At 47.3% G+C, this 125,860-nt stretch overlaps 2 protein-coding genes across 2 annotated transcripts; one reads left to right on the top strand and one right to left on the bottom strand.

Annotated features, from left to right (window-relative positions):
- Nucleotides 1–55,024: 55,024 nt before the first annotated feature.
- On the bottom strand, nucleotides 55,025–91,445 carry LOC135898625 (pyridoxal-dependent decarboxylase domain-containing protein 1). Its single transcript, XM_065427675.1, has 20 exons — nucleotides 91,287–91,445; nucleotides 84,791–84,894; nucleotides 83,240–83,320; nucleotides 82,175–82,267; nucleotides 79,284–79,436; nucleotides 78,478–78,670; nucleotides 77,894–77,962; nucleotides 75,368–75,574; nucleotides 73,778–73,849; nucleotides 71,003–71,158; nucleotides 69,772–69,822; nucleotides 68,106–68,183; nucleotides 65,784–66,023; nucleotides 65,020–65,125; nucleotides 64,410–64,468; nucleotides 63,528–63,765; nucleotides 59,730–59,848; nucleotides 58,444–58,536; nucleotides 57,812–57,914; nucleotides 55,025–56,966 (listed from the first exon to the last, which is right to left on the bottom strand). Exons 1-20 carry the CDS (start codon nucleotides 91,395–91,397, stop codon nucleotides 56,821–56,823), a joined length of 2,472 nt encoding a protein of 823 aa, XP_065283747.1. The 5' UTR covers nucleotides 91,398–91,445; the 3' UTR covers nucleotides 55,025–56,820.
- Nucleotides 91,446–91,785: 340 nt separating this feature from the next.
- On the top strand, nucleotides 91,786–117,909 carry LOC135898626 (major facilitator superfamily domain-containing protein 6-like). Its single transcript, XM_065427676.2, has 2 exons — nucleotides 91,786–92,097; nucleotides 114,456–117,909. Exon 2 carries the CDS (start codon nucleotides 114,546–114,548, stop codon nucleotides 116,508–116,510), a length of 1,965 nt encoding a protein of 654 aa, XP_065283748.1. The 5' UTR covers nucleotides 91,786–92,097; nucleotides 114,456–114,545; the 3' UTR covers nucleotides 116,511–117,909.
- The last annotated feature ends 7,951 nt before the right edge of the window (nucleotides 117,910–125,860 follow it).

The following is a 125,860-nucleotide window of genomic DNA, read 5'->3' as shown; positions in this document are numbered from 1 at the left end:
TAAAAAGAAGACATGAACCCCACTGCCATGGTTGGCAGAATTACCACATGCAACACACTGCAAGGGTGACAAAAAGAAGAAATGAACCCCACTGCCAGGTTCGGCAGAATCATCTCATACAACTGACTGCCAGGGTGACACAACGAAGACAGGAACTCCAGTGCCAGGGTCGGCAGAATTAGCACATGCAACACTCAACCAGGGTTGGTAGAAAGAACATTTACATGTAACACAATGCTAGAATGTCAGAAAGAAGACTCTTGGCAGGAAGAACACATACAACATAAGGCCAGGTTTGGAAGAGAGAACCGTGCGATATACTGCCAGGGTGCGTAAGATGAATACAAGTAACCCACTGTAAGGATCAGCAGAAAGTACATGCAAGTCCCACTGCCACTGTCAACCCAAAAAAACGCATAACGCCCTATATGCCTTGGTCAATAAAAAGCACCTATGCAGCAAAATGATGAGGTCAAGTTTCAATGCCAGGATTGTCAGAATAAACACAGGGTGGACAGAAAAAAAGCACGCGCAACAATACCAGGATAGCCAGAAAGTACACGTTGAACGCATTGCTAGAATCAGCAGAAAGAACACATGTAACATATGGCCCGACTCAACATAAATAACAGATGCGTCACACTGTCAGCGTCCTCTAAAAAACACGCGCAACGCACTGTAAAATTTGGCGAAAAGCACAGAATCAAACGTGCGCAACTTCTCCGGGATTTCGAGAAAGTGCACATGCAACACGCTGGCATGGTCGGAAGAAAGAACACGTGCACCAGGCTGTTAGCGCAGGAACGAAAACACACAATACACTGAGAAGGTCGGCTGGAACAAACATATGAATATGGTCGGTATTGGCAGAAAAAGCGCATCCAACGCGCCACCTGCATCAGCAGAAAAAACACATGCAATATAACCCCAGAGTTGGCAGAACGTTAACATGCAGTAGACTGCCAGAGTTGGCCGAAAAAAATACAGGCAACATGCCACCATGGTCATGAAGCAGAGAGTACACACGCAATAAAACGCCAGAGTTGTCAGAAAGATAACGTGCTGTTCAATGCCAGGGTCTTCAAAAAAACGTATGCAACATACTGCCAGGGTCGCCAAAAAAAAACTCATGACGGACACTGCAAGGGTCTACAGAAACAGCACATGTAACACACTTCCAAAGGACACTTCCAACGCGTACACTGTCAGTGTAATCCGAAGAACACATGCCATATACGGTAAGGGTAAACTGGAAAAACACATTCATCACAATAACAGGTTCAGCAGAACTAGCACACGCAACACACCGCCTGGATTAGCGGAAGGATCACATGCAGCACGTTGCCAAAACAGGCAGAAAGAACACACTCAAACCTTGTCGGGGTTATTAAAAACAGAGTACAGTCGTCATCAATATGAAAGGGAACAACAATTTTTTTTTTAATTGACAATGACTCGTAGTCCACAGGTTCGAATTTAGGAACTTGATAAATAGCAATAAGTTTTCATGTTGACGTTTTAGTATCATTGAACACTTTCATGGTGGGCATGTGCATTTAGCCAATACGGGCGATGGAAAAAAATTAGGTGTTCCCTTTCATATTGATGAAGACTGTATATAACGCATGGTTATAGTGTTGGCACAAAGAACATGTGAACTACGTCCCCATGATTCGTATAAAGAATGCGCACAACACAATGCCATGGTTGGCACTGAAAAACACGCGGATGATGCTGCAAGGGTCCACAGAAAGAACACGCCATAGCCCTGTTTAGAGGTCGGCAGAAAGCACATCTGCAACACAATGCCTAGGTTTCCACATCTACACATGCAACGCTCTCTCAGGATTGGCAGAAAGAAAAGAAAATGCAACACACTATCTGAGTCGACAGAAGGAAGTGCGAAACACTTCCGCAGAAAGTGCTCCTACATCAGCAACCAAATATCGGGGTTGGCATAAAGAACACGTGCAACAAACTTGCGGGGTCTGCAAAAAGAAGAACATATGCAACAGAATGCCAAAATTAACAGAAAGAGTATGTGCAACATTTTGCCAAAGCCGGAAGAACACTCGCCAAAATGCCAATATTGGCAAAACTAACCCATGAAAAACACTGTCACGTACAGCAGAAGTAACACCCGGCAAAGACTGCCACAACCAACAGAAATAACACATGTAACGGGTTGCCGTCGTAGGTAAAACAGATGCAACGTAATGCCACTCTAAGAAAAAAAGCACGTTTAACGTACTGCTGGGGCCAGCGGAAAGAATACATACAACACATTGCAAGGGTCCCTGCCACGCGGCCAAGGACAGTGTGAAAGAAAAGTGGTAGGAATGCAAAGATTCAGTCAAATACGGCAAAACAGTGCTTATAAAATAATTTTTCACTAAAGATGAGAAACGGCTGCGTAACAGAAAGAATCTAGTTATACCCTAAAATTGGCATATGAAGGACGGTACCAGAGCAGTTTTAAGAAACAAATCTTTGAGGCGCCCAATCAATCACACACTTAGTGAAAATGACTTCATCTATTTTAGTAAGGTAGAAATTCTTACTGAAGGGGAATGGGAAGTGTCGCTATTCAGACAAATTCATTACAGATGCTTCTAGGGTACATCACATAATTGCACGCTTCTTGAACCTAGCAGCAGTTTGTTTTCTTCCAGTCTTTCTTTTTTTCTACCGTCCGCATCGTAGTCACTGCTCTGTCGTGCCTGTACATTTAGGGCTGTGATGTGTGCTGGCGGGCGCAAAACCAGGCGTCGCATTCAGCTCGCGCCAAACCCCGCGCAGTTTGGAAAGTTTCGTTCACGTCTACGTCACGAACGGGTCGAGCGTCCGCTTCGAGCCCGCCGCACGCGTCCTCGCTTAGATGAGTACGACGCTGTACGGTTGGTTGCCCAATTTGCGACGCCCGCGGTGCCTATAATCGACGGTATCCGGCGTCCCTGATATGCCGCGTCGTCTGCCCGATCACATGAAGCTTGCGGCGTGTGCAGCTCTGTGCCATGGCACGTTACTTTGAAAAAAAAAAGCCGATGCACGCGGTTAACAGGCCCTTCTCTTTCCTATAAACAAATTTTGTCTCTCCCTCACTTAAAGTAACAGGCACTCTTGCTCTAAGCTCGAACCCAAATCTTGACTTGATTGTTCAAGTACACCAGACCGCGTACATTCATGGGTGATCGCTCAACCGATTCGAATAATGTTTAAAATCTCGGAGAGAAGATGTATAATATTCCACCACCCTTAACAGTCTAATGTCTATATTAGAGCTGTAGCATTTTTCGCGCGTATCTTTCCTGAAGCTGCTAACTTTTCAGCAGTTCGAAGCTCAAATTCGTACCTCCGCAGCAAAAAGCAAATGACATTCCACAAATTTCTTTTCTATGAAACTCTGAAGCTGGCAAGATACCTTTGCGGAAATCTCACTTTACGTTGTTACACTGTTCAGGCGTGTTTTGCAAAAGTCTTTGCATGTTAGCGGTTGCACTTGATTTCGGTGCATAATGGCAGTTTTGTCCACGTTGCACAGTATAATTGGCGAGTTTGACAAAACTACCATGTCTGTTTTCGCTTGGTAGAGGCAGAATTGTAAACTTTGTGCTTCATCTCTCCTAATTGTTTACAATATCCGGCAGTTTCCTAAATGAACACTCGAGTAATTAAATCAACACAATGTACTCCAACCGGTGGCGATGTTTGAACTTTCACTTTTGAACGCAACAGACCTCATCCTCGTTGGTTCCGAGGGCGCCATGAAAAACAACATCTTCATTACCACGTGTTTAGAAACGAGCTGCTTGACGTCAAGCTACTGCCTAAATTCCTCGAACAGCCTTTGCGCGGCGTCTTCAGATGTGACTGCATACCTGTAGTTTCTACAGCCTTAAGGAAACAAGCAAACTGAGTTCATTCCATCAAAAGTGACGAATCTCTAAGGGCAGCTAAACTCTGGACTTGCTTTCTTTTTTTCAGTACAACGCGTAATGCACTTAATGTCACGTTGTGTAAGACATCCATTTTGCTCTTCTGACGCATTAGTGTATCTGCAGTGCGTCTTGATATATTTTTAGCTTTTCCTGTCTTTCTTATTTTTGCCTGAATAACAGATACGCCAATATTTGGAATAGATGAATCTACGAAGGCTACATTCCCACTTTCCTGCATCTAAAATTCAAGGATTAAGTGAGGCGCCTTAAAAAAAAATTTGTAAGAGCTTTCATAGGAGGGGGAAGGGAGAGGGGGAGATGAACGCCGGTAATTTTACGTTGTTGAGCGCAAGCCGACTAAGCCAGAAATAAGGAGCGAAATCCGTGCCCGAAAGGTTCTTTCTTGAAGATTAGGAATGACTACACGCACCTTGAATTTGCTGCATGGCGACGAATGACGCAACCAACAGCATTAACAGAAACTAGAGCTTACTCTAAGCATGCATGCGAAACTGGAGTAGTATGTCCTTTGTAGATGGAGCAACCACTTCTTTGGTTTTACGTACAGGCTTCGTATCGGGCTTGTTCTGAAGGCACCGTTAGCGAGGTGGACACTTAGGTGGCGAACAGGATCCATCACCTTGACAGCGCTGGATGTAGCAGATTGATGTGAAGTACGGCGCCATAGCCTAAGCGTCATCGTATAAAGCTCCTGTGAAGGCCTTTGAGGCACTTTCTCTCACTACCTTATGTTGTAGGCGACAGAATTTTCAGAGCGCTCATTGTTTTTAAGCATTCTTTTATGGTATTTTATGGGCGAATAAAGGTTGGTTCCGAGTCTTATAAGATGCCTAAAAATTGCGTTTAGCGTTAACAGATAAGCGCTGTCCATGAAGTTCGATATTGGGATCAAACAGCTATTATATATATACATATATATATATATATATATATTAACTTTCATTTCTTCAAGCAAGCTCGGAGAAGGCGTTCAGCTTTTCAACGCGCAAATTGTGCTGGTGTATATATATATATATATATATATATATATGTGTGTGTGTGTGTGTGTGTGTGTGTGTGTGTGTGTGTGTGTGTGTGTGTGTGTGCGCGCGCGTGCTGGCCGGGCAATGGCCGGTGTGTTCATGCCCGCTGACGCGCCAAGCCAGCACAGTTTGCGCGTTGAAAAGCTGAACGCCTTCTCCGAGCTTGTTTGAAGAAATGAAAGTCAATGAGAGCAGATTTTTGGGAGAGTTGGTACATATACACGATGGCAATATAAAGAGGGCAACTTTTACGCAGACTGATGGTCAAAGCAGACACACACAAGCACTTGTGTGTGTCTTTTCAGCCAACAGCCTGCGTAAAAGTTGCGCTGTTTATTTCGATCATCTTTGAAGAAGAATCTTTCTTTGACTGTAGGTGAAATTACTCTTTTCCTTTTTTTTCTACTACCACAAGGTAGCGAATGTGCTGGGTGGTAGCCATTACAGCTGACGCAATGAGGTGTGCTAGCTAAATTTTCTTAGGGGTGTTCTTGGAATGCATCTTTCGCGTCCGTAGATTGACCACGATGGCAGCTCTGCGATCATCGCCTTTGAAATAGGAGGAATCGACGGGGGTTGTGGATCACATGGTATGACACGTGTTTAGTTTTTGTGTATCTAGCTTATAGAGTTCCTGGAAGAACACTGGATTCAAATGTAAGAATCAGGCTTTTGGTAGTGATCTCTTTGTCCTCTCGTTTTAATACAATAATTTGAACGTCTTACCGATGCTCCAAAAGCTCCGCTATTGTGAGTTCAAAAAGATTCGATTCAGAGATGGCGCCATACATGGTGTGACTCTGACTGGGGTGTCGCTAAATGTTGCAAGTTATACGAGTTTTTCTTTTAACAGCTTGCCACGAATCCCCACGAGGAAGTCGGCGCTCGCCCCTTTTACTTACTTTGTGTCCAGGGCCAATCGTTTCAATTGAGCTCTCGGCAAGGAGGAATGGCGGTTTAAGTCTCACTGACTATTTTGGGCTCTAAACTGTGAAATACGTGCAATCGGGAACAATTTTCTCTGAGCTGAACAAAAGACTTCGAAGGCTCTCCGGTGCGCCCTCTTTGTTAAAGAGGGCAACTAGGTGGTCGAGAGAACGACCTAGAAGCCATAAACACTTATCAAATTTCAGCAGCGCTGCCAACCACCCACCATTGAGCACAACAAGATGAAGCAACGAGGCCGAAAGAATCGAAAAGGCCCACTCTACGTTGCCACTGTAACCTAATATAACAAACCTTAGGTGGGATACACGACACCAACTTAACACGAGACGCCTGGGGGAAGAAATAATTTTGAACGAAATTAGATGGCATGGTTGGAAGTAAGGTAGATCACGAAGAAAAAAATCGGAAAGTACTCAATGCTGGGCGAGGTCGCATTTCCTACTGACGAAGAACAGCGCGAAAAACAAAGGCAATTAAGGAGAGGTACAGGAAAAGCCGACCGGCCGTGGTCCCCCCGGATGGGCAAGTCCGGAGGGCGCCGCCTACGTGAAGTCGAGACAAAAGATATACGTCACCTCCACCCAGGGGCCATAAATGTTCAAACACTCGGCATCGGCTGAGCCCCGTGATGACTTTTCCCCCGGACACGGCTTAGCCACTCACGGCGAAGCGCGGGAGGGTCCAACCCTCATGTGCTCAGGTACGTGTGTTGCAATGCATCAAATGCCTCCTGACGCAGACAGACTCCCTTGCGGGGGTAAAACCTGTTTCATGTGGTGCGATTTTCGTCCCAGTGGAAGCGCGATTTCCGTCGCATGCGACAAAAATCGCAGTCGCAGCCGTTTCTAAGCCCCCTCCTCCAGCCTCTGCGACGGCGTCCAAGCGGTTGGTCGGACATCGCACCGATCGCTGGGATTGATGCGAGAAGCGACAATATTGACTAATTTTTGGAAGCCAACACAAGAAAATGAAGAAAACGGAGGTGAAGAGATTCGTAGAAATTGTGGCATGAGCTATTTTGCGGTTTCTTTTGGTTATGGCGGTTGTCGGCGAAAAGTCTGTCGTTCAACAAATCCAGACAACCGCAGCTAATTGAGTGCAGCCGTGGATCGGGCAAGCGGTACTTGCCATTGGCAACGACACGCGAACAAGGCACATAAAAACTCACGTTTAAGATTCGGTACTGCGATTTCTATGCGTTTGTTGATATGTTGGCGCGTTTTCACGTCGGCAGCGGGTGCTGCCAACATGAAAAAAAGATGCGTATTTTTACGGACCTTTCGGGTATTCACGCGCTTTGCGAGTTGTATACACTAAGAGGTGTGCATCCGAGAAGGCACGCGGCCTTCGAATATCGTCCCGATTTTCTGGTTTGCCGCGTACATGGCACTCACGATATGCGAAAAAATTGACAGTGGCTTAGCTCAGTTATGCCAGGATATACGTAGCGTAAAGGTCGACGAGTCTTGGGAACGTCTCTGACACTCTCTTGATCCTGCTGCTGTTGTTGGGAGGCCATAGCACGGCGTTGAGCTTCTTGGCAACGTCTTTTCGCTAGGCGTTCTTAGCGTTGCTCCGGTGTCTCGACCGCACGTTTTGCCTTGGCACGCTCGTTCTTTCGACGCTCGACGGCCAACCGCCATGCGACAACCTCGGGGTCTGAATAATTTCGGTTTTGCAGTCTTTTGCACCAAATGGCAGCGGCTCGACTCTGCTTAACCTCCACGTCGAGCGCGCTGCATCAACCGTCTCTCCCGCGCATTTATACGCACAGTGCGCCCTCCTCGCGTATGCGCAGTGCCGCGCGGCGCCGCAATCGTAAATGCAGCAGCGGGTGCACACGGCGCCGGCGCGTCTGCGGAGACTGCGACGTCACACCTCTGGAATGCGCCGCACTCGGCGGCGGCGAGAAGCGCGCGCTGGATGCGGCCGCGGTGGCGGCGAGGGCGACACAGCTGCGCCTCTTGTGACGTCACGAGGCTCTCGCGCATGCGCAGTATGGCAGGCGCAAAAGCACGCGAAGCTCAGCTGCAACCCGCGTAGTGTAGCTTTACGCTACAAAACACCGCAGTTGTAGCGCAGTATGCTTTCACGAACGGAGCAATTTGAATAATATGCAACTACGGTCAAGTGTTGTACCGAGGAGATACTACACGACAACACAGTATCCGACGTTTCAACGTCTCGATACTAGTGCATGTCGACTTCCACGAGTATTTATTTCCGGTGAATTAAGCGTCTCAATTCAAGGTGTTCTCACTTCCGCTGCGAGACGTGACTTCTTATCAAGCTCGCAAAGCGCACGAGCAAACTTTGTACAATGGCGTTTTTAACGCTTTGCACAGTAAATTTGCTTTCGAAGCGTTAATGAGCGATAAGCTAAATAGCTCTGTGATATTTCTTTCGTATGTACTGCTTTTTCTTTTCTGCACAGAAACTGTGATGCGGCATAAAAATAGTGCACAACTCAATTCGCCAAACACAGAGCAACAGCGTAGACAACAGTTTGACGTAATAGTCCTGCGGAAGCCAGCAAAGTAGAAGGAAGTAATTAATAAATGGAAAATGAGACATCCAGCGGCTGCCCCGGAAAGGTGGTAGTCCCTGGTTCGAGCCCCGACCAGGACGAATTTTTCTTCAACTGCGAAGCTTTTTCTTTCTTGGAACCCGTTTGGGTTTCCTTTGTAGCAATTGCAACGTTTGGATAGATGTCTTATTTTCCCTTTATTAACAGCGCAGACAGGTGGCATTCAGTTTTCAAACGCGTCCTTAGAAGACTGTGTTACGAAAATAAGCACGACTGGGGCGCCTGCCCACCAGCAGCACTTTTTTTCATTGCGGTTGGTACCACATGAATCCACTGTTTTCAGCCCCGCCGAGTTGGTTAACGGAAGGTCACCGTACCGGCCTTTGCAAATGGTGCAGGAATGGTGAATATATGAAGAGCGCGAAGAAGACTTACAGTGGTGGAGTTTGTTTTGAACCAGTTGGAGGGTCTGCATAACGCTAAAGAACTTGTGGAGGCCAGCATGAAGTCGGCTTAGGTTCGATCCAAAGTCTACTATGATAGAACCACCCGTCAGAGGACCTTCCGTATCGGTGACAAGGTAACCTTACTGAGAGCCTTAAGGCAAAACAGGCTCGAAGTACAGTGGGAAGGGCCTGCTGAAGTGATTCCAAAGCTCTCTTATACCAATTACGTGGTGACAACCCCAGAGAAACGTAAAGAGGTGCACATTTATCATTACAGCCTCACGAAACCGTAGGTGCAAAGAGAGGCAGTGTAGAATATGACCCTAAACCTTCTTGAAGAGATGAAAGACAATCTGGTTTGTCTAAGTGGACGGGGAATAGTGCTGAAGAGCTCCTGAAGAGGACTGAGCAGAGAGAAGAACTGAATGGATCCCAGTTGTGTGATCCTGGCGAAATTATAGCAGAGTTTGATGAATGCTTCGTCGGCTGACCGGGTAGGACTGACTTAACTGAGCTGACGTGCGAGGAGCCAGTGAAATCAAAGTGTTTTCGATTCTCTCCTAGGCAGTGAGAAATCCTGACAGGGAAGTCAAGCATATGCGCGAATTAGGAGTAATTAAGCCCTGCGAGAGCGAATACACTTCACCTATGATCTTGGTGGAAGCTCCGGTTAAAGAACCAAGGCCCGTAGTAGAATATCGGAAATTAAGTGCTCTCACCAAGGATTAAGTGTATTCTATTCCAAATATTGATGAGAGGGTGGAACAGGTGAGTCGAGCAGCCTATGTGACTACGCTAGACCTTACTTGGTACCACTCACTGAGCGAACCAGCAAGCAGATACGCGTCATTCGTCACATCAACGGGCTCCTGTCAACCGACAATGACAAGCTTCACACTCAAAATGGCTCTTTTTTGTATTTCACGCCTCATGGATAGAGTTATAAAGGGTTGTGAAGCATTTTTCTTGCCCTGCTTAGATGACATCGAAGTCTTTTCTGATTCCTGGACAAACCATTTGGTGTGTCTTAGATCGGTGCTCAGCCGTTCGTGTTAGGTTGGGCTCACCTTAAAGATCTAGAAGTGTTGTCTTGCAAGAGCGACTGTGAACAACCTAGGTCACCACATAGGTCAAGGTTTTAGGAAACCGAGTGAGGTTAAAATATCAGCAGTAGCAGACTATCCTCGACCAAAAACTAAGATGGAAATTCAGGCATTTTCATGGCTCTCTGGGTATTATAATCATTACATGCGGGATTAGTCAACTTTGGCCAGCGCCCTGACTGATGCTCTCCGTGGGACTGAACCGACAAACGCGGTCTGGGATGAAAAGAAGGAAGCCGCCTTCTTAAGTCTGAAGGCTGTGTTGATTAGCCGTCAGGTATTGCGAGCTCCCGATTTTAACCATCAATACACGGTGACAGTGTGATGCGAGTCATCGAGGACTAGGTACCATTTTCTGCCAGAGGGATGGGGACGGTAACGAACCTACCATGCTCTGTCTGAGCCGAGAACTGAGATCTCGTGAAATGACATACTGCACGTCGGGAAAAGAATGTGCTTGTGTTGTGTGAGCCATTCAGAAATTGGAATGATATCTCGGGGGTGCTAAATTCACCACAGAGACGGACCATTATCCCCTGGCCTGGCTGCAAACCGCAACATCAAACACTCGCCTCCTGAGGTGGATCCTCATTCTGCAGAAACGTCATTCTGAGAAAACTACAAGAAGGGCAAAGTGAATGGAAACGCGAATGCACTTAGTCGCTCTTTCTAAGCGATCCCGAGTTGCCCTTCGCCATTACTCGAAAAACTGCTTGAGCTTAATTTGTTTGTGAGATTGCGTGTGTAGATGCGTAACACAGCACGTCTGGATTATCATCATAAGCGAGTCCAGCATCTTTTGAGTGTGCACATTTCGCCAACAGTAACTAAAGAAAGATTGATCACCATCGCTCCTTTGACCTGGTTTGTTCAGAGGTGGCCGAGGGCTTGCTTGCACACGTGTTTCAGCTTCAAAGACAGCTCGAAGAATCTGGTCGGTGACATACCCGACATTGTGGGAATCGATGGCGAGTTTCTAGAATTCATCTGGCAAAAACTAAATCGTCTCTCTGTGCAGCAGCGGTGACTGCTACCCTCCGTGACTATTTTGGAGGGGAAAGGAGCTGTTATGACTGCAGTAGACAAGTCGCTCCGCGACAGCCGACCGGAGCAGACGTGTTGCGGATGGGCTCCCGCCCCTCCCCAATAACCTGCGAGTCGTCCCTCTACACCGACGACGGTTGCCATCGCGCCTCCGGCAGCCTTGGTCACATCCCGCCGAACGGCCCGACGGGCTCGCCGCCGCCTGCACTCCCACGCTTTTTGGCCGGCCGCCGCTGAACCCAGCCGCCAAACCGGTTGCCAATCGGACTTTGCCTGCGCGGCCCTGGCGCGCCAGGCTCTCCGACTGTAAAACCACCGCCTCGACTGCTGAAATGGCCGCCGAAGTTTCGCCCGAAGGTCCGGGCCCTTCCAACGGCCACCAACGTACACCATCCATGGTCAACCTCCCTGACGAAGACTCCGATATGGACTCTCGTGATTACTTCACGCAAGAACCAGGCCTCCTGACTTCGTCGTCCGATTCAGCTGCGAGCTTCCCTACCCACGGTCCCGCGTGGGAGTACGTTCTCAGCAAGCATCGGGCGAAGAAGCTCCGCAGGGCCGCCCGGGAAACACAGACCTCCTCATCACCGGAATCAGCCATATCCGTGAGTGGCACTCCGTCCAATCGCAATCTCCTGTCCCCAGGCATAACCCGAAAGCCCGGTCCTCGTCGCCCCAGACTGCCACCCCTACCAAAGGGAGATCTGAAGGTAGTCATCCGGCCGACGAGAGGCCTAGCCCTAAAAAAATACCCCAACCACGCTATCGCGGCAGCAATTGTCAAGTCCTGCCAGAACCCCACCCGTGCGGAGGGGAAATACGTCGTGCGGCCCCACATGGGCTCAAACATCTTGATAGTCAGCACCCCGCACGAGGAGGCCGCTGACGAGATCTGCCAACTCACCCACCTTAAGCTGGACAACCAAGCCCACCCGGTGAGAGCATACGTCCCGTTCTCACCGCAAACCATCAGAGGGATCATTCACAGACTCGACCCCAACAACACAAGGGAAAGCCTCATGGAAGGACTGTGGGTGCGGGACACCCGCATCAAGATCCTGGACGCCCGCATCTTGGGCGCATCTACAACGGCGCTGCTCACCATAGAAGGATCCCACCTACCCAAGCTGGTCTACCACGGAGGGTGTGAATACCCATGCTACCAGTATAGGCCGGCCCGGCAGTTCTGCCGGATGTGTATGCAGCCAGGACATCGCCCGGATGTGTGTCCAGACCCCAACACGCCGGTTTGCCGCCGGTGCGGCATGCCGAGCCCACCCCCCACCCACGTTTGTGAGCCGAAATGCGGACTCTGCGGTGGTCAGCACGAAACCGGCACCAAAGAATGCCCTAAGAGACTGAAGCCACCAAGAGCGCTTCAGCTGCCACCCACCCGCAACAACGAAGAGAAAAGGTTGTCTCGATGGGACGGCCTCCCCAAGATCCACAATAACCGCTGGTTCGACTCCGAGGACGGGGACTCAGCCGACCGCAGCCGCAGCCGCAGCCGATCCAGGAGCCGATCCAGGTCGAGAACCCGAGCCCGGCAGCAGCAGCCACAACCACAACAAATGCGGACACCGCCCACACCGATGCCGAGAAAAAAGCAGCAACCCGCCCAAGACACAACCAAGCAGGTGAGCTGGGAAAGCAGGGGCAAGGACTCCTCTGCTCCTCCAACAGACACCCGAATCCCTAAACTACAAGCGATAATAACTGCACAAAATGCTAGGATAGCAGAACAAGACGCCAAGATCGCAGCGCTTATGGCCAAACTAGACAAAGTAGTCAAACAAAACACTGCGCCGCCACCCACCACACCCCCACAGCAACCCGATGAAGTAGTGACACACCAAACGCTACAGCAAACACTACAGGACATGGAGAAGAGAGTAGTCAGCTCCCTCACCGAAAATGTCACACAACTATTCAGCGTGCTTCAAGCTAAAATCGAAACCATAGCGGGCAACCTCGCGCAGGTAACTGCTGCACAGAACTCACACTCGATTTCAATTCAGGCGCTCCAGACTCAAAGCCGCAAACGCGCCTCGTCAAGCGAGCAAGGTCCCTCCCGCAATCGCAGCCGGGCCAGTTCCATTGGGAGCGATGCCGGCCCGCCAGCCCACCTAGCCGCCCAATATGGCCCCAAACCATAAGCCAAACAACACCGAACACATAGAAATATGGCAGTGGAACTGCAGAGGTTTCAGACGAAAACAAGGACTCCTTAAGCAATACCTCTGCACCACCCCCATAAGACCTGACCTTATCTGCCTGCAAGAGATAGGAGCCGAAAGAACCCCAACGCTAGCCGGCTACTACACAATCCACCAACCCCACATGGCGACGGTTGCAATCCTCGTCGCAAAAGACATCACTGTCATCGAGCACTCTTTATCGGAACCGGACATTGAGCACTTAGCCATAGAGATAGTGCCCAATAAACGGGGCCGGAAGAGCACGTTCGTGGTTAACACGTATAAGCCACCAAAACCAGCAAAGGCCGATTTCACCAACCTCCTTTCCGAAGCCAATCGACTGGCGCAAGCTAACCAGCTCATCGTAGTTGGGGATTTCAATTCCCCCCACCATGACTGGGGGTATCAGTCAAACTCAGCAAGAGGAGTGGCAGTCGCACGAGCAATAGAAACCCTTGGACTGGAACTCCTCACCGACCCTTTATACCCGACCAGGGAAGGCAACAGTGTCACCCGTGACTCCTGCCCCGACCTCACCCTAACGAAGAATGTCGCCGACGCAACGTGGACGAACCTAGGCGAAACGCTGGGCAGCGACCACTGCATACTCAGCACGTCCATATCATCATCCAAAATTAGAAGGGGTTTGGGCACCGCCCATATCACAGACTGGCCCAAATTCCGCAATGCACCCTTCCCGTCAGGTCCCATTCAGTCTATTCACGCCTGGAGCGAAGGCATCAGACAAGCATACAGAACAGCAACAGAAACAATACACCGCACACCGGAAGCCCCAGAAGTAGACCGCCACCTACTCAAGCTATGGCAGAAGCGCGGCCGGCTCGTGGGAAGATGGAAAAGGCAACGCCTAAACAGACCCCTCCGCCTGCGGATTGCACAGCTCACGGAGGAAGCTCAAACATACGCCACCAATCTAGCACAGCAAAATTGGCAACAGTTCTGCGAGTCACTGCGAGGAACGCTGGGAACTTCCCGCACCTGGGCAATTCTGCGGAACCTCATCGACCCCTCTAAATCAAAATCACAATCTACACGCACCCTGAAGCGCATTGCTCACCTCTTCCCGGGAGACGACGCAGCACTGCTTCAGGCTCTAAGGGACAAATACATCGGCACTAGTACGGCTCCACCGTGCTCGGCGACCTACCAGGGCAAGGAAAATCCTGCACTCGACGCTCCCATCTCTGCGGCCGAGGTGTATGCCGCCGTCCGATCGTGCACCCGAAACACGGCGACGGGAGTAGACAGAATTACCAACGCCATGATCCGCAACCTGAGCAAGGCACAGATCAGGGACCTCACCAAGTACCTCAATGACTCGCTCTGGGAGAAGAATGAAATTCCCTCCGAGTGGAAACACTCGGAGATCATAGTAATTCCGAAACCGGGCAAGAAGCCGGTGATCGAAGCACTACGACCTATATCTCTCACATCGTGCCTGGGCAAGCTCTACGAGCGAGTCGTCCAGACGCGCCTCCAACACTACATGGAAGACAACAATCTTTTTCATCCCTCCATGATTGGCTTCCGATCGGGCTTGTCGACGCAAGACGCCTTCCTTCTCCTGAAGGAAGAGGTTCTCTCCAACATCCCGAGGGGTGGCGAACACATCATTATGGCGCTGGATCTCAAAAGTGCGTTTGATAACGTGTCTCACGAGGCCATTCTCTCGGAGCTCAGCAACCTCAACTGCGGCAAGCGCACCTTCCAATATATCAAGAACTTTCTATCCAGCCGAACGGCAACAATAGGAATGGGTGACACGAGATCGGACCCTCAAGACATGCCCAACAAGGGCACGCCACAAGGATCGATCATCTCCCCGCTCCTATTTAACATCGCCATGATAAGAGTCGCAAGGGCTCTGCAACAGGTTCCGAACATTGGATACACCCTGTATGCGGACGACATTACGATCTGGACAAACACCGGCTCCCTAGCCGAGAAGGAAGACACGCTCCAAGCGGCAGCAAACTGCGTCGAAACCGAGGCCATTCGATGCGGGCTCTGCTGCTCGCCCGACAAATCCGAAGTTATCCGCATACAGGGACACAACTACAAATCACCAGGCAACCTGAGCATCCTCCTACACGGGGCTCCCATCCGGGAAGTGCCAGTCATCCGGATCCTGGGTCTCTGGTTGCAGAGCGACGGAAAGGCCAACCACACAATCCAACTGCTCAAAACGACAACACAGCAGATCTCTAAGATGATCCGCCGGGTGGCCAGAAACAGAAAAGGCATGCGGGAGGAGGACACGATCCGTCTGGTGCAAGCGCTGATCATCAGCCGCCTCTCCTACGGGCTCCCATACCTCACCCTGCTCCGAGCAGACCTAAACAAAGTCAATGCGATGATACGTGTAGCCTACAAGAATGCCCTTGGTCTCCCACCGTATACATCCAATGTGAGCTTGGAAGCTCTGGGACTACACAACACGTTCGAGGAAATTCAAGAGGCGGTCCTCCTGTCCCAGAGAGAACGCCTGCTCTCCACAGCGACAGGCCGACACATCCTCAAGCGTATCGGCTACCCGGCGGACATTGACACCATCCAGTCGACCACGAACATTCCTCCACGGTACCGGGCCAGAGTACACGTGGACCCACTCCCAAAAAACATGTCTCAAACTCACAATGAAGGCAGAAGAAACGCCCGAGTAGACTACCTCAAACGCACAGCGGGACGAAGCCCGAAGACGGTCTACGTTGACGCTTCCCTCTATCAGGGTGCATCGAACGCAGCAGCAGCCGTGGTGGTGGACTCTACTTACACAGAAGTCTCCAGTATCTCCATTCCGCACTGTACGGTTACGGAAGCGGAAGCGGCGGCGATCGTGCTGGCTGTTCAATACGGGGACGCGACCAACCGAGAACTACAAGTAGTAACCGACTCCCAAGCGGCATGTCGGCTCCTTCTAGCAGGCAGAATACCTCAAAAATTAGCTAGATTCACGACTAATCCATTGGCTACAAATTCTTCACTCAAACACCAGATTACGTGGGCCCCGGGGCACTCGGGGCTGGAGGGTAACGAGGTCGCGGACAGGCTAGCTCGAGGTCACACAAACCGAGCGGCCACAATCCTCGATTCCACAACCACCCTCCCCGTCCCCGCGGCTTACGGCGCGAGACTTCAATATCTGCGTAAACAACGACAGCTTTACCCCCCACCACACAAGGGGCTAAACGCACAGGAAGCGCGGGACTGGAGACAGCTCCAGACCAAGACTTTCCCCAACTTACACAAATACAGCTTCTTCTCAGAACACTACAAAGACGCATGCCCCTGGTGTAACGAACAGCCCACTGCCTACCACGTCACGTGGGGGTGTACGGGCCCCAAACCGCCAGACATACAAACACAACAACCGGAGGAGCAGTGGGAGGCCACCCTGTCCAGCTCAGACCTAGAGACCCAGCGCGGACTGGTAATCCAGGCGAGAGCAGCAGCCAAGGCCACTGGGGTTTTGAAATGAAGACTCCACTCACTGTACATTTCTTTTTTCTCCGCAGTTCTTTCCTCTTTTGTGAATAAATGTTTTCTACTACAGTAGACAACACGCTGTTTGTCACGTGCTAGAATGCGAGAACTACGCTGGGAAGATAGCTGGAGGAGAGTTCCCACGTGATGCTGGGCCCTGCCAATTTTCCCGTAACGAGCTCCCCTCGTCAACAAACAAGCGCCACAAAGGGAAGAAAGAGTTGCCGCTGCTTCGGGGGAGGCCGAGACGACGTGAAGGGCTCATGCAGGTTTCCCGGAAGAAAGCCGCCCCTGACTGGTGCCTGCCCTATACTAAGAAGCAGCGGAGAAGCCCAGTTGGGAGTAAAATATCTCTCCTATTAACACGGTCAGAACCTTTTTCCCCCTAGCACCCGCTGGAACTTGGGAGGGCCCCGGTCCAATATTCCGTCTGCGACTGCGTTGTTTGTGTTTCTTGATTGACTGTCGTCCTGGTGGGTGTCGACCTGTGTGTGATTGGCTACCACCAGGAAACAAGGTTGGAACAGAGGTGTTACAGTGACGGTGCAGAGAGAAAACAAGTGGCTCTGGGCATGTAAATGAGGCTCATTCAGGCCATCGTTGCTAAACACTTGATTTTTTTCTTTTTTAGTTATTCAACGACGTAAACAAGGTTTATTCAAATGCCAGTAAATCTGATTTAGGCTTGTAGCGCAGCTCGGAAGAGCAAAAATTGAAGGAGTTAGGGGTACTCAAAAGGAACGGAAAACAGAGTGAGTGCTAGTAAATCTGTTGGTCATCGTTTTCCCAACTTCCGAGTTTCTGCTTCTTCAACCGGAAGGTTCCGCCACGCTGCCATATGGAGCCGTGTTTGAGACATGACCTACAGCTGCAGCAGTGCCTACAAAACGTCCACAGAACATCCTGGTATCAAGCACTACGCCAAGAAATCGCACGTGGTTTGCTTGATGAATTGATGCGCTATCGAGCCTAATCTTCATGCGCATTATTCTTCACTGCAGTACAGGGAACATCATAAAACGGGCCTTGCATGCGGAGATGGCTAATCGTACCGGTAAAAGGTAGGTTTGTGCAGACACTACTGTCCGTTGAGCCATCAGTGCTAAGTGCTTGTGGGGGTGTCCGGATAGTTAAATACAGAGATATTCATATATTGTCACATGTACTGTCCTGTATCTATTCTTCAAAGCACCTGGTAAGCCCGCCATGGCCACATCAAACGGCAAGGGCACCAACATATTTTCCTGCCACAATATTCGCGAAATTGCGCTCATTGTACTCAGTGCCGCCCTAGTTTCACCTGAATTTGACGAAAGTTGATTGACGTATTTATGCAAAAACCAATGAACCTCCGATAGGCTTCCAAATTTGCCCCTTTACGACATCTGTATTAAGCCTCATCATAAAATTGCATATTTCACTCACTTCAGCGCATTCAATTTCTTTTATTTACGCTAGTCATAGCATACCCCAGTATTCTAATTAATTACTTCGCCGTAAACATTCCTGCCATGCCAATTGCTTCTCTCTTTGTACATACTGTACAACAGATGCAACAATGTGGAAAATATACAAACACCCTGTTTTTATAAACAATAGATGACGCATTAAGCAAAAGCAAATAAAATTGTTCGGTTAATTCAGTCAGTTGCATTCCTTCCTGCGAAAGATAGGATTCTTTCAAGTGCGGAAAGTTCTAGTACATCTACCCCTAATCACGTATGCGGGCGTACCACGACGCATAACCCAAGCCCAACAAGAGAAGCAAAGTTACTAATGAGTCTGCATTTACATGTATTACTGCAGGAACTCACATAATCATATCCTGTTTATACTGGCCACATAATTAAAGTATCATGCAAGTTGCAAGACATAAAAAGAAGGCATGGCATTTTTCTATCTGAATCTTTTTTTTGTTACATTGTCAGATGCAGCTATTTACTGCTTCAATCCATGGTCTGATTCAATGGCATGTTTGTGCAGCTCCCCGAAATTCTACTCAGCATAGCTCACACGGACTCAGACTCAGCCTAAAATTCTAATCAACTTGCTCAGACTTGTATTCACCATATATACGCAGCCGAGCTCACTTTGACTCAAATAAATCAAAATTCTACTCAGTCGAGATTGTTCAGACTCGTATCACCTAAATACTACTCAGTTGCGCTCAGACTCATAGTCGTCAAAATTCTACTCTTGCTTTCACTCATATACATCAAAATTCTACACGGCCGAGATTGTTGCACTCGTATTCACCAAAATACTACTTAATTGAGCTTCCACCGACTCATGTTCACCAAAACTCTACTCAGCCGAGCTTGCTCTGGCTCATATGCACCAAATTTCTACTCGGCCGAGCTTGCTCCGACTATTTTTTACCAAAATTCTACTCACTCGAGCTTGCGCTGACTCATAATACCCAGAAGGTACTAGGTCAAGTTTGCTCCGACTCATATTCACCAAACATCTACTCAGTCGAGCTTGCTCCGACTCATTCGCACGAAAATTCTACTCGGACGAGCTTGCTGCGACTCATTTTCACTAAAGTTCTGCTCACCCGAGCTTGCTCTGACCCATAACCAAAATGTACTAGGTCGAGCTTGCTCCGACTCATATTCAAGAAACATCTACTCAGTCGAGCTTCCTGTGACTCATATTCACCAAAATTCTACTCGACCGAGCTTTCTATGGCTAATATTCACCAAACTTCTACTCACCCGAGCTAGATTAGACTCAAAATAACCAAAATGTACTAGGTCGAGCTTGCTCACCAAAATTCTACTCAGCCGAGCTTGCTCTGATGATATTCGGCAATACTCTACTCAGCCGAGATTGCTCTGACTCATATTCACCAAAATTCTACTCAGTCGAACTTTCTCTGACTCACATTCGCCAAAATTGCACTCAGCCTAGATTGCTCCGACTGATATTCACTCACCAAAATTCTACTCAGTCGAACTTTCTCTGACTCACATTTGCCAAAATTGCACTCAGCCTAGATTGCTCCGACTGATATTCACTCACCAAAATTCTACTCAGTCGAGCTTACTCCGACTCATATTAACCAAAATCTACTCATTCTAGCTTGCTCCGACTCATATTCCCCAAAATTCTACTCAGCGGAGCTTGCGCCTACATGTTCACCGAAGTTGTATTCAGCCAAGCTTGATCCGACTCATGTTCACCAAAATTCTAGTTAGCCGAGCTCACTCCGAATTATATTAAACGATATCTACACTGTCGAGGTTGCTCCGACAACCATTGACCAAATTCTACTCGGCCAAGTTTGCTCTCACTCATATTTGCCAAAATTCTACTCAGCCGACCTTGCTCCGACTCCTATTCATCAAAAGTATACTCAGCCGAGATTGTTCCGACTCATATTCACCAAAATTCTACTCCTTTGAGCTTGCTCTGACTCATATTTACCAACATTCTACTCACCAAGATTTTTCTCACTGGTATTCACAAAAATTCTACTCAGCCGAGCGTGTTCTGACTCATATTCACCAAAATTACACCTAGCCGAGTTTGCTCTCATTCATATTCACCAGAGTTCTACTCAGCTGACATTGTTATGACTTTTACTCACCAAAATTCTACTAAGCCGAGATTGTTCTGACTTGGATTCTCCGAAATTCTACTCATGCGAGTTTGCCTTTACTCATATTCACCAAAATTCTGCTCAGCCAAGATTGCGCTGAGTCATTCACTAAAATTCTACTCCGTTGAGCTTGCTCTGACGCATATTCACCAAATTATGCTCAGTCGTACTTGCTCCAAGTCATATTCACATAAATTCTACTCAGCCGAGATTGTTCTCACTCGCATTCACCAAAATTATATTCAACCGGCCGTGCTCTGACTCATGTCCCACAAAGTTCTACTCAGTTGAGCCTTCTCCAGCTAATATACATCAAAATTCTACTCAGTCGCGATTGTTCAGACTCGAATCCATAAAATACTGCTCAGTTGGCCTCGGACTCATATTCGCCAAAATTCTACTCAGCCATGCTTTCTCTGACTCATAATAACCAAAATGTACTAGGTCGAGCTTGCTCACCAAACATCTACTCAGTCGAGCTTGCTCCGACTCATATTCACCAAAATTCTACTCAGCCGAACTTGCTCCGACTCATGTTCATGAAAATTCTGCTCGACCGAGCTTCCTCTGACTCATGTTTCCTAAAATTCTACACAGTCGACCTTACTCTGAATCATATCCACGAAAATTCTACTCAGCCGAGCTTGCTCTGACTCATATTCACCAACATTCTACTCAGCCCAGATTGCCCTGACGCATATTGTCACGTAGCAGTGACGGCGAAGAAAGCAGCAAAACTGTGATTAACGAAACTAGCGTCTTATTGAGCTAACTTGCGCCCTCAAAAGCAGGATACACCAAAAATCGCCGAAAATCTCATCAGCGGGTCAAGCGCATCGGCTTTTATACGTCAGTCGTCGAATGTTCCAGAGTCATCGCTGAGACCCGCGTGCCTTCCACAAAGTTCTACATTATTCGCGTCATGCACACATGCAATCAGATTACACAGGTTCAGTCACAGACAGCGGATGGAACCATCAATAACATTCCAGAAACTTCCGATACATGCAGGTGCGTCCTGCGCTGTGCGATAGCATTTGTTAGGCGGTGAAACGTGTCGCCCGATAAAGACAAACAAGAACACGTGTCAATAACCCCCTCTTAAAAAGCATCGACCCGATGCTGTAAACAAACGAAAGTAATAAAGAAAACACACTTAGCAAAGAAAACAACAAAATCATGAAGTTCTTCAGCGTGCGTAAAAGGGTTCAAGACACACCGCGTGGACCACTTCAGATCGTGCGCGGCGCCGCTGTGAATGCGAAATGCCGTCTGGCACGACCTCAAAATCCAGTGCGCCAATACGTCGGATGACGTTGTAGGGTCCGAAATAGCGTCGCAATAGCTTCTCACTCAGTCCTCGTCGGCGTATCGGGGTCCAAACCCAAACACGGTCGCCGAGATGGTACTCGATGAGTCGTTGGAGGTTGTAGTGTCGGCTGTCAGTACGCTGCTGGTTCTTGATCTGTAGACGGTCGAGCTGTCGGGCTCCTTCGGCGCGCTGGAGACAGGTAGCGACGTCAAGATTCTCTTCGTTAGTGACGTGCGACAGCATGGCGTCGAGCGTCGTCGTCGAGTTTCTTTGGTAAACCAGCTTAAACAGCATGATATGCGTTGTTTCTTGCACCGCCGTGTTGTAAGCGAAGGTTACGTACGGCAGAACGGCATCCCAGGTCTTGTGTTCGACGTCGACGTACATTGCTAGCATGTCGGCGAGCGTCTTATTCAAGCGCTCCGTGAGACCATTCGTCTGCGGATGGTAGGCAGTTGTCCTCCTGTGGCTTGTCTGGCTGTATTGCAGAATGGCTTGGGTGACCTCTGCTGTAAAGGCCGTTCCTCTGTCGGTGATGAGGACTTCTGGGGCGCCATGTCGCAGCAGGATGTTTTCGACGAAAAATTTCGCCACTTCGTCTTCGCTGCCTTTCGGTAGAGCTTTAGTTTCAGCGAAGCGGGTGAGAAAGTCCGTCGCCACGACGATCCACATATTCCAGGATGTATTCCCGGAAACGATCCCAACAAATCCATCCCGATCTGCTGAAATGGTCGGCAAGGAGACTTGATCGGCTGTAGTAATACTGCTGGCCTTGTCGGTGGTGTCTTGCATCGCTGACAGTCTTGGTATGTCTTCACGTTACAGGCGACGTCGTCGGTCAGACGCGGCCAGTAATACCTTTCCAGTATCCTCGACAGCCTCCGGGAGAATCAGAGGTGCTCAGCGGTTGGATCGTCATGCAGGGCGTGCAGTATTTCTGGACGGCGCGCTGACGGAACAACAAGAACGTAGCTGGCGCGGACTGGCGAGTTCTTCTTCACGAGCAGCTTGTTTTGTAGTGTGAACGAAGACAATCTGCGCTTAAATGCCCTAGGGACAACGTCGGGGTTCATTTCCAAATACTCGATGAGGCCTTTTAGCTCCGGGTCTGCTCGTTGCTGTTTAGTAAAGTCATCCGCGCTTATTATTCCAAGGAAGGCGTCGTCGTCCTCGTCCACTTGCGGCGGAGGATCGATGGGGACGCGTGATAAACAGTCGGCGTTAGAGGGTTTTCGTCCGAACTTGTAGATTACCGTGATGTCATATTCTTGCAGCCTGAGGCTCCACCGCGCCAGCCGTCCTGAAGGGTCCTGTAAGTTAGCTAGCCAACACAACGCGTGACGGTCGCTGACGACTTTGAATGGCCTGCCATAGAGGTAAGGACGGAATTTCGCTGTAGCCCAAATGATGGCGAGGCATTTCTTTTCAGTGGTAGAATAATTGCCTTCCGCTTTAGACAGCGACCGGCTAGCATAAGATGTCACCCGTTCAAGTCTGTATTTCCTCCGGACTAGGACGTCACCGAGGCCTTAGCTACTGGCGTCAGTGCGGATTTCGGTATCGGCGTCCTCGTCGAAGTGCGCAAGTACTGGGGGCGACTGTATGCGTCATTTGAGTTCTTGAAATGCGTCGGCCTGCGGCATTTCCCACTTGATCTGTACATTTAGTTAGACGTGTCAGCAGCTCAGCGATGCGTGAAAAATATTTGACAAAGCGCTATAGTAGGCACACATGCCAAGGAATCTGCGTACTGCCTTCTTGTTGATGGTCTGCGTGAACTTTGCTATGGCAGCTGTCTTCTGCGGGTAGGGGCGGACTCCAGATTTGCTGATGACGTGGCCTAGGAACAAAAGCTCATCGTAAGCGAAGCGGCCCTTTTCCGGCTTCAGAGTGAGCCCTGATGACTTGATGGCCTCTAGTACTGTCGCGAGCCGCCTAAGGTGATCGTCGAAATTTTCGGTGAAGACAACGACGTCATCCAAGTAAACAAGACACGTCTGCCACTTCAATCCTGCTGACACCGTGTCCATGACGCGCTGAAACGTTGCAGACGCCGACCACAGTCCGAATGGCACTACCTTGAACTCGTAGAGGCCGTCTGGCGTGATGAAGGTGGTCTTATCACGATGCCTCTCGTCTACTTCTATTTACCAGTAGCCAGACTTAAGGTACATCGATCAGAAGTATTTAGCATTGCAGAGCTGATCCAATGCGTCGTCTATCTTCACGTATCCAATGCGTCGTCTATCTTCTATCACATATACGTCCATCTTCGTGATCCTCTTCAGTCGACGATAATCGACGCAGAAACGTAGGGTTCCGTTCTTTTTCTTCACCAAGACTACAGGAGGTGCCCATGGGCTTTTCGATGGCTGGATGATGTCGTCGTTTAGCATTTCGTCGACTTGTTGCCTGATAGCGTCACGTTCTCGCGTCGAAACTTGGTAAGGGCTCTGGCGGAGTGGTCGAGGGCACTCTTCGATTATTATGCGATGCTTTGCGACTGGTGTTTGTTGAATTCTTTATGACGTCGAAAAGCAGGCTTTGTATCGTCGAAGCAGACTTCTGAGCTGTTGCTGCTTAATAACGGCGAGACTTGGATTTATGTCGAAGTCTGGCTCGGGAACTACGGTCGCGGTGTAGATGCGGCAGAATCCGAGAGGACAAACGCATTGCTGGTCTCCAGAATTTCCTCGATGTATGCGATCGTCGTTCCCTTGTTGGTGTGCTTGAACTCCTGGCTGAAGTTTGTCAACAACACTTTCGTGTTTCCTCCGCGCAGTCGAGCGATCCCTCTTGCGACGCAAATTTCACGGTCGAGCCGTAGACGTTGGTCGCCTTCGATGACGCCTTCTACGTCAGCGGGTGTTTCGGTGCCGACCGAAATAACAATGCTAGAGCGAGGCGGGAGCACACTCAAGGCGTGGTGACTATGAGGGCTCTCCAGCGGTATCGCTCGATCTTCTGACAGCGTTATTGACTTCGACTTCAGGTCGATGATTGCGGCGTGTTGGTTCAGGAAGTCCATGCCGAGAATGACGCCTCGTGAACCCTGTTGGAGGATAACGAAGGTGGCAGGGTAAATCCGGTCATGAACGGTAATTCTTGCCGTGCATATTACAGTCGGCGCTATGAAATGTCCTCCAGCTGTCCGAATTTGAGGGCCTTCCCATGCAGTCTTAACTTTCTTCAACTGGGCCGCGATGGGTCCACTCATGACGGAGTAATCGGCTTCTATGTCTACTAAGGCGGTGATGGCGTGGCCGTCGAGAAGCACGTCGAGGTCGGTGGTTCTTTGTCCAGCGTTACAGTTAGGTCTTGGCGTCAGATCACGGCTGCATCGCGTTGACCTGTGCCTGGAACGTCGCGTCGTCAGGTCGTCTTTAATCGGCGTATTCTTTGCTGCCAGACATGGGACGGCGGTGTGTCGTCGTTGTTATGTCGTCGAGATAGTGTCTTCGGCGTCTTCGTCAGCGGCGGAGGACCTTCGTCAGCTCGATGAACAGCAACCGCACCTCCATCGGTTGCTGCTTTTAGTTTTCCGGTTACGGGCTGACGGACCGGCCCCGGGCTGGGCCAGGGTATGGACGTTGCTGCGGCGATAGGTAGCGGCCTGGTGACGGCGAACGGGATGGTCGTCGAGAGTTTCACTGAGTGGCGGCTAGGTAATCGGCGATGTCACGTGGGCGCTCCCCAAGCTGTGGACGCGGGGCGTTGACGGCGAACCTTCTCAGTCCCAAGTAGCGGTATGGGCATCGGCGGTACACATGGCCGACTTCGCAGTAATAGCCGAGCGGGCGGTGGTCGGGGGCTCGCCTTCCGAACTTCTACTCAGCGAGATTGTTCTCACTCGTATTCACCAAAATAATATGCAGCCGAGCTTTCTCCGACGCATTTTCACCACCATTCTACGCAGCCGAGCTTGCTCCGACTCATATCTACCAAAATTCTACTCAGTCCCATTTGCTCCGACTCAAATTCGCCAAAATTCTGCTCAACCGAGATTGCCATGAATCATATTCACCAAAATTCTACTCAGCCGAGCTTGCTCTGACTCCTATTCATCAAAAGTCTACTCAGCGGAGCTTGCACTGACTCATATATTCATCACAATTCTACTCAGTCGAGCGCTGACTCATAATCACCGAAATTCTGATCCTTTGAGCTTTCTCTGACTGATATTTACTGACATTCTAGTCACCGAGATTGTTCTCACTCGTATTCATCAAAATTCTACTCAGCCGATCGTGTTCTGACTCATATTCAGCAGAATTACACTCAGCCTAGCTTTCGCATTCATATTCACCAAAATTCTACACAGCTGACATTGTTATGACTCCTACATTCACCAATATTCTACTCAGCCGAGATTGTTCTCACTTGTATTGACCTTCTATTCACCCCAGCTTCCCTGACTCATATTCACCAAGATTCTACTCAGCCGAGATTGTTCTGGCTCATATTCACCAAAATTCTACTCCGTTGAACTTTCTCTAACTCATATTCATCAAATTCCATTCAGTCAAGCTTGCTCCGACTCATATTCACCTAAATTCTACTCATCCGGGCTTGCCCCGACCGATATTCGTCAAAATTTTACTCAGTCGAGCTTGCTCTGTCTAATATTCACCAAAATTCTACTCAGTCCAGCTTGGTCTGACTCAACACCAAAATAAACTCAGGCGAGCTTGCTCCAACTCATATTCACCAAAACTCTAGTCAGTCGAGCTCGCTCCGTCTAATATTAACCAAACTCTTTCCATTCGAGCTTGCTCCGACTCATAGTCCTCAAAATTCTACTCAGTCGGGCCCTCTAGCTCCGACTCATATTACCCAAAGATCTACCCAGCCCAGATTGTTTTGACCTATATTTACCAAAATTCTACTCCGTTCTGCTTGCTCTCACTCATATTTACCAAATTCTACTCAGTCGAGCTTGCTCCGACCTGTATTAAAGTGGAACCATCTATCTGATCTTAGCCAATTTTTGTGACCTAGAGCCTTAATACGTACGGTTAATTGGTGTTATGTTTCTGTTGTACGTAATATTTTCCCATGCTACATACTGTTTATGGGTAATACCCACTGTGTTTGGTGCTGTGTTTCCCTTTTTCGTAATGTTTTCCTATGTTATCTATGTTTGCGCTTTTATCTTGACTACTGTACCTCTCCTGTTTGGACAAATTCTTGGTCTGCAGTATGAAATGTATAAATAAATAAAAAAAATATTCGCAAACATTCTACTCAGCTGAGATTGTTCTGACTCGTATTCATCAAAATTCTACTCAGCCGAGCTTTCACCGACTCATTTTCACCAAAATTCTACGCAGCCAAGCTTGCTCTGACTCATAATCACCAAAATTCTGCTCAGTCCAACTTCGCCGTCTCCCATTCCACAAAATTCTACTCAGTCGAGCCTTCTCCGACATTTATTAACTAAAACTCTACTCTGCCCAAATAGTTCTGATACATATTCAACAAAATTCTGCTCCGTTGAGCTTGCTCTGACTCATATTCACCAGATTCTACTCAGTCGAGCTTGCTCCAACTCATATTCACAAACATTCTAGTCAACCGAGAATGTTATGACTCGTATTCATCAAAGTTCTACTCAGCCGAGCTTCCTCTGACTCTTAATCACCAAAATTCTACTCATTCCAACTTGCTCCGACTCATATTCACCAAAATTCTTCTCAACCGAGCTTGCCCTGGCTCCATATTCACCAAAATTCTACTCAGCCGAGCTTGCTCTGACTCATATCCACCAAAATTCTACTCAGCCGTGCTTGCTCTGAATTATAGCCACCGAAATTCTACTCAGCCGAGCTTGCTTTGACTTATATTCATCAAAATTTTACTCAGCCGAGCTTGCTATGACTCATATCCATCAAAATTCTACTCAGCCATGCTTGCTCTGAATCATATCCATCAACATTCTACTCAGCCGTGCTTGCTCTGCATCATAGCCATCAAAATTCTACTCAGCCGAGCTAGCTCTGACTTATATTCATCAAAATTTTACCTAGCCGAGCTTGCTACGACTCATATCCACCAAAATTCTACTCAGCCGAGCTTTCTCTGACTTATATTTATCAAAATTTTACTTAGCCGATCTTGCCCTCACTCATATTCACCAAACTTCTACTCAGCCGTGCTTGCTCTGAATCATAGCCACCAAAATTCTACTCAGCCGAGCTTGCTCTGATTTATATTCATCAAAATTATACCTAGCCGAGCTGGCTATGACTTATATCCACCAAAATTCTACTCAGCCGTGCTTGCTCTGAATTATAGCCACCAAAATTCTACTGAGCCGAGCTTGCCCTGACTCATATTCACCAAAATTCTATTCAGCCGAGCTTGCTCTGAATTATATTCATCAAAATTATACCTAGCCGAGTTTGCTATGACTCATATCCACCAAAATTCTACTCAGCCGTGCTTGCTCTGAATCATAGCCACCAAATTTGTACTCAGCCGAGCTTGCTCTGACTTATATTCATCAAAATTATACCTAGCCGAGCTTGCTATTACTCATATCCACCAAAATTGTACTCAGCCGTGCTTGCTCTGAATCATAACCACCAAAATTCTACTCAGGCGAGCTTGCTCTGACTTATATTCATCAAAATTTTACTCAGCCGATGTTGCCTTGACTCATATACACCAAAATTCTGCTCAGCCAAGATTGTTCCGACTCATATTCACCAAATTCTACTCAGTCGAGCTTGCTCCGACTCATATTCACATTAATTCTACTCAGCTGAGATTTGAGGCATAAACGTATAGGTGAACGCTATGTAATGTACAAGCTGAAGATGACGACGTCCACGATCGTCAGCGTAACGGAAAGGATGGACCAAGTACGAAATCATGGCATGAAATCCCGGCCGAGGCGGCCGCATTTTGATGGGTGCAAAATGAAAAAAAAAACGCTTGTGTCCCGCGCATTGGAGGCACGTTAGAGATCCCCTGGTGGTCGGGATTCATCCGGAGTCCCCCACTACGACGTGCCTCATAATCAAACCGCCATTTTGGCATGCAAAAGCCCCAGATTCCAATTCAATTCAAAGTATGGACAAACACAGCAAATCCAGTTTCGAGATTTTATTCGCTGTCACTGTTCAAAAGAGAAATGTTCTTCTGGTGGCGCACCTATGTAATGCAACCTTCAAATGGCCGTTTCAAGCGCGCGTTGGGTACTACAAAGGCAGTTTTAAAGCTATATTATACTAGCAATAGGTACAGGGAAAAAAATGTTTGGGTTCATTATCAGTATTCAAGCAAGCGGTCCTAATAAGGCTTCATTGTCATCATACACGACCTCTCAAGGGCTGCTGGAACGTTTTAAAACGAGCATCTGAATGCGTCCTGTCGGTCCAAAGAACAAGACGTCAAGAGAAATATGCATAAACTCCCCGGGCCGATATGGGAAGGAACACCGGGTTAGGTTTTCAAGCAAACGCTGACTCGTGACGTGTGGATTCAAACCCCCCGACGTGTCAACGTGCGCCAATCATCTTTTCCCGCAGGAGATTTCGTCCCGTACCCGCTGCGGTGGCTCTGGACAGCCAGTGACCGTAGCGCTATGCAGCTGAGCACGAAGTCGCCTGTTTGTTTGCCAGTCCCTGCAAGCGCATTACGGTACGGACGAAATGCGAGAATGATCGCTTACGTATATTTTTGAGTGTGTGTTACGCAACTCCAGGTGGTCGAAACTATTTCTGGAGCCGAGGCAACAGCATTTTGATGGGGGCGAAATGCAAAAAAAAAAAAAGGCTGTGGCTTAGCTAAGGTTAAGCCCAGGATGCGAAGCATACTAGCCTTTATTTTAACGCGACAGCGTTAAGGAGCTCGTGTCGCAGAAAAGCCGGTGTCGTCGGCGTCGGCTCAGGCGTGCGTCGCTTGCTCAGGCGTACATTTCGTTGTCGCGCCGAACGCTGCGTTGCTCGACGCTCACCGCGTCCGATGCGGGGCGCGTAGTCGCTGCGCCGTAGCCCATTGTCTTACACCCCTTGGCGGGTCGACGGGAACGCTGTCGCGTTCCACTCTTGAAGGCGAAGCTTAAGCGTCCGCTTTGCAGCTGTTATGACGTCATATGGTAGCTACGCGGCCGCGCGCGGCGAAGCAAGGAAGGGCGTGGTTGTGCGGCTAGTATGCTTCGCATAAAAATGTAATCGTGTCCCGTGCATTGGAGGCACGTTAAGGATCCCCTGGTGGTCAGGATTAATCCGGAGTCCCCCACTACGACGTGTCTCATAATCAAAGCGATGTTTTGGCACGCAAAAGCCCAGAATCCAATACGGTGTCCTGTACATGGTCTGAGTGCCTGCTTTGGGACACAAAGCCCCATCGTTTGAAATAAGAAACACAGTGGGGCGAGTTGTCCTGGATGCGTAGTTGAATATCGCGTAAGGGAAACAAGGAACAACGAAAAAAAGGAACGATTTCCTTGTCCTCTATTGTTGCGCCATTTACAATGACCTATAATTAAATTCGATTTCGCTCCGTGGTGAAACACGCACTTATGTTCTACAGGAACATTAAGCTGCTATGCTTGGATGCTCATGAATTCACGCTTGGTTGTTCGTGGCCGTAGTGGTGACCGACTTACAACACGAAATTATCTTTTTTTTTTCTTTTTTACAGTGCCGTCTGTAATCGCAAGCAGGCGAGCACCCACGATGCATACATGGAGTGAAAAAAGGAGGTTAATAACGACTCGTCTTTCCGGTATTGCAAAGGAGGAGCCTTATCGCGCGTGCAAAGCGCAGCGCGGCGTCTAATTTGTTTGACAAGATTTATTTCTTCTACTAGAAAAACAATATCCCCTTGACGCTCGAGCGAGTAGTAATTTAGGAGCCGTTTGACAAACTCCCGAACCCCGAGACACCTGCCAATCACACCTCCCTTCCCATTTGCGATTCGCCTGTAGCGCCGGGCCGACACAGTCGTCCCGGCAGCGCTCTGCTGCCTGTTTTCCCCGAGCTTCACCCGCAACCCGAGCTTGCGTGGTGCGCGCTCCACACGGAAACTCGACGGGTGACAACACAACACCCTCGTCCACTGGAGCGAGCACGAACCACCACCGTCGACTAGCTTGTGCAATAGCTGCAGCCCTAGTGCCAAATGCGAAACACGATGACGAAAATAAAAAAATAAATGTGGGAAAACGGCAAGGTGGCCGGGGGAGACAGGTAATAGGGAAAAACAAAACAGACGAACAGACGGCAGCAAAACGAGACAGACGCAGAAGCAGACGACAAGCAGAACCGAACCCACGCCAACTCGCCATTAAAGCTCGGCCAGCAAAACCTTACTCTAAATCTGCAGTCCTGCTACAAGGCTAAAGGTGAAAGAAAACAAGGGAGGAACAGGCGGACGACGAAAACGGGACAACGGCGCGGCAAAACAAAAACATGGAATCGGCAAATCAAGAGAACTTGGAAGCAGGCGACGCGTACGCAAAAAGAACGCAACCACCGCCAACTTGCCATAAAACTCGAACGTCCGCTACACTACTATAAGAGAGATCCTAGTTGCGGGGGCTGCTATTTTCCGCCCGCGGGCGCCCTCTTTTCGCCTCTCCTTCGCCCCCCCCCCCTTCACATCACACGCGAACACACCACGCCAGCTCTCAAAGCAACACACAAACGCACGCATGGGAGCTGGGACGCGATAGCGAAAGGGCCGGATCGAGGAACAGGCGGCGGCGCGATCGATGCGTGCACCACGTGACCCGACCCCGTGACGTCACCTTTGACGTCATAGTGACGTCAGCGTTGACCGAGCCGGCACTGGCGGTGCCATTATTACGAGTGCAACAGAGCGCTGGAAGCGGGGCGCACGAACGGAAAACGCACGCACAGAGCCCGAGGCTTCGACGCCGGCCTGGAAACGGGGTTACCGCCCGATCTAGGCCAACACGCGCGCGCTGCTTCGAAGCGAGCGTCGACGGGTGGTACGAAAAGGAAATGAAAAGCGTAAATATATATAAAGGAACGCTGAAGGAACCGCCCTGGGGATACGTCGCGTTCCGCGCTGGGATTTTCTGCAGGTCGGGCAAAGTTGTACGCGACTCGCAAAGCAATCTGCAGTTATTGAAAAGAAAGGCTAATGCTTACTGCATTTCTTTTCAATTCGTCCGAAAATGTGCACTTGCAGAAGTCTAAAATTAGGGTCGTTCGAATGGCAAGACTTCCGAATCGAGTCGTACACAAATTTCGAGAAAAGCAAGCTTCGTACATTGAATAGAATACTGAATATTTTCTCATTTGCAAACAAGGTAAAAATAGAGCCTCCGTGGAGTCCGCATGGGCAAAAAAAAGGATTATTTATGATACTAGATATGGTACATATTTGATATTCACACGCCTCGTTTGACAATTGGACGTTCGGTCAACCGAGGAGCTTAAAATTGTGGAACAGGCTGCTGCTTTGAGGTACCTAATGCACCATGACAGTAGCAGCACGGCAGTAGTAATGAAATGAAGGAACTTCACGTCACAAGATGCTGGTAGAGTGCTATATTCGTTTAAGGAAGTGAGTCCATTCCTTAAAGCACCGCGCATCGTTTCAAAGGAATGCAACAAACATGGTGAAACTGCAGCCTAACGGTAAATGTTTTCGCCCGAATCAAGACAACAAATTCTAAGGCTGCCTAAAAGCGAAGAATTCTAATTGAAGAATAGGCCCTGTTTAAAACATGGCGGCTATGACGTATTTCCTGCTCCGCGATCGCTTCCGGCGTATGCAGTTCGTAAAAGCATAGCCCCTTCGAGATCCGTATTTGTTGCTCAGAGACAGATCGCTAGTGCTCGGTGTGCAGCAACCGCTGTTCTCCTTGGGCCAGAACCATTGGGAACTGTCCTCGCACGCGTGGAAGATTATCCTCCAAGACTTTGATTAGTCGTGTCATCACTTGTGTTCGCATTGAAACGAACATTCTACAACTTCGAATGACGAATTCTCGAAGTCGAATACAAATCTAACAATAAAGAATATTCTATTAGTATCCGAAACTCACAGATATTCGCACGGCCCCACTTAAAACACGGCATGGTGAGACTCAAAAAAGCTCGCCGGTCCTTACGCTACACATGGACGACTGAAATGCGATAAAATTACCGTGATCCGGGCACCGACGCATTCGGTTACTCTGCCTCCAGAGCAGGCCGTCGTTACAAACTATATAAAGTCCTGCCGAGGACATAAATGAGTACTTTTTTTTCATTGACCAATATATGAAAATTGGCTGACGCATGTTGCACAATTCTATTCTTTGAGCTGAATCTCTCTTAGAAGCGGAGATACTTGCAAGTGAAATCGAAATTCACAGTCGACTGATTACCAATATTTTTTTAATTAAATGTTAAATAAACTATTTTTAGGCACATCTCGCAATTTACAAATTGCAGCCAGAGAGTTCGCAAAGCGTATTGACTTGGAACGAACTATAAAGATGACTACATTTTCGAGGTGTCCGTTTAACATATGCGCGACGAAATTCATTGGTGCACCAGTTATTTCTTAGCTTCAATGCATAAACAGGTGTCAGAAAAGCAAATGGGACCATAGTTCACGTCCTTTACCGCAATTTCACGGCATTCACGTGAAAACTGGTTACTTTCATATTCGTTCCGGGTAGGTGTGCTTTGAGAACTCACTGGCTCTATTACGTGCATTTCAATATGTGCCCTAATTTAATCAGTTGGAGACTTTATTGACGCAACATCGCTGGTTGTACAGTTAACGCATTTTGATTTCTTGTGCACGCACGTAAGATCCGCCTCTTGGATTACATCAGTTCATTGTGTAGGTTATATCTGTTGTCAACACCCTCAAGGCCTGCAGGGCATTACAGAGAAGAGTGGGAAGACGTAATATGGTTGTGCCACACGTTGTTAGAGTTGGTACTGTTGGCGACGGCAGCGATTGAGCCAGGGAGGCGGTTCCATTCTGTACAGGTGCGCGAGATGAAGGAATTTAGGTATAAGCACTCTCGAGCGGCACACAGGCACTCCAACCTTGGACTGATGGTCAACGCGTGATCAAATGTGAGACGGACGAAGTAGAAGTTGGTCCTCAAGATTGGGATTGGCGTAAGAAATTTTATTAACAAGACGTAGACGAGAATTCTTGCGTCGGAGTGGGGACGTCAGCTAAACCAGGGATCGATTTTTTACGGAGGAGACAGTCGCGTGAGGAGAATAATTGGACAAAATGAAACGGGCGACGCGGCTCTGAATGGACTCAAGAATGCTCGTGAGGGAAGTATGCCAAGGGTCCCATATGGAACATGCATAGTTGAGCATAGGTCTTATTAGTGCTTTGTACAAGAATAACTCTACCGGGACAATTGCAGATGAGAAATTGCGCCGAATCGCGCCCAGAACCTACAGCACGCAATTAGCGTTGTTGGATATAAATTCCAAGCGTAAATTCAATGAGACGCCGTCTATTACAGGGACACCAAGGTGTTATATGAAGTTAAGCTTATCAGTGTTCTAGTATTCCGGACATCTATTACTGGGTTAAGATGATTTAAAATGACGCGAGATACGCAAGCATTTGCACTTGATTAGTCAAGCTCCATCGGCCAATCGGAGCACCAAGAAGAAATGTTATCCAGATAGTTCTTGCGGCATTGCGCTGTCAGAAGAGTTAGTGATAGTTCCCTTAGTTAATTCGAGTTTACTGGCGCAAAATCAACTCAGGGCATGCTGCGCCAGTCACAGGACAGTACAAGATTCAATGTTAAGGCAGTAATAGCTGCGTTACCTTAAAGTCGATGTAGATACCCAGCTTCATCTAAAAACTCGAACAAGTTAGTGAATGGCACTAGTGGCTCGTCGCCCAATATTAAGAGGAAGCTTTAGCTTGGGTGCTCCTACCTAAATACATGTAAAAGGAGAAATTGTTTTTTCTCGGCAACGACTCATCAAATTTTACAAAGCTTGTTGCATTTAAAAGAAAAAATTAAATTCTAGTGCACGCTCGTTGCGAACTTTTCATTTAGGTCGCAAATTTTTCATTAAGAATTGGCAAAAATCTTCAATTTTTAAAAACGAAACTATTAAGCTTACAACTATGTAACTCAGTAACGAAAAACTATAATACAATTGTGTGAATTGCATCTCATAATGCGTCTAAAGCGGACAAAATTTATATGTTACACGTGAACCTCCAAAAATTCAGTAATATGGAAATACAGCTTTTGCAGAACCTTTGTAAACAACGTAAAAATTGATGTAAGATATAAAATGGCAAATCGAATTTGTCCGCCTTCACTTATCTAATGAATGTCGTTTACAGAACTGCGGTATCTGTTCTTGATGCAGAGCTATGAATTTTTTAACTTCGTGCTTCTATTTTTTTGGAACTCTCGAATTTTTGAAAATCTTTTTAACAAAATTCAAGACCTAAATCGAAATTCCGCTTCCAACAGCCACTATACTTTAACGTTCTTTCTAAAATACAACAACTTTTATTTAAATTTGGCCCAGGGGTTATCTCAGAAGAATATTTTTGCGTTTTACATGTATTTGAATAGGCCGCGTCGGAGTTGTGCCCGAGTTAAAGCTTCCTCTTAAGGCAGGGTGTAAAGGTATATGCAAATGATACAAATTGTTGAAATGTTTCCGCCTTTGTGTTTTAGTATGTGGACATGACATAATGATGTGGTTTACTGTAAGCGATTCATAGCATTTCTCGCAAGTTTGTGGGTTTTCTTTTCGAAATAAAAAATTGTGTGTTAGAAGCGTGTGTCCAATTCGAAATCGACATAACATCACCTCATACAGCCGTTCATGGTGACTGCATGATTTCCACTCTCCAAGCACGGGTTTAGTCATATGTAACTTGTTATTTATGCACGAGTTCCATTCTTGTTACCATTTTGATGCCAGGGCCTTGCGAATCACTCGGTCACTGCCTTTATATGGAAGTGTTATGTGAGTTATGCTTTTGTGCGCTGCCATGGATGCGCATCTATCTGCTGCTTCATTCCCTGGCATCCCAACATGGCTTGAGACCCAACAGAATCGTATGGTTCCTCCGTATTTCTTATTAAATACCATGTTTAAGATATCGCCAAGCAGGGGTTCAGACGTGGAGTTCAAGTTTAGAGCTGTCAGGGCACTTAATAAATCGGTATAAATAATAGCATTCTTCTGCTTGTCAGTAGTAAATTTCTTAACTGCCATCCATATTGCATAAACTTCGGCGGTAAAGACTGAAGAAAAATTATTTATACGAATGCTCTATTTTCCCAATTTTTCGTTATGATCCCGACACCTACGTATTCTTGTGTTCTAGAATCGTCAGTGCAAAATTCAGGGTTGTTTTTATATTTTTCTTGAATAGGTCAGAAGTCTTTTATTATGTGTTCTTCTGGAATGTCTTCTTTCTTTAGATTTCTTTAGATTTTGCACATAACTGTTCAAAATTACACCACGGGGGCAATCTTGGTGGCCTTTCAGCAACCTGCAGGACTTCATGAGGAACATCATAAGTCTGACAGTATTCTTCGTGTCGTAAGATAAGTGGCCGAATCATGTTCGGTTTGTTTGTGTAGTGTACCCGTGATTTGCAATGGGTTACGATATCATAGCATATATGCTGCAGTGATTACATTTAATTATGGGGTTTTACGTGCCAAAACCACTTTCTGATTATGAGGCACGCCGTAGTGGAGAACTCCGGAAATTTCGACTACTTGGGGTTCTTTAACGTGCACCTAAATCTAAGTACACGGATGTTTTCGGATTTCGTCCCCATCGAAATGCGGCGACCGTGGCCGGGATTCAATCCCGCGACCATACGCTGCGGTGATGACCGAATTCCCAGTAGATAGCAAAGTGTAAGTAGTGCTATGCGGTGCTGTAAGGAAGGCTCATTGCAGTCAACGTATAAACTTTGGACAGGCGATGTTCTGTAGGCACCGCTCGCTAGTCGTAGGCCGAGATTATGAACTGGATCAAGTCGTTTAATGTACGACTGCCTATCTGCACTATAAACTAAACTACCGTAGTCGAGCATGCCACGTACAAGGGACCGGTATATACGTAGTAGACATGTCCGGTCAGATTGCTAGTGCTTGTGCGATAAAACCTTGAGGATATTTGGTGCTTTATTTGCTTTAATTTTAGTTATGTTAATGTGGGCCAGGAAGTTCAGTTTTGTGTCAAAAGTTACGCCTAAAAATGTGTAGTCTTATTTGACCGGCAGCGTTGCGCAATCCAATGGGAGAACTGGACTGCAGTGTAACCCTCGCTTCTGGGAAACGAGAACTGTAACAGTTTTGTGTGTTGAAAACCGGAAACCACTTTTGTCAGCCCATTGAGTAAGGCTATTTATCGTTATTTGTAGTTGTCTTTCGCAGATGGGTAAGTTTGAGGCGCAGCAAGCCACTTGCAAATCGTGGACATATATTGAGTGCATAACAGATGATGGGATGATCTTATTATTAGAGTTCATTTTGATCATGAAGAGTGTCGTGCTCAGAATGCAACCTTGTGGAACGACATTTTCTTGGGTAAATGTGCGTGAAAGTATTGTTCCGAGATGTATGAAATGTTCTATTTGACATGAAATCACATAGACACTTTAGAATTCTGCCGCAAATTCCCCGGTCAGCCAGGTCTCTCAAAATTCCATATCGCCACGTGTTATTATATGCTTTTTCTAAATCGAAGAAAACTGCGATACAGTGTTGTTTGTGTAGAAACGCGTTACGTATTTCATGTTTTTGTCGTGCAAAGTGGTCATTGGTCGAGCAGCCCTTTCTGTATCCGCACTGGTGCATGTCTATTGGACTTCTTGATTCAAGGATGAATGAGAGCTTTGTGTTTATGATACTTTCGTAGGATTTTGCTAGACAACTCGTTAGTACAATGAGTCTGTAGCTGCTCAGGGATGTTGCGGGTTCACCTGATTTCAGAAAAGGCACCACTACTGCATTTTTCCAATCTGTAGGCATTACCCCCGACTCCCATATATTATTCAAGAATTTAAGAAGTACATCTACTGATGCTTGAGATAGGTGTACCAGCATTGTGTAGTGGACACGGTCCGTACCTGTTGCCATTTTTTGACAGGCAGAGAGAACTCTATTCAGTTCTTGTACTGTGAGGACGTTATTATAAAGTTCGTTTGAAGCCCCAGTGGTGAGCAGTCTCCGTTTCTCAGCCGACTCTTTATATTTTAAGAATGTATTTGAGTAGTTTGCTGAGCTGGAGACCCATTAAAACTGTTCGCCTAACAAGTCGGCCTGGTCCTGTAGTATTGTCTGTGTGCCTGGACATGTAGATAGTGGTATTGCGTATGATGAGCACTCTACATTTGTTCACCTGGTCCCACATTCGTTTTGATGTGACTGTGCTATTGATTGAAGGTATGTGTTTTTGCTATGATGATTTCTCCGCCTTTCTTCGAATAAATCGTGCTTTGGCTTTGGCCTGTTTGAAGTTTAAAAGTTTGCTATAAGTGTGGTATTTCTGCAGGATTGCCCAGGCCTTATTTTGTTCCTTTTTGGTTTCAGTACACTCGTTTGTCCACCGGGGATTTAGCCTTTTGTGCACAATACCGGATGACTGGGGCATTGCCTTTTCTGCAGCTGAGATTCGTGCTGTGGCTGTGCGCTTAGGAATTTTCTCTTCCGCTTTCTTGCAGTTTAAATTTGTCAGCACCAGCTCCTTTTCCACTCCATTTTTAAAATGATGCGTTTATGGTCACTCCCTATGCTGCTGTACCCTTCCTCATCAATGACCATTTCTCTCAACTTATTATGAATTCCTTCTGTCATCAGACAGTAATCAATGGTCGATTGCCGGTTTCCCACCTCCCACGTGATCTGCCTTTCACATTTAGGCCCCGTATTCACGATAACACGGTTATGTTGCTCACAAAGGTCTAGCATTGACTTCCCGTTGTCGGTATAGCCATCTAATTCCTGTATGTGGGCATTCATGTCACCTAATAGGACAATTTCAGCACCATTCCTGAAACCCATAATATCAGTGCGTATGCATTCCACTAACTCTTTATTCTCCTCTGTGCAATTATTTCCGGTCCACAAATACGTAACGCCCAGCCAAGTATTTTTTTTCCCACTCATTGTACCTGATAACCAAAGATGCTCTTGACATTTTGAATTTACTCTTTTCTATTTGGCTCCCTGATGGATGAGCATTCCGACTCCCTCTCCCTTTCTTTCCGACTTAGTTCGTATTCTTAAAGCCCCTTAAACTTCGTAAAGTAGTGACACTCTCCTCCTCCGCCTTCTCTCCTCCTCGTTTCTCCTCTCTTTCATGCTCCCTCCTCGACCGTGGCGCCGCCTACACTGCAACGGTGCTAACACGTGCTCCTCGCCACTGCGTAGACGCTTCTCGAGCAAAAATGGCGCTGATGCACGGCGCGAGGGCCCACGTGATGCAATTAGGCCAATAGCGACGCGGCGTCGGCCTCGGCCAGAGCGCGCGAGGACGAGGCGGCATTCTTCAAAGCGTGGCAGTACTTTACGAAGTTGAAGGAGCTTTACGTATTCTGGGTTGGCACCGCCGACTAGCGGCAAACGCCGGAACTAGGTGCTACGGCCCCATAGCCTCCGACGTTGGGAGGTGCGCCGTGCATGCCGCCCAGTGTCTGAGGCAACGGACGGCCGATGCTGTGCGCTTTAGTGGCCGACGGGCGGGCGTGAAAGCGTACAGCAGTCCATGCATGAGTTGGTGCGCTCTAACTAGCTGCTCGCCGAAATAATGAAATGCATATACACAGTCCTTATCTATGTGAAGCCAAGCTTTCGTGAAGTGGTTAGATGAATGCTTTACGAATAAAGTGGCTGCGTAGAATTGCCTTTCTTTTCATCATATGCAAAATGTAAGAACATGAAGTTCTTTTCGTGTTTATGCATCGCACACTTCGCAACTTTGACGTCACGCAATGTTTACATTTATGCGCTACACCGTTCGCAAGAGACGTCAAAATGAATACACAATTTCAGATGAACGCGCAGTACGAAACGTCGGCGCAATGACGTCACGAAAAGGAAGGTCGTATGTTTGCTGCTTGTCGAGGAAAGAATGGTGAGGTGCTTATGCACCTGGAAGTACGACGCGTAAAATTTCACTATCACGTTCCCCTTGCGCTGTCGCCTTTATCGCCAAACTGCAGGTCATATATGATGCAATGATCAGCTTGCGATCATTGCATCGAAAGAAAAAAGCATCGGAAGTATAGTTGCATGCACAAATTCGACCCAAGCGGTGAAAGACGACCGCAAGATACTTCAACGAATCGCCTCTCGCAGACACGGTGCATATAACTAAGTGTCGACGTTCCCGTGCACAGTGCGAAGTGTCCGCGGGTACCTCATTTTACGTTACCCCAGGTACACGTACTGGCTGACGAGGTCAGTCGCAAACACCCAATGATATACATATGCACAAGCGCTCTTCCCGCAACTCCTGTATTGCTCCGCAGGTGGCTATCAAGAAAGCAGTTCCTTCGCCTTTCCACACCAGGCATGACACCAACGGTCTCTTTCGCCACGAGGATGCCATGGTTAAAGAAGGATCCGCGTGGCTACGAGCAGTGGGAGGCCGTGCTGACTAGTTCGGACCCTCGTAACCAGCAGCAACTGGTGCGGCGGGCCCGGGAGACAGCAAGAGCCGCAGGAGCCCTGGACTAAGGGCGCCTCCCGCACAAGCAGAAAGACACCTGCTTGTCCTTTCTTTTTAATAAATGTTGCTCCTCCTCCTCCTCCTGCACTAATATCAGCTGCTGTTCTCGAAGCCCTAACGGCACGTCTTGAGGAGTGGTCCCCGACTACGCCCCGTCGAGGCGCCACTGCGCAAGTCTAAATTGGGGCTACATCCGGTTCCCGCACACGAGGCCGCCATCTAAGTAGCCGCCGTGGTGGCTCATACGGCGCTGCTCTGCTAATCCTGAGGTGGAGGGACCAAATCCCGGACTCGGCGGTGGCCTTCGCTGTAGGGCAGATATGCGAAAACTCCTCCCGTGTGCGGTGTATTGGAGGGGACCCCGGGTGTTCAAAATTATTCTGGAAACCTCCACTACGCGGCGTACCTCGTTATCGGATCGTGGCTTGGGCACGCAAAACCCCAGAATTCTTTTGATCAGCCTAAATATAAGGAAATAAGGTTGGGCTAGTCGGTTCGTAGACTCTGCGAGATTTTAAACTGCGCTAAGGAAAACGGGACGTGAGCAGAAACACAGACGCGCACCCACAAAGCGCTTTGTGTGTGCGTGTTTCCGTTCACGTCTTCATTTATTTAGCATAAAATAAAAAGTTCAAAATAAAGTTTAAAATTTTGCAGAATCTATATACAGGGTGCCACAACTACCATACAAAATTTAAAAATATGCGAATGCCCCGTAGCTGGACAGAACCAAAGTAGTGTTGTTTGCCGTCGCTCGGAGACACTAAGGTTTCTTTTTCACTCCGCGTAGATGCATAATGTGTCTTAATTAATTAATCAACTTCTCGAATATTCTAATTGGATGAAAAGTGTCAATGAGAAAATAGTTGAGCAAGAAAAACCTGTGTGTGTGTGTGTGTGTGTGTGTGTGTGTGTGTGTGTGTGTGTGTGTGTGTGTGTGTGTGTGTGTGTGTGTGTGTGTGTGTGTGTGTGTGTGTGTGTGTGTGTGTGTGTGTGTGTGTGTGTGTGTGTGTGTGTGTGTGTGTGTGTGTGTGTGTGTGTGTGTGTGTGTGTGTGTGTGTGTGTGTGTGTGTGTGTGTGTGTGTGTGTGTGTGTGTGTGTGTGTGTGTGTGTGTGTGTGTGTGTGTGTGTGTGTGTGTGTGTGTGTGTGTGTGTGTGTGTGTGTGTGTGTGTGTGTGTGTGTGTGTGTGTGTGTGTGTGTGTGTGTGTGTGTGTGTGTGTGTGTGTGTGTGTGTGTGTGTGTGTGTGTGTGTGTGTGTGTGTGTGTGTGTGTGTGTGTGTGTGTGTGTGTGTGTGTGTGTGTGTGTGTGTGTGTGTGTGTGTGTGTGTGTGTGTGTGTGTGTGTGTGTGTGTGTGTGTGTGTGTGCGCGCGCGTGCGCGTGCGCGTGCGTGCGTGCGTGCGTGCGTGCGTGCGTGCGTGCGTGCGTGCGTGCGTGCGTGCGTGCGTACTTGTCCACCCGCAGCCAGTGGCGAGATTCCGCGCCACGTGCAGCATTCGCAAGAAAGATCGACGCGGTGAGTTTCAGTACTAACCGCCGGCTTGTTCATTCAGAAGCGTCGATGTTTCAAGCATCAACCTCCTTTCTTTAAAATAGCAGCAAATTACGGAAAATGCCAAATACTGGAAATGCCAAATACTGGCCTCTTTTTTTTGCTAGAGAGCTTGGATATCTAATTTATGCAATACAATGTGAATTCGCGCTGTCTTTCACACCACAAATTATGCGTCGCAGTTTCCTCACCAGCAGTCGAGTAGCACAATGCGTTAGGCAAAAGAAAAATTAACTTAATTACTGAGCTGCTGCCTATAAATGATGAGTGTGCAATGCTACGCACACCTTACGCAGAGACAAGGTTTCCCATTAATTGCCTCTGTCTTTAACATATCTACATGACGATTCCCCCGTGTCACTGTAATTCATTAGTAAACCACCCGTTATAGCGAACAATGCTTTCACTCACTCTACAGAATGCCTCGGCTCCTTTCCATTGCTTCATCTTCGAAATGGCATCACTAAAGCAGCGATGACGGTGGCAATGCAAAATGTTCATTCAAGGGGAGAGCACCGCCCTTCACTTGAGTGCATAAAAAAAAAGGAAAGAAATGGTCTCTACCCACGCTATGAAGGTAGCCGGACAGCGAAGCTGCAAACTACAACTAGAACATTGCGATGTAGCTGGAAACTATTCACACGGCGACATTCACATGCACTTTAACTCATTATTAGCCTAAGACCATTTATTTCCTTCGTGCACTTCAAACACTACCCGTAGCCAATATGTGTCTGATACGGGACACAGCCTATTGAAACTCCTCCGCACAAAATATTTACTTCATCATAGGGATGTTATTTAATGTAAAAACCTGAATTCAGCCCCTTTACTGATAGGCGTACTGAAATCGGTCGCAAGCGGGGATTCTAAAAATATGTTTTTTTTTTTTTTAATGGAGTAAAACGGAGCCTACTGCAGTTACCGCCTAAACTCTCAATGTCTGCGCACCATAGACCGATGCAGCAAAGTGCGACCAATCCGCAGAATGAGCTGAATAACGGCCCCGTCTTGCACATCTTCAGAGGGCCCTGAAACACTCTTCGAACATGATAAAAAAAAAACGTTGTCGGTCTGTTCACGAGGCTCCTTTCAAGATGCGAGCCAAAACTTTCGGGCTGCGCGCAGCAGGGAATTTACAATCTCATGTCAGTGGTGAAAAAGGTCGCTCACTCTCACTTCTGCCGTGTCGTCATGCAGCGTCATGGCAAGGAGCTGGACCCACAACAGCTATTGACTGATTTCGTCATGGCAAGGGAATCCTCAGTTATAGAATTTAACTCATTCAGGTTGAAGAATACGTGTCTACCATCTCAAAATGACGGAAAACGACATTTCACCTTTGCACAGCCGGTCTAAACACGACACTCGCGCATCGTTGCGTCTACTGCGCGTGTCCTCGGACATGAAAAGCGTAGCCACCAGGGGTGCCGCCATTAGCCGTCCCCCATTCAACTGTTTGGAGCATAGAGTTTCTCACCATATTACCCAGAGGGAAATCTGGCGCTGCTGCGCTGTGGTATGTAAAACCCCTTAAACTTCGTAAAGTAGTGCCACGCTTTAAATGCCGCCTCCTCCTCGCGCGCTCTGGCCGAGGCCGACGCCGCTATAGGACTAATAGCATCACGTGGGCCCTCGCGCCGTGCATCAGCGCCATTTTTGCTCGAGAAACGTCTACGGAGTGACGAGGAGCGCATGTTGGCACTATGGTGGCTAGAGGGGCTAGCCACCATATGGCTAGCCTACGCTGCTCAAGCGTAGCAACGTGCCAATATGGTGGCTAGCCAATATGGCTAGCCACCATATTGGCACGTTGCTACGCTCGAGCAGTGTAGGCGGCGCCACGGTCAATGAGGGAGCGTAAAAGAGAGGAGAAACGAGGAGGAGGGAAGGCGGAAAAGGAGGGTGTCACTACTTTGCGAAGCTTAAAGGGTTTTAGTGGTATGCATGGTGGTATGCATGCGAATGCCGGTACATTGCGACTTCGGATAGGCATCGTTCTCGGAGAGCCAGGCAAGCACCGTTCCGTCTGTCGCAATGATTCGTTTTCTACTAAAACAGCATGTAAAAAGCTACGTTGGCTTTATTATTCCACAAAAGTATGTTTTGTTTACCTATAAAACTTGTAATTGCACGTAAAATTATATGAAACGTAAAAAGTATCAGACGACCGCTGAAGTTGGAGGACAGACGACAAGATTCGTGCTCGCTTTGGAACAGTTTGTCGACTGTTCTTGCTTTTCCTTGCTTGGTTATAATATTGCTACGGCACAATATGTGCGATCACGAAAGACCAGCAGTGTGAAGACGACGACGACGATTTAGAAGCTAGCGCGGGCTGTTGCCTCTTGGCCAAGCGCAGCGTATTTTCCTTGTAAATATATTTGTACATAGCTTGCCGTCCGCGTCTTCCTGCGTAACATATTTGGTGGAGGTGGACGTTCCCTGTACCTCGTCACGGAGCTTCGCAGTGGACGGTCCGTCGAGCCTACCTTCATGGCTCCCGGCGACGCCAACCCGACTCCACCGGCTCCGACACCTGCTGCCACTTCGACGACCTACATCACCCTCTCCGCTCCCCGTGATCCTGGCGTATTCTCGGCAAAAGATGGGGAAGACGTCGAGGACTGGATCAGCCTTTACGAACACGTCAGCCGCAATAACCGGTGGGACCCAACTATCATGCTCGCCAACGTCGTCTTTTACCTCGGTGGCACACCTCGAGTTTGGTATCGGACGCACGAAGATGAGCTGACCAGTTGGGATTCGCTTAAGCAAAAGCTTCGAGACTTGTTCGGCAACCCCTACGGTCACCAACTTGCCGCGCAGAAGGCGCTTTCCGGTCGTGTGCAGACGTCAACGGAGCCCTACGTCACGTACATTCAGGACGTCATGGCTCTGTGCCGCAAAGTTGACACCCACATGACTGAGTCCGACAAGGTTTCCCACATCCTCAAAGGCATTGCCGATGACGCCTTCAATTTGCTCGTTTGCAACAACGTAGCCACGGTGGATGCCGTTATAAAAGAGTGCCGCCGCCTGGAACTCGCCAAAAGCCGACGTATTGACCAGCAGTTTGCCCGTCTGCCCAACACCCCAGCGACATCTTCCTGTGCCGACGCTCCTCGTCCCAACAACACTGCCGATGTTACCAGGATCGTCCGGCGTGAGATCGAGGCCGCCTATCCGGCTGCCTTCGACTCCAGTCCCACCCCCACATCTGCAGTCACGGTCTCACTGATCCAGGCAGTTGTCCGCCAGGAGTTTGAAAACATGGGTCTTCACACCATCTGCTCGGCCCATCGCCCTGATACCCGCCCGGCTTCTTCGATTTCGCCCCGTCCCGCATCTTCTTACCCACCACGTTTCCGCAACCCATCTGAATGGCGCACTGCTGACGACAAGCCTATTTGTTTCCACTGCCATCGCATCGGGCACATTTCTCGGCACTGTCGTAGTCGCTGGAGTTCCCCGATCCGGTCTACTTCTACTGCCTACTCTCGCCCCTCAGGTGGCCCTTCTCGTCCCTATGCCGCACGCTCCGATATTGCCGCCACTGATTCTCCTGCAACGAACCGCCCCTATTCTCCTTCGCCTTCGCCCCAACGACGACAATCTCGCTCTCCCCAGCCCCGTCGCTCCTATTCGCCGACTCCCTTCGGACGCCGCTCCCAGCCGGAAAACTAGATGATGCAGCGCCTCGAGGTGACGCTGCATTGCCCCCTACGCCGCCAAATCCTCTACTGACTTTGCCCACTCATCTGAACCTTCTTGACGTGCAAGTCGACGGTGTTTCTGTGTCTGCTCTCATAGACACTGGGGCGCATTTGTCCGTAATGAGCGCTGACCTTCGTAACCGGCTGAGGAAAATAATCACGCCCGCCACGACGCCTGTTGTCCGTGTCGCCGATGGCGGAACAGCCCCCGTCATTGGTATGTGTACCGCCCGCGTCTCCTTCGCCGATCGCTCAACAATCGTGCTATTCACAGTCATCGCCCACTGTCCCCACGACATCATCCTCGGCTTAGACTTCCTCTCCGCACATTCTGCTCTCATCGATTGTTCCGCCAGTACTCTCCGCCTTGACCTGCCTGTTCTGGATCCTGCTGAACCACACCCCAGTCGCCTCAGTTCCGCCGACTTCGTTCGCTTGCCACCTTCGGCACTGACCTACGTTGACCTAGTGTCATCCCCACCAGTCCCCGACGGTCACTGTTACGTTTTGCGCCAGGCGTGTCGAAAAGGATCAGACAAGTTCCGGGTGAACGACGTTTATTAACCCATGCTTGTGGGTTGAGGCTCGGCAAGAAAGCGAAGGCCGCTAGCAAGGGGCACTGCTTTTAACACTTAGTGGAGCATGCGCACTTCGCAGAGTGCTCTTATCAAGACGAGCGCCAGCCGACACAACACCACCTCCCCTTTTAATGGAGCACACAGTCACTCAGAGTCCAGCTTGGAATCTATCCGGTGGGCGACGATCTCGCATGGGGTAGCGTCTTGCCTCGGCGGGTGCTGGTGTTGCCTGTTGCGCAACCGGAGTTACCATGGGCGGTTGAGGACTGGAAGGAACTGGTGCGCCTGCAGTCTCAGGATAAAACAGGAACTCACTGGTCGTAACTTCGCCAGCTGTTCCATGCCTAGGGGTAACGTCCTCTGCAGGCCTCTGTAACAGCTGATCCTGGTGCCGACGCCAGGTGAATGTGCCCCTCGGGGTGGTTGCACGTACTTGGAAAGAGACAGGTCCTGTTTGAGCAACAATCACAGCGGGAGTCCACTTTGGTTTTCCAGAATAATTACGTGCTAACACGCTGTCGCCTACCAAGAAGTGACGTTCGCGACACGGACGACTTAATGCCTGAGTGCACTGTCTGTGTGCTACTCTTTCCCCCACGGAAGGCTTTACGGCATCTAGCCGACTGCGTAAGCGTCGTCCTAGGAGCAATGCCGCCGGTGATTCACGAGTCGTCGCATGTGGCGTGTTGCGATACGACAGCAAAAATTTATGCAGCTTTACCTGCAATGTTCCTCCTGTGCCGTCTTTGCGCAGCGCATTCTTTAAGGTCTGGATGAAACGCTCTGCCAACCCATTGGAGCTGGGGTGGTAGGGAGCCGTGAGGACGTGGCGCGCTCCCATTGCCTGCACGAAGTGCTTGAACTCCTGCGAAGCAAACTGAGGTCCATTATCGGAAACAATTGTTTCAGGGTAACCAAAACGTGCGAAGAGCTCAGTCAAACAACGAATCGTGCTTTCTGTAGTTGTCGATCTCATTTCGAAAACCTCTGGCCATTTAGAATGTGCGTCGACCACCACTAAAAGCATGGTATTCTGAAAAGGTCCCGCAAAGTCTACGTGAACACGCTGCCACGGTGAAGTCGGCCATGACCACGGGTGAAGAGGTGCGTTGATTGGAGCGTTACGTTGCTCTTGACAACTAGCGCAGCTTCTGATGCGAAGTTCCAGGTCCGCCTCAAGAGTTGGCCACCACACGTAGCTGCGTGCTAGTTCTTTGCTGCGTACGATGCCGGGATGGCCGTCATGGAGTTCGTCCAGAACGAACCCTTGTAGCTTTGCAGGCACGACTACTCTTGCGCCCAGCATGACGCATCCCTGATGCACCGTCAGTTCGTTGCATCTGCGAAAAAAAGGCTTCAACTGTTCATCCTTGATCGACGCGGGCCATCCTACATTTGTGAATTCCTTCACTTGACAAAGAATTCGGTCTTTACATGTGGCAGCCGCGATATCTCGACTAGAAACAGGCAACGAGTCCAAGCGCAACGAATAAAATGTTTCCTCTGTTTCTGTGGTTTCCGCTTCAAGAACTGGCAGCGGCAGACGCGAGCAGAAATCGGCTTCAGCGTTCTCGCTCGATTTTTTGAAGATAAGATTGTAGGAATAGGCTGCCAACGTAACGGCCCAGCGTTGCAAACGAGCAGCCGCGATGGTGGGAATACCGGTTGTCGGGCCCAATATTGTTTGAAGCGGCTTATGGTCTGTGACCAATGTGAATGAGCGCCCATAAAGATAGAAGTGGAACTTCTTTACACCGAAAATGATGGCTAACGCTTCTTTCTCCAGTTGACTGTATTTCTTTTCCGCTTCAGATAGCGTGCGTGAAGCGTAAGCAATGGGCCGCGCCCTTCCGTCATCGTAGACATGAAATAGGACCGCTCCTACACCATACTGAGAAGCGTCGCATGACAGCCTAAGTTGTCTTTCAGGGTCATAGTGTGCGAGCGTAGGTGGTTGTGCCAATAGCGCTTTCACTTGGTTGAACGCTTTTCTAGCATGCTCGTCCCAGTGCCACGCTACCTTTTTTTTGCAGAAGTCTGAAAAATGGTTGAGCTATCGTTGCTAACTGGGGCACGAACTTACTGTAATAGTTCACAACGCCGAACAAAGACTGAAGCTGCTTCTTTGATTTTGGTTCTGGAGCCTGGAGAAGTGCGTCAACTTTATCTGACAATGGGGCAATGCCTTCAGCGCTGATTTTGTGCCCAAGGTAGTGAAGTTCGCTTTGAAAAAACGAGCACTTCTCTTTCTTTACCCTGACACCTCGGCTTTGAAGACGCCCCAGCAGCGCTTCGAGATTAGCTAAGTGGTCTTCTAGGGTTTTCCCAGTTACCAAAATATCATCTAGGTAGCAGCAAACACCCTTGAGGTCCTTCAACATCGTGTCCATTATCTTTTGGAAAATCCCCGGCGCGGAAGCGATTCCAAAAGGTAATCGGTTGACGACAAACAATCGTTTGTGCGTGTTCAAGGTTAGGTATTGCTTTGAGGCATCAGACATGACCACTTGCTGATAAGCACGGTTTAGGTCGATCTTTGAAAAATGAGTGCCACCAGACAGAGCCGCGAATAAGTCGTCGACCTTCGGCAACGGGTAACGTGTGACGTCAAGGCACGGATTCACTGTCACCTTATAATCGCCACAGAGACGTATGCCACCGTCTTTCTTGATAACGGGTACCACTGGCGTTGCGTAATCTGACGTGGCAACGGCCGTTATGATGCCCATTTTTTCCATCTTCGAAAGTTCAAGCTCAACCGCCTTTTGCAGTGCGAACGGCACGTTTCTTGCTTTGAGAAACTTCGGTGCCTGATTAGGCTTGAAATACAGCTCGGCCCTTTCTTCTGTAATCATGCCTAACTCATCTTTAAATAGAGAGTCGTACTTTGCGATCAAGGCGTGTAGCCTTTCCTCTAAACGACAAGAAAAAGGCAGCTCTGACCTTGGCAGCTGGTGGACGTTCCAGATTTTGCTCCACTCCAGCCTAATTGCTTGAAGCCATTCCCGACCCAGCAACGGCGGCCCCTCCTGGTCGACGACGTATAAAGGAAGGCTCGCCGTGTTGCCACCGTGCTGCACCTTGACTTGCAGGACGCCTTTTGGGATCACCAGGGCTCCTGTATAGGTGCGGAGCTTCACTTCTGTCGGGTTGAGCCTGGCTGATGAAAGAAATTGGCGGTATTGTTTGAAAGGCATGACTGTGACGGCGGCACCTGTATCTAGCTTACTTTCATCGGTACCATGATGGGCTCAATACTGGGAGCAGATACGCCCTTTACGGATACCACTTCCGAGCGGGATGCTACCGATAACGTTTTTACAGTGTCTTTGAAGGGGCGTTTCCCTCGCGACGTGCTGGAGGTGCTACGGCAAACTCGTTGTAGGTGTCCCCTTTTGTTGCACTTATAGCATTTGTCATTTACGTGGGGACACGCTTTGCCGGAATGTTTCGGCGACCCGCAGCGAAAACATGCCTGCGACTGGACACTCGAAGTCGCCTGTACCTTATGCATGAGGTTGGCTGTAGACACCCCTGCACGGGCTTCCGCAGTGCTTTTCGTTGCCGCCTCCATAGCCACAGCGCGCTCTACCGCTCTCTGAAACGTAAGCTTGCTATCCTCCGTGAACAGCACTCGCTGTATATCCTCTCTTAACAAGCCGCAGACGAAGCGATCCCGGAGGGATTCATCTAACGCGCTTCCAAAGTCACAGGTGCGTGCTAGCTTCCGTAGCTCGGCAATGTAATCAGAAATGGACTCGCCTTCGACTTGCTGCCTCCTGTGGAACTTTGCTCGCTCGCCAATGACCGACGGTTTCGGCGACAGATGGTCCCCCAGCGTCTTCTTTAGTACCTCGAAGCTCTTGGCTGAAGGCAGCTCCGGGGCAACCAGCGATTTCAGAAGACTGTAGGTACTGGGGCCTATGATGCTCAGGAATGCATGTACTCTGTCACCTTCGGGAATGCGGTTGACGATAAGAAACGACGTCAGCCGTTCTTCGTACGACGCCCAGTCATTCGTGGAAACGTCGAATGGTTCCATGTGGCCCAGTTGAGCAGCAAACTGCGTCGAACCTGCACTGGCTTCTTCGTTCATGGTATCAGTCAGCGAAGAAAAGAAAAAGCAGTACTCTTCAATCGTCGATACTGAACAGAGGCTGAATGCCGAGAACACTTGCCTTCCTTGACGCTGCGCAGCTCTTCAAAATCCCATCTTCGTCGCCACGTGTTACGTTTTGCGCCAGGCGTGTCGAAAAGGATCAGACAAGTTCCGGGTGAACGACGTTTATTAACCCATGCTTGTGGGTTGAGGCTCGGCAAGAAAGAGAAGGCCGCTAGCAAGGGGCACTGCTTTTAACACTTAGTGGCGCATGCGCACTTCGCAGAGTGCTCTTATCAAGACGAGCGCCAGCCGACACAACAACTACATCGCGGCTCCTATGCCAGACGTCCTCCTTACACACGGGATCACAGTCCCCCATACAGTTTTATCTATTACGGCGAATTGCGTCTGCCTGCCAGTGGTCAACTTTGGCTTGACGACACAAGTGCTGCCACGTGGGATGTCTTTGGCCCAGCTTTGTTCATTCGAGGATCACTCAGTAGCATCCACTGCAGTAGACGACACTTCATCCGATACTCCTCTCCCATCGCAGATACTCCTCTCCCATCGCAGTCGACAAATTGTACCATCGCTGACTTCCGGAAAATGATTGCCCCCGACTTGCCCTCCGAGCACGCTCGTGAACTCTACCGCGTTCTGTTTTCCTACCACGATATTTTTGACTTTAACGATCGTCCTTTAGCCCAAACTACAGCTGTCAAACATCGCATTAATACCGGCGATGCCCCTCCTATTCATCGCCGCCCGTATCGAGTGTCACCAGCTGAGCGTCAAGTTATTCACGCAGAAGTTCGCAAAATGCTTGCCAAGAACATTATTGAACCGTCATGTAGTCCTTGGGCGTCACCGGTTGTGCTGGTAAAAAAGAAGGATGGCTCATGGCGCTTTTGCGTGGATTATCGGCACCTTAACAGGGTTACCAAAAAGGACGTGTATCCCCTACCTCGGATTGATGACGCCCTTGACTGCCTCCACGGTGCTCGCTATTTCTCCTCTATATATATATATATATATATATATATATATATATATATATATATATATATATATATATATATATATATATATATATATATATATATATATATATATATATATATATATATATATATATTGACCTTCGCTCCGGCTATTGGCAGATTGCCGTGGACGATCTCGACCGCGAGAAGACTGCCTTTGTAACACCCGACGGTCTTTATCAATTCAAGGTGATGCCGTTCGGCCTATGTAACGCTCCTGTCACTTTTGAGCGCATGATGGACTCCCTTCTTCACGGTTTCAAATGGTCCACGTGCTTGTGCTACTTGGACGACGTTATCGTATTCTCCCCAACGTTCGCTACGCACCTCGAGCGCCTCTCAGCAGTCCTGGACGTTTTTCGGCGAGCCGGTCTGCAACTCAACGCATCGAAGTGCCAATTCGGCCGTCGCCAGATTACCGTCTTTGGACATCTCGTTGACGCGGACGGAGTGCAACCGGACCCAGGCAAGATCCATGCTGTTACGCACTTCCCTGTTCCGAAGTGTGTCAAGGATGTGCGCAGCTTCATCGGCCTTTGCTCGTACTTCCGCCGTTTCGTGAGGAATTTCGTCGCCATAGCACGACCACTAACCGACCTTTTGAAAAAAAGACGCTCCTTTCCAGTGGGGCGATAACGAGGCCTCTGCATTCTCTCATCTAATCGACATTCTCACAACACCTCCCGTTCTGGCCCATTTCGATCCTTCTGCGCCTACCGAAGTCCGTACTGATGCCAGCGGTCACGGAATTGGAGCAGTACTGGCACAACGCCAGCGTGGCCACGACCGTGTTATCGCTTACGCCAGCAGGCTCCTCTCACCCGCGGAGCGCAACTATTCCATCACTGAGCGTGAGTGTCTGGCCCTAGTTTGGGCGGTTGCGAAATTCCGCCCATACTTATATGGCCGATCCTTTTCCGTTGTCACAGACCATCACGCGCTTTGTTGGTTATGCTCATTGAAAGACCCTTCAGGAAGACTTGGTCGCTGGGCCTTACGCCTCCAAGAATATTCGTTCTCTGTCACCTACAACTCTGGCCGACTACACAAGGACGCTGACTGCCTGTCTCGCTACCCGGCTGACGAGCCTGACGACGCCGACAGTAGTACCGCCGACGGCATTTTCTCTGTGTCTGCCTTCGCTAACATCGCCGATGAGCAGTACCGAGACCTATCGCTGCGAGTACTCATCGAGTGTCTGCGCTCTACACCTACCGACGCAGCCGTTCGCCGATATGTCCTCCAGGGCGGCATTCTGTACCGAAGGAGCTTCCTCCCTGATGGCCCTGATCTTATTCTTGTCGTGCCAAAACATCTACGACAGACTGTGCTCTTTGAGATGCATGACGCACCCACTGCTGGACATCTTGGGGTAACCCGCACGTACGACCGCGTCCGCCGCCGCTTCTATTGGCCTGGTCTCGCTCGCTCCGTTCGACGCTATGTTGCTGCCTGTGATCCCTGCCAGCGTCGGAAGACACCTCAGGTGCTACCTGCCGGTCATGTCCAGCCGATCACCGTCCCTGTGGAACCGTTCTTTCGTGTTGGATTAGACCTGCTCGGTCCCTTTCCCACGTCATCCTCTGGGAACAAATGGGTAGCCGTCGCGACTGATTACGCCACCCGATACGCTATCACTCGGGCTCTCCCTACCAGCTGCGCCACTGACGTCGCGGACTTTCTCTTGCGTGACATTATCTTCATGGCGCCCCGCGACAGCTGCTTACTGACCGTGGTCGAAACTTCCTCTCGAAAGTTATCGCTGACATTGTGCGTTCCTGCTCCATTCAACACAAACTTACTACTTCATACCATCCTCAAACCAATGGCCTGACAGAGCGGTTAAACAGTACTCTTACCGATATGCTGGCAAAGTACGTTTCCAAGGACCACCACGACTGGGACATTGCCCTTCCTTACGCGTAACATTTGCGTACAATTCTTCCCGGCATGACACCGCCGGATTTTCTCCCTTTTATCTACTGTACGGTCGCGAACCTACCTTGCCCCTAGACACGGCACTTCCTCCTGCTGCGGTCTCAACAAGCGAGTATGCGCGCGATGCCATCGCCCTCGCCGACCATGCACGCCAGCTTGCCCGTGCTCGACTTACGGCCTCACAGACCACTCAGCAGTGTCAGTACAACGCCCGCCATCGTGACGTACAGTTTTCACCTGGTGCGCTCGTGCTCCTGTGGTCGCCCTCTCGTCACGTCGGACTTTCCGAGAAGCTTCTTTCGCGATACACAGGGCCCTACCGCGTGCTGCGCCAGGTGACGCCTGTGACTTACGAAGTTGCTCCTGTGGGCTCAAGCTCGTCCTCTCCTGTGGCATCTAGCGATGTCGTACACGTCAGTAGGCTCAAGGCCTACTACACTGCTTCCGAGTCCGATCTTTAGTCGCTCCGGGACGGCGCTTTTGCAGCCGGGGGTAGTGCTACGGCACAATATGTGCGATCACGAAAGACCAGCAGTGTGAAGAAGACGACGACGATTTAGAAGCTAGCGCGGGCTGTTGCCTCTTGGCCAAGCGCAGCGTATTTTCCTTGTAAATATATTTGTACATAGCTTGTCGTCCGCGTCTTCCTACGTAACAATATGCGTGATAGTAATATGCGTGAATGGAAACATTTAATTTAAGGCCGAATTATTTGTGTAGCCATATCCACGTTTTAGACGAAGCCTCTTACAACACCAGCCAACACAAGCCTTGCAGACACATATACCGTCATTCCCATGACGGCACAGCGCCCCTTAATAAACTCCCACAGACGGTGGCGCCAGATTTGCCTCTAGGTGTTATAGTGAAAAACTCTATGGTTTGGAGCATAGAGTTTCTCATAGAGTTTTCTGTCCTGGGCTTTTTTCTGAAGATGACTCTTCAACTTGCCCAATTAGAGACTTTGTTGTCTAGACTGCACCTGAAAACTTCCAGCGTATAAACATATTTCCGATGGGGCCTGGTGAGGGGCCCTTTAAAGGCAAACTGCGACCCTATTTGACTGGCTATGAATGAGTAGCATACACTACTGAAGCAATCTTTGCAAAGTTGCAGGGCTGGTAATTGCCTAATTTTCTTATTAGCTGCCTTTAAAGCAACTTACAACCGACTTTTATGGAACTAGTTTTTTTTTTATGGCGGAATGCAAGGCTCACCTTCGGTAGTGTTTACATCTGCAACTATTACTTCCAAAAGCGCATGGATATTTAGTAAGCAGAATTTTTCGTTCTGAGCAGCCTCTAAAAAAAAAGTCCCTTCTCCAACAACACTGAAAAGTAAGAGCGATGTCGATAGCCCGCCACGCAAATTGTGAAAGTCGCCCATCCTTCTGCTTTCACGGGAGTGAGTATAACTGTTGGTAACCACCCACGTTTTGACCTTTTTAACCACTTTTGAGAATAAAAAGCTGGTGCAATAAGTTTGCGTTGTTGTAAAGACATTTCTTGTATTTGTACCGCGTTTTTTCCCAACTACACGCCTCCGTCATGGCTGGCTGGTGCCCGTTGTCGTTGCTCTGTCGGTAGACGAGCCAAGCCAACACATTAAAAATGAAGGCAAAGGCAGCACCACTTTTCTGCTCCCTACAAACGAAGGCTTACCTGCACACTGTAAGTCAGGAAGAACTTTCAATAATAAAGTTAATTATTTTAGGACCTCCAGTCAGGGAATTGGGCTAGGCACACAAGCTTGAAAAGCTGTCAGTTTTATTTGCAAAAAGTGTGTTTCTGACTAGATGTATCACAACAGTTTTTTTAAGGCGACGTATGCAGGCTGCCTGCATGAGATGGATGAAAACAAGGAATATATAGAAGGAACTTCGTTTGCTCTCGCTCTGGAGTAGGCAGGGTCTAAATTAAAGCTCTTTAAATACAAATATAAAGCAAAGCACAACCCATCACAACAAAAGGAGAGAAGACTGATTGATGGGAAGAATACCGAAAAAAAAAAATACTCCACACTCACATCCCCACAAAAGAAAAACAGCTTGCAAAGGAACAAGACTGAGAGAGAGAGTCCATCAGAATGTGAGCGATGACAGGAGCACCCAATGTCTAAATTGGGAGCTGCTAAAACATGGTCCCAACTGAAAGGAAGAACAAAAAAAAGGTCGAGCATGACGCACAATTTCTTCAGAAATGATATGTTGGATGACATATGCGTTGCTTCCCAAAAGCCTAGATACCAGCAGCACAGACCTTTGGTTGAAGAACCACCAGCTTTCCGACACAACAAGGCTGCCACATTGTTTGCTTCCTCATTACATTACATATTAAGTGCCAAGACTACACTTAGTGCTTCCCTTCAAAATGGAGGCACTACATTTGCAGTAGTTTTTGGCCCTCTGACACACAATCTTAGGTTCCTCTGTAAAAAGACATTGCATGCAAAATCCAAAAATTCTTGCACTGTCAGCAGCCTGTAAATACTCATGTTGCAAAACCTCTAACCAAAGCTCATAACTGTTAGTAACTCACACCGAACTGGTACCAGTCAAGTCTTGAGAGTGTACACAAAGCTGGCACCATAAGGAGCGTCATTTACATGTGCAGTTTAAGATAAAAGAGCCTTTCCCTAGCACAGGCACAAAATATTGCACAGCAGCATACTGGATAATGGCCAGTGCTACAGATGCACTGTGATAACAGCACAAAGCAAAACATTATGAACAGGTATCTTAGCCACTGGGCATACCAGCAACAGCCCATTTGAGCTTCTATTCTTTTAGACATGAGCAGCCGTGGAGGTTTTGTGAGACTTCCTGGTATCAGGACCTGCTGACAACTAGCACCAACATATTAGAGAGTTAGTAGTTGCATGGCTGGTACCAGCGTCTGATGACTGCAACCTTTCCTAAATGCAAGCAGCTGCATAGATTTCAACAAAAAAATTCTGAACAGATTCCGCACAATTATTTTTCACGCTGCGCTGGCAACCAGCAGCAGTTGCTCGCTAGTAGTTACAGTAAATGCTGCCAGCTTTATTTGATTTACCCAAATAAAAGAGTAACAACAATTCATCACCAGCTGCCGTTGCTGCAGCACCAGCCACACAAGATACGTGCGATTGCATAGCAAGCAAGGAACACATTAGTGCTGATGGGCCTCGGTCAACTACTCTCCTGTATAAAGGTGCTTCACACACCACATCAGTCAGGCAAGAAGCTGGCGGCTTGACTGACCCCTGTTATTCCTCTCTGTTTTCTGGTACCTGTCCTAGTAGGGCAGTGGTCCAAAATCAGTGGAATCAACTAGTCCCCTCTGTGTTTTGAGTTGTGCTCATCAGTCTGCTCGGATACAGCGGTACACAATACACCGCAGTCACTCGGAAAGCTGGTGGCCCAGAGGATGCCAACTGCCTTCCTCTATGTGCTGGTACCTGCTCCGTGGTTGTGCGCTGGTGCTCGAAGCTGCAGCACCCGGCCATTGCTACCCCAGTCTCATCCCACATTCCCTCACAACCCCTCTCATGGTTTTGAGTTGCACTCATTCCGGTGCTTTTGTCTCAAGGGCATTTGCAGCTTGCACGACCACTTGGGCTTGCGGTGGCTTGTTGGTCAGGGCCGGTGTGCTGTCACCCTGCTGTATCTGCATGTGGTACTTGTAGATGTTCTCCGTACTCTCGACGAGTCCTGGCAGGAGAGACAGGAACCAGTATGCAACCAAAACAGTCCAGCATTTTCCTCGTGGCTTGTCATTGGCTACCAAACAGCCTTTGGTAAGGCATATAATGGTGACTGACGTGGCATGCTGCTGTCTCTACATTTATTCTCGAAGCAAAAGACCAGCGGGCTGCAACGTCCAACTCTATCTCCTGATGACGAGTGGCACCAAAGACAAAATTATATTTACTGTACTCCCCGGGACAGAGATGAAACCCTAAAAAAATTATGAAACATATTCTCAAAGTTGCAGACATGGGAGATCATGGTCCGTGGGTGGACCTTGGTGTGGTTGTAATGAATGCCAGTGAGGCTGTGAAACCTCAGATGGACGATGTATGAGTGCTGAGGTAATGCTTGGTTCAAGCCAGCGAGATTGCAGGTGGTAGGTGCAGAGCCGTCCAACAAAACAGGTTTCGGGTTTGATGCAACAGCCACTGCTTCCATTGCTTCCGAAAGAGATGTAGGGTCAACAGCACTCGATACCACACCAGTCACCATCACTTCATACACTGCATAGAACCACTGTATGAAACATAGGTGAGGCTAGCTAGACCAACAAATCTGCTACGTTACCCTACAAGCTAGGGCCTTCCAATAATGCAATCAACTGACCAACGCGCTGTGGCTCACCGCTCAAAAGGTCCGCATCATGTTGAGCATGCTGATGCTCAGGCACGCTGCTTAGGTGTGATGCTTAGGATGCACTCTAGCCCTTGCATTCAACTAAGTTCAGAGTAGTACAAAGAACGCATTTTTAGGGCACCAACAAAAATCACGAAAAGTTTCCAGTTTAATTAATTTTGCGTGCTTACCAGATGTGATGTTGAAGCTGCGTCCACGAATGCCACCCTCCTTGGCAGTCGGCGACCACCAGTTGAAGAGGGAGCCCACGATGGGGACATGCCTCAGGAGCCCCTGAGCAAAAAAAAACAAAGGAAAACTCTTTAGGCAAACATCCACACAATAAAATTCCATTCATCAATGCCTCAGGAGCTCATGGTGAAACAGAGAACACAGAACTGAGGAAGTGAATAACGAGTCTGTCTGTCTGGCCTAGACAAGTTCCTTACTGAGAAAACTTAAGCATTGGAGATTGCCTCTGTAGCAGCGACGACACTAACAGAACAGGAGAGCTGAATACCTCTAAATGCTCATTAAGCATTAGCTATCAGCTTCCCTAGAGGTCTTGCACAAATGCTTTGTCACACACAGCATTGCTCGAATTACGTACAAGCTGCACAAGCTAGCACTCGGTCGTTGCATGTGGCTTCGTCATGGCACTTGCATCTACATTTCCCACCCATTAAAGAAACACAAACCGCACACAAAGCACTGATTAAAGAACTGGCTGGGCCACCATTAGATCGACAAACTGGCCAGCAGGAAAGCTAGCTTTACAGTTAAGGAAGAGGTTGCCAACTGAGCATTGTGCCCAGAAGCTCACCTCCTGGAGGATCTTCTCTTCGTTCTCCTGCTGGAGACCCTTGCTGGCCTCCTGAATGCCTTGCTTCACCAGCTCGGACATCGACTCAAGGGCCTGCAATCACGGGAGTGAAAGCAAAAAACACTCGGACAATTGAGACACAAAATTAGTTGAACAACTCATATCAGGCTTAATCCACATGCATACAGAATGCAGCAGACCAGGGCTTATGCAAACAAGAAGCTGCCCATGGAGGGGCATCACATGTTTACAAAATCATTACATCATATCTAGAAACAAGGACACACTCCGCCAAGCCAAAGTGTCTGCGCTACTGACATTTTAGATGTTGAATAAGGATTGATTTGATTTTATACAAAAGCTCTTCTTGCACACAAGATATCTCGTAGCTTATCACAGCGTATGTAACAATTTCAAATGTGTTCATTTCTAGGGAAATCCGACAACAGGGAATTTGCATGCAATGACAAACACGACATAAAATAATACTAGTGCAAGGCACAAATCAAAAGAAAATCAAGGAGCATGCGTCGGTACAATTTACCTTTCCACCATATATGCACATTACGGGAGCAGATATGCAGGGGACCACATAAGCAGGCTATGGTTGCCTCTTAAAACAATCAATAATCTGCCCCCATTTGCAGCTGATATACGTGACACAAAGGCCAGCTACAGACCAATTATTTGTACCTGCAAGGCACAAATGTCTCACTAACATATGATGTAGACAGATAGGTATTCCTTATGTTAGGCACACATAAATGTCTGCCTGATGCATCAGCCACAACTTGAAGAAAAGGCAGTTCCACAAATGTTTACAGTTACAGAAAGTGGCTCTACTGTCAGATGTTTCCTACACAAGCAGACTATGCTTTGACTGTAAGGCAGCCATATTACTAGGTCCACATTATTAAAATCCAGGAGAACAAAACTAAGTCAAGGGGTACAAGCTTACAAAGAAACAGGATGAAGAAAATACAGAGAAACAGTAACCTTACAGAGATCAAACAAATTTTGCAGTGCTCTCGTTTTCTGAGCATGGCTCTCCCATCAATTCACTGCGAGTTTCTTTTTTCAATGAAAGTGCAATTCAGCATTTTATTTTATGTTTTTCAGCATTAATTCTTTTTTGTGTGATTCTTCCATTCAGCCATGTCATCCAGAGAACAATTATTGACACACAGTGGGAATGGGCCTTTATCCTGATCACCTGGCTCTCGTTCCTCATCAGCTGATGCAGCTAATAGCTTTGATTATCTCACAATGTGAAACGGCGCAGGCACCTTTGTAGATTCCTCGAGCTCTATGCCAGCTCCAAGAACAAGCCCGACGAGCTCCTCAATGTCCAGGTCATCCGTCACCATGCCGAAGCGCACACAGGACAGGCCATCCTCGCTTTCACCTGGGCAATAACACCACGAGAAACAGATGTAGGTGTGCATGACAACTTGAAAGAAGCTAGGCGTACCTTCAGCACATACAAGCAATGAGCTATGAATCGAATACCAGAAGAAACCCGGCACCAGTTAGTGTTACAGCCTCAACAGCGGTCACTTTTTATTGCTTCGCTAATAATTCGGCAAGCAGAAGTGTGCTTCTGTTCTTTTATTGAAGTACATGCTTTCTTTTGTCAGCAGCGAGCACCAAAAACGTAAAAAGTGTGCTCGAGACAACCCTACATAAGTGGCTCCACCACTTCAGTTCAAATGACGGCCGCTTCTCATTGGTTCGCCGATGATTCGGCAGGCACAGAAGTTATACAGGAGACTATGTCAGTGTCTTCGTGCACCCCCAGTACTGGCTGTCCATGCAGCATGGTAATGGTGGACAGCTATGGCTTTGACTAAGCATTGCCCTTCAGGCTTCAAATAACCTTGCGAGTAGAAGTGCCGACATTACATTTTTTCATTGTCCTATTTCTTTGAACTAAATGAGGGTCCCCGCCGTATAAAAAATACTGGCAAGCATCAGAGCACCATAAATACTTTACTACAATACAGTCGAACCTCAATATAACTAACATAAATATAATGAATTATGGAATATAACGAAACAACTAAGACTTGGTTGATCATGCTTTATTTCAATGGAGTATGTAGTCCTGCTATAACGAAACCGAAAATGCAGCATCCGACGCGGTATTGGTTAAAACTAAGAAAGTTGCTGTTTGCATGCACGTCAAAATATATATTCTGGTAGCAAAAATGGCAAGCACGTTCAGACACCTGATTTCTCAGATCTACACGATTTCTGCAGCACTGCCACCTACTCCTCGCACCAATGTATGACTGCAATAACCGAAACTTTTAGGTATGAAACAAGCGAGCAACTTTGGCTGCAGACTCCCTACAAAGCAGCGCTGGTTAGGCCTGGCGGTCCAAATAGTGCAGCCAGCAGATCGGCTGGTGACAAGCCATCGCGGGAAGCTCGCCATCAATATGTTCACACTCGTAGACCTTATCAGTCATCAAGTGTGAGATTAGACATACGGGCTAGACTGATGGTCGTAGTAGAGAAGTACGGATCCATATGCAGTCCTGTTCGTGTCCAAACAATCTTGTCAACATTGTGCATATTTTGGACAGTGGCTTGGCTTAGTTTGACTTCAGTTGGCAAGCCAACATGCCGATCCCACGTGATAACACCAATCGCATGGTTGCCCGCTCACGGCAGTACCAGAGCAAGTGTGTGTAAATTACAGTTGCTCTTGTATCGGCCTGACAAAAAGATGTTGACGGGTCATAAAAACCCGCACGAATCCCTTTACTGACCTGCCAAAGCAACGCTTGCTTGACTTTCTTTCGCATACACGTGATAGCAACATTGTTTTGCCAATATCTGCATGCACGCTTATAAGGAAGATTGCATATAACGAAGGTACTTTCGTGTTCGAAGCAAATTCCTCCTAATGAGGTTCGACTGTACTTGTTTCACCGAACCATTTTTAGATTCAGTACAAAGGAGACGAATACAACACGACATCAATCACGAACTATCGGCTCACTCTGTTCCCATAATCGCTGCGACTGTCACACGGGAGTGCAGCCAAAGGTAACGCACACACTGTTCCTTATTTTTTTTTCATGCCCGACCCTAGTGTTGGACGTAATCGGCAAATCTCGCCTTGTGTCTTGACGTCACAGTAATGCCAATCATGCCAAGTCCCGCATTTCAAGACGTGAATGTAGTATCAAATTAAAATGCCTCAAGAGAGTTGCCCAAAATTAAGTCTCGCTATATCATGCCACTCTTGTGTGCGAGAAGCATGTGGTAACGAATCTACATGTTCGAAGCTATGCATTGGTACTCTTTTTACCCCCATATTCTGGGACATTCCTCCATTTGACACACCTCGCTGACTTGGGGAAAGGTGTGGCCAGAGGTGCCAAATTTATACAGAAGTGGCTACTGCACTTACGCTACGCTCCTTCGGCAATGCCTGGGCGAAAGCTTTTGTACCTGGCCACCCTTGCGATCTACTTCAACACACTGCAAGAGAAGGCGCGTTCCTCAAGCAACTCCTCGCCACCGGAGTTCCTCAAGCAACTCCTCGCCACCGGAGTTCCTCAAGCAACTCCTCACCACCGGAGTCGCCGAGGGACATTATTGAAGCACATCCTCTTCAAACAAGGGGTGGTTCACTTTTTTTGAAGTAGTAGCTTAGCGCAAATAAAACCACGGACACAAGGAAGATAGACAAGGACAAGCGCTACTCACTGTTCACTGCTCAATCAGTTGGAGTTGGGAATGAATTTCACCTTAATTGTCATTGAAAATTCATGTTAAGGCAATAAGCAGCCTCATTTGCATCCCAATTTATACAATTCGATGGCTTTCAGAATAAAACCATGTCACAGCGACACAGTGGCTGAGAGATGCCACAGTCGAGGTCTCTGGATTACTTTTGATTTCCTGAGGTTCTTAGAGGAACACTAAAAAGCAACACTAAATCAGTTTAGGCAAATTAAAGTACTCTTTTGAAACTCTTATTCTTCATTCATATGACGGAAAAAGGCAGAAAAAGTGATGGCCAAGCTTTCATTTCATAAAGGTTTTTTGCCATAATCTCAGCATCAGTGTGATGTCACAAGTTTCAAAGTATGTTCTCAAATTTGGGCTGTTCTAGAGAAGAAAAAGGTGTGGAACATGCTTGGCCAGTTCCTTGGCTTATTTACCATGAAATGTAGACTTTCTTTAGCAATGAACTATTAACTAGACCTAAGCATAAGTGGCCAAAGTCCCGAACATCATGGCAAGCAGGGGTTATAACCTTGCACGATGTCACCACCATCCTTTCGTTTTTGTGCTTGTCTTGGCTCACCAGGCCTTGGCTAAGAGTGGTCGTTTCGCTATTGCAGAACAGGTAGCTTACTAATCCAGCTCAACTTGAACATTCATCCTTAGTACCTCTTTCAAGGGGCACCTAAAATTCACTACTATGTTTCGTTTCACACATAGCAGGCAATGCTAGGAAAAGTAGAGAGATTTCATTCATTGCTGACATTCACGACCAAAAAAATAGTGTGCCACACATGAAAGATATCAGTAAGCGTTATGTAACTTGATGCAAAATTAGGCTCTCATGCACTTTTATGCTTAGAAATACGATGTACTTGTTACGCAGAAGGCGTTGCACATCCTGAGCCGGTTTGCCTCAGAAATAGCCGAGTGACATGTTCCTGTGATCAGTAGCTGCAGCTACATCGCTTGCAACCAAGAAGTAGTTTGCCGCAAACTGGAAACACAAAGGTGTACAAACAATGCAGAATATGATGCAGCCTCATGTCCGTAAGTTGTATTTGAAGTATGTGGAGTAGTTATTCCACAGAAAGCGTCGCAGATAAAAAACACCGGCACTGTGAAACATGTGAAGTGGGGCCTCAAGCTCTACTTGAATATCTTCCGCAGCATTGCTTCCCAAGTGTGAAACGGAGCAAACAAGCATTTTTGCATTTTGCCTCCGTCGGTATGCGGCCACAACAGCCAGAAACCAAAACCTCAATAACCTCATGCTCGGCAAGAAACCACCAAGTTGCCGAGGCAATGGGTCCGTGTCACGCAACCCATGACGTCTGGCTCACCAAGAGAGAAGGCCGAGTCCGTGTTCTTCAACTTGAGGACCAGCTCAGAGTTGAGCTGGTTGAGCTGGTCTCTGTCCTTCTCGTCAAGGGTGTCCACGTGTCCAACGTACGCATCCGGCACAAACCGCACGCCGCCCAGGCCGGCCCAGTGGCACACTTCGACCAACTCCAGGTTGGCATGCTTGCTGAGGGCATCGCGGAACTTGCGCTTCTGCCGGACTGTTGCATTCAGGATGGCCTGTCAAGCAAATTGGGCACTTGGTAAGGAGTCCTGTAGTGGAAGGCTGATGGTGGTCACAACCTGGCCCTGAGCTTGGCAGCTAAATGTTCAAATCAAACAGTTGATGCCAATCAAACACTTCAGATCAGAATGTGAAAAAAAAAAAAGGAAAATGGAGTCGTTGAGAACGAAACGGAACAGGTATGACAAATCAGACTTAGCAGCAGTTATCCATACACATGTACTTCAGCCAATGATAAAGATAATGGTGACCAATGCCACACTGAACCCAACAGCACAAAATTGGAAACCTTGCATAAGAAGCAGGCTGAACCTTAAGAAGGAACAGATAGTGTGTAAGAGAAAATTTTAATTTTCTCATCATATTAGTGTACTCCTACAAAACTGACTACCGATGTTATGCATCAGGTATTGAGAGGAACTAGTCTGAAGGTCTTCTAGAAGGACAATTACATTCTATCAGACAAGCTGCTTGACTGCTTCTTTAAATAAATTTCTCAAGCTCACTTTCAACCATGTCTACCACTTTCTATTACCCTTTCTTAGTTTCTTTCCAGATGACATCATAAAGTACAATCATGCAGAAACCAAGGGGCACCTCAGTTTGAAAAGTGAATAAGCTGCCGTGGCTAGTCACTCACCAGATGTTTGAGGAGACAGTTGTGCAATTCCTCCACATCCTGAGTCGTGGTGCCGAACACTGCATTGACACGAGCAAACGTGCAGGTTGAGGTCCCCTCACATGCTTATCAGCATGTAGGAGGTGTACCAATTCTGGTTCACATTGTGGACAATTTATGTTAACAGCTAAGAAGACTGCTTCCAAGACGCATCATGTCGCAACCATCTCTGCGAGATGAAGCCACCTCGCGTCGACAAGAAAAAGCTAATAAAAGAAAATATAATCGCTGTATTTTAACACTTTGCGGGTGTGAGCCTACGAAAAACATGTTGCTCACATTAAGCACATAAGAAAGCATGACTACGTTTTCCTGCAAACAGACAACCTTCCCATCGAGTTTCCAATCTTTCTACTCAGCCGCCGCCTTGCTTGGACAGCAACGTAGCCCACACTGCTTGGATTTTGATGCTGCCTTGATGAAGCTATCTCTTTTGCCAGAACTAGAAGCAGACTTAAGATGGCCGCTGTCTGATTAACTGTCTACTTGGCCTTCTAAGGCAAGCAGTGGAACACAGTCATACTGGAAAACACTTCAAGCATCACAAGAAATATGTGGGACAACCCGTTACCATGAGCGCTCTCTAGTGGACAGAAGCGCAAACAGGCCCCATAGGGATCCAGGTCGAGGAGGTCCAACGCTGCACGGGGAACGTCACGGTTGAGAACTTGGGCCAGCTGCAGGCAAAAGAAGGCCCCCATGTCACAAAGATGTTCAATTTCGTCGTATTGTCATCATCAGCCTAATTTATGTCCACAGCAGAATGATGATTTCTCCTAGTGATTACCGATTACCTCTGCCTTGTGTCGTATGACTGCATCCTATGCCTGCGAATTTCCAGATTACATCGCACATCGCCAAAAAATAATGTGTGCTACATGATAGCAAGATATCTGAATGTGCTACACAATTCAACGCAAGGTTGACTTCGTACACTACAGTCACAATATATGAAGCAATTGTCACATAGAAGAGAGAGCAGATATGAACCTGTTAAGCACAAAAGCTCAAGCGGAATGACACGTCTGTACGGTTGCACAAATGTAATTCGTGTATAGCTTCCACAGCGCACCGCCCACATCAGCAACAAAAATAGGGCATCACATACTAGTGCAAAATAGTGCAGCACAAGGTACACAAATAATAAATTTTTTGACATAAAGTTAACTCCACATGTAATTGTTACATTATATCAAGACGTTATTCCAAAGCAGACGCCCTTTCACTACAAAATGTGCGCAATGATACATTTCTGTAACCGCACTACTTGCGTAGTTTTAGCAACGCTGCCTACCAAATACGAAACAGAGTACAGCACACTTTGAAAGTGCCCACCCAAGAGTTGAGATTGTTGCGATATGACGTGTCGTGCACGGATGGGTCGTCCTCCAGGACTGCCTCCGTCTCCGCCTTCTCCCTGGCGGCCTCGTCCGGCGTGTTGCGCTTTGACTCGGTCTCCGACGAGACCTCCGTCGACTCTTCCTCCTGAGTTTCCTCCTCCTCCACCCCCTCCAGCAAGGCCTCTTCCGGCAGGTACCGGAACGTCACCACAGGCACGACGACGTCAAACAGCAGCTGGAACAGGGACACCACACCGCTGTACATCTCACTACTGTTTACGCTGGAGAAATGATTAGTCAATGAAGCTCAACGAGTCGAGTAAGCTGTTGATTTGGCCCAGTTGATTAGCTTTTTCTACAAAAAGCAGCACAGGAGATGCAGACAAGCAAGCAGACAGTACAAGTGACAGTCATCATCTCTTTATTTCAGCATCTTCTTTTTTTCTTCTTCTTCTTCTTTTGGGGCCGTTTTCAGTGTAGAGTTTATTGAGCCAATGAAAAACAAGCAAAACAAAACAAAACAATGCTTTTGGTTAATTCTGACCAACCGGGGTATGTGAGCTTGGTAGGTAACCGTACTTGCCTTCCATCTTGAGGGACTATCATGGCTGGGACTATCAAGGCTTTACCAAAGCTGAAGGTACATTAGAGGCAGATATTACCATAACATCCCAAGACATTGCCCTCCCCCCTTCCTTTAGGAAAAGAATTTATTACTTCAAGACCACCACATCATCGGCCAATCATAGAGAACGTAAATCGTGGGCCTCGCAATTTATGAAAAATAACCTCACAAAGAAACCGTTTTGTTCATGCACCTGGGCAGTAGTTGCAATTCTATGCAACAGGTGGTGCTTTCTTTCGAAGGGGGTCTATTCAAGCTGCAGTTTTGCATTCCGTATTCACACTATCTCTGCCGCTGCCAGTGGTGTTGCTGCCTTTTTTTCTTCCAGTTCCTCCGTGAAAGCCATTCGTGGTTCGTCACGCTCAGTTTAGGTCGAGCGGTGTGTCGTCCATGCCACCCAGACACCCAGTCAGCCACCGCATTGCACGCACGCACACCAGTTTTTGCTTACTGCTCACATCCTTATCACCTTTTGGCACTGGTCACTTTGCTAGCTTGTAACTCAGATGCCTTTCTTCATTCTTTTGGGATACAAGATAACATTCCGTGACAAAAGTTGAGTATATCTCTTGTCAAGGCACGCTAGATGCAGCAAAAAAAGAAAAATCATTTTCTAGTTTTTTTTGTTTGTTTGTTTTTTCTTTGGTCCCGGACACTGCAGGCCTGCCCAACATTTTCTATGAACTTCACGTTGCTGGGGGGGGGGGGAGGGGGGGTAGCTGACTCGGGATATTACAGTAGACAGTTTTGGTTTAATGTTAGCGTAATAGTGGGGTCAAGGGAAATAGTGCCCATTTTTTTCACAGCACCGATAGGTGGTGCAGCCATCCCGGAAGTTTCTCTCTTAGGCCTCGACACATTTGAAACTGCAAGCGATCCTGTGTTCTGTCATTTTTGTCCCTTCGCAGTTTTCCTAATAATAAAGGCACAACAACTTGCCCAGTTCAACATTTTGATTAAGCTTTTTTTTTTTACAATTATGACACCATTTCTGTGCCATACTTACGTAAGGATAAAGAATAAGTTTATGGACCACATTATGCATAGTCCTGGCACAGAGAGGGTACAGAAAGGCTGCCACGAGGAAGAGAGATTCTTCCTTGCATCTGATCTCAATACGAGATAATGAACACAAAACATTGCAGTGTTACCCCCACCTTCTAGTGATTGGCAGAAGCACTATGATGATCATGTAAAAATAATTATCTTTATGCTTTATAAACTATATTTAACCTTGTCCTAGTAGAGAGCCATACAACAACAAAATGTATTAATAGTTTATTTTCCTCATATATAGTTTTTACAAACAATAAAAATTGTTTTCATCATTCTTTCAACTTGCCTGACTTGCATGAAAATGAAAAAGAAAAACAATGACTTCAACGCTGCTTTAAAGAAAATGCACTTAAACTTAGTCAGTCTTACTAAATCTGGCCAAGAAAGAACAAAAATGGTCTCTAGGACCACGTCACCCCCTCAGTTCCGTAAATCAGAAGCAGCAATGCAGCAGCCTTGCAGTATGAAGTCATTATGCTTAACCCGTTATAATCTGCAAGATCTGAAATATTCTTACAAAACATGAAAGTACATCTAGGGCAAACAATAACATTTTTGACCTCACAATGTATTAAGCCACACTTACGTATCAGCAATGTGAGGAATTAGAAAAGAAGCAGAAAGCACGGTTCATACCAGAGTTCCCACAGACTTGGTCACCACATCAGCCAGAGAAAGCACCTGCCCTTCTTTCGACACTGCCCGGGGCCTGCCCTATGGAATAGACACAGTCATGAGCTAGATGCATAGTTTTAGGCAGGGTTCAGCACTCCAAGCAAATCAATATGTGACCTAGGTTCACAGATTGATTGGGTTTAACTTTAGGCATGACTTCTCACCGCAAGCAAGGCGAAATACAATCTTGATTCATTGATTTATTTATCAAGTTTAACACACTAAAGCAGCAAAGGGACTATAGAGATATATGGTGTTATGGGAGCTCAAGATTAATTTTGACCACCTGGGGTACTTTAAGGTGCACCTAAATCTTATGAGGAAGCTTTAGCTCAGGCCTGCCCATTTAAGTACATGTAAAATGCAGAAATGCTTCTCTGAGATAAACCCCGGGCCGATTTTAATATTTGTTACATGAGAGAGAAAGTTAAATTCTCGTGGCTGTTGAGAGCAGAATAAAGATTTAGGGCCTGAATTTCCTTACAAAAATTGCCGATACGGTAAGGTTGAAAAAATAGAAGCACGACGTTTACAAAGATATCATTCTGCACTAGAAATAGATATCAGACTTCTGTAAACTGCATCTATTACAACGTTCAAAGCAGACAAATTCGATAGGTTGATTTATATCCTAAGTGAATTTGTTACAATGTGTACAACGATTTTGCAAAGTCCTACTGAAAAATTATGGCTTGCTTAGAGCCATGTATGTATATACTAACACCAGTTTTGTCAATTTCAAGAATTGTGGTATCATATTTGATTGCCGAGTAAGAGAGTTGGAAACTTCACAGTTTCTTTTTCTGAAAATTTGTGATTTGAAGAATTTTTACTAAATAGTTTACAGCCTGAATAAAAAATCTGCCTCCAACAGTCATTAGACTCCAAGTTTTTCCTTTTAAATATAACAAACTTCCATCAAATTTGATGCACTGGTTGCCGAGAAACATAATTTCTCCTTTCCCATGAATTTAGATAGGAGACCAGAATCGAAAGCGTCCCCTTAAGTACATGAGCCCTTCTTTTATTCCATCATTGATCACCAGGCAACTGGGGCATTTCCGGATTGATTCACTGACTGATCTATTTGATATGGTTCGGTCAACGTCCCAAATCAGCACAGAAGCTAGAGAGACTAGTGTAGGGATTCTTAATTTTAAACACAAGAAGTTGCTTGACATGCATTTAAACTGAAGTACAGCACCGGTGTACACACCTCACCTCCCCAAATGCTATTACAGTGGCTTGGGACCAAACCCACAACCTTGTGTTCAGTAACAAATTCCACATCCACTGAACTCCCATGGTGCGAGGTCACATGGCTACGTGTATTGGACCAACTTTTGCCTATGCCCTCGGCCAGCAGCTAACAATCTACTATAAACAATGTGCACCCAACTATCCCGTAATTGAAAGTCAACATTTGTTCGCATCCAATAATTTTTTTTTTTTCAGCAGTCCAATCCTGCAACACAGTGGTCTAAAAATCCTGTGTAACCATGTCAACAAACTGACTACACAAAGCGTGTCAAACTACCAAACTCCCGAACGTGTAGCCCATTTCAAATGCTCTTTAAAAATGCAGCTACATCAAAGGCTGCCCCATGGTGATACAGCTCCAACTTACCACGACTTCAATTTCCGGCATCTGGTCCAGCCGTTCCCGTAACATTTCACTCTGCACAAATAAAAACAAAAAGATGTAGCAAACTATTCTTCAACAGACAGCAGTCGCTCACACGTCGCCAAAATTTCCTTTATACTAGAAAAAAATAGAAAGCTTGTAGCAATGTCAAAGTGTACGTTTTTTTAAGGTATTGTTCCTGACTTGCACATCTGGTGCAACTGAGAGCTGCAACTGAGAGCTGCAACTTTCACGATGTCCCTGAAAACATAAAGTGGCATTTCCTGGTTGCGTCTACCTTCTTAAAGGGCCACTACGTGACAACAATCACTTACAAGTGCAGTGATGTCGGAGAGACGACTAATCGTAAGCAGCGCTTCTGTCAACATTCAATCGACCGTACGACCGATATCGGTATGTCATGAAAAGGGGCGCACATGGTGATAACGGAGCTGCTTAGCGCAATCAGAAATAAATGGAAAGAAAGAGCACCTCTTGTAACCAAGTTTATTCATAGCAGACAGGTTCACTTTTACAGGGAAGGTGCCAACACGTGCAAAAACACATTTGCGCACCGCAGTCAGACCACAGCGATGAAACTGCAAAAGTGCATGCCAGTTGTGACATACAGTCAAAGAACTGATGTTCAGCGCTGGCTCTGCGCAGTACTGAACAATTTTTTTTTTTTTTACTGTGTGTTGGAATAGGAATGCAGTTTTGCAATTTCCTCACCATGGCATAATTGCGCATGCTGCAATGTTCCCTACAACAGGGAATCTATCTGCTATGAATAAACTCAGTCGCGAGCGATGCTCTTTCCTGTCTTGGCCTACACATTGTTTCATGTCCTACAGACCTTTTCCATAATTGTAAAGGTTGCTTTCCTGCAAGGTGGTTTGCTCGACTAATGGCGGCGTGGTCATTCTTGTGTACACAGTTTACTTGTCTTACGAGATGGGAAATATCAACGTGGCTCTGGTAACGAAAACAAACATAAGAGACAAGCCCCAGCACAATTAGAATTTTGTTGTTCATTTCAACGACGACCGGCGCTGCCACCTGTTGGGCAAATGCGCAGCGCAGAGAAGCGTACTTGAAAAATTAGAAAAAAGGGTTATACATTACATCGTGATAAGTACGAACAAACTAGCCCAGCAAAGCGTTAGCACAGTCACTGACTCGGAGCTGCCCGTCTTTTATCGCTTGTTGAACGAAAAGCAACGACGCCACTCACCAGGCGCAGACAGTGAAGCACCCGCTGCAGGAGGCCCTGGTGTCCGAGGCTCTGCAGCCCCACCCACAGGGGGAGGCACTGCAGCTTGCTGTGCACGCTGAACGAACTCAGGCCGGCCGCGTGTGCCAGGGCTGCCTCGCTCGTCTTGTAGAGAGTCTTTGACGAATCGTCAAGGAAGAGCGGCAAACAGCACAGACAGGAAATGCCCGACACACATTTCACACAGGCGCCATGTCGTTAACCCTCTGAGGCCCAGCGTATCATATTAGATATAACGTGCCGAGTTTGACACCTCGAAATTCTGACTTAGGTACTGGGAATGTAACGGATAGCCTATAAATAGCATTTTTAATATGCTGGAGCAAGTTTCCAGTAATTGATAGCTGAGAAAACCAATTACTGATCAATGACTACAGTAGTGAAGTTCTAACTCAAGTAACATTTCTATTTTTCTTTTTCTGTTGCCTTTCTGTTTCTATGGCCAGAAATAAAGGTGAACAAGTTGTTTTCATTTTCCCTAATGTTGAACTGTGTTTGAGCACTACAAAGTTAAAGCAAAACTAAATATAAACACTTCATCAAGCTAGACTAATAAAGTATTCTTTCGAAACTTTATATTAATTAATTTTGCCAAAGGGGGTTGACTACTAGAAGAGGAAACGAAGGTCAAACTTCAAAGTTTTTGCACCGAAACACCCACACCGGCTCGTCAGTATGGCATTGCAGACTTCAAGTTAACTTTTCAGGAGCTCTGGTAGCGCAGTAAAACTTCTCAATACTTGCCAAGCTCAGTATTTTGACTCTTTTAGGATACAACATAGTCCATCTATGCCAGTAAAAAAAAAATTGCGTACTTATTCAACTATAAGGCAAGGTTTCTTTTTTCTCAGAATTCTTAGCTGAAAAGTCACCCCCCATACCCCCCCCCCCCCCCCTCCTCGCCTTACATGTGAGGTTGATGGCTTTACTTCCTATTTCGATGTGATAGAAACAGCGCCACATTTACGGCAATCCAGATTTTAGACGGCAGCACAAATTCCAGCAATAAGGCATGGCAGGTGAGGCAGCACCCCACTTTTGTGTGTATTACCTGCATTGTGAACTTAAAAAATTTAACCGTAAGAACCGGGTGCAGGTTATATGCGAATTTTTCCTTGACGGATCACTTCACAGGAGTGCAAATTTCCCCTTTAAGTGTTGCTTTACGGCAACGAGCATGCATACTTAAGCTATTTTTCCCAGGTCCCCGATCTGCATCCTCGCCTTACAATTGTGGCCACCTCCTAATTGAATAAGTACAATAAACTAGGCCCAAGCATACGCTGTTAAGATACATGATGTGCGTCATGGCTGGCTGGTGTAAGAATGATGATGACGATGATTTCTATTGGTATCACCTTCAAAATGGAGTGGCAACAAATAGGAGCCTATAAATAGGTGTGTGTGTGTGTATGTGTGTGTGTGTGTGTGTGTGCGTGCGTGCGTGTGCGTGCGTGTGTGTGTGTGTGTGTGTGTGTGTGTACGCATGTATGTATTGCAGTTTAGCCTTCACCATATCTTCTCTGTCTTCATTAAAAATCTCTGTTTCTATGTTTTATGTGGGTGCATCGGTACTGAAAATATCTGCGTCTACAGCAATGGCCTTACTGGCACTGAGCCAAGACAGCGTGCTCAGCGGAGTCAAGACGACTGAGCCTAATGCAATACAGTAGACCCTTGTATCACACCTTCTGGAAAAAAATGCAGGAAAAATACTTACTCACTGAGAAAACATATGATCCGAAGTCACTAAAAAGTTTGGCAGACTCAACTGCAGTTTACATCTACATAATTCGAAGCGTTGCACGCAAATCGTTGCAAGACGAGACTAACGAGTTGCTGCTAGGTGAAACGGGATGCAAGTGACGCTGCCCTGCTGCCTTTTCCCAGGTATTTTCGAAATTGAGATTTCAAGATATCCGGAATTCATCACAAAGACTTCGAGACACAGGGCGACAAACACATAGGTTGATACCGTGAGAACAAAAAATATTTTGGTTTGCCCGGTCATTTGACATGTCAGAGTTAACGAGCGTTTACTGTATTTAAAGTTGCTAGTGAACGTTCATTTCTTAAATGAACTGCGTGACGGTAACATCTGCAGTGAGTGCAGTAATTTGCAATCATAGTGTAATTAAAAAAGATTTTAGGGAGTAAAAGTGCTAGAAATGCTGCTAAAAGCTTTAATAGAAAGACATTTTACATATAGTATTTTATGTTACTTCAGAAATGTGAATTACTGTGTTTATGCCAATGTGTCTTAGCAATAACTACTAACATTGAGTGCGACGATACACACACTATGCGTTCAACAGCCTAATGAGTTGCACGAACCCACTACGCTGCAAGCTGCATGAAGTTTTCAGGACATTTCACTTTAATGGACTGAGCTGTTCATGTCGCTTTTTGTGCCCACGAGGCATGGGTTTCAGCCTACTACACTTGAACAGCTGCACTATCCCAGACAAATTAAAGGTGAATGGGAAGCTATACAGCAGGACAACTTGTTATAGGCAATAACTCAATGACTACAATTCTACACTGCCGCCCACCTGGCTGCCCACGACAGTGTGGACCCAAACCACGGATACAAAGCAAAATTGCATTGGCACCACACAGAAGCACAAAAAATGTGTCCTAATCTGTTTGTGGTTCCTTTTCTTTATAGTATGTCAATGCGCTGCCGCCATTATCACGAGACAGTCTCCAATTTGTTAGCAAATGTCTGAAGGATACAACGTAGGGCACAGATGGTAGGCCTAGCCAGGTGCCAAGGGGGAGGGACACGCTGTCTCCAGTACGAGCCGGCTGCAAAGAGAAAAGAATACGAAAAGCTATTCTCACTTTCACTTTTCGGTCTCATTGCAGCCAACCATACAGCAAGTATTCACGCTAGGAACAAATCAAACAACTGTCGTGTAAAAATTCTGGTAGAACCTATCCATAACGAGCATCTAAGCTAAACAAGCACCTGTTGTCACAGCACACTTATTTTCACACTTCCCTTACAGGCGATGGAGCAGAGCGAGATGGTGCGTCCGTTCGGATCTGTCACTTTTGCAGCCAAACGTACCACGCGTGTCTGAAGACCTTCGAACTCACCATGCGCGAGCCACAGGCACTCATCTGTACCACGACAGTACGACGACAGCTGTGCTCTTTGGCTATACTGTTGCAATTACAGCAGATGTCCAATGTCCAGAAGTTTGCACAACATCCACTACCCCCCCTCCTCCTCGTTCATCCGCCGTCCACACAAATCCATGCAACTGGCCTTGACACTTTTGTGCCCACCAAGTACATCCATGGCTAGTCATGCGAAGCTAGCTACAAAAAGAGACCGATCTGTGTCAATGAAGAGGCTGCCATAGGGTGTCTCAGATGGCAGCAGTGCAAAACTTTGTAGCCACTCCATGCATTCACTTTCGTTTTCAAGGCAATTTGTCGGCTTTCTGAGTGTTGCGTGGCTGCTGCAAATAGATCTGCATCCATACGACACCATACAACTATAGTCACCGGCACCAGCTGAAGCAGAGCCGATTAGGCCTAATGTGCTACCATTAGGCCTAATGGAATAGGATTAGGCCTAATGAACTAATGGATGGGCCACATGCTATCGCAGAATCCTTACAACTAATATGTTCTTAGAGGTGGCTCATCAGTGATCGCTCCCGAGATCATGCCTGCGGATTAGATTGACCGCTGTTGAAGCGGAGTGAAATTCATCCCCGTATATACAACACCATCCGCATGCCTATGGGCAGCTGATCAGCTCCATCTTTGCACATGCTGTCGCGCTTTACAAAATACTTGCTGCTTTTGTTGCCAATGCCTCTGTCCATGTCACATTATCATTTTAATCGGTCTTGTCGACCCAGCCGAACCATGTACCAACGGAGGCGGATGCACCGCTGTTCTCACAGTGACAAAGTCTACTACCCGGGGTCACCCATTCACGGCACGTTCCACGGCTCTTTGACACCGAAAATGAAGTAAAATGCTCGTTTCGGTGGCATCTAGCATGAGGAGCTCCACAGCCTATGCAACATGTGGCACTGTGTGGGTCTCTACACCGAATACATCAAATATTCGAAAAATCTAATAATATAAATTTGATTCCTGAATCAAATTATTTTAACATTCACTATTCGATTCGACTAGGGGATACTCAAGCATTTGCACACCTCGCACACCCCTACTTTTGTGTCTACAATATTTTCATCCATTCTTTTACTGAGGTTGTGCTTGGTGCACCGACTGTGAGCATTGGGTACAAGAGCACGTTCAACCCCTCTGGCTCGACTGTGAAGCCACGCACGCACATACCAAGTTGGGTACCGAGACGAGGCAGAGCGCGGCGAGCGCGTGGCCCTCGACGTGCAGCCATGCCTCGTGCCGCTTGCACAGGTCCTGCAGTCCCTGCAGGGGATCGACCAGGCCGATGGCTGGCGAGCCCGCGCTGACCACCACCAGCGTGGGCACCCGACCCTGCGCCACGTCCTCGTCCATCCTCTGCTCCAGTGCCGCGAGGTCCTGGAAAACAAGGTGGAAGAAAGGTGGAGGCGAGGAGGCAGAGGTGCAAGGAAGCACTCAAAACGGCCGCCAAGCTCTTTAACGTGACTGTCAAGGTTATTGACATCTTGACAACTGCACGATCGTGTGCCAATTTGGCCACCGAGTCGAGCAAAAAACAGCGATACTTTCGTTTTGACACATCGCCTGCATGGTCACCGGTGCCTCCTCGAAACCAAAACTAGCTAAGCCTAGCCGGTGTTAGAATCGACATGTGAATTCGGTATTTCCGTGTATCCGTAGCAACAGTATGACAATGGTCGAGACACGTGCCTTGATTTTGTGGCAATGTCTTCCACTCAATTCTATGCTGCTCCTATCTACCGTTCGTGGCCACCTGCTCCCGGCAATAACGTGTCAGTAGTGTCCCTCTAGCCACTGACAAAGCGCGAAAAGCACCAGAAGGAATTGCAAAAAAAACATTGCTAGAAAATCGTGGCCATAGAATGTCCACACCACAGGCAAGCACATGTGCAGGAAACAATTCCTTGACAAACTCGGGCCGTATTCTTGGATGATCACTCGGCCTTTTTTGAAGACGCTTTCATGTTTGCAATATTTCATGCAAATAGCACCAGGCGTGTCAATGGGTGGCAGCGTTTTCACACCATGATAAGATGCTATGCTTCGCACTTGCCAAGAATGGCGTCACTCGTAGACACCGATGCATCTTCTGCTAGTCCCACGAAACTGAACGTATCCCTGAGAGTGATGACCCGAGAACATGGCACACCTTTTTGCCCACTAGTGAAATAATGTAGCATATTTTCAAGTCAATCTGGCATTTAAGACTCCCAATTATTTGGACTCTGGCAGTCCCCATCAAGTCCGAATTACCAATGGGTGACCGTACTATCCTTCTTTTAATATAACCTCTTCAGGAGCAGATTGGGATGAACTGCGTATAAATGTATAAAATTTAGACAACTTTATTCCAAGGCATTCGACACTCCATTGCAAGAAAGACAGGGTGGTAGGATAGTTCTTTGTGCATTTTTAATGAGTCACCATGTTAAAGATTGATTCAATATATGTTTATTTTCCACTCAGTAATGCTCAGTTTTTGCATAAAAGCAATTGAATCACAGGCTAAATAAGGCACATGCACAATTCAATTATTGAATGCATACGTTACAAGAAAAGAAAAATGATTATTTCAACATTGCTGCAGGGACAATGCACATCATGTGTCCCTTCTAGCATGATGGTGCCTTCAGCAAAGTGGTCATCTGTAGCAATGCACAGCACATTGAAGTGGAACACTACGTGTGCAGGGAGTTTAATAAGTCTGAAGCTCAATGTTTTCTACATTTTCTTAGACACCCCATGACAGAACTGGCACACACAAGTCACATGCACACACGTGGGCACTGCCTCATGGAGATAATCCTTCCTGCTCCCTCTTTATTAAAAGGGGCCCTGAAACACTTTTCTAACTTATCACAGAATGGTCTCACTATTAAAAGACATCGTCCAACAAATCTCATGAGGCAAAAATTTTTCGAATCCTTCAAGTATTACTAAGAATGTTCTCGCAATCACGAAATCTGCCAACAATCGTGTAATCGGTCCAGCTGCTTCCAATGACATTGCAATATGACACTGCAGAAGTGACAGAAAGTGATTTTTTGCTATTTTCGACACGAGACTGTCAATTGCCTGCTGCAAGCAGGGTACAGATCCGCACATTCTTCCACAGACGTTAAATAACGCGCTGTGAATTGATGTTAATTTATGTACCGCTGACACTTATGTCACAGTGCTTTGTGCTTGCTTTTGTTTTTGCCTGTAATGTTCAAATACTGTTTCATTTGTGTCAATGTTATTATTGCAAATGCTTTATACATGCTGTATGATACACTAAGATGCTGTTGCCAAGTCATTGTAGGGTGCGTCGACCTCTGTCAAGCCTTTCTTCTGGCTTTTTGTCGATGCACCCAACATCCTCAAGACGATGTTGAATAAAGAATTGAATTGAATTGAACAATCTCTTACTATTTTCAAAATGTATTTCAGGGCACCTTTAGGTCTTTGTTTCCAAGTTGCGCTAATTTGCATCCCTTCTCCAGCCAACTCAACCAGCAACAAATTTTACCGAATCGCGAGATGTACAAGCAGCACCATGCAACGAATCAGGCGCCTCGCACACTACTACGGTGAGAATGCCGACTCAGAGGAGGAGCAACATCGCAGAAACTTGCGAGAATAAACGGTGATGCTGCCTACGCATGGCGGTCCCCGTAACAGCACATTGGAAGTAAAACAATGACCGCCACCTACCGTCTGATAGAGGGAGCCAGGTGTCCCTGTGAGGGGAATCATCCTGAGGCAGGAGATGGGAAGTCCCAGCTGCACAGAATGTCAGTGCCACATGTAGCAACTACCAAACTCAGTCAAACTCAAACCAAAGTCAGCTAAAACTGCACAAGAAAAAAAAAAGAGGACAGGACAGAGCACTGTGTCCCGTCCTCTTTTTTCTTTTCGTTTCCTATAAAACTTGAGCAACAGTTCAATATACACTCTTCAAAAGGTTTGCACCCTTTGGGGGGCACTTTGTCCCACAACGATAATCGTCATCTGCCTCGCTTGCATTTCCTTTTTTTTTTTTGAACTCAGCGCTCGCTACTTTCCTGTCGAAAATACTATGCCACACTGATAACGCACATGCCGCTCCTGACCTGGAAGTACCGTGCTTGCAGCGTTAAAGGAAGGAAACAAGGGCGAGACAGCTGACGATTAACTGTTGTGGGACAAGACAAGCCCCAAAGGGTGCAAACTTTTCTGAGGTGTGTACCCACAACCTCGGCATATCTATGTTCAACTGTGTTTCCCCTTCTCAAACAGAGATTCGCTCTGACGCTTACCTGAGAACAGAGGTGGTGTCCGAGGCTGGTGCGGGTGTGCGCCCCGATGTACAGCACGGGGGGCCGCGAGGCCAGCGCCTGGAAGCCCTCCCCCTGGGCCAGGCGTGGGTACTTGGCGTGCAGGGCAAGGCGGCAGACGCGCACCAGCCCCTCCCGCGACTCCTCGTGGAAGAACACGGACGAGTCGAAGAACCTGTATGCGTGAACGAAAATGTGGGCAATGACGGGCGCACGAGCCTAAGAAAACGCAGGAACATCGTCACTGGAGCAATCAAGGGTGTGTTGAACAAGGGGTGCCTGTGGAGCCAACGTTTTAGCAAGGAACAAGTTGCCTTCGTCAGGGCAAGTGCTTTCCTTGACCTTGACAGCGTTGTCAAGAAAAGCATTCTTAAGGACTCTGGCCTCAGCATACGTAAGTGCTTATGTCTTCAGATCGCCCAGACTTTCTCAGCAGCTTTGCTGCTGCCGATTCTGCCTGCTTCAGGAACATGTAGTGAATAAATTTGCTCAAAGAAAGCAGTATAGTGCAGTATAGTACAGTATAACAGTTAACAGTATAGTACAGTATCTCGCACTGCCACAATTTGGCATGAATTTTTTCTTCTTTTTTTTTTCAATCTTGTGCCCCCTCCCCATTCTTGAACAACTCAGCATTTTCATTACCAGAATTTACTTTTTGTAAAACATGGCGCAACATTCGTAAAATCGTACAACGAGCCCACATGCGCAAACTTTACGAAAAATTCTAGAGAGTTGGCAAGTATGAATTAGCTATTGTAGAGGTGCAGCCATTCCCGGCCCCTTACCTAAAGAGACGCGACACCCAGAGCCCTGTGTCGGAGACGATGCGTGCCGTCACCTTGCGCAGCACAGCGGCTTCCAGCGTGGAGAGGTAGGCGGCCAGAGAGTGCGATGCGACCACGGCCTTGCCAGCGTCGTCCAGTCGCCGCAGCATTTCTCTGGGACATTTATTATGAAAGTTGGCATCCGCCCTACTGTAGCATGAGACTACAAAGGGCACCCAGAAAGAACTTGTAGCTGGGCTAATAGGCAATTTATCTTGGCAACATCACCAGGGCGCAAGAAAACACACCCAAGCACGCATGCACACACAAACAGATGCAAACACGCACATACACAAGAAAACCTTTATCTTTTCACACAAACGCTTGTGTGGAAAAAGGAGGCCTTTCTTGGGTGTTTGTGTATCTGTGTGTGCTTTCTTGCGCTCTGAAGCAATTACAAAAAAGGACGGCCAAATATGGGTTTCAGAAAAAAAGAAAGTTGAAAAATTTGTCCTGGTCCAGAAATTGAACCTGGGAACAACGCCTTTCCTGAGAAGTCCTAATGTCTTAGCTAACCAGGAGGCTAGCAGTTCACAGAGTGAGGCCGAATTAATTGACAACTTGAAAACAAGGTCACTGAATATGGCAGATCAGCGCACAAGGTGGAGGAAGGTTCATGAAAGAAAAATTGTCGTCCACCCGACTGCGGTTTCGTGCTAAATTCAGGTGGACAACAATTTTCCCTTTTATGGACCTTCTCCTACCTTGCAGGCTTACACAGAACTAATCTGTCATGGAAGATTCATTTATAAACAAACAAACCATTTGCTGTCTTGTCATTTTCTTTTTCGTCTTTTGCTAGCAGTATTCATTAGATGGCAGGTCATACAACAGCAGATCAAGACAAAATATTTATAAATGTAATCTCAACTTCACTATGAACAAAAGTTCACTACAAACAAAAACAAATTACATTTGTTCGATAGAATACAATAAATTATGACAAACCAGGGAATGAAAAACAAACAAGCTGAATTACTGCGCCAGTTCACCTTGCAAATTGCTGCGTGATGTTCCGCATCCTCATTATAACTGCAGTCTCAAACATATTTGAACCCCGCAAAAACGAAATCAGCAGGCAAAGTGAAAGCAAATTTTACAGTCAAAAAAACTTTACAGTCATAACTCCATTAGCCCACTTTGGCAAGCCTTGCTAGAGACTCTAGAATAGTATTGCTGACAGCACAAAGTGTGCCCCATACGTCGGTGTCGGTATTCTTGGATGATAGCTTTTGCAGATACATCACTTTCATGACATTTTGTGCAACTTGGCACTGGGCGCCGAGCCACAGTGGTCGTCATGCCCACAACAGTGTTCTTCCAGTGCGCTCTGTCGCCCGCAGACGCCAACGCGTCCGGTGCCAAGCGCGGAAGTGATCGGAGCTCTTATCCCTGAAAGCAACCGACCGAGAATGTGGCCCCTTCCCGTAAACCTTACGTCCACCAACATTGAACCCGCGTGCGATGCCCGTTGGGCGGTCGGTAACGAAACTAGCATTCTTGCAGCAAGGGACGCACATTCTGGGACGGTCGCTCAAACACGGCCAGAGGGGTGCCGCCATTTCAAGCACCACAAGCAAGTCCACGGCGGTGGGGCGTGGATTTCTGTTATTGCTGCACTTTTCTCAACAAGCTGCAGATTATGCACAGCGCTAGGTACGCAACATGCGGCCATGCTATTTGAAACGGACCACGAAGATGGGAGGCCATGACGGGGTTCTGGTGCATGCGATGACTTCCGGCATTCGGCTGTTTTTAAAGGCAAAAATGGCGGCAGCCTCGCAATCGCACTGCGACGGCATTTAAAAAAAGTGGAGTGGGGAGAAAGTGGATTTGTGCACTTCTTGTACTCTCTTAGTATTACGCAGGTAGACAATACTAATATTGGGTCTAATGTTCTGGAAGGTTTCGTTGACGCAGGATTGCAGTTTAGTGACGTTCCATTGTCAAGAGATACGACGTACAATGAATCCTATGAGCTAATATTTTGTTGCGGCCCAAATTTCGTTGTCTTAGGCTTTCGTTATAGTAGGGTTCGACAGTAGTAGCCACTCGGGGCTCCTCAAGCAGGCCAAAACTTATGGTGGTGATCGCCACAGTGATGAGACAATTGCCACAGCAAAGGGCATACAAAGATGGTCCTTACGTAAGAGAAGCTAAAAATATGCACCCAGTACATGTCGAGCGATTTCAGAGTAACCTAACCATGTAATTCACTGAATGGTGTCGGCACAGCACCACTGTTTCATGCATGTAATCCACCCCTGCATATATGTAAAAGCAGCACCTTCAATTACAACCTTCAAGAAACAAAAAAAATCTAAAATCTGCTCATACACCTGCGAAATTCAACTCTGCACAATTATCAGCACAGAACACAGCTTGCGGAACAACAGTGTTTCTCTCTGTTCAGCCTTTACCACTTTCACTGCAGCATCCTGTTCGACTTTGTAACAGCTAGCAGCTGTGAAAGCAGTACATATTGCCAAAACACACGCTATTTCCAGAGCAAGAGCTTTGACATTAATGGATAATTTTACAGGCTTGTTTGAATAAATTTAGACCATAATTTCTTTCTGCGCGCAGATATTTGGATTTGGTAGTTTGGCACAAACATTTATTTTTCAGGCCCTGTAAAGTGTAAAGCGCAGTGTAAAGTGCAGGTGCAGTTTAAGGAAGCTTACACACATGATGGTACAGCAAGTGGTACAGAGTGGCAGTGTTTAATAAGGAATATCGCACCTTACTCAAAGTGCCTCACAAGGTGACCAAGTGTTGTTGGATGCATTCAAGAAAGCTGCTCTCAATTAGGAAAAAAAATATATAAAATGGGGGCTCCAAAGATTCCTCACCCAGGCAAGCTCCTCATGTGAGACGACTGCGTCAAGCAATGCTGCTGCACAATGTTCTCCAGGCTCGCTCGTATGTCGTCCAGCGACAGGGCCCTGGGAGAATGCAAAAAACAAAAAGTGAAAATCAAGAGTGCGCGGCACGTTCAGTATGAGCATAGTTGTAATTGCCATGCTCAGACAGATACAATGCAGCATTGTCTTCTGTGTATGAAATTACTGGCCGACGACAGCATGTTACAACATGACTTCTTTATTCCCCACACCCCACTAACTTCCACGCTTAAATATGCGGTGAGCTCAACCACCAGGTGACAATGACTGCAGAAAAGCCAACCCCTCTATGAGCTACTACAAGCAATACAGTCCCACGTGCAAGAGGTATGTATACATGCACGTACGTACAGTACAACCTTGTTAATTCAGATTTCAAGGGACAAAAGGAATGTCTGAATTAATCAAATGTCAAAATATCAATGGTATAAAGAAAACAACGAATGCTTACTACATCAACACACTTTTATTTAATGAATGAATCGGCAAATCCTGTTTCCAATTTGCACAAAGGCAGTGTGGAACCTGCAGTTCTTGTCATCTCATGACTGATTAGCACCATCTAGCGCCGCCGCTGCAAAGCCTGCGCACGGCCTTCAAAATGCATGGCACACCGGTGCAAGAATGTGGCATCTGCAGTGACTGCAGTGGCAGAGAAAAGCAATGTGTCATGACATCATCGTGTGTCAGCTTCCTTTGAACCAAAACCAAAATTGGTTCATGGAAACAGCTATAGTATTAAATTATTAAAGGTACGCTGATGCTGGCATTTCTTTATAACAGGTTTCTTCAAACATACATACAATAGATAAAATGTATAGATATCGATCCATACATTGGACGACTGAATGCCTGTTTGATAACTGCTCTATTAGCTGGCTCATTGATTATTTGTTTCAGTGATTTTAGCAACTCAAAGAAACACAGATGAGCTTCGTGATGTGATGCTAAAAAATACAAATCAAAAACATTCGTGTCGGTGCGGTTTGGAAAGAAGGAACAGGGAACGCTCACATTGCCTGAAGAGGGCCAGGAACGTGCTTGTGCGCATCTTTGCGGGCTTCCGCCTCGTCACCGCCACCAAGACACTGCTTCCTGTGGAAGCGCGCAAAAAAAGCAGCATCCCACTGTTTCAAGCACCAGTCAAAGCAACACACACTGCAAAGTTAGCGTGAAAGAACGCATCTCCAAACATCAAATACGAGTTTGGGATTGCATCTACAAATGCACAATGTTTAAATACAGTCTTGAGGAAACAAACCAGAGTTAATGGCAGCGACTTCCCTTTTCTTTTAGCGATGAGAACGGATGCGTCCCTTCATGACACACATGCGAAAATGTTATTCAATTCAAAAACGCTTCATTACGACTCGGAGCTGAGTTAGCCAGTTGGCCATTTCAATTCAAACGACTACAAATCCCAGCTTGGCTTATAATACAAGATGCAACTATGGCTTTGAAAGAGAAAGACTTTAATGAAGTGTTGAGATGTTAGCCTAGTGAAATGCCCAAAAGGCTATTCCAGATGATTAGGGTGAAAGATGAAATAAAAATAGAAGAGAAGGATGAAGCATTCATTGATTTTAGTGTTAAGGAATGAAACATTCTATGTGGTAGCACCTGTGTACTGTGTGTTTCATTTACAATACACTGATTAACTGGCATTTGAGCACAGTTCCTCGAAGTCAAGAAAATACTTTATAAACAGCAAAATACAGTCACTTTTTTTCCTGGTGGCTTCTTTGTTTTTGCCAGGGCAGACCTCACATCTCACTATTGGTTTCAGAATAGTAGCTTTGCAGATGTAAGATGCAAAGGACAGTGTCTTGTTTAAGAAACAAGAAAATCTAGAAGCCTTTACATCTCAAAAACTTTTCAGTACATTTCTTTTGTATTTAGTAAAACAAGATCCTGCAGGTACTTACAATGCAAAAAAATATGCGCAGTTCTGAACAGGGCTGTTCAATGAGTGAAACTTTAATTCATTGTGTGAATTCATTGCTCAGCTTGAACCTCATCATGAGAAGCCGCTGTACGTATGGCAGTGTTATGACTTGCCGGAGCGACTGCCACTACTGTTGTTGTCACATTCCATGACAAACATCACATTTCTAGCAACAGGTGCCAGCACAGAAAGCTGGATAGGATTCATTATACAAACACACCAGCCAAATTGTGAAGTTTAAAATTCGTAAAAAAGCTGAGAGCAACACCAGAAGGGGGAGGGGGGTTAATGGTACGCACTTGTCAGATACATAAGCGCTTTATTAACGACAATTCATCTTTAGATGCAGCAAACAAACAGAGCGGCTTCACAATCAGAAGACATCGAAGGGCATGGCTAGAGACCAAAGGGGGAAATTTTTTCACTTTCAGAGTTCACTTCTCACTACACTTAATGAAACATTCATAAATTCGTTGTACAAGCTCGATTACATGAACGTTATGGAAAATTCTGGAGAGTTTGCAAGTACATATAAATCTCTGCAAGTAAGAAAATTTCATCAACATCCAAAAACAGTATTTTCCTGTCGATCTCTCCAACAAGTGACAGCAAAGACTCACGTGTGGGTTGTCTCCATCTGATTGACAGCGCCAGCTGCCATGTTGAGCAGCTCCTGTACAGGGTCGTTGCATGCGCTAAGCTCAGGTTTGCCTCCCCTCAGGTCCTGCGGTTGATGATGCAAACAAACAAATGAAACCAAAACAGCACAACATAAACCCACCATAGGCCACAGTTCTGCAAATCGAAAAATGACACTGTCAAGCATCATGTGAACCATGCCTGATGCGCCACAAACAGCCCAACACCCTTGATGCAGAGTCATAAATATTCTTATCAAGCAGTTGCATTATGAACTTCAATTGCTTATAATTAACACACACAATTTAAAATGTTACCAGCATAGGACACATCTGTTTGCACTGTTGACCACATACAATGCGTTTGAGTATTAAAATTCCATTTGTTTCTACACTTTGCGTTCGTCTTTAGAGCTGTTGCATCATGTTACCGCACTAACTTGCCCAGCTGTTCTTAGTTTTACATAAGGAATTTTAAACCAAGGCTGTACTTCACCCACGCACGTTTAACTTGCACATCAGCCATAATGTTCCACCGTTTAACCAAATTTTACTTCGGTGGCTCATAGTCCTCCCAGGATGGTGTGCTCAATTGAACTTTTCCTACGCATCACTTTCCTAAGTTCATCAAGGACACCACAGGCATCTCACATAATGCGTGGTAAGGGAGAGAATGACGGTTCGAACTTTATTTGCAAAGCTTCCAATTATTCCAGAGATGTTATTGCTTCTCCACACGTTGCACATTACACACCTTATATATTCTGGGGTTCTAAGTGCCGAAACCACAATCTGATTATGAAGCGCGTCGTAGTGGGGGACTCCGGAATGATTCCAACCACCTGGACTTCTTTTAACATGCACATGATGTACTGGGCATGGGCGTTATTGCATTTCGCACACCTCAAAATGCAGCCACCACGGCCAGAATTTGATACTGCAGCCTCATGCTTAGCAGCCCAATGCCAAAGCCACTAAGCAATCATGGCACGAGTTCAACGAGTGTGAAGACTGTGTCATAGCCTTCTTGGAACATTGGGAAACGTAGCGGATCATTGAGCCCACAATGAATCACATCGGCTGCAATTACAAAGGCTGTAATTTAAGAACACACATTTAACTACGCATGAGCGTTGGCTATAGTGCCGCCTACTTCACCCTCTTCTTTCTTTTTAAACCAAATTTCATCCCGGTGGCAGTTTTAGGACGGCGGGCTGAAATCTGTGTCGTTCATAAAATACACTGGCAATGTTCCGGAGCACTTGCATACATAATTTACTCAGAAGGCCGCAAGTGACCCTCTCTCAATTTTGTCAACGCATTCGCCCCCCCCCCCCCCCCTTATTTTCACCAAACATCAAACAAGTATGTCATTTAGTTCGCCGAGGTCATCAGGTAAACATACTATTCCTCGTGGAATGTGCAAAAATAGGCAGAAAATGGTCAAATATCCCAGTAATTACTTGCAAACATTAGAAACGTTAAACATCTTCCTGCATCATACCCAATATAAGCCCTGTTTTTGCTGAATTTGAGCTTGGTGTCGTGCACAATTAAGACACTAGAAAGCAATAATGGCCCACTCATGCTATCAAGCTCCTGCTGAAGCAATTTTTGCATTGACTATAATTTAACAACTCGCATTTTACTTCGCATGCTCATTGGCCATAACATTCCCTCCGCTTTCACCGAATTCGACCTTGGTGGCAAGTACAGTTCTCTCAGTACACTGTGCTAAATTCTATGCCATTAATGAAACACAGTTGTAATGCTCCAGAGCGCTTGGACACGTAATTTACTGTGAAGGCTGCACTTAATGCAGACACTTTGTACTTTGCCTACACATTGGGCATGATATTAGCCTTATTTTCACAACATATATACAAGGTATACCTCATTTAATCCAGGGAAGACACTGGCGAAATCGACTATGAACCTTGTATAACATAAGAAGATTTGAGAAAATATAAGATTTAGACAATGAGGGTTGAGTATTTATTTCCAAAGCTCATCATTATGCAATGATATGCTGACATTTCAATACACATTACACTTACTATGACCCATACTTTCGCAGAATACAAACTCGATGGTATGCCACAGTTCTCTTGGGACATCGGGAAACACAGCTGATAACAGCCACATCACAACTTCAGGCACTTGATTAAGGAGTTTTTCTCAATGACTGCACTTACCTAACATTCTCAAAGTTTTTTTACCCATGCATTACGCATAATATGCCCCTCATTCGCTCAGAGTGTCAGCTGCATGGCATGTTGAGTTCTTTCAGGACATTGGGCAAGCGTTCCACATGGTTTGTAATATATGCTTTTCAAGCTTTTGATGCATGTCCCCCATAACATGGCCCCCATTCTCTGCAAACATAAAATTGTCGCAACCTTTTGCTGTTTTTTTTTCTTTAGGCAATGGGGAAACTTCGCGAGTTTAATAACCCCTATAGACAGGTAAAAAAACAAAGGCTTAGTAATTGTCATTTAGCCTTTAATTACCCAACATGCTTTAAAATATTTGTGTGCACTGCTGCTAACATTTCCTATAAATATAGCTTAGTTATAAACAGTACAATGGAAAAAAATGACACAAAAAAACGAAGTGTTAAAGAAATTCAGCACTTTGTGTGTGCCCTTACATTTTTTTTTTTTTTGCCCATGTTTCTATAAGTGCACTGCTGATAACTAAGTCATGAATTGTCAACTAGCCCATCAGTTCATCTTAAAAGGACACTAAAGAGAAACACTCCATATTTTTAGATTGATAAAGTCTTCTTGAATAACTCTAGTTTCGTTTATTTCGCATAATATATATCTATAGGTTGACTACAGTAGTGGAAGAGAAAATGAAGAGCCAAGATAACTTTTTTTTTTTTCAATTTCACGCCAGGAACCCAGAGCTGGTATGTCAGCGTTAACGTCATGGATTTTAGGGTGTTTGCTCCAACCTCAGCTGTTTTTTGTGAAGTGAAAATTCTGGAAATTTGCCAAGTTCTGTTTTTGGATCATTTAGGATACAGTATAGCCCATGTTTACTAATAAAAATTCATATAGGCCCGAGACACCACCCTCAAAATCCATGATGTCATGGGGCATTTAGTGTGGTAACTTCAAAGCAGCGTCGCCTTCCGTCTTCTTGCTTTTGCATCTTTTCGAGGCGACCAAGTGTCGTCTCGCAGTACGGGTAACTTTATTTGGTATTGTAGAAGAAAAATATACTAATGCGCAGCTCAAATTGTTTTTCTTCTTAGGGTTCCTTTAAGCACTAAACAAAATTCTGCGAACGATCTAGTTCTCCCAGGACACTGTTAATACATACGTTCAAGCTTTTCGAGCGCTTCCGGTCGCACTAAATGCTTCGCCATAAAAGGCTGTGCAGCAATGGCGGAAGCAGTGTGAACAATTAGGAACATATTTATTCACTACAGATGGAAGCTATCTGTACCTTTAGAAATGAAGGTTAGTTTACTAAATTCCTCTCTAATGGGCTTTTCCATACATTATCAGCATTCACAAAAGATGAAGCAAAAATATTATTAATAAAAACCAGAGCGTGTGAGTACCAACAATACTATACAAGGTTTATACTAGCAGTGTTTTGCTACGCGAGTTGCCATGCCAGTACCTGCTACGTGCTGCAGTCTCAAAGCTGAGGAGAGAAATTGTGGACCAAGCACGAAATGATAAATTATGCGATTATTTACTGCTTCATTGACACATGTAGTTGTTGTCCAAGCAGGCATTATCATACCTAAAAACGGCATTGATTAAAATTTTAACTATGTAAAACACAAAATAGCAGTCTCTTTTCCACATGTCCGCTTATGGCATGTTTGTCTTTTTGTATATTTATTTACGAACGTCTTACATGCCTTCAGAAGGCATTGGCAAAAGGGGAATACATCAGCATAATACAAGTGCTCTTCAACAAAGCAAAAAAAGAAAACATCACGTAACAGAAAGCATTTACACCGCATAAATAGTGTGCGATGCCAATACAGTCAATACAAAATTTACAACGGAAAACTATGGCTACATCAACGTAAAACAAGTGTCATTCAACAAGGCACAAAAAGCATCAACACAACACAAGCTTTATTCACCCAATGGAATAGAACGCTACATCAAACTCAAAATAGGAAAAAAGTAAGTAGGGAAGGATGCTCATAAATATTACACAGACATTATCGCACTACAGAGTAGGCATACAAAACCCGAAAATTGCCATAGCTATTGCTGAATCATTGCAATGTCAATTGCAAAGAAAAAAAGAACTAGGCAGTTGGCAATTAAACTCTGTTATCTACGATAAGCTACCACTTCACAGACAATGGATGGTGTGTGAAACCACATATAACCTGTTTAGAAAAATTTATTCATAAACATAAGTACGGACTATAGGTTACCACAAAATCAATGGTAAGGATATAGAAAGGCACAAAAGGACTAAGCAGTTAAGATGGCAAAATGTTTGAGTCAAAGCTGAAAAAGTGCCTACGATATATGCTGCAAAAATCTTTTGCAATGCGTGAAAAGATAAGCAATGCGCATGTTGAGACTTAGCGCGGCCTGCCTTCTACGGCCGCCCCCACGGACGCCAGAGCCCTAGGCTAATAGTGGCCAGATGGGCGTACACACCAGATTGTACTTTTTTGCTGGGGAGCATGCCGAATGGGACGGTCAGAGCAAAAGCTGTCAACGCACGCAGTCTCGGAGACCATGGTTGAAGCAAGTGAATACACCAAAGGCAGACGCTGTCCTTGGCAAAGCAAAATTATGGCACACACAACGCAACAGAAAAGACACAACTGAGATTTGCAGCGCCGGCTGAGCTGCCTGCAGCGACAGAATAGCCTGCACTGAAGGTATGCCAATTTTCTTAGGACGCTATTCAAGCTACACCACTTAATGAGGAGGAGGAAGGGTAGGGAGGTCAACCGTACGCGTGTGCACATGATTACCCTGTTGCTACACGCCACCTACGAATTCAGCACAAGCTCGTACGTACGGTGCACGCATGATTACCCTGTTACCCTACACACCACCTCAGAATGCAGCACAAGCTCCGCCCAGAAAGACCGCACTGCACTTGTCGTCTGCGCCTCAGCGCTCCAAAACATAGTTCCCGCGAGACGCCGACACTGAAAAGAGTTCGTCCCCGCCGTGACGTCACGGCAATAAACCAACGTAACTGGCTAGCGCATGTATACACAAGTCCTCCTTCTCCGATTTCTAGAGACGCGCATTACGTTGATTATTAGCAAGTGGAACCCTCCTTCCGAGTCGGTGTCGCCTGAAAGGCTTGCGCTCTCGGGCACAAATTACTTCTTAAACTACTTCTGCCCTTTTGAGTTAAGTGCGCCTGCATGACGCTTCTTTCAAACGTTTGTTCTTGCGCGAAAGGGCCCACAAAGGCCCGTAAACCAGACGCGCCACCAAAACCCCCGCTTCAAGTGGCGCGCCCTCGTTAGTTGCCTTTCAAGCCGCGCTCCTTTCTACGGGGACGTCCGTCGCCTAAAAGAAAAATAAGAAATAAATAAAGAAAAGGAGAACTAAGCTGACATCTTCGCGCGCACATAAAAAGGTCGCGCAGCTGCTCCGAAGAAACTTTTGAAAAAGAAAGAATGAGAGATCCCAGTAAACCACGTTTAAATTCCGGAGCGCAAACGTCTGACCGCGCGTTCTCCCGACGTCGGGCGTAGTTACAAATCTCGCACAGCACCGTCCATCCACGACTAGTTTCGCTTTCTCACACCCGAAAGTACGATCTTTTATGCTCCCCGTGTGCCGGTTTTTCATATGGCTGATCTCTGGCTCGGCTGCCGAGTTATGACACAAGCTACCGCCAGCCTTCGCGACGAAGTAAGATATGAGTAAACATGACTTCAGATCGTGCAAGGTGCACATGCGTGTCCCGACGAAGCAGCGTACCGGCGCGCGTCGACGTTGACGACGCAAACAAGCCGGAGCGCAATCGCTGCGGGGTAAACGAGGCGTGCCGTACACCGGCTAAAAAAAAGAAGAGGGACGGCGAAGGCCATCGAGGACTGCGCGAGGGTTCGCAACAGGGTTAAGAAAAACGAAAGCAAAGCACCTAACCAAGCTGGTTGCATACGTACGCCACGACCTCCCGACCAGAGAGGTGTGTTCTCGTGCAGGCGGAAGCTGATTGCCGCAACAAGAAAAAAAAGCAAGGCGGCGAGTCGAGCGCGAAAACGATCATTTGCATCTAGCGACTCGTGTCTGTAGGGTGAGCCTGCGAGCCAGAGCGCTTCGTTGAAAAAAAAAATGAGTTCAAAGGTCGCTTTAAAAGCAATAGCACCAGACCCGGATTCGAACGCATAGGAATGGAACGACGTTGACAACCAAACCCACCACCTAAGGATCGCAGAACCCGAAACTGCGCGTGGCGTTGGACGTCAAAAGACAACTACTCTGGCTTCGGGAACGAGACAGACGTCACTCACGTCTCCCATGTCTGATTTCTTCGAGTCTTGGCCGTCGCCGGACGTCGGAGAGTCGGCAGGGGCGACGTTGGAAGCTACGACACCGCCACGATCGCCGCCGCTGTCCGCCATTGCTGCCCTCAAGACACGCTGGCATCCGAGACGTCACTTCCCATGTCAACTTCCGTCGCGCATGTTGCCATGGAGACGATTCAGGAAGCGTCGGCCTAATTTCCACCTTTCGGTGTACCCACTCCCAAGCGCACAAGGAGAATAAAACAAAGTAATGCAGATAAATTTTATTTCTACAACAAACGTAATAACGTTGCAATAAATATCAGCAATGAAACAGTCAAAGGATGTAACGCGTATAATGTAGGCGTGAGAGTTTTTATACTTAATGTAGTCAAGATTTGACTCGGTTTCCTCTGAAACCGAAACCTGGGGACAACCAAGTCTAGTGGAAATACTGTCTCATTTTGCATCCACAAGGGGTTGCACGTATCTTTCTTGTTTTTTTCTTGTTTTCATTCTCTCTCCGCCCCTATCAGCCGCTCCAGCCAAGCTGCCGTTCTCCGAGCTGCCAGCAGCTGCGATGTGCTCGTTCTCGGTGTGGTTTGCGAAAGCCGCCGCGAACGCTTCGTGAATCGTGACGGCGTGTGTGTTTTTCCGTGTGCTACGACCGAGCATTTTGGCCAACGGGAAGCGCTAGCTGCACCGGGCGACCATGGGACGACGACGTGCGCCTGGCCGAACTACGCGCCGCCGCTACGCACTGCAGCGTCGCTTACCTGCGATCGGAAACGCCGAAAGAACAACCACACCTACGCGCGTAAGTATTGTTTCTTTGCAGCGCATCGTAGCATCTATAGCATGAATTCTGAAAACCAGGCGTGCGATGTGAAGCCGTGCTGATAAGGCACTATATCTCCCGAAACTCAAGTGGTTTGTTGCTCATCCGAAGCCCGGCTTGCTCAGTAGTTTCACCTAGCGCCCGTGCGGAGCCTCTTTCTGAGCGGAGACGCAAATCCTACAGTATTTTTGCTTTGTGTTTTGTGCAATGCACGCATCCGAGACAGCGCACTCTGTCATTTGATGGACGCCGTCCTCTGTAGTCGTCCATCTGCTGTCGCATTCCATAAAGTTGAAGGAAGCGTACGTTCACTACACACGTGCGATGAGCTATGACAGCTTGTCTGTCCTCTCGCTTTTTGTTACATGTATTTTTTCTCGCTGTTTCGCAGCTGTTATCAAACGCCTGAAGCTTTGTTCGGCACATACGTCGGGTTATGTGGCATATATACGCTCTGTTTTGCTTGTACTACAAAGAGGGAAATATATACGTCATTGTATAACGATCGGCGTTTTAAAAGAAACTATTGGGAAAGACGTGCATCGAAAATACGTTTGTAAATCGCTATGTGCGCTTTGTATATGCGCAGTTTCAGCAAAAGTCGCACGCAATAACTGAAGCTAAGCTCAATTCTCGATCGCATGACTTATTTTTCTTTTTGGGGCAAGCGTGCTTTCGACGTTCCTTTAGAGCTATATATCTTCAATTAAATCCCAAAATCAGTTTATTCAAACGACTAATAAGAAATACATGTGAATCATCTGGGCCCTTAGCCTTCTCGGCTAGACTTGGGCCCATGCAGGAAGTGCGAAAAAATATTTATAGCGAGACAACTCAGTATTTTACACAGGATTCATGTAACAGCAGTTATACTACAGTTATACACAAAGGCAGGCGAAATGCTCAAGAAAGTATACAATAGTTCGGAGGACAACATAAAAAAAAAACATATTACCTTCGCAAATTACATTGCGAAGGTAATATGTGGAGATCGCTGTTCTGAATTCCTATGCAAATCGCCATTATAATATGTGACATTGTTGTGCACTGCACGTATACGCGTTACGTTATGCCGCTCGGAGCACATCTTTATAGATCACATCTTTGAGATTATCGGAATGTATTTGACTCTTTATTGTGGTATCGAGAGATGTACGCTGGAGTGCTAGTATGCCGGCCCTAGCTTCATTACTCTCGCGCATTCTTCTTTTTTTTTCTTTCTGTTAAAGTACATGGTATCCTGTATAATAACACTTATAGGCAGTTTCACCGATTCCCAAGCATAGGCGTCTTCTGCAGGTTGTCGCGGTCAGTGCTAATGAAGGCGATAGAGCCAGGACAGGTGAACGAGCTGTATATGTCATAGACGTATGACATCATGTCAATAACAAGCGACCTCGTTAACGTTTCGTAGGTAGACGTGGCCAACGTGCGAAGTTAAGGCACTTTGATTTTCCTTTCCTGGAAGTAATTGTGTAAATATACGTAATTGTACAGAAATGACGTGCGAGAGGCTGCCGATTAGGAAATTTTTATGTTCATATAATGTTAACATTCCTATGACGGAAAACTCTTCTCGCCTAAACTTGGCAAGATGTGTATCGTGGCCCCAGCCAAGGATTAGTTGGGCCAGACTTGTCAAAATAGCTTGAGCCTAGTTTGAGGGATTGACATCGAGTAGATGCCTGGGTATGGTGCCTACATTGTTTTAAAAAAAGCTGCCAACCAGGCCAACGTTGCACATTGCATGGTCCAACATATATTCTTGAATGGCTCCGATGTTTGTCATTTGGTTGGTCCTAAATAACTATTTCATAGGCTATAGGACGTATTGTTCCCATGGACATTGTTATCGCAGATAACGTTAGCCATGCCATGGAATCCTAACATGTTTAGAAAGTGTTTAATAGTTACAGAGATCATGAAATATACGCGCACAGGCAGCTCCGTCACGACATGGGCATCACATATTGTGGCTTTGTGTGTATAGCTTCTCCAATATCCTGCAACTAACTTCTTTATTATGACACAGACATGCATAGTAACAACTGCTAATGGATATACAAGGTCTCCCAGCTAACATTGACCGATTATTTTTTAAAGAAGACTCGTCGTCTTAACTGATCGTAGCGAGATACATATTCGCAGTCAACTTCAGAAGCCACTGGCAAGCTTTTCACGTTTCGCGGGTGTCCCTGTTTGGCTGTAAAAATTGGGTACGCTAATTTTATCTACCTGAAAACAACCCAGTTTGATGATTCTAATAATTGTCTGCAGCTTAATCGACAACGTTAAAATTAGGGTACTAAATAACGGGTTAACAAATTAATTGTAACAAGGTAATTGAATGTCACCACAGACAGTTTCGTTCACGCAAAATGATCCATCTTCTTTTAAACCTCAGTCCATGTTAACCGAGACATGCTGTGTTGACCCATTTCATGGCGATCCCGTGGACGCCGCCATGTTTGGTCACATGTTAACGTGTCCATAGCTTGAGTCAAGTGCCTCCGTTGCCTCCGTGTTTACACATGGTGCTGGCTCAGCGCTGCAAACCTCTGTTTCGGCTGATATCATAGACGGTGACTGGGTGGACGACACGCAAAGTTTTGGCTACAGCTTCAAAGGACATGGAAGCGCTTTCAGAGTTCATTATGCTCTGTTCAAACGGCGCGAGCAGCGTATAAGGTGCTTGTCATAAATGCAGGGCTAAAAATGTACTCCAAGCTATCTTAACTTTCCGCTCGCGAATTGAATCAGTATCAGTGTGCTTAGCTCTTCGTTCTTTATTCACCAAATGCTTTTAAGCGGCGGCTTGTCACGTTTGTGACTCAGTAAGGTTTCCCAGGTGGTCGCTACCTGATTGTTTATTTTCTGCCCGATCGCTCGCGGGTGTGCTCAGTTGTGATAGGTTTGTCCTTACAGGGCACAAGGCTTGTAATGTAGGCTTTCTGTACATTGTAATAGCTTGTAGTAAATACTAGTCACTTGCTTACTGTGTGGACCGTTACGAAACGTTCAGCTAATTCGAACATTAGTGTACTGTCGGTGTTGTCGCTGTCACCCATGCTTTGGCGCGTTGATTCAAGTGTGCGCCCGTTCACTTATTATTGATACACTGGTGATAGAGTGGACGCAAGTTTGTTTGTGAGTTGTGGTGGATGTGTGTAGATAACATGCGAGAAACTTACCATATCCCAAGAAGCAGCGCTAGTGCCTTGTCACTGTATAATGAGCAGTACTCACTCGTGCAGACATTCCGTGGTTGAAGTCCTTTCCTTGTAGGTTAGCACTACAACGCTGGTGGATGAGTCATTTTTGTTTGTCGTCGACGGAAACTGCCTCGCGAAAAGCCGGCAACACAGGCAGTCCTTATGTAGCAGTATTCCGTGAACACACAGATTGATTCCATTCCTGAAAATGCCAGTGACGATTTCTTGCAGCCAACTACTGCACACGTCTTCACTCCACCGCTCCATATTTGGAAGCATGAATGGGGCACAGTAAGTTGGCGAAAACCCATTTGCATTTCTGACAGCTGATCGCACACAAGCAGGGCAGAAGAGGTGATGGTTTCGTATGCATGCGCTTTCGCTGAGGCTACATGTGGTGCGCCGCTGAAAGCGCCATGTCATTTCGCTCTAGAGCAAATGGCTTCGTAAAAAAGGGGTCAATAGTACTTGCGCGGTAAGACAAGCTCGGCATTGAGAGATAGGCGTACTCCCGGCCAGTGCTTAGTTACTCTTAGGACCTCGGCATTTGGAACCACACCTGACAGCATCTCCTCATTTAGACGGCAGACACGGGACACAGCTATACTTGTCTTCACACGGCGTAAAGCTTGTGTTTTGTTTGTATTTGCTCCTGTTTGGCTATAATGTCTATAGCTGAAGGCGGCGTAGGCTTTTTCTTCCAAGCTTTCACACGTGCGAGTTTATAACCACGGGTGGTGGCTGGTGTTGAACCCAGGACTTCCAACTATCGATGTGAGTACTGAAGATGAATATCTGGGCACACAGGCCGTTCTCTTATCGTTTAGCCGGTTGGGTCACAACACAGAGAAGAATCAAACCCGGGCCTCGTATGCACTGGGCAGTGTAACTCCATGTCATCCACGAAACACAGTAATCTGCCTTATAGCTTGAGTTATAAATATCAATTATAGTGCAAAAATATACATACGAAGAGGTAGAAAGGGCGCTTTGTTCACAGTGTTTACGTGTGTCGTTGTAGTCCTAGTTTAAGATATATGTACGGCATAGTTGTGATAGTTTAAAGAATACACATGGACACGTTTAACAGTGATCAGAACACAATACTCTCTTGTTTTCTTAGTAAAACAAAAGCACATAGGCACAGACACCAGCTTCTTTCCCATGCATGCCTTCTACTGAGCGTCTGCCCATATAGCTGTCTGAGCCCCCCCCCCCCCCCTTGACTGCAACTGGCTTCTTTCAACTAATACCCCTGTCAAGCGGGCAAGTTAAGTGCACTCACGGAGAGTGCCACTCTATTTAAGTGCACTTTCCCAAATCTAAACATCGCAAGTCGTGTGTACTCGCAGTAGGCTGCACTCTGGTCGGAGTGCATTCATGATGGGAATAATTGGAAAGAATGAAACAAGTGGATTTATTCTGAATACATTCGAGTGTATTAATAAGGGTGAGCTGACAGGGGTCCCAAATAGCAGAGGCGTGTTCCAGTATCGGCCTAACAAGTGTTATATAAAGAAAGAGTTTAAGAGAAAATGCTGCAGAGTGAAAATCCCGATGCAGATAACCAAGCATGCAGTTAGCGTTGTTAGAAATGTGGTCTTTGTTTACGTGCCATGATAGATTGTTAGCTATTTGAACTCCGAGGTACTTGTAGCATGTGACGGGTGACAAGGGATAACTGTTAAGAATATAGTTACGCGCAGGCATTGTATTAGAACGACGAGTCACATGCATCGTAACTATGCTGTTGCTGACGCATTTGCGCCACTAGGACATAGACAGTCGTTGCAATAATAGTTTTGCGCGTTGTCATTGAACTAACAACGTGGTTCACATAGCAGCAGAATCATTCAGAAGAGGCTCCATTCGCATCGATTTTTATCTCTGTGTAGACTGCAGCAACTGCAGTTGTCCTCAATTGTAGTATTCGAGCAGAACGATTATTTGACGTCTTCCAATTGTGAACTATCGAATACAAATCGAATAGCAAAGACTATTCCATTCGTATTCTAAATTTCGAACATTTCGCACATTCCTACTAAATAGCATTTTAGGAATAAGTCACAGCTTTCTGTCTCGAGTATGTTGCGCTGCTGGCAACTGGTCGGCGCTATTGTCTGGCTAGTGGGCTCAGTTGTGTGACAGGCCGTGTTCCCTGCAAGAACAGAAGGGCGGAAAAAGACAAACTGGCATGCCATACGTGAGTGACAGCGGCAGACATGAAACGTTGCTTCTTTCTTCTTTCTTTCTTTCTTTCTTTCTTTCTTTCTTTGTAAGGTACGATAGCCACTGCGACGCTAGCAACTGCCTCGTTTGGCGTGTTCACGTAAAGCTGCTAAAGCAGCAGCTGTGGCCAGAGTGCGTGTCTAACCATAAATATATAGGGCAAGGATTTGTCCTACAACAGAGCTACGGGGAACTTTTGAGGAACTGACTGAAGAGGAACACTTGACTGAACACTTGACTTGACTGAAGAGGAACACTTGGGTAAAACTTGAAGCAGCGCGAAGAATGTGAAGACAACAATCGAAAATGCACACAAGAGGACGAGGGCTGTACTTCCAATTGGAAAATTTATTGAAAGATCACACAGCTTTGTTGTATGCGTTTTCGATTGTTGTCTTTCGTGTTCTTAGCGCTGATTCAAGTTTTATTCAAGGTAAACCACTCGCGCAAATAAAAGTTGTTGCCACTACAGGAACACTTGCAGTTCATTGTTTATCATCAGCCCATATTTATATCCACTGGAGGACGAAGTCCATCTGCCAGCGATCTCCCCCCATGTCTTGCACCAGCTGACCCCATTTTAGGCATGCAAGTTTCCTAATTTCATCAGACCCACCCAGTTCTCAATGTCTCCCTTCCCTTGGCACCCATGCTGTAACTTAGGTTGACCACCTGTTCTCTGTTCTGCGCATTACATGTCCAGCCCGACTACATTTCTCCATCGCAATGTCAACTGTAGTGTCGCCTGCCTCCCATTTAAGTTACTCGTCTCGTTTGCAAAGGAGAAGAAGCGTTGCTTGCTTGCATGCCGTGGCCTCAGAGATCGCGCATGTTTGCGCGGATCACGGAGGCCACGTGTAGGCGGACCTAGCCTTGCAAAAAGTTTGCCGGCAACCACTCCGGCCGAGCGCCACTTATCCTGTGTATCATATAAGACCTTAATCGGCGTCACATTACATCTGGTGACATAGCGATATCTGGTAACGCAGGGTGTAATGCTAATTGCGACGGTGGATTTGAGCCAGGACGCCACTGCAGGCGTGCTTGCCATCCATCCATTCCTCGTCGACCCGCGCTGCTGCACCATTCAGACTCAGTATTTGTGTTCAGACTCTGCTATATATATATATATATATATATATATATATATATATATATATCTATATATATATGTGTGTGTGTGTGTGTGTCATCGAGAAATCTGAAAGTGGAGCCGATGCAGGTCCCTCCTACAGATAACCAGCGTCCTCGCGGTAGGTGAAATGTCACTCGCGCTGAGTGCGTGTGACCCATCCGTCGATTAGCACTTTGCGTTCTGCGTCAAAATTCGGGGCACTCGCAGTAACAACAAATAAGGGTATATGTCACCGAAAGCGTGATAGTGCGCACGTTGCGATGACCCCGCCAAGGGCTCGCGCTCCGAGAGAGACGTTTTCATCCGAATGCAATATATGTATAGAGACATTTAGTACAGTGATAGAGCGTTGGAGCCTGCGTGAGTCGTTTCTTTCTTTTTATAGCAGCACCCCTCGCGCCGCCCATGCGTGCCCCGTAAAGTGTAGCATAATCGGCAAATAAGGACATTAAATTAGTGCTGATTAACGCCGGGGTAGTTGAGGCCTTGCTAAGCAGCCCGTTTTCTTTTTTTCACTGTCTGTGTAGAGCTCACAAATTTTCAAATGATTACGTTTACATTCACGCAACGACATTTAACGTTGCTCGGGTATCTCGCACATTTGTTTTTGATTTGACAAGCTTGGTTTGACGCGCTTATTGTTTTATGATTGTTTGCTTGGGTTATTGTGGTATTGAGTTGCGTAACCTGTACGGTGTCTAGAGTGAAAACATGTATCTGATCGCCATTTATTGTTATTATTACCATTATTATTATTAGTATTATTGTTATTATTATTATTCTCAGTATTCTATAGTTATTTATTTGAGTTAGGGTACTTATTCTCCAGGCAGTGCTGTTTGTAGTTATATATATTAATATGTGTCAGCGGCGTAGATAGAAATTTGTTTTCGGTGGGCGGAGGGTAGGGGTGGGGGGGGGGGCGCAATCGATTGCTGTCGGAGAGCGAGGCTGGGCAGGCAGCAAACGTAACATAAATTTTGAGGCGGGCCAACGTGCGCGGTGTGCCCCCGTACACCCTTGGCTGCGTCACCGGTGGATCTCGCAATGCGCATGCAGCATGCATGGTCTTTTGGTCTTTTATATATACAGCTATGTGAATAATGCATTCGTAAGCATTTACGTCATGCTCCTGTTTCAAATGGGCTGACTCAAACTATATATTCACACAGTAGACGTGCACCTGCTATGGTGTGCCTCAGTAAAGAGACTAGCACTACCGATTTTTCTTTTTTTTTAATAAGGCGACACTGAGCGAGAAAGATGGCGTTAAACAGCGTCACTGAATTACATTTTGATAACATAGTTTTAAAACCGGGAACAGAGGCTTGCGAAGACAAAGAAATACACCAAAAAATTAAAATCTAGAGACTGGTGGCGACACCACTGTGAAGTTCCCGAACTAACAGCAGGGGGAATGAGCGTTGCCATGGCGTGATGTATTTTGACGCTGTCTCTTCCTGCGTAGCTATAGTTTATCTCTTCTAAATTTTGCCGCTTTATAAATTAACCAAATATCGATCAACTCGGGCAGTATCGATAACTTTTCGTGAGCTAATTTAAAGCAGGCCAAATACGAGAAAAAGTGATTGAAGCATCTGCGACGGCCCGAGTTCGCTTCTTTTCCCCGGCCGATCTGTGACGTCAACAAGTTCTTATTATACTTACTGTGCCACCGTTGGCCGACCGAATGCATTTGTTCCATCGCGACGTTTTCGTGGTCCCCTGTCACGCTTTGCATTCAGGGACACTGAACTGACGCACAAACTTACGCAAATTTTAAGTTTAGGGGGGGGGGGGGGATGAGGAGAAAGAAGTTCGGCAGAGGTGAGCGCCGTTTCACACATAAGTGAACTATATTTTCGTTGTAATGTCACGGTTACGGGTTCATCGTTAAATGAGAACATTGAAGGCAAAGGTTGAGAATTTCGCGCCGGAACCCCAGCGCCGACACGTGAATATGACGTCACAGATTTCTGAGTATATTTTTCACGTATTTTCGCCTTTTGTGACGCATCAGAAGTTGTTGAAACTTGCCAAGTTTAGACTTCAGCTCTACTGGAGCACAGTGTTATCTATCGTTACCGATAGCAAGTGAATTGGGCTCGAGCAATAGGCCGTCAGAAATTTGTGACGTCACCGAAAGCTGGTGTGACAAATTAACGGCGGCGGCGCCACCCGTCTTTATTGCTCACGTCGTGCCCGGCATATCAGGCGTACTGGCATGGTAGATCAGATATATTGGTATTGTATAGGAGGGTTAATTTACTAATACCGCTTAAAATAATTCTTATATTTAGCGTCCCTTTAAATGCACTCTGGGACTTGAGGAGGAATAAGCCTTAGCATAGATCTCTACAGGGCCTCGCCCAACCACTCATTTCTCCTACAGCTGACGTCATGTCCTATGATCATATGATGCATAGTTGTTTCGGCGCTGGGGAAACTGGAGCTCCGGCAGGACGAAACACGGGCCAAAGAAGGACACGCACATGCCTGTGTGTCTTCGCCTTTCGTCGTCCCAGCGCTGTGTCATGCTGACGTCATACGCGTCCCCCAATGACGTCATGCTGCGAGGTCCCATTATCGCAGTCCCGGTTCCTCGTAGCTCGCTTGCCGACGGTTTTAAACAGAGCACCGCGTGAGCTTGCTTGTCTGTCTTTTTTTTTGTGTGGCAAGTGTAACGTATACTATTTGGAGGCAAGAGAGGCCGCCGCGCAAGTAGTCCGCGCAGCTGCGTGTGTTTATATATACTCAAGCGGTGGCGTATTCCCCTGCGCGAACGCTGTCACTGAGCTACTATATACATATACTGAGTATATATATATATATATACGGTTTTACGTGCCAGAACCACTTTCTGATTATGAGGCTCACCGTAGTGGGGGACTCCGGAAATTTCGACCACCTGGGGTTCTTTACCGTGTACCTAAATCTAAGTACACGGGTGTTTTCGCATTTCGCCCCCATCGAGATGCGGCCGCCGTGGCCGGGATTCGATCCCGCGACCTCGTGCTCAGCAGCCTAACACCATAGCCACTGAGCAACCGCGGCGGGTTACTAATATATATATATATATATATATATATATATATATATATATATATATATATATATATATATATATATATATATATATATATCACACGAGAATGGCTCTAAACCTCACTTGCACGGCGCCGCGGTGCAAAGCGTCCATATGCAGTGTGTTTCACGTAACTTAATTGAACCAAGGATTAAAAAAAAGTAAAAGTGGTTAGCCGCAGCTGAGAGAAACCAACTGCATATCGTTTTCCGTCACGTGGCACTGCTTAGAACATTCATTATATGCCGTTTAATTAGTTAATTAACCAATATCAATTATGCCAAAATTTTAATATTCGCTTTAGGGCCAATTAAGTGCGTTTCGTTGCGTTGTAGAGGGGGTTCAGAAACGACCGATGTAATTTTCAGTGGCAACGTACGTACATGCTGCGTGGCGATTCTTTTTTTTTTTTTGCGTGTAAGGAAAGTTCGCGAAATACGAAATAAAAAGCACTTGACTGCGCTCGTGCGCTGACGTATTGCAGCGCCCTCAATCGCGGTTCGTACGAAAGAACCGCGGGCGAGGGTTCCGCCTGGTTGAGAGCGCTGCAATACGATAAGCGCGCGGGCGCAGTCACGTGGTTTCATTTCATATTTCGCGGGCTTTCTGTAAACGACGAAAGAAAAATCGCCACGCAGCATGTAAGTATACGTTGCCATAAGAAAATATTGAATTGTTCGTTTCTGAAGCCCCTCTACAATGCATCGAAACGCAGTTGGCCCTAAAGTGGATATTAAATGTTTGGTATAGTCCATCTTAGTTAATTAACCAATTAAGCGGGATATAAAGAATATGCTGAGCAGCGCCACATGACCGCCAATATGCCGTTGGTTTAATTCAGCTACGGCCAACCAAACCACTCTCTTTTTTTTGTTTTTAATCCTTGCTTCAAGTTACGTGAAACACCCTGTGTGTGTGGTCTGGCCGTTGCCGCCGCACCGGAAGTGCTCCAGCCGCCCGCTCGGCGGTGCTGGTCCTAATCAGGCAGCGCCCCACTTCTAGGCACGCTATCGAATTCGGGCCGCCGGTTTGCGAAACAGTGAGCAACCCGCGCGACCAGTGTCATGTGCACCCTGCAAGTGTAGGGGTTCTGCGCTCTCGTAGTTTATTTTGAGGCAAAACAAATCGAACGGTGTTTTTGAAGCCTTCGCAGCCTTATATCGTCTTTTGTAGTTTCGCACCCCCCCCCCCCCCACACCTCGAAAGCAACCGGTATACTTAGCAAAACAGAAACAAAAGAAAGGCCAGCGCCGCAGCGAACCTCTCCCATTCATACTGTCTCCAGTTGTCTTAGCGGAAGAATTCAACGCCGCTACATTTTACTGTAATGTATGCACGCAGAAAAAAAAGGGAGCTTTAGCTTACGGAACCCAAGCGGCTTGAGTATACGCAAGAACTAGGGGCGACGGTACTGCGCATGCGCAGACCCCCTGCGTCTGTGTCTGCGCATGCGCAGTAACGTCGCCCCTAGTTCTTGCGTATACGCAAGCCGCTTGGGTTACGTAAACTAAAGCTCTCTATTGCTTGGCGTAACTGTACGGTACTGGAAGGGCAGCGCTGCGGATGAGAGTGCGAACGGGGTTATAGACCGATATTCTAGATGACGTAGAGGGGGTGGGGGGGGGGGGGTGGAATGGAGCTGGGCATGACCACGTGCAGCGCGCAGGGCGAAGAACCGACGGTCTATTAGATTCACGGGAATGGGTGCCAAGACAAGGGAACTGTTTAGACGCCTTCGAATGACGCATACTGGCGACGACGTTGCGCTGCGAAGCGCGCGGGGACGCGGGTTCGAATCCCGGCCGCATTTCGATGGGGATGAAATGCGGGAAACGGCCGTGTGCCGCGCAATTTAATCCAGAGTCCCTTCTCCCCCCCCACTACGTCGCGCCTCGAGCGTAATCGTAAGGTGGTTTTGGCACCTAAAATCCCGTAATTTATAGTTAAAGAAGGCAAGTGTATATAGTCGAAGATGGCAAAGGATTAGGTGATGTGATGAAATTAATTAGCGGGGTGAAGGAGGGGAAACAGAAAAAAATAATAAATGAAAGGCAGGGGAGGTTATCCAGGACTGAGCCCAGTTGCTACCTTATAAAGGAAGCGATGAATTAGGAAAGGAAAAAAAACGTTAAGAGGAGAAAGTCCACTGCTGACAATCGTCGACGTATAGCGGTATAGTTGCCTGCTCTGTATCATTTAATTAGGAAATTCGTAGGCGTCGGGTGGGGTCAGCCGGCTCAAGACTATATAGGATCAGTTGGAGTGTCGCTCGGAGCGGCCTTCGTCCTGCGGTGGACACATGTAAGGTGAGGCTCATGGTACGGGTACGTTTAACGATGCCTAAATCGTACCTTACGGCGCGCTCTTTCTGATTTACGAGGCTAAACACATATATATATGTAATCCCCATTTAACGTCCGCACCAGGATACAGGCAAATCCAGTATAGACCCAGGACAGAACGTGTACCCGTGAAAACGCGGTTCATTCTCGGACATGCATCCCCCAGCAGATTATATGGGGGGGTCAACTAATTCAACAGCGTTGTGCAAGCACTTCGCGAAGTGCCATTGAAAGTACAATTGCACTTCGCTCCTCGAAGAGGCACGACGCCCATTGTGATAAACGCGGTTTAAAAATCATGTTCATCAGGTGTGTCAAATACGTGCGGCGCAGTGCTAACGCATATTTATCTCGCATTTACCGCTAACATCGCCGCCGAATTTTGTTATTGCATGTTCTCTGGCTCACCGAGCTTCTTGTCACGGTAAGAGTGGCTTTTTTTTTTTTTAATGAAGCTGTGGAAGGAGTTTTACCAACACAGCTCAAATAATTTGTCTCTCTCCGCTTTTTCTTCTTTTTATGCGTCTTCTACAAAAGAAACGAGAATTCGATATTTGCGCCTTGCACCGTGTGTTCTTATTCTTAATCTAGGACACTCTGTATATGCTTTAGCCGCTATATACGTGTCGCCATTGTTAGGGTCTGACGGCGGCTGTACAGGACAGGCGCGTGTCCTATAGCGGTTACTTCGTATGCTAATTTGGAGTACGCACGTGCCGTCACCTGCGCTATTTTTTTCTCCTGTGCTGAGTTCTATACGGGCGGGCGCGCTCGGGTTGTAACATTTTATGACGTCCTATTTTCTTATTCGGGTTATGGTGGAAAGAGTGTTTCTACAAGAAAAAAAAACAACCTCACAGACATGACACTAAACGCGTCAAGGATAACCTTTGCGCATAGCATATGGTATAGATGCCAAGTGAGACTGTTGCAAGTTGATCTGGTAAAATAGTCCGTGTGTACCAGGTGTTTCTTTTGAGGCGGCCGCACATTCTTTTAACAGAAACTTCCATATGGTCACTGCCATTCCTTGAGATAGGCAACGTGGATAGGCGGACATTAGCAGCAGGAAACAAATTACGACGGTAAATATTGCCGTTTGCCTTAAATGTGCCAATTGTAACATTTTCTCTCACTTTTAAGACAGATGTGATTGCGAAACTGTAGCCGGCGAGTCGTGAAGTGACGTCTGTGTAGCTGCGTAGCGGAAATACTGATACTAGCGCCATTTACCAGACATATGCGCTTTTAAAATGGGCTACGATTTCAATACGTTCCATCCATTTAACAGCACCCGAAAAGTCTGCCTCTAACAGTTCGAGATGACATTTACTGGAAATACGAGGCATTTTGTCGCAGATTCGCGAGATGCATGTCTGGGAAAGTGTTACTAGTCTGTAGGGTTTCTGCTGTGCAGACATAACTTCACTGCTTCTCTGCTTCAATATCGCACGTACAACGTGTGGTCTAAATTGAAAATTTTAGAAGTTAATTAGCTTATTTTATGTAACTGGATCAATTACTGTCGAAAAGAAATTATTTCATGGTAATGTCCGCTCAGTCGCATAGCCTGCCTCCAAAAACGACAGGGGCTTGAGTGTGACAGTTACATTTTAAAGAAACTGTTCCGCATAAAGAGAAACGCCTCCTATATTTAACAAGGTTACATATAGAACCCATATTGCATTTGGAAATCTCTCGGGCCCTCATAGGTGTTCGCTCTCCGCGTATCACCTAAGAGCTGTTTCACGAGGCGATCGAGTCCCATGGGTATGTTGTTGGCCGTGTGACCTGGACCTTGACCAGGTCGATGAGCGGAGAGGGCCTGGACAGAGACGAGGCGACTTGAAAGGAAATTAAAAAAATAGCAGGTTTGAATTCATCGTTACGTCACAAGCGGTCAGCTCGACAAGCTGCTCGCGAAGGAAAGGGAAAGGCTTTCCACCCTCGATGACGCGGATAAGGGGTGGCGTGCTCCGGGGAACGCTGTAGTCCAGGACAGGGAGGGAACCGTCGTCCGAAGCGTGGCCTTCGAGATTGGGTGGCGCATCTCGGAGGCCACGTTCGACGCTTGCGCGACCGTCACGAAGCGCTGTCGTCGCAGGCAAAGCTGTCGTCGTCCCGCGTCGCTCCGACCCCCACCTGGAGCCACAAACGCAGACGCTCGCGCAGCACCGCTCGTCTTGTGTTCGCCGCAGGAAACATGGGCGGCCTTTCGGCGCTTCTTTTTTTTTTTTTTTTTGAACGTCCGAAAACGTCTTTGTCGTCCCAGAGATAGTTTGAAGAACTTGGCGTTGGCCTCGGGTCACGCGACACGGAACACGTTACAGCGCCCGCAACGGCGCCGCTAATTTCGCATTCGTACGCTGTACTTCCGCCACGAGATCGGCCTTAATTCACATTGCCGCATTTTGAAGAAAAAAAAAAGGACTCCTTTTATGATGCCGCAGAAAACTCGACCTCGCACGTCTCTATGTAAACGGACGCCTCCCCCCGCTCACCTCCCGTTTCTTTTTCACGACCCTCGGCAACGATTCTGTATCGGCCGTCTTCTTCTAGCCGTCGTGCCGTAGCCCCTCTGGGTAAGTCTCGTGCCTTCCGACAGCTGCGTCGCGGCCTGTGAATGGCTCACGACTACGGTGTGTCATAAAACGATGCCGTTGACTGCACAAACGCGCCGAACCGCGCGACAGCCGCTTCTTCTCTTTTTTTTTTCCCCTATTTTCTGACGCGCGGATCATTACGCGCAGCCTGCCTGTCTTATTGTGCAACAGGTGGCGCAGCACTTTCGGGAAAAAAATGGTAGGCGACCCTAAGTTTGACTTAGGTATCTCTTAGTGGCACTCGCCCCTGGCCGTTGATGTTCTTTATGTTAACCTTAGGCGAAACACAACCCGCGAACCAAATGCGGAGGCAACTGCTTTTTACATTAACTAGCCGGTTAAATAGCGTGCCGTCATCTTTTGTGTGACGTCATTACCTACCGCTTTCTGCTTCCGGGTTTCCGGCGATTTCCCCAATGTCGCGCTCACGTGGCGCTTCTCTTTAAGTCTACGATTCTGTGCTTTGGTGTGCGCCAATCGTTTGATTTCTAATTAATTCTAATTATTCCAGACGCTTCAGTAACTCGAATTCCAACTAAACTTATGCTCTGACATCATATCCATAATGGAACCCATGAATTTCGTGCCGTACTTTTCTTTCCGATTAATTTTGCGTTTCCTCCCCAGTCGTCTCAGGAGCTGAACCGGAAGGGCTGCGCAAGAAACAAGAGTGTCACTCAATGCTCGGGCCACAACAAAGTTCTTTGGATACATAATCTGTCACGTTATCTTTCTTCGCGACGAACACAGCATGCTTTACGTATGGTATAGCAATGCATATGTTGTGGGTTTCGCAATACATGCACAAACTTCAGCACTCTCAGGCTATAAGCGGACAATATTTACTTGTTTGCTTCGTACGTAACACGTATGTGGCCGAATTTACGATGGCTACTTGGCGAATTTTTTTTCAGACCGACGAATAGCGAATAGCAGCTGCGTCAGCGCAGTCGCCTGCTCCTCGCCCCTTCACTGACGAGCCTCTTGCCCTATAAAAGTTGCTGCTTGTGTACTAATAGAAGCTGTATAACTGGCGTGAGCTCGGTGAGTAAACTGCATGCGGTTGAACGTGTTTAACATATGAGCTGTAGAGGGAACGTACATGAACCTCAAGGTGGGGCTAGAAAAAAAAAGAAAATTAACTCACGCGCGCTTAATTATACGCGACGTAATTAGGTGGAAGGACCGTGACCGAGGGGGGCAACCTCGTGACTTTAACGATTGGTGTCGGAGAGAGGTTAGCTTCGAGGCTCGTTTTAATACTCTGCAGAGTAAAGCGTAACGACGTTGAAGAAGTCTAAAATGAAGTCGGCGAAAGCGGTAGGCGACCCTAACATTTGACTTGGGTGTCTCTTAGCGTGGCACTCGCGCCTCGGCGTTGGTGTTCTTTAGGTTAACCGTAGGCGAACACAACGCATGAACCGAACGCGGAGGCCACTGTTTTTCCCATTACACTGTAAACGAAAATAAACCCACCTGGGAGTTTTTAAGAGGTGATGTGCCCTAAAACCTCCCCTCCTCAAATATTTACTCCGATGAATGGGAGCAAAACAGCGCCATCCCCTCGTTTCACTCCGCTGGCTAGCTGCGGGAGTATTAAGGTGACATGACGCGATTTTACTCCGCTTAAAAATCTTGTTCTCCCGTGAAACTCCGACAGGGAGTTTTAAAAAACTCCCCTCCGCCGATACAGGTTCGTCACGTGGCGCTTCCCATGAGGCTGTGCGCCTCGCCAGCGACCGGGCGCGTTCGGCGGTGCGGGCAGTGCTCATGGCTGACGGTTTGTTTACGTCTGTGAAGTGTCGTTCCGTGACAGCGTTTCGTCAATTTGTTTCCCGTATTTCCTTCCAGAAAGTGTTATAGGCATGCCTGAAGCTCATTGTATCTCAGCGTCAAGTACATTAGCTGTGATCGCTTTGCTGACAACGATGATTGCAAGAACTACGTTTTCAAGTGCGGAAAAAGGCTTAGGTATACCTCGAAGCTGCTCACTGGCTCGTGTTGTCGGCTCACGTTCTGGCTGTGTTTTCGTGCTGCGTCACCCTGTCTTGTGTTCTTCAGTACGTGAAATGCGACTTCTATGTCCTTTTGAGTACATGCTGACAACGTCCAGTGTAGTGTTTGAAAGGACCGCGTAGCAATGGCAACAGTAGCCACTGTTCGAGCGACGACATCCTTGCTAGTCGCGCATGAATGGCGTAACCCAAGTTCGTTGCGGTGCTGTGTTGCCAGTGAGAAAGACCGGAGTGCAAGCAACTGTTTTTATGTATCTGTGAACGGATATCCTCGCCCGAAGAAAAACGGTAGGACATAAGTATGCGTACTGAAAATAAAGCTTCTTATTGAGCGATGTGAATCGAATTGTTATCGCGCATATATGTTTTGGTCACGTCGTTGCTTCCGATATTGCATTAACATTACGCTCTATCCGAGACACTGATTTAGATGCATGCCTGCTGGCTCCGAGTTTAGGGATTCACTCGACAGATCAGCGATGTAGCTCCTTTTCGCAACCGAGACAGATTGCTCGGACGCAGAGCAAGTAGTGCGGTGTATAAAATGTATGACTGCGCATTTCTCGGTGTTATGTCGGCTGCTGCGGGTCATGCTCAAACGTAATTTCTTGCTACGCTACCACTATATCGCAAAAATTTAATTTTGCTATGCAACACATGCACTTACATTTTTCTTGCTTACTGTAACTAACGCACTACTTTTTGGCCGCGAACGCCGGCAGTGTGCGAAGTCGCTTCAGCACTCACAGAATGGCATGATAATTTTGAAAAATTACGCCATTAACTTTTTTTCTCTCACTATTTTGAATTAACAGTTTTGTGTTGCTTAAGGTATTCTGTTAATTTCAGAGAGACAGATCTCGTATGAACGAGCATGTGAGTCGTAATTCTGAAAACAGCACAGCTGCTCCCTAGGCGGTTTCGAGGCACACAATATCGTGGCTATATATACTGGCACCGTTGCTTCTTGAGTATCGCGTGTACGTGTGATGTCTCTGAAATTTCTGCATTGGGCGTTTCTGAAATGTTGATGTATGTCATGATATATGTGCTTTCATTGACTGGTTCCGTCGAATTCGACGCGGTCTCGTGTGCATATTTCGAAATCTGACCAGCAGCCTCTGCATGTAAACATGTTCGCGCAAACTCACGCGATGGCTCTTTTTATACTCCCGTTGCACCTCGAAAAACTCCGTCAATAGCAAAGCAAAAAATAAAGAAAAGACAGAAAAAACTCCCATAATTCCACGCAAGAATTCCGCTCGTACGGAGTAAAAATTCTACTCCGATCATACGTAGCAAAAAAAACTCCGAACCGGGGGGTCGCTAGAGGACAAGCAGTATACTCCCACCTCAGAGTTATTTCCGTTTACAGTGTAGTTAGCTGGTTAAATAGGGCGCCGCCTTGTGTGTGACGTCATTGGTGACGTCATTGCCTTCCGCTTTCTACTTCCGGGTTTCCGGCAATTTCCCCAAGGTCGCGCTCACCTGGCGGCTCTCTAAAGTCTGTACAATTCTGTGCTTTGGTGTGCGCCAGTCGGTGATTTCTAATTAGTTCGTATTATAATTAATGATAATTAGGGGGCGGGGGGTGGCTCGTTTGGCGAAGGTGTCGACGGCTGCGAGCCGGCGTTTCTCGCGGCCTTGAGAACACGTGGCCATCTGGGGCGGAGCCTCTGCGCGTCACTCGTTTACTGGGGAAAAAAAAAAAGAGGAAGCAAAGGCAGTCGCATCTTGTCCGGAGGAATGTATTTTTTTTTTCTTCTTAGCCTCGATTGTTACGCTTGTGGAACTGCGAATATTCCACCCTTAACTCCCCAGTCTCGTATAAGGCACTTTCGAAATTTCTCGAACTCGGTTGGCTCCTTGCCGCTGCTTGTGCGAATCGAAATCGAAAATTTCGATAACGATCGGGCCCGGTCGCGGTTGAAAGTGCCCCGTGTGACTTGAGATATTACGGTGAATGGAGGCTTGGCAAGGCCGTAAAAAAACGCAAAACCGAAAAAAAAAATAAATTAGTGGTGCCGTCACGTTAAAAGTTCCTTTGCGTCTCCCTGTGCCGTCGTGAATTCTGGAAACGGCTCGTTGAGGTCATAGTGAAGCGTTTTTTTTTTTTCTTTTTGAAAAGAAATAATGTTACGCTTGACCTGGCCACGTTCTTCTGGAATGTTTCATGCAGACACGCAAAAAAAAAAAAGTGATCAAACCAAGCGAAAATGTAGCTGAATATTTGACGTCATAGTGACGCCACCGCGCCGCTTCAGGCACAAGTTCGAAATTTGGCCGTGATGGCTTCCGCTGACGGACCATCCTTTAATTTTTTCCCCGCACCAAACAAATGCACAGAGATGCAGGAAAGAGCATTCCCGCTTCCGGACGTTTCTTGACCCTGTGCTGCACAAGCATGTGCCCCTGCGTTATTGTCACGTTGTCGTGGCGGCGAAGAAAGTAGCGAAACTCTGAATCACGAAAGAAGTTTTATTGGGCGAATCAGTGCGTATACAAAAGCAATTGAGTGACCCTTATGAAAATGGATTTAGAGTTCGTTTAGAACTTCTAATGAGTACGTATGGAGTCAAAACGGGCTCTATAGAAACTCGCGATCTATAGGGTCGTCTGCACAGAATCTCTGTCTATACAGAAACCTGTTTATAGAAAAAAGTCATTTCACTCACACACAATAGATGTGCAATAAATGGTGTATTGACATCTTATGTACTGAATTCTATAAAGTGATTTTTGTAGAACGTCTTTAACACTTCTAACGCGACATGTCTATAGAATGGCTCTCCATTCGCCCTCTATGAACGTTCTATAGAGGGTCTATAGAAAAAAGTCATTTCACTCACACACAGTAGATGTGCAATAAAAGGGTGTATTGACATGTTATGTACTGAATTCTATAAAGTAATTTTTATAGAACGTCTTTAAAACTTCTAACCCGACATGTCTATAGAATGGCTCTCCATTCGCCCTCTATGAACGTTCTATAGAGGGTGTATTGATATCATATGTGCTAAATTCTATCAAAAAATGTTTATAGAATGTTTTTAACACTTCTAATGCGGCTTGTCTACAGGCTGACTCTCCATCCACCCTCTATAAGTGGTCTATAGAGGGTTTATTGTCATCATATGTACAACATTCTATAGGAGAATGTTTATAGAACGTGTTCAGAACTTCTAATGCGGCCTGTCTATAGACTGGCTCTCCATTCCCATTCTAAAAACGTGCCATCATATGACATCATGTGTACCGAATTCTACAGAGGAACGTTTATAGGACGTATAAAGAACCTAAAGTGCGCCCTGTCTAAGAACGGCTCTATATTTGCACACTATGGACATTCAACAGAAGGTGTTGAATACTGTTGAATAATGTCTCAAAGTGTCTCTCTAACTCGGAAAGGCGACAGTGCACCCATGGTGAATTTTCTACATGGAACAAATGTGATGTACAATACACAGAGTGAATTGGACAGTTGTATACGCTGAAAGCGCAACGATAGTGGCGAGCGCAGTCGGCCTTTATACATGACTCCTCGAAGGTACTCGCATACCTTCCAGAAAATACATTATTCGCATCGCGCATACAATCTGATTACACAACGCTCAGCGATAACATACACAGTAGGTAGAAACAACGATGATGTCCGAGTAACTTCCATCTCATGCAAGCGCGTCTCGCGCTGAGCGATAACTTTAATTTGTTAGCGGGGGAAACGCAATCCCCGGAAAAAGGATAAATAAGAGCAAGTGTCAATATTGTCAGGTCGTCTGTAACTTTGGCAGCCGTTACTCGCCGACGTACCGTGTTACGTACCAAAAAAAAAGTCGCAATATCGCCCGAAAGGCGAAGCATCGATTGCGATAGCAAATCAGTGGAGAGCTATACGAAGTAAGGATAGTAGATTTATCTGCCGTGCAAACTTGTAAACGTTCGCTTACTAACTGATTTAACAAGTATGCACGCGCGCACTAGCAACCGTGAACACATTTCGCTCGATGACCGCGGAAACTCACTGTCAAAAACGCTCGAGGGAGGAATTGCGGCAGCAGCAGAGAGTGCATTGACCTTCGTGCTGCCTCTCGCTTCAACGCGAACTATAAGCGGCCATAACAAAGCGCCCACGAAGCTATGAACCCACGGCGCATCTCTACTCATCGCAGATCGCTTTTCAACATGGGGCGCGCGCGGCCGCACCATACGCAGCAGCCGCCGGAGTTGAATCCCCCCCCCCGCACCTCCCCTCCCCCCTGTGCATTGCGCGCGACGGGAGACGGCGCGCTTCCTTACCGCTTTCCCCCGTTGCGCCGGCGAGATTGAACCGCCGTCGTCAGCTTACCGCACGCTTTCACTCGCACACACGGCGCGGCGACGACGTTATCGAACTTGGACTTCACTCGGAACACCTCGGCGACGGCAGAAATGCGCCTGGAATGTCCATATAATTGCTATCGCAAGAAAATTAAGCGGAACCTCCCTTGACGGGAACTGTCCCAGATACGCATAACATTATATGGCGGTTGGTTGGCGGTCGGGATGGTGTGCGGAATGTGTTATGCGGGGTAACGATGTGTTTCGGGGTTGTTCTATGCGTTATTATACCGTGTCCCCTCTAACTTTACCTAAGCTGTTCAACGAAAATATATATATATATATATATATATATATATATATATATATATATATATATATATATATATATATATATATATATATATATATATATATATATTGTAGATACGCGGTGCTAGATACAGCTATAAGACCTATACGGTGTTTGGTCGTCAGAGGTCTGTCGGCTGGACACTGTTGGTCTTAAAATCGTGTATTGCTTCAGGATTTCTTTTTTTTTTCGTTGAACAGCTTGGCTAATGTTAGCTGGGACAACCCTATACATGCGTGAGGAGCACGAGCAGAGAGACGCGCATATTTACATTGCCGAACTTATGCAATCCGCACCACGCCGACCGCCATATAACGTTATACGGTTCGACAGATCTTGTTCAGGAAGGTTTCGCTTAACTTGTTTTTGCGATGCCCGCTGCGGTATTAATGCCGTCATAGGCAGCGGAGGGGGAACGGCTGCGGGCGCGTGCATAATGCACCAGTGGAGCAGCCTTTCATTTTGGGTCCCTTTTACCCATTTTCCATGCTCACTGGCTGGGTGTTTGCCAGGACGTCCGATACTGCTTGCTGTCCCCCTTTTAGGACAGGCTTGGACATTTCTGGGCTATGTCTAACGCCTCCTTTCTACGTACGGCGTATGGGCAACGGCGAAAGCGGACGGGTTCATAGAAAATTTCGTGCCGGCGCGCCTTCTGTTATCGCGGACACTGTACTCCGGATCGCATCTAGTATTAACCGCGCACGCAGTGGGTTTCAACTACGCATTCTCACCGTGTATTGGGAAATTGTTTTTCTGGCTTCACATGAATATTTTCGACCGACCTATCCTTCTAATACTACGCATTTACACAAATAATTAACACAAACAACATCGCTACGTTTTTGCGCCTCCACACTGACTCACGAAGCGTTACCGTATCTCGTGCGCGAAGTTCTGGTGAAGCAGCGCTTCTAACAGTTACATGCCTAGCGATGTCCCATCGCACTCTCCGTAGCAATCACGCATAAGACGTGTCTCTTTCTTTTCGTCTGCGTTTTACATTGTGTAGGTGGAACGTCTCATATGTGCTGTTCTCTCTTGCAGGTGTAGCCGGAGCAGTTCTGGCGTAAGACAGAGGAGTGTTCCGTCAGAAACCCGCAGTCGGCCCTCTGCCGTCTGCAGCCGAGCCGAGCCATGAGCGTGTACAACGTGCGATCGTCGCAGACGGTCGCCACCGCCTACTTCAGCCTGGACGCCGCCGCTCGGGCCTGCCTCGATCCGTTCGTGCCCATCTTCCTGCGTCACCACGGGCTGACCGCGCTGCAGGCGGGCGTCGTGCTCTCCGTGGCCGCCATCTTGTCCGGGCTCTTCGTTCCCGCCGCGCTGTGGCTTCCCAGGTGGCGCCGCAACAGCTGGCGCTCCGTACTTCTGGCCAGCAGTGTCGTCTCGATCGTCTGCTACCTGTCGCTGCTTGCGATACCGCCGACGACGACGACTTCCGGCGGAAGCGAGTGGGTGTCGCCGTGTCGAGCGTACGAGTCGACGTCGTCTGCGTCGGCGCGCGGCACGCACACGGGCGTCGTCGTTGATTCGACTGGTGGATCGATACCTTCGATACCGGCGGGAGGGCACGTCAAAGGTGAAGGCGCTCAACACGGCGGCGGCATTACTCGGGGAGGAGAAGCGAACAATGGTAGCGGGAGGCCGCTTCCGGCGCCCTCTCCGACCTACGAGCAACTCCCCACGGCCGTGCCTCTAGTTGCCGACCCGGCTTTCCTTCTGTCTTCGCGTGGGGCGACGGCCGCAGTAGGACGAGTGCACTTGCGAGTTCGCAGGGCACCAAATGTGTCGGAAGAAGAAAGCGACGCGGTCGCAGCTGCAACGACTCGGCGCCCGCCAGGTCCCGCGTCCCCTCCACTCGCGAACAACGGATCTAAGGACGTGGCACAACCCCTAGACGAAGCTTCCATACCGATCAAGGACAAGAAGGGCATGCCCACAGACCCGGATTGTCAGGGCGAAGAGACGAGCCCGGACTGCCCTGTGGTTACTCACGTCGCGGAAGGCGACACTGGCGACGGCTCGCGGATGAGCAGCGCCGACCCGTTCCTGGACGACGCCGCGCTGCTGCTCCTGGCCTCAGCCGTCGTGCTCGGTGGCTCCACGTTCGCGCTGGCCAAGTTTGTCGCGGACGAGTCGTACTTCGCCTTCCTGGACGAGATCGACGCCACCGAGAAGTCTCGCAGCCACGAGACGTACGCGGCGGTCGTCACCGCCCTCGTGCTGGGCGCCGTCGCCATCTTGGCCTCCCAGGCGCCCTGCCTGCCGCTGCCCACGTGGGGTTTCCAGGAGGTCTACCTTGCCGCCTTCGGGACGCTCGTGTTCGCCTCGCTCCCGCTGGCCGCCTTCTTTCCCGAGCCGTACCAGCCGCTTCGTCGCCAAGCGACCTCCGGAGCTTGCCGCGGCGTCGGGACAGTTCTCAAGAACCTCGAGGGAGCCCTGGTCGTTGGCGGCCTCTTCTTCCTGGGTGTCCTGACGGGCCTGGAGCAGACCTTCTTTATGTGGCATCTGGAGGAGACCGGCAAGAAGGTCGAGCTCGGCGTCGTGCTCATGGCCAGGGCAGTGTCCAACGTTGCCTCGCTATTCCTTCTGTGCGCCGGCGGCCTGCCCAGTCGCCTGCTGGCTTGGCTCGCCTTCGGCATCGTCTGCGTCGCGGCCCGGTGCGCCTGTTACGTGCAGTCCGGCTGGGAGCTGGCGGCCGTGGCTCAGATCCTGTCCCCACCTTCGACCGTTCTCGTGTGGGTCGCCTGCGAGCGTTGGTCGCGCCGCTCGTCGACGAGGCTGAGCACCGAGCGCGGTCTGCTGGTCGTCATGCGCTGCTGCCACAACGGTTTGGGGTTCTGCGTCGGCGCCCTGTCCGGAGGCGGCGTCGCCTCCTGGCTGGGCGTCCGCACCGCGCTGGGTGCGGGCGCGGTGGTCGGGGTGCTCGGTGGACTGGCCATGCTGGCCGCGAGCCGGTTCGTGTCCGCCCGCCCGCCCAGCTACGACCGGCTGCTTTGGGACCCGACGAGCGCCAACTCGGACAGCGAGTCCGAGGAAGAGCCCAAGATGGCCGGTGATGCCGGTGTGCCTATTGCGGTGTCGCCTGTGGCGTCGTGATCGCCTTCTTTGTCCCCCGGATTCTGACGGGTCCGCGAACGGGCGTTGACGTTCTTCTCGGGAAAGAATGTAGCGTGCTGCGGGTACACGCGTTTTTTTCTTTTTTTTCACGAGATTCAAGCGCTTTGTAGTGAACGTGTGGAAAGACAGGGTTGTCAGTTGCGAAGGTGGAGCGGGAACATACTAGTCGTCTTATACTGCATTGCCGAACACCTCGCAGCTTCGGGGCACCGCTGCATACAACACGCGGATATCCATTTGTGGCCGTGTCCGCAGACGTTTCAAAGTAATGACGCCATCAAGTTTCTCACACATGTGGATATCGTTCTCTGGCTGTGTCTGCAGATGTGTCAAATAAATCGCGCCATCAAAATTTAGCCGTACAATAATGACTACGTTGGCACATGTGGCATATAGTGATATACATATCACGTTGCCGGAACCATAGCCATCTGACTCGGAAAAGTCTGATCGTGGAGCTAATTGTGGTGAAGGGTTCTTTGCTGTTTAATAACTGTGGAGAGAAACGGAAATGTCTGTTCATTTGTGAATGCGTTGGCATGAGCCCACGTCACACATTCAGTTTTGCCCGAGCACCATTCGTCTGATATGTTTCTCTTATTTTACGCTTTGTTCTTTCTGCTTTCTAAAACACCTACGCATTTTGAAAGTTCATACTCATCTCACGTACACGCTTGTAACATGTGTCGTCATGTCCATTGTTGGTTTCATGTGTGAATTAGTACTTGTTTCCGGCGTTGGATATAGCCGAAGCTTGCCCAACATTCGACCGCGGAAACTGCGGAAACTTGCAACTCATTCTTAGAGGACCTCACCTACTTCTTCCTAATTTATAGACGTGATGGCACCAACAGGTTTCTTTAGCATAGTCCGTAGTCTGAGAGTGTAATGATATACGGAGCCCGCCTTAGCGCTCGTACAGGGAAGCCCCCTTCTGCAAACGCTTTCCCGTCATGTGAAGTATGCGCTGTTGAACTTGTCTAGTCCAGTCCACTAGTTGAGCCAAAGAACACATACCAATGCCGACGTGTACTGTATCTACAGCAATGCTGCACTTAGATTACGCCATCTGAAGGCCGCATTTACAACACCGAAGTGAGAGACTGATGCATAATTTCCTGGAACAAACCGGTGCGTTGGACATCTGCGCCACCTCGCATGCGTAGTGTCATCCCGCGTGCATAGCGCCATCTGCCGTGCGGGCTGTCTTGAGCGCGCATGTGGTAGAGTAACCTTGTGATCGCACTGGATGATGAGGGAAGCGAGAACGAATTCCTAAAGAACTCCGTTAGGAGAAAATACCAAGTGCCTTTCCAGAGACTGCTCTTACGCCCACCTTGCGCACGAGTAAACAGCGCCACAAGTATTTCTCCTTCTAGTCAAGAGTGTTGTACCTCCTGTTTTCAATAGTACCTGTGCAGAGTGCTTGATGGCAGTGTTGCTGTGCGTACTGCTTTCGTTCATTTGTAAAATAAAGCGTTGCGTGAAAGCAAAAAAAAATGAAAAACGCCGTAGTCTGTGTGTTTCTATAGTGATGGCTGTGTAACACGGCATGTACAGCAAGATCCACTGTTGAAGAGAACAAGAGAACACGTCAATGTGTGGCTCACACTTTTCTGGTGCTCTAGCTGTGCCAGCTGAAATTACGTCAACGTACAGTACTTGACAGGTACGCTGAAGTACGGATGTGCGTAGATTTCTCGAGTGTCATTAAACAACACAAGCGAATCAGTAAAGCTGCATTACTCTGAAAAAAAATTTAGCACCCGCCCTGGTTGCGTAGTGGCTATGGTGTTGGGCTGCTAAGCATGATGAGGTCGCGGGGTCGAATTCCTGCCACGGCGGTCGCATCTCGATGGGGGCGAAATGCGAAAGCACCCGCGTACATAGATTTAGCTGCAAGTTAAAGAACCCCAGGGGTTCCAAATTATTCCGGAGAGCCCCACTGCGGCGTGCCTCGTAATCATCTCGTGGTTTTGGCACGTGAAACCCCATACTTTCTTGAAAAAAATTTAGCGTCATTATAGCTTACCTTTTCTTTCAGTCAGTTGCAGTTTATTCAGGCTAGTCAGTGCTTTACATTCATAATGGAATCTGCATGAGGAGGTCCCAGAGCGCAAAGCTGTATGGAGACCTCCTGTTCACCTACCCTGAATTTGAGGACACTTTCTATTATTACGCTGGAAGCATAGCGCGGGAAAGACGATCGACAAAGACTAGACAGGACAAGCGCTAACTTTCAACTATGTATTGCCTATGTAACTATGTATTATCAACCAGCCCAAGCCTATACTCTTCTGAAGACTTTCTATGAAACGGCAGATAACAGAAAATACGTGAAGAATGAGGATTGTCAACTCATCTTGTACCGGGCTGATGGCCAACCCCCTCCCCCTGCCTTGCGAAAAAAGGCTCGTACAGGAGAGCACCCCTAAATATGGGTAAGGCAAAAAATAACGTACTGGACCGCTTTTCGCAAAAGAAGGCCCCACACCAACTGCCGAAGACCTCGAAGAATTGAATTCATCACAGAAAAGCTAGAGAATTGCACCAAGGAAATTCAACTGACCACGGAAACACCGGCAATGGACCCCCATCTTCACCTGTGATAAGCTCGTAGAAGTCTGCGTAGATGAAAAAAACAGAAACGGAACAATCTTTAAAGAACGCATTGTCGAGCTGACCTAGCAAGCCGAAGAATACGCCGACCAATTAGAAAGGCAGAACTGGAACCAGATGTGTGACACACTTCGGGGGGCTCTAAGCAACCGCAAGACATGGAACATTCCGAAGTCGCTGTTAAACACCACGTAATCGAAAGTGAAGTCAAGGAAAAACCTCGCGAAGCTCCTCCGCAATTGTGGTAGCTCAGAAGACCAAATCTTGGAAGAAGTACAGAAGAAGCTCACAGGAGGCACACAAGGCCACATCAATATCGGGAAAGCATCTACATTACACAGGCAACCTAAATGAAGAACTGGATCGCCGATTCACACAGGCAGAAATGGAAGCGGCACTGGCAACGCCCACCCGAAACGCAAGCCCAGATAAAGACCGCAAAGACAAGACCCTCCGAAACCTTAGCAAAGACGCGGCAGAATACCTCCTAAAAACCTTCAAGGAAAGCTAAGCAAGTGGAACAATTTCAGCAACCTGGAAACACGCTGAGATCATAACGATCCCGAAGCCAAACAAGCCACTGGGAATAGGAAACATGCTACCCATATCCCTAACATCATGCGCAGGCAACCTGTACGAGCATAACATCTTTAAAAAAATGGCTGTGGCTTAGGTAAGGTTAAGCCCAGGATGCGAAGCATACTAGCCTTTATTTTAGTTGTTGAACCACTGTTTAGCTTGGTGAACTGCTGTTGCTTGGCTATATTTGGTTCGGCTAGACGAAGAAACAACTCATGCGTTACTCTGCTTCGCCTTGGACGCCCCGCATTGGACGCGGTGAGCGTCGAGCAACGCAGCGTTCGGCGCGGCAACGAAATGTGCGCCTGAGCAAGCGACGCACGCCTGAGCCTTAGAAACAGCTCGTTTCTAAGGCAACACCGCATTCACTAGAGGCGCTTTTGTACCGCTTTGAAGCTTCGTACTCGTGGCTCAGTGGTAGCGTCTCCGTCTCACACTCCGGAGACCCTGGTTCGATTCCCACCCAGCCCATCTTGCAAGAGTTGAGCCAAAGCCACTTCTCCTCTGTGGTGACGTCACGGTGTCACGTGGTTTCATGGCGACACCGCCGCGCCTGAGGAGCTGGGTTGAGCCCTCGTAATATGCTTCGCATAAAAAATAACTCGATACATGGAAGAAAACGGGCACATGCCCGACACCATGCATGCACTCCGCCGCACTTATCGACTCAAAACATCTTGGGTCGATAAGTGGACTTCATCGATTATCTAGGCAAACAGCAAGAGCGCAGTCCTGACCGTGAAAGTAGCCTGTGACAGTCTCTCACGTGGCAGTGTTGTGGAACCTCCAGTACATGTACTATGGCGAGAGAACATATCGCGGCGTGCAAAACTTCCTGGCCAGCAGAACAGCCGCAGTGGCCTTACATAGACAGCCTGAAATCGTACTAGTTGGAGATGGCGAACAAAGGAACACCGCAGGGCTCTGTCATCTCGCCTCTCCCCTTTAACATAGTCATGCTGAAACTGCCAAATATATTGAATGGCATAGAGGGGAGGAGACCTGCACCTTAATTTTGCTTGTTTGCTTTTTCTTGAAACGATCGCGCTCAACTCCAACGGGGGACATATGGTGAAGGATTATTCTGTAACCTAGATTGACTAAAATGATATGAGAGCGATTGCTGGCTGCAACGGCATCAAGAGATAAGAGGCGAAAAATTAGGGGGTAACATTAATAGTAACATCAAAAAAGTATTACGTAACAACATTTGTGACGTTGTTAAAACTTCAAAAATGCTTTTTTTTTTTCGCTAAGCAAGTAAGCGCTAGTAAATAATGAGATCTAAAGCGCTTAATTGACTGGCACGGGAGGAGTGCAATGAACTACTCCAGGAGTGGCAACGCTCCAGCTCTCGCCATTCCGGGCGGGTTACACAAGGAGTGGAGTGAATGGGAATTTCCACTCTCCGGAATGGAGTGACAACAGAACGGAAGGGTCCCGTCAGCGCAAGTTGCGTGCAGTTTGCTGCGTGCAACTCACGCGCAGTTTTCTATACGTGCACGGCCGTGCTGCTCTTGTGCTCCGATCTGGCCGTGCTGCACGCAAGGTATACCGTGTACGCGTGATGGCGAGGATTTCGTCGAATCGCGGTGAAACAGCGCCGGCGACAGATGGACGTGAGAACAGCACAGCGGCGAGCGCTGTCCCCTTGCGTTCTTCTCTCGCCCGCGTGTCTTCTAGAGCTTTTTCACCGCGAAGGTATCTCAAAAAACTAGCTCGCGCCCAGACCCTATTAACTTTAATAGAAGCCTGTGCGTTCAGAGAATGACAGCTCGTAAGCGGTTAATGGGGCTTAGCGTCATCTATGTGAAGAGGGTACACTTCCGGTGAGAAAAAATAAAAAATAAAGCGGAAGTGACGCCATCGGGTAAGAAGAAAAAAGTGACCTCATTTTTTGTTATTGGTGCACATTTTTGTTGTTCTTGTTGTTGTTGTTGTTGTTGTTGTTGTTGTTGTTGTTGTTGTTGTTGTTGTTGTTGTTGTTGTTGTTGTTGTTGTTGTTGTTGGCGAGCCATTAGGGCGGCATTTTCAACCGTCCTGCAAGTCGACCAGAGTACACTGCGAACTAGGGACTGGAAATCTTCAAGGTCGAATCTATGGTCGCATTAAGTCGATGACGTTTTCTTTTTGTTTTTTGCATTTAAATGCTGAACAAATGCGGACTCACGCCTATATTGGCAAATCGGTGAAATTTAGGCATACTGCCTAAATTTCACCGATTTTGCCTAAATTTCGCCTTGGTTTCGCTGCAGTAGCCGATGCGTGTTCGTGACCTTACCGTTAACTTGGCCCTCGATTAATATTTGTTTCGCAGCCGGCTATGCAAGGCCGGCCGCGTACCATGTTTTTGCGCTGTTTCATTGCTTCTCAGGTACGCAGCTAGGGAGCTCTTAAAGTGCATATTGGTGCTCTCCATTGCTGGTGAGTTCGTTTTGAAAGAAAGGAATACACGTATTGATGGCCGAATTCCAGACAATAATGGAATTTTATTGGTCGAGAGCCATAAAACGAGAATTACACTATAGCTCGCCACAGAGTCCGCACTAACCTTGGGAACAAAATAAAGCATCAGGACTATGTGCACTCCCAAAAGCCTTGCGCATGGCAATCGCAATGCGCGATATACATTATTGCATAAGTGACTCGAATACCAGAGTGACCAGAGGAGATGCGCGAGTCCTGTAACATTCCGTCACAACCAGAATATAGATACAGCTTTTGCTCAAACTTCAGAAGTTGATTCTTGCCTTGCGTAGCTGTCATAAACATACGCTTTTTTTAATTTTTGATTGGCAGGCAGGTGAGAACGATCTGGATTTATGTTTAGGTCGATGTATATTCCGCCTGATGCTCTTGGTTTGTTTCTTTTTCTAAAGCAAAGGAGTGATGTGTGTTTTCAACAACTTTTAGAACACTTCGTATTCCACCCTTCTTCGGCGTCGCGGGATGCGTGTTAATTGTTAATTATCCTAATTATTAATTATTGGTCAATTAACTTAATTATCTGGTGTTGTGCGTATACCGCGGTGACCGAGCCGCTGCGCGTTCGAAAACTTTGTAGTACGAAGTGAGAAAGTGACTGCGGCACATCAATCAATCAGCCGATCAATCAATCAACCAACGAAATAATCAATTATATTCAATAAGTAAATAACATGAAAAGACTCACGACGAAAACTGAAAATGCGGAGCGTACGAGAAAACGCCCAACTTCTTACAAGTGAGCTGTAGTCTTCCCTGTGAGCAAACTCGCCGCCTGGACGCAGCCCTTGCGTAATCGTGGGTAACCTCAGGTGCGGGCCCGTCTGTCACAGCAGTCACACGAAGACCACTGAGGCTGACACTTGTGTTTGACACTTGTGTCATGTTTTGTGTATCTGACTATGTGTTTGTGTTTTAAGTGGCAAGGTACATAGTACACTGTAACCGTGGACTCCGGCGTTTCTGCGAACATGCGTCGAGGGTAGTGGACAGTTGCTTATATTGTGCTACCGTGTTATCATCATCATCATGTATTGCAACGTTTGCATCGTCATTTGGTCGAATATGTTTTGCCACGCACACCTTATCGACCGCACTGTGAATGCTGCCAAGTGTCTGAGACTCTGGGACATCCGTTTTGGGACTGCCCTCTCTACGCATCGCGGCAGAAGACGCTGACTTCGACGCTAGCAGGCATTGGCAGGCAAACATTGTCCGAAATTATTGGCAGGCAAACATTGTCCGAAAGTACTGGCAGGCAAACATTGTCCGAAAGTATTGGCAGGCAAACATTGTCCGAAAGTATTGGCAGGTGAACATTCTCCGAAAGTACTGGCAGGCAAACATTGTCCGAAAGCATTGGCAGGCAAACATTGTCCGAAAGTATTGGCAGGCAAACATTGTCCGAAATTATTGGCAGGCAAACGTTGTCCGAAAGTATTGGCAGGCAAACATTGTCCGAAAGTACTGGCAGGCAAACATTGTCCGAAAGTACTGGCAGGCAAACATTGTCCGAAAGTACTGGCAGGCAAACATTGTCCGAAAGTACTATTTTGTTCCCAGTGTGTGTCACCGTACAGTAGCATCAATAGCTACAAGGGCTGCCCTGGACTACTTGAAGATCACCGGACTGGACGCAAGGCTTTTAAGGAAACTGCTGCATTGGTGTATATGTGCATCCCTTCTTCCTGTCCTCATCATCGTCTTTCACCACTCTTTTCTATCCCCTTTCCTTTTTTCCCCTGTGCAGAGTAGCAGGCCAGAGCATGCTAGCTCACGCCGACCTCTGCCTTTCTAAAACATTATTTCTCTCTCTCAGCTCGAACCTGACAGCACAACTCTGGGCCGTCCAGCGAGCCAAGGAAGCCGCTTCGAGACAAGGTCTCGGAACCGCGTCCGCGGCGCGTGCCCAGACCCACTAAAAGGACGCCGGACTCAAATCTTATTGATTTGAAAATAATGTTTACGCTCTCCCTCTCTCTATCTCTCTTGCTAAACAGGCATATATACCCGCCGACTAACTGACCGACCCGTCAGACAGCAGCCACACCCAACCTGGCAGGGTAGGCAAAGAAAGATTCGCTTTAAACAACCTGTAAACTACAGGTTCGCATCCGGCCCCAGGATAATCTTATGTGCTAATTATCCGGGTAATTAGAAAACACGAATTTATCACAATTTTCCTTTTTCGTACTCAGAGCAAGACCTTCATTGCGAAAACTGCTCTTGTTTCCGAAAACATCCCACATGCTCGTTTTCCGTATTTCAAGCGGATTGTCGGTTTCAGTTCTCGCCTTTCCTTTCACACTGCACTGATGGAAATAAAATTACATTAATATTTTGTTGTGTGCTTTACTCCTACTGCACGAGATACGGAGGGTGCCGTCTGTTTGCCCACCAGCGGGAGGTGTACGGCTGGATGCATCTCTGGATAGCATGAAACAACATCGTGTCTCCAACCTTTTTTTTTCTTCTTCTTCTTCAAGGGGGATGCTGGATTGGGCTGCGGTACTAGCAGATGTTCGTTGTAAAACGTTGAGTAGTATGACACAGCAACGAGAACACAGGGCGCCGATCGAGATCAAATTGATTTTCCTTATTGTTTTACAATTCCCGCAGTTTTATTCCGAAGCATGAACAAACTATATAGCTACGAAAAAGTACACCGAGAGATACAAAAAAGGAAAATAGAGCACATTCACCAAATTCACTTACTGTTAACGTAAGAACGACACATACCATAGGCTAAATACATTCGTAAGCAACGAACACGGTGCCGTCACTACCAGGCCCTGTTTTTCTCAGACACCGAGGTGCCTCGAAGACATTGAGGAGACAGTCCCGCGAGAGGCGGGCTGCATGCCTGCAGCCTCGTCGCCATCCCGGGTTCGACCCCCTTCGCTGACAGCAGGCACCTCCCTCCGCCTCGAGCCCCGTGTCTTACGACTCCAACGGTGTACAGTATAGCCTGTGTCGTCGAGAGTGAAACCGCATTTCAAAGAGAACGGTTGCGTGTCTGTCTGCTACCCCCCCAAATTCGCGAGGCGCCCTTCTTGCCCATGGGAGCCGCTTGGGGCCAGTGTACGCCTGTGCCTAACTTTGCGTCCCGCGTTTCTGGCACATATTCGCGGGCCGCTGTCGGCCAGAGATAGTTATCTAACCAAGTGCGCGGTTAAATGGATGAGTCCGCGGTCGAGAACTTTTCAGACATTCATGGGAGGAACCCTTTTTATTTGTGACTTAGAAAAAAAACGGGAAAAAAAAACATGACAGCTAATTTGTACAGTTCACTGCAGTGCTGCCATTACCACAAACAAATGGCCGCCAGGAAAGCCGAGAACAAGTACGGCGGAAACGAGGGCGATGACCGTTACGAGCGCACCTATGGCAGACACAGGTGGACTCCTGGACACCCTTGGGCGACGCCTTCTCCGCACGCGGTGGTTGAAAGTGTCTGGGCCCCTCAGTATCACTGTACTCGACGCGGCGATGTGAGAGCATTTCTTCGGCTGGCCGGCATCAGCGAAGCAGGCAACAGCGAATACCTGGACGCTCTCTGAACGGTCGGCCAGGTGTGATTCATCGATCTTCCACTTGAAACCAACGCTTTCGACGTTCAAATCCGTGCTGCTCTTCAGGTATTTCGC

Source organism: Dermacentor albipictus, chromosome 8 (genome assembly GCF_038994185.2).
Source record: "Dermacentor albipictus isolate Rhodes 1998 colony chromosome 8, USDA_Dalb.pri_finalv2, whole genome shotgun sequence".
NCBI classification, from domain to species: domain Eukaryota; kingdom Metazoa; phylum Arthropoda; class Arachnida; order Ixodida; family Ixodidae; genus Dermacentor; species Dermacentor albipictus.
Note: the sequence above shows the minus strand (reverse complement) of the source record. Positions and strands in the feature narration are given on the sequence as shown.

Excerpts from the sequence above, each read along its gene's own strand:
- LOC135898625 (XM_065427675.1), bottom strand. The coding sequence starts at position 91,397 with ATGGCGGACAGCGGCGGCGATCGTGGCGGTGTCGTAGCTTCCAACGTC. Across the intron at positions 75,575-77,893 it reads CTGGCTCCCTCTATCAGACG|GACCTCGCGGCACTGGAGCA; the intron begins GTAGGTGGCGGT and ends CTTGTTTTCCAG. Across the intron at positions 66,024-68,105 it reads CCAAGTCTGTGGGAACTCTG|CTGCTGTTTGACGTCGTCGT; the intron begins GTATGAACCGTG and ends TCCCTGTTCCAG.
- LOC135898626 (XM_065427676.2), top strand. The coding sequence starts at position 114,546 with ATGAGCGTGTACAACGTGCGATCGTCGCAGACGGTCGCCACCGCCTAC.